This window comes from Pristis pectinata, chromosome 1 (genome assembly GCF_009764475.1).
Source record: "Pristis pectinata isolate sPriPec2 chromosome 1, sPriPec2.1.pri, whole genome shotgun sequence".
Classification (NCBI taxonomy): domain Eukaryota; kingdom Metazoa; phylum Chordata; class Chondrichthyes; order Rhinopristiformes; family Pristidae; genus Pristis; species Pristis pectinata.
In genome coordinates this window covers 69171498-69315676 of record NC_067405.1, presented here as the reverse complement: position 1 = coordinate 69315676, position 144179 = coordinate 69171498, and the positions used below count along the sequence as shown (strand labels likewise).

General features: G+C 43.6%; 1 protein-coding gene across 1 annotated transcript; it reads left to right on the top strand.

The window, feature by feature from the left end:
- The first annotated feature begins 70928 nt into the window (after nt 1–70928).
- LOC127574707 (thrombospondin-type laminin G domain and EAR repeat-containing protein-like) lies at nt 70929–133138 on the top strand. Its single transcript, XM_052023997.1, has 12 exons — nt 70929–71010; nt 79990–80210; nt 85246–85484; nt 87015–87105; nt 94883–95039; nt 106437–106568; nt 111588–111820; nt 113565–113751; nt 124750–124979; nt 127868–128055; nt 132387–132488; nt 132985–133138. Exons 1-12 carry the CDS (start codon nt 70929–70931, stop codon nt 133136–133138), a joined length of 2016 nt encoding a protein of 671 aa, XP_051879957.1.
- Nucleotides 133139–144179: the final 11041 nt, after the last annotated feature.

The window sequence follows — 144179 nt, the reverse complement described above, 5'->3', positions numbered from 1 at the left end:
AAACCACATCCAGAGCACAGACTGCAGTACACCGGAGTCAAAGAAGTGCAAGAATCGGCTGATTAGGGGGAGTGAGGAGGAGATAGACAGAAGCTATAAAGAATTTGTAGAGACTACCTTTGTGGCGGTCCCCCTCAAAAAATCGGTATCTCATTTTAGATTCTGTTGGAGAGGATGACCTGACAGAGGTCATGGCAAACAGGAGTTTGGCACCATACCTGGTGCCGTGGTCCAGCGGGCAAGGAGAAATGCAGTGGTCATTGGAGATTCTATAGTGAGGGGAACAGATAAGAGATTCTGTGAACCTGACAACAATACCCGGATGGTGTGTTGCCTCCCTGGTGCTAGGGCATGGGATGTCTCGGACCGGGTCCAGAATATTCTGAGGGGAGAGGGTGATCAGCCAGAAGTCTTCGTACATGTAGGTACCAATGACATGGGTAGAAAAAGAGAGGAGGTCCTGAAGGAAGATTACAAGGAGCTAGGAAGAAGGTTAAGAAGCAGGACCTCCAGGGTAGTAATCTCAGGATTACTACCTGTGCCATGTGCTAATGGAAGTAAGGATAGAAAGATCTGGCAGATGAATGCGTGGCTGAGTGACTGGTGCAGGGGACAGGCCTTCAAATTCTTGGATCATTGAGACCTTATTTGGGAAAGGCATGACCTATTCACAAAGGATGGGTTACACCTGAACTCCAAGGGGTCCAATATCCTGGCAGGAATGTTTAATATAGCTGTTGGGGAGGGTTTAAACTAATTTGGCAGGGGGAAAGAAACCAGGATGTTAGGATAGAGGAATATAGGAGCAAGTCCAAGACAGTGTGCAGTGAAGATGGAAAGAAGGACAGGCAGGTGAAAAGACAGGATAATTTGCTGAACAATAGAAATACAGCAAAATCGGCAGCAGATACTGGTCTAAATTTACTATATTTAAACACATGTAGCATTAGAAATAAGGTGGATAACCTAGTGGCACAGCTACAGATTAAAAAATATGACATTGTGGCAATCACCGAGTCATGGCTTAAGGAAGGCTGTGAGTGGGAACTGAATGTCCAGGGGTACACATTGTATAGGAAAGATAGGCAGGTAGGCAGAGGGGGTGGTGTGGCCCTGATGGTTAGTAATGATATAAAATCAATAGAGAGAAGGGACATTGGGTCAGAAGAAGTGGAATCCTTATGGGGGGAGCTAAGAAATGGCAAGGGTAAAAGGACAATAATAGCAGTGATATATAGGCCCCCTAACAGCAGCCAGGATGTGGACTAGAAGTTGCAGCTAGAGATAGAAAAAGCATGTCAGAGAGACATCAAGATAATTATGGGGGATCTTAACATGAAGGTGGATTGGGAAAGCCAGGAAGGCAGTGGATCTCAGGAGAGCGAGCTTGTGGAGTGTCTACGGGATGGCTTTTTGGAGCAACTTGTTGATGAGCCCACTGGGGATTGGCTGTTTTGGATTGGGTGCTGTGTAACGAACCAGAGGTGATTAGGGAACTAAAGGTAAAGGAACCATTAGGAACTAGTGATCACAATATGATTGAGTTCAGTTTCAAATCTGAAAAGGAGAAGCTGATATCAGATGTGTCAATATTTCGGTGGAACAAAGGAAATTACAGTGGCATGAGAGAGGAACTGGCCTAAGTTGATTGGAAAAGTAAGCTAGTTGGAGGGACGGCAGAGCAGAAATGGATGGAATTTCTACAAGAAATAAGGAAAATGCAGGATAGATATATTCCAAGAAAAAAGGTTATGAATGGAAAAAATGGCACAAATGCAGATAACGAGAGGTGAAGGCCAAAATAAAAGCAAAAGGGAGGGCATACAAGGAAGCAAAAATTAGTGGGAAAACAGAAGACTGGGAAACTTTTAAAAACTTACAGAAAGAAACTAAGAAGGTCATTAGGAAAGAAAAGATGAATTATGAAAGGAAGTAGGCAGATAACATTCAAAAAGATACCAAGAGTTTTTTTTAAATATATGAAGAGTAAAAGAGAGACATGGGTTGATATAGGACCAATTGAAAACGGTGCGGGAGAGATTATAATGGATAACAAAGAGATGGCAGAGGAACTAAATGAGTATTTTGCATCAGTCTTCACTGTGGAGGACATCAGCAATATACCAGATAGTCAGGGGTCTCAGGGGATAGAACTGAATTCAGTTAAGATTACTAGAGAGAAGGTGTTCGGTAAGCTAAATAGACTAAAGACAGATAAGTCTCCTGGACCGGATGAGGTGCACCCCCAGGTTCTGAAGGAGGTGGCTTCAGAGACTGCGGAGGCATTGGTGATAATTTTCCAGGAATCAATAGACTCTGGCATAGTTCTGGAGGACTGGAAGGTCGCAAATGTTGTTCCGCTGTATAGGAAGGGTGGGAGGCAGCATAAAAGAAATTACATACCTATTAGTCTGACATCGGTGGTGGGAAGGTTATTGGAATCGATCCTCAAGGATGAGGTTATGGAATACTTAGAGGTGCAAGGCAAGATAGGCCCAAGCCAGCATGGTTTCGTGAAGGGAAGATCCTGCCTGACCAACCTATTGGAGCTTTTTGAGGAAATCTCAGGTAGGGTGGATAAGGGAGAGGCTGAGGATGTTGTGTATTTAGACTTTCAAAAGGCCTTCGACAAGGTGCCGCACAAGAGACTGATTAATAAGATGAGAGCTCATGGAATTACAGGTAGGATATTGGAATGGGTGGAGCATTGGCTGGTAGGCAGAAAGCAAAGGGTGGAAATAAAGGGATCCTGTTCTGGTTGGCTACCGGTTACTAGTGGTGTTCCACAGGGGTCGGTGTTGGGACCACTCCTTTTTACTTTGTACATTAATGATTTGGATTATGGAGTAAATGGTTTTGTGGCTAAGTTTGCAGATGACACCAAAATAGGTGGAGCAGTAGAGAGTATTGAGGAGACAGGTAGGTTGCAGAGAGACTTAGATAGTTTAGGAGAATAGGCAAGGAAATGGCAGATGAGATTCAATGTTGAGAAATGTGCTGTTGTACACTTTGGAAAAAGAAATAAACGGGCAGATTTATTATCTAGATGGGGAGAAAATGCAAAGTACAGAAGTACAAAGGGACTTGGGGGTACTCGTGCAGGATACCCTAAAGGTTAACCACCAGGTCGGATCGGCAGTAAAGAAAGCGAATGCTATGTTAGCATTCATTTTGAGAAGTATGAAGTATAAAAGTAAGGAAGTGTTGATGAGGCTCTATGGGGCACTGGTGAGGCCTCATTTGGAAAACTGTATGCAGTTTTGGGCCCCTTAGGAAAGATGTACTGATGCTGGAGAGGGTTCAGAGAAGATTTACGAGGAGGATTCCTGGAATGAAAGGGCTTACTTATGATGAGTGTTTGTCGGCTCTTGAACTCTACTCACTGGAGTACAGAAGAATGAGAGGGGACCTCATAGAAACATTTAGAATGTTGAAAGGACTGGACAGAGTAGATGTGGTTAAGCTGTTTCCCCTGGTGGGTGAGTCCAGGACTAGAGGGCACAATCTTAGAATTAGAGGGTACCAGTTTAAAACAGAAATGAGAAATTTCTTTAGCCAGAGGGTAGTGAAATTATGGAATTCTCTGCCACGTACAGCTGTGGAGGCCCAATCATTGGGGGCGTTTAAGGAGATTGATAAGTATCTAATTAGTCAAGGTATCAAGGGATATGGGGATAAGGCCGGAAATTGGGGCTAGATAGAAATTGTATTACTTTCGCTCATGGAGCAGACTCAATGGGCCGAATAGCCTACTTCTGCTCCTTTGTCTTGTGATCTTGTAGAATTGCTGCTTCATAGGAAAGAACCCTTGGATCTTAGGATGAGCCCCCGCATGTTACCTATAAACCCGTTCCCCCTGCACACCACTACCTTCCAACAATAAAGGTGCACAATAAAACCTTGGAAAACATGGACCACTTTCCATATCTCAGGATTCACCTCAATGCAAGTAGACATGAATTAGAGGAAGAGAATTGCAGGGCTACATGTATTCCTGTCAGCTTTATGTAGGATCATTCAATCCCCTTCCCTGTTTCTTTACAATGGGTTGAATGGCTTCTTCTGTTCTGTAATCATTTTATGCTTTGAGAATTATAACAGTAATTACATTTCAAAGGTACTTAATAGGGTGCAAGGAGTGACTCATCAGCACACCCGTTGGCCTTATGAGGAAAAGAGTGTTTGAAGATCAATACCTCAAACCTAGTATGATGTTCCTGGTCTACAGGGCAGCAGTGATCCCTTCCCTCCTGAAGGCTTCTGAGACATGGAATACCTAAGGTAGTCTCCTCAAAATACTGAGATATGCCACCAAAGCTGTCTCGACAAAATGCCCTCCCCCAAGCCAACATCCCCACCATCAAGGCTCTAATCACATTTAATTGGCTCAAATGCCTCTTGCCCTACCTGTGGCAGAGCCTCCAGGTTCCACAGTGGCCCCACCAGCCATCTTAGAACCCGCTGAATTGAAATCCTCGATTCCAAGGGGCCAACTAAGCAGGAGAAGTAGGCAGTCTTGGCAAAAAATTTGGAATTGGATTGAAAACTCCTCTCAAATTCAAATAGGATATAATGAGTGAGAGAAACAGTACCGTTATTACTACATGTTGCTTGAGAGTTTCCAGGGAAGCTGGTGTGGAAAGAGAAGAGAAATGCTTGAATTTATTACACAGTCCCTCACAACATCAAGTCACTCCTTACAGCCACCTTTGAAATGTAGTTACAGTTAGAACCCTCAAAATATACAATGATTACAGAACAGAAGGACCCATTTTATACCGTCAGCTTTATGTAAGATCATTCAGTCCCCTTCCCTTTTTCTTTACATGTAGCCCTGTAATTCTCTTCCTTTAAGAACATATCTAATTCCCTTCTGAAAGTCTCATTTACATCTGCTTTTACTCTTTCAGGCAATGCATTCCGAGTTATAACTACTCACTACATTAAAAAGTAACTTTTCTTGATACAGAGACACGAGATTCTGCAGATGCTGGAATCTGGAGCAATATGCACAAAATGCTGAAGGAACTCAACAGGTCAGGCAATATCTATGGAGGGAAATAAACAGTCGACATTTCGGGTCAAGACCCTTCATCAGGACTTGAAAGTCTTGAATTGGTCTCGACCCGAAACATTGACTGTTTATTTCCCTCCATAGATGCTGCTTGACCTGCTGAGTTCCTCGAGCATTCTGTGTGTGTAGCTTTTCTTGATGTCTCCACTGGTACTTTTTTGATGTATCTTCAATCTCTGGTTCTCAAACTTTCCACCAATGGAAACAACTTCTTAGTTAATCGGTTCAGATTCTCCATGATCTCGAACACTTGAATCAAATTTCCCCTGAACTTTCCTTGCAAAGTGAACAGCTTTTGTGGTTAATCTAAGTAACTGAAGTCCCTCTTCCCTGCAAGCATTGTAGTAAATCTTTTCAGCACCCCCTTTAAGGCTTTCATATCCTTCCCAAAGAGTCACATCTGATATAGTGAACAATGCTCCAGTCGTTGACAAACTACTATTTTAGCAGAGGCTCCTTGCTCTTGTGCTTTCTGCTTTTATTTTTCATGCCTAGGATTCCATATGGTTTTTCAAATGCTTTGTCAATTTGTCCTGCACATGTGAATTGTTTCTGAAGCTCTCTAGAATTATGCACTTTAGGTTATATAGCCTCTCCTCATTCTTCCTACAAAATCACTTTGCACTGTATGCATTAAAGTTCATCTGATGCAAGTCTGTCCATCAGCCTGTATGTGTCTTCCTGGAAATCTAACACTGTTGTAATGTTGTGGTTATTGTCATGGTGTAACTAGTGTTCGACTGTTGCAGTTAGTGATGTAATATAATTTCAGTGAACCCTGCACAGATTTTAAGTTGTGTTTTCTGTTTCTCAGCAAATGTTACTAATTAAAACCATGTTTTTGTTTCCAGTTTCATTTAAAAACTTGTAATTTACTGTGGTGTATGTTTTCTTTTATGAAAACATGAGTGGTTAAAATAAAACTCAGCCCTTTTCAATTTGCCCTGAATTAAATCATACTAAACCTATGTACAAGTGATTTTGGAGATTTTGCTCAAATTTCCTTTACAAACTCCGCATGAATCTTATTCTTTGGATGGTTGTTGATTTTGATCGTCTTATACCCACAGCTTGTGCCATTTAGTCGACTGATATTCTGTGCAAAGCAGTGGAATGTTGGTGTGGCCTTCTGACCATATCAAAGCGAATATAGTAAAATCAAAGCTGCTGAGTTCCAGCAACAAATGAATGAAACTCCTTTCCCTTTCCTGGTGCAGCACACCATTACTGAGGTCGAGTTTTTGTTCACTTCTGACAAGAATTTTTTTTATCACAATTTGTTCCTTGATGGTATTGGAATAATATAAGATATCTTTATTAGTCACGTACATTGAAACACACAGTGAAATTCATCTTTTGCGTAGAGTGTTCTGGGGGCAGCCCACAAGTGTCGCCACGCTTCCAGCGCCAACATAGCATGCCCATAACTTCCTAACCCGTACGTTTTTGGAATGTGGGAGGAAACCGGAGCACCCGAAGGAAACCCACGCAGACACGGAGGGAATGTACAAACTCCTTATAGACGATGGCCAGAATTGAACCCGTGTCGCTGGCACTGTAATAGTGTTATACTAACTGCTACACTACTGTGCCTGTAGTTCAGTGAGGGGTGGGGGGGGGGGGGGTGTAGAAATGATGCCACATCCTGTGGAGCATGAAGCAGAAATAATGTTGTTGAGAAGAACATGTCTGTGGCAGGCATTCACGTGAGGCTAGGCACCTTTTAATTATGCTCCTCTTGAACCTCTGTGAAAGATCATTGTTGTTGAGCAAGAATTCAAAACAGCTGCAGGCACCTAATCTCTGAATAACATATTGATGGAAAAGTAGTTGGGCCATGGAAAAAGAAAGAACTTGAATTCATTTACTGAGTTTCATGATATGTCAGAGTTCCCTAACAATAATAAAGTACTTTTGAAGTATAGTCACTGTTGTAAAGTAGAAGGAGTGGCAGTCAATTTGTACACAGCAGGTTTCCACAAATAAAAATGTCATAGTCAAATGTCTCTTTTAGTGACGTGGGTTGGAAGATATATTTGGCAAGGGCATCAGGAGAGCTCACCTGCTTTTTTTAATAGGGAAATGAGATTATTTACATCTACCTGAGGGTGCAGACTGATCCTCAGATTAGTATCTTGACCAAAGGATGGAACTGCTGAAAGTGCTGCCCTTCCTCACTGCTGTTGTTCCTCTATTTAAGAAAGGAACAAGGGAAAATTCGGGGAACTATAGACCGATGAGTCTCACGTCAGTTGTAGGGAAATTGCTGGAGAAAATTCTTAGAGATGGAATATACGAGCATCTAGAATCCAATAGCTTGATTAGGGAAAGCCAGCATAGCTTTGTGCAGCGTAAGTTGTGTCTTACTAACCTAGTTGAGTCTTTTTGACAAGGTGGCGAGAGAGATTCATGGAGGTAGAGCTGTGGATGTCATCTATATGGGCTTCAGTAAGGCATTTGACAAGGTCCCACATAATAGGTTAATCAAGAAAGTTCGGATGCATGGGGTCAGTAGAGAATTGGCTATGTGGATCCAGAATTGGCTTGCCTGTAGAAGACAAAGGGTGGTGGCTGAAGGGACTTATTTGGGCTGGAGGCCTGTGAGTAGTGGTGTTCCACAGGGATCTGTACTGGGAGCTCTGCTGTTTGTGATGTACATAAATGACCTAGATGAGTATGTTGATGGGTGGGTTAGTAAGTTTGCAGACGATACCAAGATTGGTGGAGTTGTGAATAGTGTAGAAGACTGGCGATGGATACAGCATGATATAGATCAGTTGCAAATGTGGGCAGAGAAATGGCAGATGGAGTTTAACTCAGATAAATGTGAGGTGTTGTGCCTTGGTAGGACTAATGTCAAGAGGCAGTACACTCTTAAGGGCAAGACCCTCAACAGTGTTGAAGAGCAGAGAGACCTTGGGGTGCAAGTCCATGGCTCATTGAAAGTGGCTACACGGGTAGATAGGGTGGTTAAGAAGGCTTATAGAATGCTTGCTTTCATTAAGCAGGGTATTGAGTATAGGAGTCAAGAAGTTATGATGCATCACTATAGAACTCTGGTTAGGCTGCATTTAGAATATTGTGTGCAGTTCTGGTCACCTCACTGTAGGAAGGATGTCGAGGCTTTAGAGACGGTGCAGAGGAGGTTTACTAGGATGCTGCCTGGATTAGAGGGCATGTGCTATCAGGAGAGGCTGGACAAACTTGGGGTCCTTCCTCTGGAGCGGTGGAGGCTGAGGGGTGATCTGTTGGAAGTGTATAAAATTATGAGGGGAATAGATAGGGTGGACAAGCAATATCCTTTTCCCATTATTGAGCGATCCAATACCAGAGGGCATGCAGTTAAGGTGAGAAGGGATAGGTTCAGAACAGACTTGAGGGGTAAGCTTTTTACTGAGAGAGTGGTGGATGCCTGGAATGTTGCCTGATAGGGTGGTGGAGGCAAATTCATTGGGGGCTTTTAAGAGGGGCTTGGATGGACACATGAATGAGAGGAAAATGGAGGGATATGGGCATTCTGTAGGTAGGAGGGAATAGCTATGTCGGCACAACATTGTGGGCCGAAGGGCCTGTTCTGTGCTGTACTGTTCTATGCACACTGGAGATTCATCTTAAATTATGTGCTCATGTCTCTGGAAAGGGAATTAAACTCATAAATTTCTGACTTTAGAGACACAAGTCCTACCCACATGGCTGATTGCAATTACTAATACAGCAACTGCATGACTGGAATAAACCACATTCCTTACAAAATAAAACACCAGTTACGAACTTGCCCTAGTTTAGTTTATAGGAAAAACTGCATTTCAGGGCAGATCTGGACTTGTGTACAAATGTTTTACTTGAAATAAAAAGTCATTTTGAAAACAATTTTGGACTTCTAACTAATTAAGTACAAGTACCAGTAATAATAGGTGTTCATTGCCTTTGGTAGATGAATTAAAAGATGTAAATGATGTATCAACAACTGAAAGTCATTCCTATTTTTTTACTCTGTTTGAACTGTTTCATTCAGATTTTGTTTTAACAGCTTGGCCCTCAAACAGAGCACATGTTCTTAGCAACAGTGGTCTGCCTATAGCTGTTAACAGCTAATACTTCTCCTATACTGATGATATAACAAATTAGTTGGATTTTGAAGGCCTTGTTGAATGCATGCTTGATCACATGAATCATCATATATGCCAAGTGCGAATAGAATTAATTGCATTTACTTAGTGTATTTCCTGACCTTAAGAGTTTAACAACCATTGAGGTATGACTGCACTGCAGTCTCCAAGGAAATCCAGTCGTCAGTTTGCATGGCGATAGCTCCTACAAGTAGCAATGTAATGATGACCTGCTAATCTGGTTCTAACAATGCTGGTCAAGGGGTAAACGTTAGCCAGAGCAACTGGACGAGATCTCATGGGTCATTTCCTTCTATCTGTGAGGGCAGAGTGAGTATCAGTTTAACGCTGAATCTGAAATGTGCACATTCAACAGTACAGTGCTTCCTCGGGACTTCCAACAGAATGTGCTCAAACCTCTGGACTTGGGTTTAAACCAGAATTTTGTGAGTCAGAGGGAGGAACACCACAACTAAACCTAGGTTAGCAGCTTGTAAGTTTCCTGAATGAAACTAAATAAGCAGCTATGGCATCTATTTAACTTCTGAAGGTCCATTTTGACCGTATGGTCACCTTAGTTGTTGACACAATTCTGCACTCAACTGGGATCAGAAACACTGACTGATATTTCCCTGTGTAACCATGGCTAACCACATTACCTCAACTTGTGCACCAGTGGAGATTGCCTGGACTGAGTAGGTTTTTCCCCATTTTGTGCCTCATCACGTGTGTCAGTCTTGGCTGAGCAATTGTATTTTTACCTCGGAGTCAGAATCTGGAGGGTTCCAGCCCTAAAAATCCTTGCCTTCCTCCCGAAATTTTTAGATTACACTGGACGGCTTCAAGTGTTGGAATGTGACCTTGCCAGTGATTTTTAGATCTCACAACCATCACAACCATATCCTGCTGACTGAGCCACATATAGGAACAACTCTGTGTATATTATGTGTGCATATTTAATATCACCTCATATATTGTCATGTTGTACTATGGAGAGAGAAGCTTGTAAATTATCTTTAATTTTCAGATAATAAATAGCAAGATTCTGATGGCAATATGATGGCCACAGAAGGTTAATTTATGAGCAAATGATCAGAATAATTCTCATATTCACGGAACAACTTGCCTTACTGTGACAGGGGGAATTGTAAATATGACTCCCTTCAGTGGACACTGACACCCATTTTTCCTTTTGGTGCACTTCAGTGACATTGCTCGAGAAAAGCTTTGAAAAGATTCACCTACCTTTTTTTAAAATGTTTATTATTCTAGCTACTAATTAGAACCAGGATAAAGCTGATTTATTTTGATGGTGGTCCAACTGTGATCCAATGCATCAGAATGCCAGGGTTTGTTCAAACCTGACAGTCACACCCTTCTCAATGAAAACCAAAATGCAAAACAGCAATGGTTGATAATCTTGTTCAAAATTTAATATGAGCAACTCATTGGGCAGAAATAAACAGGCCAAACTTCACCTCCATTATACTTTTGCGCTAAAATAGACTTTTTTTTGTTCTAATTGCGTTTTTTTTCTTGTAAAAATTGTGCATAATTTATGTTTAATTTATGTTTTTCTTGTGAATGCTGCTTAAACGATGCAATGTGCCTCTGATGCTGCTGCAAGTAAGTTTTTCATTGCACCTGTGCATATGTGTACTTGTGCATATGACAATAAATTTGACTTTGACTTTGACTTTTTCAATCTGTATTAAAGTATTGCAAAGTTTTGGTGCAATATTTTTGATAGGGATGTTCAGCCTAATTTTGATGTGGGTCATCTCTACATGCACATTCAGAAGAATTAGAAGTAACTTGATTTTCACACATCTTCTTACCTCTGACACCCTCCTTTCGAACCCCACAGCAGCGGTTGGAATGGTAGTCCCACTTCATTGCTGCTTGAAATGATTTCATTTGGCAATCTTGATCCAGTTCCCAGTGGATGTGGTCCAGAAGAATGTGGACTTAGGGTTAAGTTGTAAAGACAGATTGTGTCAACTAGGATTGTAATCTTTTGAGTATTGAACATTAATTAAGGTATTTAATGTATTGTTGATGTAGGCAGAGAGAAATTATTGTTTTCACATGAGGGAAGTGAGACCATTGAGTGCATACCTTTAAAATTAGAACTAGGTAGAGGTGAAAGGATGTTACAGGCTGGTAGGTTGTACCAGCAAGAAAGTGGCTGATGCAATCACTGGAAGTGGGTTAAATCAGCAAAGTTAATGATACAACTGTACTGTTAACAAATTTACTTTCACCCCTGGAGCTCAGTGGTAAAACTTATCCTCTAACGCAGTGGAGCTTTGCAGTGAAACAGGCTTCCAAGTTTCTTTCAGTAGGACCCTCAAAACATCTCCTGTGTCAGCCATTTTTATTGGTCACTCCTCTGTAAAAGGCTTGGGATGTATTTCTGCATTAGAAGTATGATTATTTGACAACATAATATTGTTCTGTTTCTACTGAGAAATTTTAGCCCATTTTTTTTTTCTTTTTTTTATTGTTGTTTGTTTTTTTTGAAATTTTTTTTTGAAATTTTTTTTTGTTTAGTTTATATTGTTTACAATTTTTCTTATTGATTTGGGTTTTTTAAAAATTTATATAATAAATCTTTTTCTTTCCTTTCTTTTATATTATATTCATTTACTAAGAGATCGTTGGATCTACAGATTTTTTTTATATTTTATTGTTCTTTATGATTATCTATGCTATGATTGTTATCCTGATCTCTTTGTATTACATGTACAAACATTGATGCTATATATCAATCTGTATTAATTTGAAAACTAATAAAAAGATTGAAAGAGAAAAATAAAGTATGATTATTGCGCTCTCACCCTTAGACTGTTTCATACTAAGGAAGGTAACTGCTAAAACAGATGAATCTCGTGATCTAAGGATAGGCCCATCCACCAGTCAACACATGATGATCACCAGCACATTACAGACAACAGTGAACAATCAGTCCCCTACTTGCCCTTTTCAAATTGAGGTCAAAAATACATCTATTACCTGGGAAATAGCAGTTGTTTTACCCTCAGGGTCAATAAACAGAAATGTGCTGACAGTTACAAAGCTAATTACACTACTAATTGTCACTTTACCAGTTTCCTTGCCTTCCATCAAAGGCCCTTCCACACAACCCCCCCCCCCCCCCCCCCACCCACCAAAGCTGTGTTGGAAGTGGTCAGAACAGTGAGGGTGCCATTACTGTATACACAGTGATGTGTGTGGAATCATGCTGGGCACAGCATGGTTACCTATATTACAACAATGTTAGCACTGGAGTGAATGCAAGGTGACAGGAGGTTCTGAGATTGTAAATACCATAGTTTAAGCACGTCTTCTCTTCTTATCTAACGTGAGGGTGGCACAGTCCTGAAGCTTAGTGGAGCCTCTGCCTCACAGTGCCAGAGACCTGGGTTCAATCCTGACTTCGAGTGCTGTCTGTGTGGAACTTGCATATTCTCCCGACGACTGCGTGAGTTTCCTCCAGGTGCTCCGGTTTCCTTCCACATCCCAAAGATGTGTGGGTTGCTAGATTAATTGGCCACTGTAAATTGTCCTTCGTGTGTAGGGGAGTGGTAGAATCTGGGGGGAGTTGGTGGGAATGTGGGAAGAAAAGAAAAGTGGGATAAATGTAGGATCAGTGTACGTGGCTGGTTGATGGTTGGCACAGACCCAGTGGGCCAGTTGCCTGTTTCTGTACTATCTGACACAGTAAATCTATGACTTGTGCAGCCGGTAGTGTAGCGGTTAGCCTAACGCTATTACAGTGCCAGCGACCCGGGATCAATTCTGGCTGCTGTCTGTACGGAGTTTGTACGTTTTCCCCATGTCTGCGTGGGTTTCCTCCGGGTGCTCCGGTTTCCTCCCACATTCTAAAGACATACGGGTTAGGAAGTCGTGGGCATGCTATCTTGGCGCCGGAAGCGTGGTGGCACTTACAGGCTACCCCCAGAACACTCTACGCAAAAGGTGTATTTCACTGTGTGTTTTGATGTACATGTGACTAATAAAGATATCTATATGATCCACAACATGACTGCTGCAGAACACTAAATCAAAACTAAAAGATAAATTATCTTGTAAGCTAGGCCACAGAGACAGTATACAGTTTTGTGAGTCCTTTGTATAGAAAAAACAATATGTACTAAGCCCATAGAAAAAAAGCAGCCTACGTTCATGAAGTTTATAACAGGTAAAAGAAAAGAAGAATGTAAAAGTGACCTTCATGATCTCGGGAAATGTCAAAGCACTTCTCAGCCCATGAAGTACTTTCTGAATGTAGTTACTGATATAATGTGGGAAATATGACAATCAATGCACAGCATGATTGCAAGACAGCAATTTGATAATAGATAAACAATTTGGTTTTACACCTTAGTTGAGGGAGAAAAATTCACCCTTGATCTTCTTCAAAATACTATCCTTGGGAACCTAGTAGTCCATTGGAGGTGGTAAAAGGGACATTGGTTTAACACCCCAATCAACCATTCGGTCATCCTGAATACTACACTGGAGTGTTTGAAGGAGTCTTGTATCCACATCCTTCTAACACAGAGGTGAGAGTGCTTCTGGGTGGGAAACCTTGAGATCCTGGGATGTTTCTGTTGGAACAGTAAAAACTAGAAGGAGCTATTGCAACTTGCAAAGTTCCAAGGCTTTGCTAGAATGATTAAGACTGTTTCTTCTGTTTGTGAGTTCAAAGCATTCATTATAAGTGTAAAGAGAGTGGTTAGGAGCAATTTCCTTGCAGAGAACTAATGAAGTATCCGCTGCATTACTAAGAAAATGACTGAGGCAGGTACTGCTCCAAAGGTCAAAGTAGAAAAAAATTACTTTAAGGAGGAAAAATGCAGTGGTTAGAGAGAGGTGTGGAAGATAAGGCACTGAGGTTAGTTTTGGATTGCCCCTGCCAAGGCTTACCACATAGCTGAGTGGTCTCCTTAGGAATCTAAACTTGTTTTGTTTGTCATTGAAGGTCCTTGAACTGGGAAGTGAGAGAAGCACCGTGGAATGTAGAGCATGGAAGAAGCCGTGAGACATTCATTGAAGGAAGGGTTGCAAAATAGGGAGTGACACTGATGCTCCAGCACTTATTGTCAATCCCTGGTCTCGCTTGAGGAGCCCAAGGTGAGCTACTTTTGAACTATTTTTTGTGTGCTGAAGGTGCCCTATTGGGCAGACATTTCCTGGGTTTTGACTCAGCTCAGAGGCAAGGTATTCTGCCACAAGTGGCTTGCCTCTTGACTCTTCATAACCTTTCCACCATATGAAAATTGCATGTCAAAAAACGGGACAGAACACTTTACACAGACATGAATGACACCCAGAAACCTGAAAACCATCCAGGACAAAGCAGCCCACTGTTGCACTGCTGTGCTGTCCTCTTGTTCCCATTTGTAACCTTATGATGGAGGGAAGGCCGGTGATGTTGCACCTAAAATAAAAAGGGAAAATGCAGGAAAGAGTTTCTTGTACTCAAGTACAGCTACAGGTCGATCTGAAATGTTAACTCTGTTTCTCTTTCCACAGATCCCGCCTGTCCTGATGTGTGTTTTTAGCATTTTCTGTTTTTATTACAGGTTTTCAGCATCGGCAGTTCTTAAAAAAGTTTGGCAGTTTGACCTAAGACAGTGCCGTGAGGAATTCCTGCAATGGCATTGTTGGAACTGAGATGATTGGCCTTTGACAGCTACAGCCATCTTTCTTTTGTATGAGGTATAAACAGAACTTGCACTTGGGTAGTGGGTGTCATGACCACGGTATAACTTTATAACAAATAGTCATTACTCTAGGGTAGGAAATCCAGCAGCCAATTTGCAACCCAAGATCCCACAAATAGCAATAAACAATGTCTGGAAAATCTGATTGTAGTCATTTTGGCTAATGTTAGTATTAGCTGAGAGACTGGGAATAGCCTTCCTGTTCTTAGAACATAGGACAGTACAACACAGGAACAGGCCCTTCGGTCCACAATGTCTGTGCTGACCATGATGCCAATTTAAATTGATCCCATCTGCCTGCACATGGTCTATATCCCTCCATTCCCTGCCTGTTCATGTGCCTGTCTAAATGCCTCTTAAATTTCTTTAAAATACTATCATAGGAGCTTTTATGTTCACCTGAAAGGCCACTTGGGTCTCAATTTAAAGTCCAATCCAAAAGTTTACACCTTTGACAGTGCAGTACTGCTTTGGAAGAGTCCAAATGGTTGCAGGAGAGATGCTGTGATAATAGAGAGTGCATTGACATTTAAAAATAGCTTGTGAATATGCATTGGCATCTTGAGCAGCCAGAAGACTATAACTTTTTTCCATGCACTTTCCCTAGACATCGTTTTAATTTAAGGGAAAATCAGCCACCTGGAAAACAATGACTATGGATGAATGGCCTCACCCAAATTCATTAACAACCAAAATAATGTTTGCATACATTGTCATAACTTTTAAATAAATACAACAATTTACTTTGAACATCAAAATTTATGGTTAAAGTCAATGAGTGGAGATAAAGTTTTAATTTAATATGCTTTGGATATACAGAGTATATTATATTAATGTGATGACTGTTTCTTGGCACAAGACTTAATTATTATATTACCATTGATGTCTACGAATAGTGCATTCACTGTATATTTTAATCTGACAAGTGGATGTATTAAATAGTAACTGAGCAGGTGAATAACAGCAGGAACAAAATATATTTTTTGCTGTTAACTTCTTGAGTGCCTTACTGTAATGGAAAATAATGTGTAGACTGCATCATCTTATTACTTATTTCTTATACTTGGGATGTTGGCATCATTAGCAAAGATAGGGAGATCCATAATTTTGAAGCAGTGACAATGAAGGAATGGAAAAATTTTAGAGAGTGTTTATCAGTAAATAACTTTCATAATGGGAGAAAGAAGAATAATAAAAATGAACTGACTAGCATATCCTGCCTCTCGTGGCTTACTTCTTGGGTCCATTTGTTTGGACTTCAAGGAGCTAGATATGCTCCAGAACAAAGCAACCCAACTGATTGGAAAGCATTCATCAACTTTAGCATTGATCCTTCCATCAGTAGCTCAACATGGCTGAAGTTGGTCCTATACACAGAATGTACACTGGAAATTTATCCAGGCTTCTTGCCTTCAGTACTTCCCATACCTACAGTCTTCACTCCTTACAAAGGAAAAGAACTATAGAATGAAGCAACATGGAAACTGGCCCTTTGGACCAATGAGATCATCCCAACCATCAAACACTCACTTACACTAATCCATGTTATTTTCCCCTCATTCCCATTGACTACCCCAGATTCTACCACTCACCTACACACTAGGGCCAAATTGCAGTAGCCAGTTAACCTACTAACTTTGGGATATGGAAGAATACCAGAACACCTGGAGGAAACCCGAGTGGTCAGAGGAAGAATGAGCAAACTCCACACAGGCAGCAACGGAGGTCAAGATTGAACCCAGGTTCCAATCCATTGTGAGGCAGTGGCTTTGACTACAGCTCCATCTTCAATACTATAATTCCAAGCAAACTCATCACCAAACTCCGAGATCTGGGACTCAACACCTCCCTTTGCAAATGGATCCTTGACTTTCTGACCAACGTCTGTTGGTCACCAAAATCAGTGAGGATAGGCAGCAACACCTCCAGCACAATTATTCTCAACACTGGTGCCCCACAAGACTGCGTCCTCAGCCCCCTACTCTACTCCCTATACACTCATGACTGTGTGGCCAGATTCTGCTCTAACTCCATCTACACGTTTGCAGATGATACCACTGTAGTGGGCCGTATCTCAAATAATGATGAGTTGGAGTACAGGAAGGAGATAGAGAGCTTAGTGACATGTTGTCATGACAACAACCTTTCCCTCAATGTTTGCAAAACAAAAGAGCTCGTCATTGGCTTCAGGAAAGGGGGTGGTGTACATGCACCTGTCTGCATCAACGGTACTGAGGTTGAGAGGGTTGAGAGCTTCATGTTCCTCAGAGTGAACATCACCAATAGCCTGCCCTGGTCCAACTATATAAACATCACGGCCAAGAAAGCTCACCAGTGCCTCTACTTCCTCAGGAGGCTAAAGAAATTTGGCATGTCCCCTTTGACACTCACCAACTTTTTTCAATGCACCATAGAAAGCATCCTATCTGGATGCATCATGGCTTGGTATGGCAACTGCTCTGCCCAGGACCACAAGAAATGCAGAGAGTTGTGGACACAGCCCAGTGCGTCATGGAAACCAGCCTCCATTCCATGGACTCTGTCTATACCTCTTGCCGCCTTGGTGAAGCAGTCAACATAATCAAAGACCCCACCCACCCAGGCCATTCTCCTCCCCTCTTCCATCAGGCAGAAGATACAGGATCCTGAAAGCACATACCACCAGGCTCAAGGACAGCTTCTATCCCGCTGTTATTTGACTATTGAAGAGTTCCCTTATATGATGAGATGGACGCTTGACCTCACAAACTACCTTGTTATGACCTTTCACCTTTTTGTCTACCTGCACTGCTCTTTCTCTGTAGCTGTGACACTTTACACTGTATTCTGTTATTGTTTTTACCCTGTACTACCTCAATGCACTGTGTAATGAATTGATCTGTACGAGCGGTATGCAAGACAAGTTTTTCACTGTACCTCAGTACAAGTGACAATAATAAACCAATACCAATAGCAATATTAGTTGTGCCATCCAAAGATAATAAATCAACAGGGAGACTATCAGCACTGTAAGCTCTCCAAATCGCAAATCATCCCAACTTGGAATATTGAAATGTAGGATGCACTCTGAGATGGTGGTGGAAGGAGATTTAATAGTAACCTTCAGATGTGAATATGCATACATATTTGTACAGGAAGAGTTTGTAGGACTATAGAAAATTGGCGATGGATTGGGATTAAATCTAAGAGATAGCTCAAGTATAATGATCTGATCTGATACATTCTTCTGTGTGTAACGGTTTTTAACTGTTTAAGTATTATAACAGAATAAAAAGGGCCAACCTGAATATCATTGGAAGATATTAGTCACCATCCATTGTGAGTAAAACCGTCATGTACAACAAGAAATAGAGCAAAGATACAGAATTGGAAACAGAAGATAACTGCTGTCTGCAATTTTTTCCCTAATTTTCTCTGGCTCCTGTTAGATTTTGCTTAACCAGCTGGCAAGTAAAATAAACACAGCTGTCACGAGGACCTTGTAGTGGTGGTTAAAGTACGTTATGAATTACAGAGACTAAATGTGGAACGGTATATTCCAGTAAGCTAGCATGGCAAACTGAGGAGCTCTGTGGGAATAGTTAAGACTGGGATCTATTTCTTCAGAGAAACAGTCAGGAAGCATTGGGGTACTAAGAGAGCACAATTTGTACTTCACAATTTCAAAGTCCAACAGCACCCAATAGCAAATAAATTACTTTTTTTGTGGTAAATGGAAAATGCATCTGCACACAGCAAGTGTCTATGAACAGAGATGGTGAGCAGATCATCTGTTTTTAGGTAAAACACTGGAAATACTAAGTGGAAGAGAGGAATAGAGTTAATGTTTCAGCTCATTCACCTACCATCAGAACTACTGATGGTAGGTCAACAACGTGATACTTTAACTCTTTCTCTCTGCACATAGGCTGCCTGACCTGCTGAGTATCTCTCCAGTGTTGTCAGTTGTATTTCAGATTTCCAGCAACTGCAGCATTTTAGTTTTGGATCTATTTTTAGTCATTGGTTGAGGGGTGGGTATTAGCTGGGCATAGCGCTCCTGCTCTTTTGCAAAATGGTAGCATGGGTGTTTTTATTTCTACTTGTCTCCAGTTCCAGTGTGTGTTTCCAGCAGTCACGATGATGCAAGGCTGCCCATTCCCATTGGGAATGCACTTTTAAAACTAGCCCTGGTCAATACCTCACATACAGTTACAATAGTTACTTTTAAATGCACTCAGTGAATTCATGTGGCACTAACGGTCAACCAGAACTTCTGTGATTTTGCTAAATGTTCATCGGTTTTTCAGGATCTGGACATTGCAGACAAGAAGGATATTTATTGCCTATCGCTAATTGACATTGAGGAAGTGGTAGTAACTGCTGCGTTCCTTCTACTGAAGGTGCTCACATTGAGCCCTTGCGGAAGTGTTTCCAGGAATTAGACCCAGCGGTGTGAAGGAACAGCAATATATTTTCAGGTCAGGGTTGCATGGTGGTTTCCCATGCTCCTGAAGCCTTTGCCTGTCTTGGTGGTAGAGGCTGCGGGTTTTGGGAGGTGTTTCCAAAGTAGGCAGGGCAAGTAACTGCAGTGCATTTCACAGATGGTACACACTGCAGCCGTGGTGTGCTGGTGGTGGTGGAGGGCAATGTTGGATGGGGTGCCAGTCAAGTAAGCTGTTTTGTCCTGGATGGTGTCGAGCTTCTCAAGAGTCGTTGGAGCTTCACTCATCCATACGAGTGGAGAGTATTCCATTATGCTTTTGATTTATACCTTGTAAATAGTGGAATTGCTTTGGGATGGCAAGAGGTAAGTTACTTGCTTCAGGGTACCCAGCCTCTGAAGAACTCTTGTAGCCACATAATTTATGTGGAAGGGAGTTTCATTTCAGTGACAGTTTGGCAATTGCCAGAATGTTGGTGACGGGTGAGTGCGGACTCAATGATGAGAATGCCATTGAATGGAAAGGGTGGGTAGTTAGAGTCAATCTTGTTGGAGATGACCATTGCCTGGCAATTTTGTAGTGTGAATGTTACTTGCCACATAACAGCCCATGCCTAAATGTTGTCTGGGTCTCAGTGAACACAGGCATGGCCTGTTTCATTAATTGAGTGCTTGCAAATGAAACTGAACGTTATGCAGCATCCCCACTTCTAATGATGGAAGGAAAGTCACTGATGAAGCAACTGAAGATGTTTTGACCAAGGATGCTGCCATAAGGAACTCCTGCAATGTTGTCTTGGGGCTGGGATGATTGACATTGAGCAATTATAGCCATCTTCCTACATGCGAGATACTTTTCCAGCCACTGTAGTGTTTCCCCTAAGGAAAACATCATCGCATCAGTAGGATATTTTCAGATGTATTCAATTGACAACGTTGAGAATTCTTTCCAAGAAGAACTGCTTCATGTTAAGGCCTTAGGCTCAACATGTAACTAAGCAACCATCAGAAATTTGAGGAATGCCTTGACTGAAAACACATGAACTCAGTATCCATATTGTCATGATAAGAGCTCATTTCTTCTATTATCCTTTATAAATAGCTCTGCAGAGTAGGAATAGACATACATGTTTTTGGTATGGCTTCAGTAACTGCATGGTTTTACTGTGCAGATTGCTGTGAATGTGAATCTCTCAAATTTACCTAGTCCTTCATGGGCAACTAGATTGCCAGGAATATCAGGTTGCTATATGGTGGTAAATGTAGTATTCTCTCCACTCGACTAGCAGGAACTTGTTAGTTGCCATTACAATACAGGGAGAAGACAGTCCATCAGAATGGACAAGCTACTGCTAGGCTGTTTGCAATTTGACATTTCCTTTCACTGCAGAAACCGGGCACTCTCCAGGTGACAGACAGGAATTATTATTATCCACTAGACTGATAAGATTTTAATATCCCCGAGCAGGTGAACAGGAATTTAATATCCTCCCCAACCAGAATGACACAAATTGAATATTTCTACATGTTTCAGCCGAGTCTTTGTGTTAATTGGTCATGCGTTGAAGTCCCATTTGAGGGACATGAGCAGGTAATGTGGGCTGACACCTCAGGCAGTTCCGAGGGAATACTGCATGATTAGAAGTGCTGTTTTGTTGGATGAGGTGCTAAGCAGAGGCCCCATCTAGCTCCAGGGATGTAAAAGATCCCTTGGCACAGCTTTGAAGAAGCATGATCAAGTCGTCTTGTGGCCTTGTACAAGATCTATTTCGCTCACACTCTTTGTAAGTATCTTTGATTATTCTTGTGTTGTGTAATTGTAAGTTGCTATTGTTGTGGTGGGTAAATATTAAATGCTTTGGAAGGCCCTGAGTTTAATTTGTGGTCTGTGTTAAATGGATCTTATTTGTATTAGCAGCTAGTATTCTAAAATTGGTCTCTGTCAATTGTTTACTGAGGAGAAGATCATGATTGCTCGAGAGGTAAGGAAAGCTAATGGAGATGTTTTGGAGGAAATTCACATTACCAGGGAGGAGGTATTTGCAGCCTTACAGCGCATTAAGGTGGATAAATTCCCAGGACTGACCAACTGCATCCTCAGACTTCGTGGGAGGCTAGAGAAGAAATCGCGGAGGCCCTTGCGGAGATACTTGCTTCACTGTTAGATACTAGTGAAGTTCCCGAAGACTGGAAGGTGGCTAATGTTGTCCTGTTGTTTAAGAAGGGTAGAAAGGACAAGCCAGGGAACTACAAGCTGGCCAGCCTGACATCAGTAGCAGTTACTGGAGGGAATTCTGAGGGACAGGACCTACCAGCATTTGGATAGATAGAGTCTGATTAGGAGGAGTCAGCGTGGGTTTGTGTGTGGAAATTCATGCATGACAAACCTTTTAGAGTTTTTTGAAGAGCTAATCAAACAGGTAGATGAAGATAGGGCAGTAGATGTTGTCCATTTGGACTTTAGCAAGGTCTTTGATAAGGTCTCACATGGTAGGCTGGTCTGGAAGGTTAGGTCTCATGGAATCCAGGGAGAACTAGTTAGGTGGATTCAAAATTGGCTCAGAGATAGGAAGCAGAAGGGTGGTGGTTGAAGGTTGAAGTTTGTTTCTCGGAATGGAGGCTGTGACTAGTGGTGTGTCGCAGGGGTCGGTTTTGGGACCGTTGTTATTCATTATTTATATAAATGGCAGGATATGAATGCACAAGTCTTGATCGGTAAGTTTGCGGATGACACGAAATTAGGAGGTGTTTGTTGATAGTGAAGAAGGTTATCGTAGATTACAGGGGGATCTTGATCAGTTAGGGAAGTGGGCCGAGGAGTGGCAAATGGATTTCAATACAGATTAGTGTGAGGTGATGCATTTTGGAAAGTCAAACCAGTGTAGGACTTATACTATGAATGGTAGGGCACTAGATGGTGTAATGGAACAGAGGGACCTAGGAGTACAAGTGCTTAGCTCATTGAAAGTGGTGTCACAGGTAGACAGGGTGGTGAAAAAGGTGCTTAGCATGCTGGCCTTCATCAGTCAAGGCACTGAAATAGGGGTTGAGATATTATGTTGCAGTTGTATAAGTTATTGATGAGGCTGCACTTGGAGTACTGTGCACAGTTTTGGTCACCTTGTTCTTGGAAAGACGTAGTTAAACTGGAAAAGGTGCAGAAAAGATTTATGAGAATGTTGCCAGGACTAGAGGGCTTGAGTTATAGGGAGAGGTTGGCCAGGCTAGATCTTTATTCCTTGGAATGTAGGAGAATGAGGGCGACCTTATAGAAGTGTTAAAGATTATGAGAGGCACAAATAAGGTGGACGGTAAAGGTCTTTTCCCCAGGGTAGGGGTGTCCAAAACTAGGGGGCATAGATTTAGGGAGAGACAAGAAAGGTTTAAAAGGGACCTGAAGGGCAACTTTTTCGCGCATAGGGTGGTGAGTATATGGAATGAGCTGCCAGAGGAAGTGATTGAGGCAGGTATAATAGTATCAGTTAAGAAGCACTTGGATAGGTACATGGAAGGGCTGGGGTTAGATCGATATGGGCAGAGCACAGGCAATTGGGACTAGCCTGGTGGGCACCATGGTCAGCATGGACTTGTTGGGTCGAACAGCCTGTATCCGTGCTGTATTGCTCTATGACTCTATTGATTATATTTGAAAGCCAGCACTTCCACTGGTGTGTCACTCTCTCAATGCAATGAGCCCAACTCAAGTCTCCAGAATGTGACAAATCCAAGAATTTTGGGCCAGAGGCAAGAGTGCTATCGACACACTTGGATGGTGCTGTATTGTAGAACATGATCCAGGATGTCAGCTGTGACTCATTTGGTAGCATTCTTGCCTCTGATTTGCAAGATTGTAAGTTCAGCTCAGCTTTGAGAGCAAAGTCCTGGCTGAGGCTCCAGTATGGTACTGTCCAAGGAGAAGGCAGCACCAGCAGAGGTGCTCTAAGAAGGTAAACTAACCATCTGACTTATTTAGGGGAGTAATAAAGATTCCATGGAATTATTTGAAGGAGAGCAGGATTATTCTATTGATATCATGCCCAATATTCATCCATCATACACCATCACTGGAAACAGATTAACTAATTGTTCAAACAATAAACTGAACTCAACGATTCGGGCAACATCCGTGGGAGGAGAGGAATTATCAACATTTTGAGTCGAGACCCTGCATCCTGAACTGCCGTTTTTCCAGCAGTTTTTTTTTGCAAGTCCCAGCAGGTTGGAAAACTGTAAAATTGATTACAATTAATGTTAATTAAAAACATTAGAGAACTTAATAATTAAAAATGTTAAACAAATTAATTAAAAAATAATATTTGCTTCCCTTTTGCCTCCTGATCAAGAATCCCACTGAAATCAATGAGGGTCTCTGATCCTGTACCAAGCCTTGCCATTAGGATCTTGGAGGTAATTTTTTTCCCTCCAGTGTAATCCGCAACATGACTGGGCACTGCCATTGGCTCCTCTGAGGGGACCAGTTATGAAACGTTGTGATGATTCGTGCTTCCAAATCTATCAAGTCCTGGACTTGCAGAGCACAATCCATAACTGAAAGGTCAGCAGGCTAAAATGTTAGCTGTTTCTCTCTCCATGGATACTTCCTGACTTGCTGAATTTTTCCAGCGTTATCTGTAATATTTCAATGCAGATCAGTAACTATCAAATTACTGTTAGCAATGGTTTGCTACGAGCAAAATAGTTCATGTCTTTCCTATTGTAAATCAGTGACTATATTTCAAAAAAGACTTCAGCTAGAAACAAAATACTGTCAGTCCAGGTGAAGGGCCTCGACTCGAAACGTCAACTGCCCATTTCCCTTTACCGGTGCTACCTGACCTTCTGGTTCTTCCAGCAGCTCATTTTTTGCTCCAGATTCCAACATCTGCAGTCTCTTGTGTCTCCATCTGACTGTTCACATTGATATTTGTCAGATCTTGCTTTGTTAAAAATAACAACTGCAATTCCTGCGTTAAAGTAACTGCATTTCTAAAAAAGTCTTCATTGGCTGAAAAAGTACTGTTGTGAACAGCACTATATAAATTAAGTTTTAATTTCAGAGAAAGAAGCAATTACAAATTAGAAAATTGTACTTTATGTTGTGATTCATGTCTTTGAATATTAAATTTACAGCAAGTTTTTCTTTCATTAACTTTTGTGACTGTCACAGGTGAGGGAGTCAGTATTCATTGAGAAGTTAATGTCTATCATCTGACAAAGTCACTTCCACCTATGCCTGGGGCTTCAGATACAAGTAGTTTATGACGACAAGTGTTTGATCTTTGAGAAGATACCATCTGTAGTAGATAATTAATTAGGAAATGGGGAACATTAGTTTGTGACAGGCTAACAGGATCTATGTCTGAATCTCTGCTTTGTGTCTGCTTATTAGAGTAGCATCTGAGACTGACATAGAATTATTTGATTATTCTCTTCAAATTGACAAGCAGGTTCCAAGACTATTTTATATATGCCTCTGGATCTTTTTCAGTGTTCGATGGAAGCACCATGTAAATGTTCAACCTCAGATTTTAATCAGCAAGGTACAGTGGAGGGCAGGCACAGTAGTGTAGCGGTTAGCTTAATGCTATTACAGCGCCAGTGACCTGGGTTCAATTCCGGCCACTGTCTGTAAGGAGTTTGTACGTTCTCCCTGTGTCTGCGTGGGTCTCCTCCAGGTGCTCTGGTTTCCTCCCACATTCCAAAGACATACGGGTTAGGAAGTTGTGGGCATGCTACGTTGGCGCCAGAAGCGTGGCGACACTTGTGGGCTGCCCCCAGAACACTCCACACAAAAGTTGCATTTCACTGTGTGTTTTGATGTACATGTGACTAATAAAGATATCTTAAAGTACCAATCAACGTAAGGTGTTAGTAAATGCAACGCTGGAAGCTAACTTGCCTTTAATCACACTCCTGACTGTTTCACTAATTAACCACAAGTTATAACTGACGTACAGCATATTGAGGCTTATACATCATCAAGACCGCTTGTTTCCATTTCCATCACTGGCTTTCTCTGTCCTTGCCTCAGCTAATGAAACCATACTTCATTCTTGTGTTATCTCCACCACTGCTGCTGGTCCATGTTGTGGCTTTTGCAAGTTTTCAGATTTACAGTTCTTACATCCTTGTGATCCAAACTCCTCCAGGCCTTATTCCTCCTGACCTCTGTGATTTGCTCCAGGCCTGTGCCTCTCCAATATTGAGGCCTCTTGCACATCTCCATTTCCATATCATTGGTGGCCAAGCTGCCAGCCGCTGAGCTCTGGGCTCTTCTTGTCTGAACTCTGGAATTTCCTTTCTAAACTTTTCCAGCTTTTTGCCTCTCACTCATCCACTAAAGTGCTCCCTAAAATATACTTATGGACTCATTGGGCTGAGTTAAAAAGGAATATGAAACATGTTGTAAGGAAATATGAAACAATATGAAACTCAGAATCAAGGTGAAAGAATGAAATTCAGGAGCCTTTGTAAACTCAATAATCAGACCAAGTCAGTGGTCACCCCTCTTAGTGTTTCCTCCTCGGATGTTAAGACTCTTGTAGTAATGCATACTTAGGCAGTGTGTTAGGAAAATTAGTAATAAAGAATACTTCTTCACCTTTCCCGCAGAACACTGGGATTACATTTAGTGAGGCCTTTATCTGAGTAATAGGACCCTGCTGGTTGGTAAATGCACCTAATTATAAATGTTTAATGCTTAATGGGAGTGCTACATTGTTGCAGGTGCTATCTTTCAGGTGAGCTCTTTACCCAAAATCCCATCTGACTTTACCAAAGTGGGAAAGTTATCCTCAGTGTCCAACCTAAAATTCATTTCTCAGTCAATCTGGTCATATGACCTGATGTGCTCTTACAAATTGTTGTCAGGTTTCCTACATTATAATGGCAAATACACCTCAAAAATTGGTTGTAAATCATTTTCAGAGGTCTTAATAAGTACAATATAAATGAAAGTTCCTTCTTTAGAGTAATAAAGATATGTGAATGATTTTATTGGCCAAACTATAATTAAGGATCTCTAATAGTTCACTTATAAATTATAATAACTGGAGAAAAGATTTAGTTCTTTACCCCTGTGCTTGCCAGTACCTGTCACCGGTGCATTAATATGGAACCATTACTACTCTTTTTATTGAGAAACATTGATTGATTGCAAATTCCACAGCCATTGTGGAGTACAACACAAATTCCACAAATACTAAGTTGTAGAAATTCCTTACTGTTTCCTGTTTTATTTCTTTCTGTTAATTGTTATCTGACTGATAACTTCTAGACTTCTTTACCAGGGTTTTGATCAGTGGCAGTTCCCTCATAGACTTGTGCTCAGTGCTTTGTTTAATGTAAGTGAAACCCAAAAGTACAGAGGCTGATTTTATTGAGATTACGGCTACCCCCTGTGTGGTTGAGTGGAGACAATTGAAACTTGGCTTCAGTTGAAAGGAGCTTGTTGATAGGGGACAGCCCTGGAGAGTTTGATGGTTCAGATAGACTTTCAATGAGAAGCACTTGTTACTTCATGGGTGCAGCTTGGACTGATCCGGTATCCTGATCCAGGAGGAGATCAGAGGCTCCTGAGAGGGTTCTGACTCTCCAGAATAGTCTTGGAACTGCCAAGAATTGATGATTAATTTTCAGCACCTGGAGCAAGCAGCAGAAAAATCACAGGGGCATTTATGAAATGCAGGCATTCATTCATTTTCTTTGGATGCTTTTGTTGGTTATAATGTTTAGTGATGGAGTAAATAAACTATTTGAGCAGTTAAGAATCATCCAGTTGGTGCAGGGAAATGGGGCACCGTGAAGCCCGGCAATACATGTGTGTGGGGGGGAGGGTGGTTGGCAGCAGGACCTCATTTGTTGAAACCTCTGCGTTTAGTTATTGTTTATTAAGGGATAAATGTAGGTGAGGGCAAGAATAACTATGCAACTCATCTTTGAAAGAGCATGTGGGAACTTGCACGTTCAGCCAAGAAATCAAAGAGGGCCTTGGTTTAAAACTTCATCCAAAAGTCGGCATGTCCAACCGCACAGGGCTCCGTCAGTATTGGAATGTCAGCTGTGGTTGGTGTGCTCAGGTCACCACCATGGGACTTGAACATGCAACCTTCTGACCTAGAGCCAAAAATGCAACCAGATGGAACAAGGTGAATTATTGGAAATCTGTGAAGGAACTTAGAAGTTTCAATTCAATGTGCAGACGGAAACTGAATCTAATCCACTTGATTTCGTTCGAACTCAGAGGTTGAAGTGAACCTATATGAACTGGGAAGAATGAAAGATTTATTGTTTTACAGGTCTTTTCATAACCTCAGACATCTTAAAAGTGATTTACAGATAACAAAGCTATTTCAGTACAGCTAAATTTAAAATGTGGGATTGCATTAAAAAGAACTGTAGATTAAAGACTAGATAACCTGTTTTAGTAGTGCTTGCTGAGGGATGTAAGTTAATCAGATCACAGGGGAATAACACCTCTGCTCCTTATCAAAATATTACATGCACCTGAAAACATAGGTCAGAAGTCTGGTTAACATCTTACCTGAAAGATGGCACCTCCAGCAGTCCAGAACTCCCTCCCTCCCTAGCAGTGTCTCAGGAATAGAACTAAGCGCAGCAGCCAGAGTAAAGAGAATTAAAACAAATCCAACAATAACAATTATATGAAAAAAAACAGGTATTAAAGGACTTGCAAGAATCCTGAAATAAAAATAAAAAGTACTGTTGATTTATAGTTCAGTGAACATCAGTGCGGAAAAGTAATTTAATGTTTTGGGTGTTGACTCCTTCCAGGGGTACATGTACAAAACACTAACACGGCTCTTTTCAGATGTATTGGAGCTGTTTTTAGTTTTTATAGCATTTTTTCTTAATTACAAAAAAATACCGTGAACATAGGTTCCCAAGTATGAACATAGTTCTGGGCCAATTTAAACTAGAGGTGTGTGTTTCATCAGAACTCAAGATAAAATGGGATAAGTGCAGATGGGAGCTGGATGGTCAACGTGGACTAGTTGGGTCTGTTTTCCTGCCCTGACTCTTTCAATCTATGTGATAATAAATATAGTTTGTTAATCAAAATTTTAAAGATATAATAGCATTTGGCTCATGTTCACGTCTCTAAATATTTTGTCACAGCCAAGCCTTTTGCTACCCTCTCTTCATTAAACAAATTGCTAGTTTTCGGCCAAGCTCAGCAGCTCTGCCCACGTATTATTTTCATTAATTTCTCCTGAAAGCCCATTGCTACAGCCACTCCTTGCCTGTTAAGAGTTTGTGAATGGGAAATTCCTCCCTTTGCTCACCTCAAACCTTCACTCCAAGCAGAGTGTACAGAAAACTAACATGGAATTTAGACCTTTTATTTTCTGAGGAAGATGATTACCCTTACCCTTTGCAAAGACACTGGGAAGACTTCATTCAGAATCAAGACCCTCAAATGGAAACAGAATCCCAAACCCTAATTGGAAGTTCTTAATTCCCTGTGATCTAACAGTGGAGGGAAATGATACTGACTCCTTACGGACCAAGGATAGCAGATCATCTTAGTTTGAGGAAACATTACATTGTTTGCAGAAAGAGTCTCGACATCATAAACAACAAAGATTTAGTGATGAATGTTGCGTTGCACCATATCAGTTATTTCAGTTAAGGTGTGCTTGCTGCTGGACATAAAGGAAAGGTTGTGCTCAGAAATATCCCATAACACACCATAAACAATGGAACTCTTTGATATCTAGGTCTGTTTATTCTAAATATGGTTTCTAAGGAAATTAGTTAAATACAATAGTGAGAAGGAAATAGAAAGACAGGTTGAAAGCCCACAATAAGATGAATGAATGGATGATACCAATATGTGAGGTTATCTTTCTTAATAAAAGATGAATAGGCTTTGGTGCCTTTCCTCTTGAGAAGCTAAGAAATAGGATCAAGAGCAGGCTATACTGCTCTTCGAACCTGCTGCACCATCCAATAAGATCATGGCTGATCTGATCTTGGCCTCAGCTCCACTTTCTGGCTTTGTTCTCTATAGCTCTTGACTCTCCTATAGTCCAAAAGTCATATTAAAGAATCTGAGGGGTGACCCAACAGCGGTCTTTAAAATTATAGAACATCTTGAAAGAGTAGACACAAAGAATATATTTTCACTTGTGGGAAAGAGTAAAGCCAGCGGCCATCAATAAAAGATAGTCACCACAAAACTCAGTTGGGAATTGTGAAGAACTTCTTTATAGGAAGTGGTGAGAATGTGGAACTTGCGAACACAGAGAGTGGTTGAGGTGAATAGCATGGATACATTTACCGAACGGACAATAGTGTTACATTGATTGAGTTGGATTAGTCAAAAAAAGTGGCTCAGACCTTGGAAGAGATATAATATCAGTAAATGCTGGCAAAACAGATAGGTAAGGAGCTGCAAAATTAGAGCAAAAAATTTGAAATGGAAGGCAGCGTCAATAAAATAAAACAGCTATCATATTTGGAAAAACAGTGATAATGAAAATGTTGAAATCAGATAATGGTGATACAGTAAATGGAAATGAGGAAATGACAAGAGTAATGCATTGTGGGTTCCTCTGGACTGGCCTGGAATGGAGTCCCAATTTCACTCACCTATGTTGGTAAAACAGCTATTTATTGTACAGTCAGTCTTCAACTGAAGCTGCAAGCATCTTACAACCATGTGACTATGTTATTAAGATCATAGCAACTCACTAATGTTATAGCAGTATCCTTATGGCTAACAGACATACGCCACACTATTGTATGTGATTCTATGGTAGTGAACAACCATGTAATAACAGGTAAACATCTTTACAGTGGAAGTTTGTATAAACTAATAAATCAGTGCAGGACAATTGTAAATGTGTATGATTAGTTATATTCATAAATATAAAACTACTTACATTTGAAGAACTTATATCCACAGTATATGCACTATTATATTGTAGGTCTCTTGTTCTCTGGATCTTTCAGTGGATTGTGTCCCTGATCCTTGATAGTTACGTACTGATGGACATGCTGGCAGATTCTCTTGTCTCCAGTGCCATCTCTGGAGGACCCTGTACACCCAGTGCGTTTGTTGGAATCTTCCTTCCTCACAGACTTCAACCCCTCCAGGCTCTCTGCACTCCAGTGTACACTTGTATTCATACTCTCAGACCTTCTTATTCTTCTGCTGCTCTTTTCCACTATTCCCTTCGGAAGCTTTGACTTCCAGATCTTGTCTCAGCTTCCTTCATAGCCTGTTCCTGCTGTGCTTATTGCAATTATGACAGCAGTTGGCATTAATTGGCAAACAGACACCACATGGCTTCTCTGACATTGGTAAGAGGGCCTTCCACTTTTTGCAATCTCGTCACCTGCTGTTTACTTGTCTCCTAGGTTCCTGTAGCTACCTGGCTGCGTGCCAGAACTGCCTTTGACACCCACATGACCAGGTCTGACACCATCATTACTGTCCCAGTGGCTTAGCCCCATAAACTCTCATTTGCATTTGGAAAGGCAAGGACTGATTAGTGTTGGTCAGCATGGCTTTGTGCGTGGGAAATGGTGTCCTGTGAATTTGATTAAGTTTTTTGAAGATGTAACCAGGAAGGTATATCAAGGCAGTGTAGTAGATGTTGTCTGCATGGATTTTAGCAAGACCTCTGACAAGGTCCCGCATGGTAGGCTGGCCCAGAAGGTGAGATCACATGGGATCCAGGGTAAGCTAGTAACTTGGACACAAGATTGGCTTGGTGGTGGGGGACAGAGAGTGGTGGTAGAGGGTTGACTTAGAGACTGGAGGCCTGTGACCAGCAGTGTGCCGCAGGGATCGGTGCTGGGTTCACTGTTTTCTGTCATTTACATTAATTATTTGGACGAGAATGTAGGTGGCATGGTTAGTAAGTTTGCGGATGACACTAAAATTGGTGGTATAATGGACAGTGAAAAAGGTTACCACGTGATCTAGATCAACTGGACCAGTGAGCCAAGGAATGGCAGACAGAGTTTAATTCAGGTAAATGCACGGTGCTGCATTTTGGTAAGACCAACCAGGGCAGGACTTACACAGTAAATGATAGGGGCCTGGAGAATGTTGTAGAACAGAGAATGCAGGTACACAGTTGCTTAAAAGTGGTAAGAAAGGTAGACAGGGTGGTGAGGAAGGCATTTGGCATGTCTGCCTTCATCGATCAGGATATTGAGTACAGAAGTTGGGGCATCATGTTACAGCTGTATCCGACATTGGTAAGGTCACATTTGGAATAATGCATACAGTTCTGTTCGCTCTGCTATAGGAAGGATGTCTTTAAAATGGAAAGGGTGCAAAAAAGATTCAGAAGAATGTTACAGGGACTGGAGGGTGTGAATTAGAAGGAGAGAATGGATAGGCATGGACTTTTCCCTGGAGCTTAGGAAGTTGAGGGATGACCTTAGAGAAGTTTATAAAATCATCTGGGGCATAGATAAGGTGAATAACCACAGTCTTTCCCCCAGGGTAGGGGAGTCCAAAACTAGACGGCATAGGTTTAAAGTGAGAGGGGAAAGATTTAGAAGGGATCTGAGGGGTAACTTTTCACACAGAGGATGGTGTGTATATGGAGCGATATGGGCTAAATGCAGGTAAATGGGACTAGCTCAGTTAGGTAACTTGGTCGGCATGGGCGAATTGAGCCGAAGGGCCTGTTTTCCGTGCTATATAACTCTCTGACTCTGTGAACCTTGAGCTGACCAAAACTCCCCCTTCAAGTTTCTTGGTTTCATTTCAACTGAAGCAGCAATTCCCGTTGCTTTCTTAACAGTAAGGTCTTGTGAGTTAGAGTTTGGCCTGAATCTGCTCATCATTTAACCCTAACACTGACCTGTCACTCAGTACTTTGTCCCAAGACGTGCCAAAATTACACTGGCTGGCTAAGGCCCTCAGACTGACAGTGTGATCCCCAGTTGTCTCCTCTGGCATCTGGTTACGAGCACTGAAGTTGTAAATCTGAATTATTTGGTGCTGGGTTGCAATGACATTAACTGGAATGTCCACCACACTCCATGGTGCCAATAAGTCTGCTTGTTGGCATATGAGTGTTGGAGCTCTCCTCTATTATGAATATGGCACTTTCTGCTCTTAGATCCCTGCATTTTGTTCATCAACTGTGTCACCCACAGCTTTGAAGAACGTGCCTGAATTCTCCAAGTAGTTCTCTTGTGGTTCACTGCATTTCCTGAACTATCCAATTTATGCCAGTTGTGCTGTTTCTGTCTTCTTCCTGAGCTCTCTTGTTGCTTGTGCTTGTCTTGTAGTTTCAAGGGATGCCTTCCATTTTACTGTGCTTTTTCAAATTTAGCAAACTCACCCAAGCCGTACTTTCTACAGCCTGAGACTTCCATATATCCTGTCTTCATTGCCATTGTGGGTTCTTCGGAACCTGTCTGGAGCTGGGTATCATTTTCATTCATTCACTCATTTAGTCATGGAGCAGCAGTCAGTCTTCAACCAAAGCTGCAAGAATTCTGCAGCAGTTTTAAAAGAGGTAACCATATGATGCAGTTTCTTAAGGCTGTAGCAACCCACCAACCTTAAAGTAGCAGATAATAGTCATACACCATTACAGACACATAGAATGTTAACTCTGCATCTGTATTTCCACGAGAGAGCAGCATCCCAGACATCCTGAGGAAACCAAGATTGATTCAAGGACAAGGACTTGACAAACATTAAAGTAAGAAACAGGAGATTATGGAAAAAAATAGTGGTACAGATATTTGACAATCTCAGGACCAGATTAGATTAGGTTTGTTTATTGTCATACACTATGGTATAATGAAATTTCTTGTTTGCATGAAGTTGGAAAGGGATGGAGAATTAAAGTTACAGGTAACAGGAAGCTCAGGGTTAGCTCTGTGGTCTGCATGCAGGTGCTCCACAAAGAAGTCACCCAGTCTGTGTCTGGTTTCTTTTATGTAGAGGAGGCCACAATGTGAGCACTGCAGTTATATAAGACGTTGGTGAGGCCACACTTGGAGTATTGTGTACAGTTTTGGTCATCCTATTATAGGAAAGATGTTATTAAACTAAAAAGAGCACAGAAAATATTTACCAGGATGTTGCCTGGACTTGGGGCTTGAGTTACTAGGAGAGGTTGCATAGACCAGGACTTCATTTCCTGGAACATGGGAGATTGAGGGGTGACATGACTGAGGTGAAGGGCACAGACAGGGTGAAAGCAGGTAGTGGACAAACAAAGGACTGCAGATGCTGGAATCTAGATGAAAACCATTATGATGCTGGAGGAACTCAGCAGGCCAGGCAGCATCCGTGGAGAAAAGCAGGTGGTCAACTTTTCGGGTCAGGACCTGAAGAAGGGTCCTGACCCGAAAAGTTGACCGCTTGTTTTTCTCCACGGATGCTGCCTGGCCTGCTGAGATCCTCCAGCATCATCGTGTTGAAAGCAGGTAGTCTTTTTCCCAGGGAGGAGTGTGCTAAAAACAAGAGAGCATAGGTTTCAGATCAGAGACGAGAGATTTAAAAGGGATACCAGGAGCAGTTTCCACATGCAAAGGGTGGTGCATATTTGGAATGAGCTGCCAGACACAGTGGTTGAGGTGGGCGCATTAGCAATACTTAAAAGCCATCTAGATAAGTACACGGATAAAAGAAGTTTAGTCGGTTATGTGCCAAACATGGGCTGATGAGATTAGCTCGCTGGGCACCACAGTTGGCATAGATGAGGTGGGCCTAAGGGCCTGTTTGCATGCTCTGTGACTCTATGACACTGAATGTAGTAGACTAGATTGAAGGAAGTGAAAGTGAATTGCTACTTGACCTGGAAAGACTGCTTTGATCCCAGGATGGTGGAAAGGAAAGAAGTAAAAGGGCAGATGTTGCACCTCCTGCAGTTGCATGGGAAAGCGGCGTGAGAGGAGGAATGATTAGTGGGAATAGAAGAGCAGGTCAAAAAATTGCAAAGGAAACAGTCCCTTCAGAATGCTGAAAGGAAAGAAAGGGAAAGGTGTTTCTGGTAATGGAACCTCGTTGAACCTGGCAGAAAATGAGAAGGATTACCCATTGAATGTGGAGGCTGGTGGGATGGAAAGTAAGGACCAGGAGAACTCTGTCCTTGCTCTGTCTAAGAGGAGAGTGGTTGAGAGCAACAGGGGTGCAGGAAGTAGATGCAATGGTGTCAAGGGCTCTCACAGTTATGGAAGACGGGAAGCCATGCTTCAGGAAGAAGGAAGACTTTAAAGGCATCTGTTCGAAAGTCTTCTCAGCCAAACAGTAATGATGGTGACAGGAAATGAGAGAATGGAATAGAGTCCTCCCAGGAGGTAGAGCAGAAAGAAGTATAAAAGAAAGTCCAGTTTATTGTCATATGCACAAGTATACAGTATATTGAAATACTTACTTGCAGCAGCAGCACAGGCACATAGCATCAGATACACAACATTCACATGAAAAATATAAATTAAACATAAATTATACACAATTTTTACAAGAACGAACACAATTATAACAAAAGAAAACAAAAATCCATTGCAGTGCAAAGTGGTCATAGTTATGCCACACTGAGGTAGTGATAAGGGTTGTGCAGGTTGGCTCAAGAACTGAATGGTTGAAGGGAAGTAGCTGTTTTTGAACCTGGTGGCGTGGGACTTCAGGCTTCTGTACCTCCTGCCCGATGGTAGCTGCGAGAATACACATGGCTCGGATAGATGTTGCCTTCTTGATGATAGATGTTGCCTTCTTGAGGCAGTGCCTCATGTAGATACCACCGATGGTGGGGAAGGATGTGAAGTCGAAATAGTTATGACAGTTTGTGGGCTCGTAATGGATGTTTGTTGCTAACCTATCCTCTGAGACAGAGACAGAGAGATCCAGAAAGGGAAGTGAAGAGTTATGGATGAAGGTGAGAGCTGGTTGGAAATTGGCAGCAAAAGTGATGAATTATCGAGTTCTACGCAAGTGCAGGAAGTAGCACTAATGCAGTTGTCAGTGTGTCAAAAAATGCATGGAGGGAGTGTGCCTGAGTAGGACTAAAACAAAGATTATTCCATATAGCTCATAAAGAGACAGGTGTCGCTTGGGCCAATGTGAGTTCCATAGTTCCACCTTTAATCTGGAGAAAGTTCTTGGAGATGACGGAGAAGTTATTCAATATGAGAACATAATGAAAACCAATCCCCTTGGGAAGTGGTATTTAGCAGCTCCCAGGACATATAGTGCAAAATTGTGTGTTTGGCTAGAAAATGGCAATGCCTGACAATGATTCACAGTTTGATTCAGGCACTTTGACACACCAAATCATTGGCCCATCACATCAAGACAGAAAACCTGTATTTTCAGATCTGTTGAGAGCACACTCCATGCTGAATGAGTTAAGAAGCTAATAAGCTGAGCTCTTAACAACCAGTACCAGTGATCGAGTCACTGTCATCCTGAAGAGCCTGTCTCTAAATGGAACATCAATCTTCTCTGTAGCTGTTCCTAGCCCATGGGGTCATTTTTTTGTTAAATGGGTTTTGTATTTAGCCACAAATGCTGTGACAGCTAAATTCATGCTAATGGCTTAGAATGGGACTAATCTGCTCCTAATAGCATCACGTTGGTTTACAAGTCTGGCTTCAAATGTAGAGTTAAGTAGCACACATAGCCCAAAGCAAACTCAAAGGTCCCGAACAACCACAAAGTATTTTAATGGTCACCATATTGCCATCTCCCACCGCACCACCCCGCCCCCCCCCCCCCCCCCCCCCCCACCTCCAGTGCAGTCAACTGCCGTTGGTGTTTTCTTCTCACCATGATATGACCTGGAGTCCTTTTGTTTTTATCTTGTATTGTGATTGTTATCAACGTGATTATTGCAGTTTAATTTCTGCTTTACTTCTGTTGGCTGCTTATCAAAGTCACAGTTACAAATAGCCGTGGCACCTGATATCCCCTGCAGATATGAATCTTTTTATATTTGAATTTTCTGTTCATTTCCCCACCCACTGAAACCATGGCGGAATTTCCTGCACTGGATTCCCAATCCAATGGCAAGGCACCTCAGGTCCTCCCAGAGCACCTTGTACCCATGAAGCACTTTTTGCACAGTGGTCAAAATTGCAATGCAGGCAACACAGCAAGATCCCATGAATGGAAGAGCCATGCAACAAGATAATCAAGGAATGATAACGCAGGATATGAAGTCTCTACTATTGTTGGCTCTTTTGGAAGAAGTATTGAATTACTTCAACCACCCTGCTGTTTCAACGTAAATGAGGCATGCCTTAAAAGAAACTTGAAACCACCATTCCTGGTTTTGGAGATTAGTGCCCTTTCCAGTCTAACACTGTGGCTGTAATGACCAGGTACCCTGTTTTAAGTGCTGGTTGAGAGACAACTATTAACCAGGATACTAGGATTCTCTGCTTTCCTTTGAAGTAATGTCACGGGATCTTTTATGGCCACTTAGATGAGGGCCCAGCTTAACCTCATCTGAAAGACAGCACTTCCATCAATGCAGCTTTCCCTCAATATTGCACTGGACTATACACCTGAACTCATCTGACTGTCGGACGAGGTAGCTGTCAACTGACACTGAACCCCAATGTATCTCTCAATTAATAATTGCACCATCATAGATCCATAGAATTACACAGCACAGAAAACAGGACCCAGCACCAATCCCTGTGGCACACCACTGGTCCAGGCCTCCCATCTGATTAACAACCCTCCACTACCACCCTGTTATTCCTTCCACCAAGCCAATTATATATCCAATTTGCTAGTTCGCCCTGAATTCCATGTGCTCTAACCTTCTAGACTAGGCTACCATGCGGGACCTTGCCAATGGCCTTGCTAAAGTCCATGTTGACAATGCGTACTGCCATGCACTCATCAATCTTCTTCTTCACCTCCATGAAAAAAACTCAAATCAAATTAGTGAGGCACGATTTCCAATGCACAAAGCCATGCTGACTATCCATTATCAGTCCATGCCTTTCCAAAAGCTGATAGATCCTGTCCCTCAGAATCCCCTCCAGTAACTTTCCCACCATGGATGTTAGGCTTGGCAACCTGTAGTTCCCTAGCTTTTCCTTGCAGCTCTTCTTAAACAAAGGCACAACATTAGTCATCCTCCAGTCTTACGGGACCTCAACCGTGGCTAAAGAAGATGCAAATATCTCTGCCAGGGCCCCAGCACTTCCTTCCACAGCTTCCCACAATGTCCTTTGATACACTTGATCAGGCCCCAGGGATTTATTCACCTTAATAGGCCTTAAGATTGCCAGCAACTCCTCTATTGTAATGTGGATATGTTCCAATACATCACTATTCATTTCCTTTCTAATTCCTTAGCTGCCATTCATTCAACACCTCAGCCACCTCCTGTGGCTCCACAGATAGATGACCACATTGAACCTTAAGAAGCCATATTCTTTCCCTAGTTACCCTTTTGCTCTTAACAAACTTGTAGAATCTCTTAGGAATTTCCTTTACCTTATCTGCCAAAGCTATCTTATGTTCTCTTTTTGCCCTCCTGGTTTCCCTTTTAAGTATTCCCCTACATCTCTCATACTCCTCAAGGAATTTACTTGATCCCAGCTGCTATACCTGAGCATACGCCTCATTTTGCTGACCAGTATCCTCATATCCCTCGCCATCCAGGGTTTCCTAATCCTGATAGGCTGGCCCTCCACTCTAACAGGAAACATGCTGACCCTGAACTCTCCCTATCTCATTTTTAAAAGCCTGCCACTTGCCAGATGTTCCTTTCCCTGCAAAATGCCTCTCCCAATCAACCTTTGCAAGTTCCTGTCTAATGCATTCAAAATTTGCCATGCCCCAATTTGGGATTTTAATTTGTTGACCAGTCCTATCTTTTTCCATAACTATTTTAAAACTAACAGAATTATGGTCACTGGTCCCAAAGTGGTCCCCCACTGATACTTTAGTCACTTGCCCAACCTTATTCCCAACAGGAGGTCAAGTGTTGCCCCGTCTCTAGTAGGGCCATCTGTATACTACTTGAGAAAACCTTTCTGGACACATTTAGCAAATTCCACCTTGTCCAAGCCCTTTGCACTATGGCTGCCCCAGTCAATACTGGGGAAGTTAAAATCACCTACTATTCAACCCTATTATTCTTACAGCTATCTGCGATCTCCCTACATGTTTGTTCCTCTAATTCCCACTGACTATTGCGGGAGGCCTATAATACAATTCCATCAAAGTCCCTGCTAAACAGTAGGGGAAATACATCTGCTTAGGCAAGTTCAATGTTTAATGCAATTATGGGTATAAATTCAAGATTGGTCATGTGGAAACATTATGCACTCACAGCCAGGTTTACACCTGTGAGATTTGTCTGTGTTACAGAGCTGATTGATCAAATGGCAAGCTGGGTTGTGGAAATCATATCAGTTAACAGATTAATCTTTCAAACAGTACATTGTGTTTGTAAATGTTGTGCAGAATGAAGATTTGGTGCTGGTAGTGTTATTTAGCAGGCTGTAATTAAGCACGTTTTATAAAATAATGAAATTAGGAAATTTGTTGAGCTTTATGGATCTCCCTTTCTATTAGTCTCTCTCCTGAGCCTTGTGAACTTCTGTCCCAAATCTGGTGAATATCTTAATCTGAATCACGTAAACCTTCAGAATCTTGTCCATTAGAGCCACATTGGGACTTCACAACTCTCAGTACATTCTAAAACACAGAAACTGTGAGTGGCGAAGGAATTTCAATTTTTGGTGGCCTTTTGTCACGCAAAGAATTGAAGACCAGCAATTGAAGATTAATGAAGAGATGCACATTAGCAGCTTCAATGACCTCTAAGGCCCACCTGATGTAATTTTCCTGTCAAAAGGTTAGCAGTACATGAAGGCCATGCACAATTCAAATCTGCAGGTCTCCTTCCTGCATTGGTTGTAGGATTTCTGTACCTGACAGCAGGTTGTGTAATCGGGTATCCGATCCATATAGAGAGCAGGAAGGATTAGGATCATCATAACATCAAAAAAAAACTCTTCCAGCAGGGAAACACTCTCTTAGTGCTGTGCTGAGAGCATCAGAGTAGATTTTGAGCTCGATTCCTTGAAGTGAAACACACACACTCTGCTGAGTCAGGCAAAAGATTTATGCCTAATAAAAATTATAATTCTCTGTGCACTGATTCCATGCTTGTTACACAATATCATCTGGACCAAGTTTTGGTGATGGTATCACCATTCACTCCCTACAGTGCATTCCTCAGTCCACAATTCCTTCATGGACTCCCCACTCTTTGTTAATACCATAATTGGATGAAAAACATTATGATGCTGGAGGATCTCAGCAGGCCAGGCAGCATCCATGGAGAAAAGCAGGCGGTCAACGTTTCGGGTCAGGACCCTTCTTCAGGACTGAAGATAAGAAAAGGGGAAGGCCAATATATAGGAGGGAAAAGCAGAGCAGTGATAGGTGGACAAAAGAGGGGAGGCGGGGTGGGCACAAGGTGGTGAGAGGTAGATACAGGTTCTCCAACTCTCCCCCCCACTGAGGACCACCAGGACATTATCTCCTGCACCATCATTGACCTCATCACCTCAGGGGAGCTACACCCCACAGCTACCAACATGATAGTCCTGCAACCTAGGACTGCCCGCTTCTATCTCCTCCCCAAAATCCACAAGAAGGACTGTCCCGGCAGACCTATTGTCTCCGCATGAACTTGCCCCACGGAGCTTGTATCCTCATACCTGGACACTATCCTGTCCCCCCGGACCAATCCCTTCCCCCTTACGTCCGTGACGCTCTCCAACTCTTCCCATCTACCTATCACCACCTTGTGCCCACCCCGCCGCCCATCTTTTGTCCACTTATCACTGCTCTGCTTTTCCCTCCTATATATTGGGCTTCCCCTTTTCCTATCTTCAGTCCTGAAGAAGGGTCCTGACCCGAAACGTTGACTGCCTGCTTTTCTCCACGGATGCTGCCTGGCCTGTTGAGTTCCTCCAGCATCGTCGTATTTTTCATCTAGATTCCAGCATCTGCAGGCCTTTGTCTCTCTTGCATCTCTCTAAGAAGGTTGTAGACAGAGGTTTCGCTATTGGCGTCCCACCTCCAACCACCCAGCCTCTGAACTCCAACCTTGTCTCTCCTGATGCTATGCTGCCTTCTCACTCTGACTGAAAAGGGAACAGACTCTTCATTTCCCAGTTAAATTAATCCTGACTTTTAACAGGGATTGTGGCACCAGGTTGGGTTTTCTACCAAAGAGTTTTCAGATGCAGAGTGGGCTGAACCATCTCCTTCTGCACTGTACTATGAACCAGACCCAAGCAGTCACTCCCAACCCAAATCCCATCTCCAATAACTGATAGAAAAAGTGTTTGATGAAAATTTTAAAGAGCATACTTTATACTTTTCTTCAAGTCACTGCAGCATAGTCCACAGGACTAATGCTGGATTCTTTGTGACCACAGGCCAATGTTGGACACTTGCCAACCCTACTGTTCATTTTTTCCTGTGATTTCTGTGACTGAAAGCTGAAACTGCTGGAAGTACTCATCAGCCCAGTTATCAAGCTGGCTTGACCTCCAGTCAGAACTGGAATAAGTCTGACTGATTTGAATGAGTTCTTTGAAGAGGTAACAAAGTGTATCAATGAGGGCAGGGCAGTGAATGTGACTCGCATGGACTTTAGCAAGAACTTTGACAAGGTCCCGCATGGGAGAATGGCACAAAAATTGGGGCCCATGGAAAAGTGGATCAAAAATTGGCTTGGCAATAGAAGAAAGAGGGTGATGGTGGAGGGTTATTTTTGCAGTTGTGACCATGATGGCCCACAAGGATTGGTGCTGGGGCCCTTGCTATTTGTAATGTACGTGAATGACTTAGATGTGAATGTGGAGAGGCCAAATCAGTAAGATTGCAGGTGACACGAAGATTGACAAGAGTTGTTGATTGTGTGGAAGGTAGTCATAGGCTGCAGAGAGAGAGCAATGTATTGATGAAATGGGCTGAAAAAATGGCAGATGGAGTTAATCCAGATGAATGTAAGGTGATGCATATTGGGAGCACTGTTGAGGCTAGGATAATACACTGTGGATGACAGTGTCTTAGGGAGTATTGAGGAACAGAAGGACCTCGGAATACAAGTACATAGATCATTTAAGGTGGAAACGAAGGCAGACAATGTGGTTGGGAAGGCTTATGGGATACTGGCCTTCATTGGTCAGGGCACTGAATACAAAGGTAGGGAGGTTATGCCTCCAACCTTTATAATGCCTTGGTCCAGACCGTATCTGGAGTACTGTGTGCAGTTCTGGTCACCACACTATAGGAGAGATGTGATAGCACTTGAGAGGGTGCAGAGGAGATTACTAAAGGATATTGCCTGGGATGGAGCTGTTCAGTTATGAGGAGGAACTGGACAAGTTAGATGTTTTCTCCCTGCAGCAGAGAAGGTTAAGAGTGAGCGATTGAGGTATATAAAATTATGAGGGGTACAGATAGGGTAGACTGTAGGAAACCTTTCCCCATATCAGAGGTAGATAAAACTAGAGGACATATGTTTAGGATAAAGCAGAAGAGACTCAGAGGGGATATGAGGGGGGGCCTTCTTCACTCAGAGGGTGATAAGTACGTGGCAGGCACTGTCTAAGACAGTGGTTTTCAATCTTTTTCATGCTGCGGCCCCCCAGAACATGTCCTTGTTAGATGGCGGACCCCCAAAGCCCACAAAATCAAACAATCGATAATTCAAGCATACAACACTTAAATTACTGCACATAGGCCCTATTGAAATAGTGACTATTTCAATCACTGATAATTACCAGCGGTGTCTTTCAGTGTACAGTTCAATGTGAAGGTTGTGCCTGTTTTGCACTGCAGAGTTTGTCCAAACGTGATAGTATGTGTGACAAACATACACTTATGTCGTCCTCAATATTCAGTCTTGATCTGTATTTGGTTTTCATGGCAGTGACTGCAGAAAATGCTATTTTGCACAAGTAAGTGGTTGCAAATGGTAACAGAGCATTGACAGCTTTGCTGGACAGCAGTGGATACTCCTGGGAACATGCTATCCAGAACGACAACAGTGACATTCGGTTGAACTGCAAGCGCAAAGTCCTGTCAGATGACAGTTCAGCCAATTCTTCTTGTTCACGTCCAGTTAAATCAGTAAGCATGCATTCAAACGGATTTCAAATCCAATCAAACATGCTCGTGTCATCGTCACCGAAATACTCAATGGAAATAATGTGACAGCTGTTGCACATAGTTCAAAACGGTGCTCTCAATGGCCTCTGTTTTAGTCTTGTTCACTGTCAGAAAGTCAGCCAGCAACAGAAACATATCGTAGACGCCTTGCTCGCATCTTCCCTTCCAGGTACAGAGTTTTTTCTGGAAGGCATTGATTTTGTCATGCCTTTTCAGAACATTTGAGCCAGGTCCTTGCAATGATAGATTTAAGCTGTTCAAAATGTTGAAAGTATCTGCAAGGTAAGCTAATCTGGCAACCCACGTCTCATCTGTCAAGAATTGTGCCAATGATCCGTTATACTCATTTAGAAAAATGAGCAGTTCATCTTGCAATTCATATACACGCTGCACAACGCAGCCTCGTGACAGCCATCTGACTTCTGTATGTAGCAACAAATGCTTATGCTGGGCTTCCATTTCACGGCATATGTTTTCAAACAAACGATTGAGCAGCCTGTCTTTGATAAAGTTAACGATTTTAATGCATGTGGAAAACACATCCGCAAGATTTTCATCCATGTCCTTTGCAGCCAAAGCCTCACGGTGAATCATGCAGTGGGTTGCTGCTACATGTGGAGCTACTTCTTTCACTCTTGCGACTAGACCCGACTTCCATCCCGTCATTGCGGCAGCACCGTCCATGCATACTCCAATACACAGTGTCCACGCCAATGCCGATTGTGCAAAAAAAGTGTCAAGCACACGGAAAAGTTCTTCACTGGTTGTACGCCCTGGGAGTGCCTTGAAAAACAAAAAGTCTTCCAAAGCCTCTCCTTCCCAGCAATATCGAACATAAACCAACATCTGCGCAGCACTGGCAACATCAGTACTTTCATCGAGCTGAATCGCAAATCTGACTTGCTGAAGACGTGCTATCAGCTGGCTCTGTATATCTTTCTGTATATCTTCCACCATATCGCCAATTCTTCTGCTTACTGTGTAATCAGACAGTGGAATGGCTTTCAGTTTTGGACTGGATTCTTTTCCCATTACAACTTTGCACATATCTACTGCTGCAGGCAGTATAAGCTCTTCTCCAATTGTGTGAGGCTTTCTGGAACGTGCTATTCGTAATGCTACCAAATATGATATGCGAAGAGCCTTCTCATTTACAGTGGCGCAGGCTGTCATTTTGCCTTTCTGCTTGAGGTACAGCTCCTTTTGCCACTTAAAATATTCCTTTGGCTTACTGGCAATATCTGGATGCACTGTTGTTAAATGGCGCTTCAATTTCGCTGGTTTCATTGCATCATTGGACAGTGTTTGCAAACACACAACACAGAGAGGTTGGTTCGCATTTGTTCCCATTGCGATGAAGCCATATGAAATGTATTCTGGATTGTACTTGTGTTGTTTTCTCTTTCGGTCACCCTTATCCCCTTCTGGTCAGCTTTTCTCTTCAGAAATTTCTCCATACTCAGCAATACATGCTGGACAGTTTAATTACTATTACTGATAAACAAAATTATCAAAACTAATCTAAAATTTACACGCTTGTGCACTTTTCGTTTAACAGTGACGTCACTGTGGCATAAATGCACGGTAAGTAAGCAATAATATTAAGGCACACCAACAACGTCACTCAGTCTCGCTAACACTACAGTGCACAACGGAATAGTAGTGAGTAGTGAACACTACTGACTACTCTGACTACACAAATCGAACATTAAGCAGCAGCTTACCAGAAGGGAACACCTTCTAGGTCTCTAAGATTGTCGCCTATAACAGATAGAATAGGTATGGCCGATTTTCTGAATAGTGGAAAACTGGAGCAAGCAAGTAAGCTACGTCTTTGTAACAGGTCGCTTTTCCATTTTTTTCTTGGCTTGCTCACGGACCCCCAGGGGTCCACGGACCACAGGTTGAAAACCTCTGGACTAAGATATGGTTGAAGCTGGGTCACTGACAGAATTTAACAAGTGGCTAGATGAATACTTGAATCACATTGGCATAGAAGGCTATGGACTGAATGCTGGACAATGGGATTAATACAGAAGGTACCCACTGGTCAGCATGGAAGAGTTGGGCTGAATGGCCTGTCTCCATGCTGTATGATTCTATGACTCTAAGTAGAAATGAAACAGTTTTAGCCAGGTGCAGAGCCAGGGAGATGTGGAGAGTGGAGAAAAGAACTAAAGAAATCCCGTCGCTGTCTGTAAGGAGTCTGTACGTTCTCCCGTGTCTGCATGGGTTTCCTCCAGGTGCTCCGGTTTCCTCCCACATTCCAAAGACGTACGGGTAGGTTAATATGGGTTTAAAATGGGCAGCAAGGACTCATTGGGCCAGAAGGGCCTGTTACCACGCTGTAAATAAATTTTTTTTTTAAAATTTTAAAAAAAGATCTTTGATTGTTAGGAGAGATGAAATGGCAAAAGACATGATGATGCACAGGTTGGCAGGGTAGCCACAGGATGTAAAGACCAAGAGATGGATGTACAAAGGCTGTAAGTGGCAACGACAAAGCCATAACCAGCCTCGAACCCAAGCCCCAGACCCCCAATAACCTAAACCCTAAGGCTCCAAGAGGGGCAGTTGCACTGCTGTCCACAATTTGACATTATAAAACAATATAGCAGAGGTTATGGTCTGTGAAATTATTGTTGAGCCCAGAAGAATTGTAAATTGCCTGATTGAAAGGTGAGGTGCTGTTCGTCGAAATTCCGTTGTGCCTCATTGCAACAATGGAGGAGGAGATGGTCATGTGTGAGTGGGGTGGAGAAGTGCATCCTTTGCCTTGTCACACTAGACTTATGCCACCTTTATTATCGCACCAAACTTTGTTGTTGCTTTGGTGAAGTTAGGAGCTTTGAAACTACTTTCAGTAGAGCAAAAGTAATTCAGATGTTGGCCATCCATTGTTGCACAGTTTAAGACAAGATTAGTAAATTGGAAAGCGGGATCTATTTTGCAAAGTTGGCTTCACAAACTTTGTAGAACCTTGAGCAAGCAAATGTATCCCAGTTGGCACTGTGCATTGTGAACTTCACTATCTACTTGCAGGTAACAAGTCTTTGCACTTTTAATTCTGCTGGTCAGTAACTGAAATGGTTCTTGCACTTCATTTTATTTTGAAAGTTTCTGAAATGTGATATTGAGCTGAATTCCACCCTCCACTTCCCCTAGGCACTGTAATTGGAAGTTTCTGCTGCTCTGCATACCTCACACCTTTAATCAGTGTTAGTTCCACATCCATTAATAACCTTGGATCGTGTCTCCCCAACAGGATTTGTCTCCAATGGAATGATCTGATGATGGAATGGAATGGAAGCTGCAGAATGTTTTTTGAGATTGGTATTCTGTTCATATTTATTCTGCACCTTGGAGTAGAACCTGTGATTAGCAATTGTCATCAGAATTTTGAATCCACAGATTAGTTTAGCTATACCATCAGTTTCTGATTTGTTGCATTGTCAATAGCTTCTTCTAATACATGGAGAGACAGTGATGCCCTCTGCTCCTTATCCACTTGACCACAAGTTACCCTTCACTTTGCTGATTCTCCTCAGGCAAGACCTCATACAATTTGCTTTCGTTTAGGAATCCCGTGTTCAATCTGCTGTGAGTTATCACACTATTTGTCGAACTGGAAAAACAAAAAATTCCTTTGCCTAAATATTGGCAAGATGAAAGCCATTGTCTTCTGTGCCCACTAGAAGCCACCACCTCCATCTATCTCCTTAGCAACTGTACGAAACTGAACAAGAATTTTCACAACATTGGTATCATATTGTATCATTGGGGATCATTTCTGTGATCACAAGCAGACTTGACTTTCTTTCTTTTTACAATATTTTTATTAATTCCACAAAGAAAATACAGAGTACATGAATCAAAAAGGTAAAAGTACAACTAAATACATTACTAAATGAATCATACTACTAGACTAGAAAAGCCAAATAAATTTAATGATAGCTGACTTGATTGTAACCTCAGTTCTGGTTTTTTTATCTGTCCATAGCAACCTCTCACCTTTTGCTTATCAAGTATCAATTTACCTCTGTTTTAAAAATGTTCAAAGACTCTGCTTCCACCACCCCTTGCGGAAGAGGGTTCCAAAACCTCACAACCCTTTGACAGAAAAAAAATTCATCTCATCTCTATCTTAAGTGAGCCATATCTTACTTTTAAACAGTTACGAATTATTCTACATTCTCTCATAAGAGAAAGCATTCTGTGCACATGCATCCTGCCAAGACTTCTCAGGATTTTAACTGCTTCAATCAATTTGTGGCTTTTCTAGTCTTTACCTCTATTTATGAAACCCAGATCCTTGTATGTTTTATTAATTGCTTTATTAACCAGAACTGTCATCTCTGAAGATTTTGCACAGGCACCTTCGGGTCTCTATGTTTTTCCACCCTTTTAATATCGCATCCTTTAGGATATATTATCTCTCCTAATTTTTCCTACTAAAGTATATCCCCTCACACTTTTCTGAGTTAAATTTATCCTTCACACATGCACTCATTCCACCAGCCTGTCTCTAAGCTTTTGAAGTATGTAAATATCTTTCTGGTTGTTTCATTTCCTTAGTTTCATGGCATCTAGAAATTTTGAAATTTTACTGAGACTGTGCAGTTTTTTTTACTTACAAAGCCTGAGGGTGGGACTTCAGCTTGCAAAGGAGCCCATAGAATGGAGAAATAAAGTAAAATCCAGCTGTCTTTAATCTCTTGTATTACATAAACCAGACAGTTTATTAACCTGTGACAACATGAGAAGGATAAGGAGCATAATGACAGTGTGAGGCAACAATGAAATAGATGACCTGTCAAATGTGTTTAAAATGAACTGTAAATAAGACTGTAGCATATTGTGTAAAGATGAAATAGAATGAAGAAACCATTTTGATCCATAGCAATAACACAAAGATTTTATCAGAAATGTTTTATGTTTGTTCCTTTGCTGAGTTTCTCTTCCTTCCACAATTCACACCAGGATGGGGTTTCACAGACCATGTCCCTCCCCCACTCCAGTACCTTATCTTACATCCATATTTGTAAACATCGAATCACATAGAACAGGAGGAGGCCATTCAGCCCATCATCCTTTGAGCTGCCCATTGATTCCACTCCCTGGCTCTTTCCCTGCAGCCATTCTGATGTTCTCCTCTCCAGCTCAGTTTGGGTAATAGGTTTATTATTGTCACATGTACCGAGATACAGTGAAAAGCTTTGTTTTGCATGTCATCCAGACTGATCATTCCATACATGAGTACATCGAAGTAGTACAAAGGGAAAAGCAATAACAGAATGTAGAATGTAGTGTTAATACAGAATATAGCATTTGAAGGATACTATTCAGTCTTGTTTTTGACCAGTTCCTAAGCAAGTTCAAGTTCAAGTTATACTTTATTGTCATTCATCCATATGCTATAAAAACACATGGAGGAACAAAATGTCATTTCCCCCAGACTCACACAACAGAGGACATACATAGAACAGAGGACATACAATAAACGCAGACAAGAAAATTGTGCAAGTACAAATAGTGCAAAAACTGTATATACAGAATACAAAATTAGTGCAGGGTTAGTGCAAAACCGAGTTGGATGAAGAAAATACAGAACTCAGTGTGTTGCACTAAATGTATAAACATGTTCAGCAGCAGCCAAAGTTCTTATACGCCATTGTGCAAACCAGGACTTTTGACACGGCATTTGTCTGAAACTGCCTCCAGGGTATTCAGGAGCCTGACAGCCTGGGGGAGAAAACTATTATACAGTCTAGTAGTTCTGGCCCGGAAGCTCTGGTACCGCTTGCCAGTCGGCAGTGGGACAAATAGGTCGTGGGAGGGATGAGAGGGGTCATCTGTGATTCTGCAGACCTTGTGTGTGCATCGTGTGTTGTAGATATCCAGGAAGGAGGAAAGAGGTACCCCAATGATCCTTCCAGCTGTGCTCGCAATTCTCTGCAAAGTCTTACGGTCAGAGATGTTACAGTTACCATACCAGGCAGAGATGCAGCTGGTCAGGACAGCCTCACTGGTACCCCTGTAGAATGTAGTGAGGATGGGGGAGGGCAGGTTTGCTCTCTTCGGCCACCGTAAAACGTGGAGATGCTGCTGTGCCTTCTTAGCGAGGGAGGAGGTGTTGGTTGACCAGGACAGGTTGTCTCCTATATGTATTCCCAAGAACTTATAATAGTTGACATACTACATACTATATAAACATACTAGCTGCATTTTCTCATCTCTTCCTCTAGTTCACATGCATCAGAATCAGGTTTTTTATCATTGTCTTATATGACATGAAATTTGTGGTTTTGCGGCAGCAGTACAGTGCAAAGATATAGAAAACTATAAATTACAAAATAAATAAATAGTGCAAAAAAGGGAACAATGAGGTAGTGTTCATGGGTTCATGGACCGTTCAGAAATCTGATGGCGGAGGGGAAGAAGCTGTTCCTGAAGTGTTGAGTGTGGGTTTTCAGGCTTCTGTACCTCATCCCTGATGGTAGTAACGTGAAGAAGGCACGTCCCGGGTGGTGAGGGTCCCTAATGATGGATGCCGCCTTCTTGAGGCACCACCTCTTGAAGATGTCCTCGATGGTGGGGAGGGTTGTGCACATGATGGAGCTGGCTGAGTCTATAACTCTCTTTTGCGATCCTGTGCATTGGAGCCTCCATACCAGGCAGTGATGCAACCAGTCAGAATACTCTCCACTGCACATCTATAGAAATTTGCAGAGCCTTTGGTGACACACTGAATCTCCTCAAACTCCTAACAAAGTAGAGCCACTGGCATGCCTACTTCGTAACAATTAGCTTAAGTTTGTGTTCTCAGATTTACCAAACCCCATGCCAGTGGAAACAGTTTCTCCCCATGTGCTTTATCAAAACCCTTCAAGGGTTTGAGCTATCAAATCCCTTGCCAACTGTGCTCAGCTACCCCAGCTTCTCTGGTCTTTCCAAAGGTTTGGAGTTACATTTTAGGTCCCATTGCTGTAAATTTCCTCTGCACTCTCTCTTTGTCATCCTTCCTGAAGTAAGACACTCAGAGTTGGGGACAATACTCAAATGAGGCTGAGGCATAAATGTTTGGTGTAACTTCCTGTAGGTTATAGAGGTGTATAAAATCATGACGGGCATAGTTAGGGTGGATGCACACAGTCTTTTCCCCAGGGAAATGGAATCAAAAGCTAGAGGGCACACGTTTAAGGTGAGAGGGGAAAGATTTAAAAAGGACCTGAGGGGCAACTTCTCCACATAGAGGGTGGTGTGTTTATGGAATGAGCTGCCAGAGGAAGTGGTAGAGGCAGGTACAATTACAACATTTAACAGACATTTGGACAGGTTCACGCAGAGGAAAAATTTAGAGGGATATGGGAAAAACACAGGCAAATGGGACTAGCTTACATGGTCGGCATGGACGAATTGGTGATTGTGACTCTGTGTGATGGGACAGTGGTTACTGGACTTTCAGGGGTTTTGGACCAATGATCTGGCAAAAGGAATAACAAATCCCAAGACTCGGTACAGAATTTAAATGCGGTTGATTAAACAATCTGTCATAAAAAACTAGTCTCAGTAATGCTTATCAGTAAATTACCATAATCCTATCTGGCTCTCTAATGATATTATAGAAGAAAATTTGGCACCTCCTCCACTATCAAAATACCAAGGGATTTCCCATCAAAAAAGGCACTCTATTCAAGAAAGTCAAGCTTAGCCCATTTGATCCTATGAAATCCTCCTTGTGAACATCTTGGGACTTGGGACCGAATGGGGAGAGCTGTCAGACAGATGAGTCATGTAACTGCCTGGTGTAATCATACTTGCAGCTAATATCCTCCGTTGCAATATAAACAGAAAATGCTGGAGACACTCAGCAGGTCAGGCAGCATCTGTGGAAAGAGAAACAGGGTTAATGTCTCAGGTCCGGGACCCTTCATCAGAACTGGGAAAGAGAGAAAACAAATTAGTTTTAGGTACCAGAGAAGGTGAGGTAGGGCGATGAATAGAACAAAGGGAATAGCTCTGATAGGGTGAGACCAGGTGACCTAATGAGGCAGTTAATAGAACATAGAATACTACAGCACAGTACAGGCCCTTCGACCTACAATGTTGTGCTGACATTTTATCCTGCTCTAAGATCTATATAGCCCTTCCCTCCCACATAACCCCCCCATTTCTCTATCATTCATGTGTCTATCTAAGAGTCTCTTAAATGTCCCTCATGTACCTGCCCCCACAACCTCTGCCGGCAGTGCATTTCCACGCACCCACCACTCTCTGCGTAAAAAACTTACCCCTGACATCCCTGACAGTGGACATCCCTGACACCCTGGACAGTTAAAATCAGATTAAATTTCTTTGCCTGTAACATGTTGCTTTGAAAAGCTGTGAATAGGCCAGATTATATATAAAAAAAGAACAATTTAGTCAAAATGATGACATTAGCCAGCTGTTCCTAAACAAGTATAAGCCATAATCTAATGTAGAATCTAATGTCATAACTTGCACACGTATGACCCTGTCCACAAAAACGGCAAATTCAATCCCATTGAGTAGTACTGTATTAGTTCACACTCAATTATCAATAGTGGTTGACAGGATTAACAGTACTAAGATGTGGCACTTACTCATCAAACCTCAGTTTCAATTTTGTCAGATGTATTCTGTTCCGTACTTCATTATTATAAGACCATAAGACATAGGAGCAGAATTAGGCCATTCAACCCTTTGAGTCTGCTCTGCCATTCGATCATGGCTGATTTATTTTTCCCCCTCAATCCCATTCTCCTGCCTTCTCCCCATAACCTTTGATGCCCTTACTAGTCAAGAACCTATTAACCTCCTCTTTAAGTATACCCAATGACTTGGCCTCCACAGCTGTCTGTGGCAATGAATTTCATAGATTCACTACCCTCAGGCTAAAGAAATTCCTCCTCATCTCTGTTCTAAAAGTATGTCCTTCTATTCTGAGGCGGTGCCCTCTGGTCCCAGACTTACCCACTACTGGAAACTTCCTCTCCACCTCCACTCGATCCAGGCCTTTCAATACTTGGTAGGTAAATATTACAATCCAGGTCCAAATGAGGTACGGTGAGAATTACAACCTCTAACATTAAGGCAGTATTTAGCCAGTCTTGGCATCAGTGAGCCCCATAAAACTAAAGCCATGGGGCTTCAGGGAAAACGTGACACTGGGTGAGCCATGCTTAGTACAAAGGAAGAAGGAACTCCAGTCATCTCAGGCTCTAGGATATTGCTGCAGGAGTTTGCCAGGACAATGTTGTGGGCTCTATCATTTTCGGCTGCTTCCTCAGTGACTTTCTCTCCATCCTCATTTGTGAAAAGAGGATGTTTGTAGATGATTGCACAACGCCAGTTCTATTCCAAGCTCCTCAGATAACGAAACAGTATATGCCTATAGGCAACAGAGCCTGGACAGTATTCAGGTTGGGCTGATAAGCCCCAAATAACATTCACACTACACATGAGCATATCCAACACAAGAATGTCGAGCTATTTCCTCTTGATATTTAATGGTGTTATTATCACTAATTGCAGTGGCATTTAACTTCCCATTCTAGGGGTCACCATTAGCCAGAAACTCAACTGGGTCAGTCACAGAAGTGGCTTCAAGAGCAGATCAGACATTAGGTATCTTGCTGTGAGTTATCTATCTCCTTTCTATCATCCTCAAGGCTCAAATCAGGAGCCTAGATTGCTCTCAAGAAGCTCTCAAGAATGGATAGAAAAAGGTTTGGAGGGATATGGGTCAAATGTGGGCAAATGAGACCAGCTTAGATGGGCACCTTGGTCGGCATGGATGAGTTGAGCTAAAGGGCCTGTTTCCGTGCTCCACCAGGACAATCCAGCTCACTTGATTGGCACTCATCCATCATTCTGACTTTTCATTCCCACCATCACTTTACCCTTTGGTCATCTCCTCTTGTGAATCAGTTTCAAATTTTGTTGATGGCACACTCGTGAAGCACTTCCTACATTAAAAGCTATATGTAAGTTTGTTGTTGAAGTACTTCAAGAGGTTTCACATCAGGTCATTTCTAACTGGAAGCTTTCTCTTTTAGGACCTATCTTTTAGGGCAGCACAGTAGCGTAGCGGTTAGCGCAACGCTATTACAGCGCCAGCGATCAGGTTTCGATTCCCGTTGCTGTCTGTAAGGAGTTTGTACATTCTCCCGTGTCTGCGTGGGTTTCTTCTGGGTGCTCCGGTTTCCTCCCACATTCCAAAGACGTACGGGTAGGTTAATTTGTGTTTAAAATAGGCAGCGCGGACTCGTTGGGCCGGAAGGGCCTGTTATTATGCTGTAAATAAAGTGTAAAAAATTTAAAAAAAATTTGATCTGCACCTTCTCCACAATCTGCTGTGCTATACCTATGCTGCATCTAAATTGTGCTGCCAACCAAGTTGAAACTCATAGTAACTATGGCTATAAATTACACTAGATTGGTCTCAGTGAAATGACATTAATATCAACTTACAAGACCAAGTTAGAATTAAAAGCATATGGATTCCTTAAGTTGAAAAATAGCATTTCAGAGTGAAAATCCAAGGAGGTTCTGCCAAACCTTTATAAACTACTGACCAGGATTCAGTTGGTATTCAGTCCATTTGTGGGGAAAAGTTAGAGAGAACGCAGAGATTTACTAGAATGACAGCTGTGGAGAGACTAGGGAAACTGTGGTTGTTTTTACAGCCAGAGAAGGCTAAGAGGAGATTCAATAGAGGGGCTGTAAATCATCAAAAGTCTTGATAGAGTGCTGAAGAGAAACTGTATCCACAGACAGAGGGATTGGTAGCCAGAGGATGCTGATACCATATTTGCAAAGGGACCAGAAGGAAGATGAGGAGAATTTATTTTACGCTGCAAGTTATGATAATCTGGAATACAGAGGAGATAGTGGAAACAGATTCGGTAACAGCTCTCAAATGGGAATTGGATGAACTTGCAGGGCTGTGGGGGAAAGAAATCAGCCAAGAGGGGGTTAATTAGGTTGAAGAACATTTAAGAGACATTTGGACAGGTACATGGAGAGGAAAGGTTCAGAGGGATACAGGCCAAATGCAGGCAAATAGGACTAGTTCAGGTATACACCTAGGTTGGCATCGATGAGTCAGGCCGAAGGGCCTGTTTCCACGCTGTATAACTCTAGGACACCAACGGGTGTGATGGACTGAATGGCTCCCTTCTGTGCTGACAACTCAATTAAATCATTTGCTTTATTTTACTCCTTTTTTACTTTCACATGGTCTTTTAACCTTCTGGACGCAGAGTGTGCAGTAGAATTATCTCTTTCTAATTGTTGAAGTGCAACGGCAAGCATGACTTGTTTGTATTTCTGAAGCTCTTGAACAGATTGCACACCTGCATTAAAAAAAAGGCAGGAACATTGGTCAACAAAGCAGCCCAGCTGATGGAAGTGAGTTGCCTAGATGTGGGTATGTCTGAACCGGAGTTCTGTGCACTTTAAGTTTTCTCTGTACTCCTTATAGGTATCACATCAAAGGGTATATTAATATAATTGAAACTAGCGGCTGTAAATAGCTGCTTTCTTCCTAAAGACTGCTAGATAAATAGAGAGGTTGGTTTAATGAGGCTCCTTGATCACACCCAGTGCAGAGGTTGCTGGCTCAGGGTTTAATTATAGGTCTTTGTGTTTCTGTTGTACTCGGCACTTTGAAAATGCACACTTCAAACATCACAATCAGTTTACCTTCTTCGACACTGTTCAGGCCTGCGCTTTTAATTGTAGCCTGCTTTTTCCTCTGGGTTTTTGCATCCCAGGATATTGCTTCTGCTCCTTGAGCTTGACAGTAATTGGAGCGCTCCCTCGTCCCAAGGTACAGTACTGCTTTATCATTGTGCGCTGTTCCAGAGATGCCCCCTGTGTGAGTCGTGGGGCAGGCAAGCAGCCCCATGGAACAGGGCAGAAATATTGGAAAGGACAGCATTCAATAACGGAGATCCAGTTCAATCGTCAAATATTATCAGTTCTTCTAATCTAATTGATTGTCCTCTTTATTCTCAGTGGAATTTAATCAAGTAGAACAACACAAACTGCACTGGAATGCCTACAGAGAAGGGGTGGATCATCAATCTCGTTTTATTTGATTGTGCTAAGATTTTTTAATTAGTCATGACGAACGACTTGATACACAGTTCTTTACATTGTGTTACACCTCATCCACCCATGTTGTAAGAGTTATGTCTCCCACCATCTTCTGTCTATTTTCTATGTTCATCCTGTGTTAAATAATCTTTCCAGACTCTGCAGCTAAAATAGCATTGAGTTTGAAATACATCCTGTTATCAATTTATTTATTGGCCAGCAGCACGTGCTGAGGAAAAGATACACTGTGAGGTTGTGAATAACTACAAGTAGGTGAACATTTGGTATTGCTTTGCCGTTAGCTTTACCAGAACAACAGTTTGAGCTTCAGAGAAATGCTGCTTTTCCAGATTAAGTGTCAATTAACCTCAAGCAGTAAATTGAGGTTTAACTGTGTAAGGATCCTTTCAACAATGAAGTTTATGTCACGACAGCCCCACTCCTCATACCTCGGAAAGGGAATGACCAAAACTTGCCCTCTGATTCCTACAGTAGTAATTAATAGAATCATAGAAAGGTATAACATGGAAACAGGCCCTTCGGCCCACCAAATTTGTGCCGACCATTGAGCACCCACTTTTACACTAAATCCTACCTTGACCCATTTTGTTCTCCCCACATTCTCATCAACTATCCACAGCTTCTACCACTCACCTACACACTAGGGGCAATTTGCAGCAGCCAATTAACCTAGCACAGTTTTGGGATGTGGGAGGGAAATCAGAGCACCCGGAGGAAACCCACGCAGTCGCAGGGAGAGTGTGCAAACTCCACACAGACGACATCAGGAAGTCAGGGTTGTACCAGGGTTACTGGAGCTGCGGGGCAGTGAGTCTACCACCTCCGCCACCGTGTTGCCCAATTCCCAGCTTCTTAAAATTTCATCAAAGCTTAATTGACTACAATCGGAAAAAGGCGAAGAGATTGTGAAATGTGATTAACTTATGGCAGTTTGAACTTGTGTGGGCCGCATCAAAATTCTTGCTTGCATGCTTATTAGTGACACCAGCAGGAATCAGCCAGGGGTATCTGTGCCCTTGCTGGTTTACTGCTAAGCTGTGGGGCTCGACTCAAGGATAACTAAAGTCAGCCTGCCCCTCATAATGAGGTCACGAATGGTGGTGGGAGTCAATCGACCGCTGGCAGAATCCTGTTGCAGGACTGGGGCAGGGTACAAGTCCCTCGGTTTCAGGTACACTGGTAGGTGAGGAGGTGAGAGACCCACCATCAACAGAGGATTAGAAAGCCATCAAAGCAAACAGTCAAACAGCAGGGGGAGATGCAGCCATCAAGGGGAACATTCTTGAAGAGCCAAATCCCATGGATGGTGGTTGGAACTGGAATGCACTGCATGAGGGAGTAGTGGAGGCAGAGACTATCACAGAATTTAACAAGTATCTAGGTGAGCAATTGAATCACCAAGGCAGAGAAGGCTATGTATCAAGTGCTGGTAAATCGGATTAGTTTAGATGCACATAAGATTGTTGGCATGGATATGGTGAGCCGAAGGGCCTGCTTCTGTGCTGTATACCTCTGCGACATGAACTCTGTGCTGAAAGAAGTTATTGACTTGCAACGTAGTCAAGTCTGTAAAATATCTTCAAATCCCTTATGACCAGCCTACAAAAAATTTAATACACCGTCGTCATCTACCAACCAACTCTCTCAGTCAGTGACCAAAACTGGCATACAATGGCCCATCCAAGGCCCACAGCGAGAGATCGCTGCCTGTGAACTGCCTGTTCTCACCCAGTCACATTCTGTGACACTCACTAACTCTCTTACCAATGGCAGCAAACCGGTGAAGGATGTGATCTTCTTCGCCTAAGCACTAGCAAGAATGGAAGTCTATACCACAGCTCCAGGGATCTAGGTTCGATCCTGACCTCTGGTGCTGTCTATATGGAGTTTGCACACTCTCCCTGTGACTGCGTGGGTTTCCTCTGGGTGTTCCTGTTTCCTCACACATCCCATTGATGTGCAGATCAGTAGGTTAATTGGCTGCCTTAAATTACCCCTAGCATGTAGGTGAGTGGTAGAACTTGGGGGGTGGGGGTGGTTTGGGGGGGGGATGTGGAGAGAATAAAATGGGTTAGGGTAGGAATAGTGTACATTAGTGTTTGATGGTCGGCACAGGCTCAATGGGCTGAAGGGCCTGTTTCTGTGCTTAATGACTCTTATATGTCTATAATGTTACAAAGGCAGTGGGCATCAGTAACCAGAGGTTAAAGTGTGTTCAGGTCTGGTTCTCTTTCTCATATCCCACTTCTCCTCTTCCCACAATCTTTCCTAACTTGCAAGATGCTAACCTTGCATCTCCTGCTCTCCACCCCCACCCTCAACCCAAGCCTCCCACCGGGACCCTCCCTGTTGTACTCCCTACAGGGGTCCCACTCACCACGAGCACCAGGAACCTGGGCACAGTGTAACTCGAGTCCCTACTCCCAGCACGCCGGTTTCACAGCTCAGTTCTAAAATAGTTTGAGAAAACTTATTGGTGGAAATAAATCAGTTCTTAATAAATCATTTGGCCCTGTGCCACCTCAATCTGTCACAGCGAGTCCATAAGTGTCAATTTCCCCTCAATAACCATATCTTTCGTTTGGTCAAAACAAGCCCTGTCCAAGTAATGTATTAGGCCAGACAACCCATCTTTCAAAAATTGCACACTTCCTGCCTTATCATTTTGATGAAGTATCACCCTAAGAGGCAGTGGCTCACTGGGGCACAGACTCTCAAGGTGAGACCATTCATCCTTGTACCCCAGCACTCTGCCAGTGCCCTCGCTCTGGCCTGTTCACCAGCCAGCCTATACTGCCGCTGCTCATGGTGAGAGGGTGTGTCTCCAAAAGCAGAGCTCTCCGGTCTGTCCTCCAAGATCACCTGCATTATTTTTGTGCCAGGCAGCAGACTTCATTGCCAGATCTTGGTCAGCATCTCCCTACTGAAGCCAGGATCTCCACAAACCTACCTTCATGGAGATCTTCCACACAGGAGAAATGCTCTCTGTGCATCTTTTATGGATCTTCCATTCTCACAATCCTTCTCCTCCCTTTTCGGACGAGTTTCCCTGCCTGCCAGCCCTTTCCCACTTGTAACTGTTAAGTTGAAGCTCCAGAGGAAGGTACCATGTCTGCCAGACCAAATGATATGACTAATTAAGGATACTCACCTACAGCACTCCTTGAAGACTTTAGAAACCTTCAGGGCAGCACAGTGGCCCAACTTGTAAAGTTACTGCCTCACTGCACCAGAGACCAAGGTGCAATCCTGACCTTGGGTACTGTCTGTGTGGAGTTTGCACGTTCTCCCTGTGAAGGTGTGGGTTTTCCCCCGGGTGCTCAGGTTTCCCCCCACACCTCAAAGATGTGCAGGTTGGTAGTTAATTGGCCACTGCAAATTGCCCCTAATGTGTGAGTGAGTGGTAGAATCTGGGAGAGTTGAAGGGAATGTGGGGAGAATAAAAAGATGAGATTAGTGTAGCATTAGTGTAAATGGGTGTTTAATGGTCAGCACGGTGGGCTGAAAGGCCTGTTTTTGTGCTGTACGCCTCAATGAATATGACTCTAAGAATGCAAAAGTTCAGTGCCATTCATCTAAGCATCCATCAGTTCTCCTAGTCATTCTCCAACAGGTCTGCAAAACATTGGTGATTTCTTTAAATACTCAAAAGGGCCATTTAGCCTTTCGATCTACATCTTCGCTCCTTCCATCTGCCTTGGTTCCATAATAAAAATAACAACAGAAAACGCTGGAAGTCCTCAGCAGGTCTGGTCACATCTGTGGGAAGAGAAACAGAGTTAATGTTTCAGGCCGAAGACCCTTTTTTCAGAACTGGGATGGAGACAATAGAAGTTCATTAAGATGCAGTGAGGGTGGGAGAGGGGGGCATCTCTGATAGAGTAAGACCGGGGTGACCATGGGGATCTGTGAACAATGGAGCAGTTAGAGAGTGAGAACATGGGCAAAAGAACATAGGAATTACAAAATATGGAGCAGGAAGACATGCCCGGCAAGTCAGGCTGTACATGTCCTCCAGTCCCAGAGGGAAAAAGGAATAGAAGGGGGAGACATAGCTCAATTAATTGGGGGTGTGGACTGCTCTTCCATCCGTTAAACACTACCTTCCCCATATAGCCATTCCTTGATTTACATTTCTGGAAAATGTTTCCTTAAGCAAAAGGAAATGAAAAAGGCTGGACGAAATGCACTGTGGATATTTTGCCAAATGTGTGGAAAATTCATTAAAGTGAAAATGACTTCAGAAATCAAAGGCACAGACGACAGAGAAAACTTGCAAATGGAAGTTTGTAAATCAAGCTAATAGTTTGCAGTTGTGACCCTAATTATTGTGGTCCAGTTTGGAAGTGCTGGCAGTAGATCAGCATTGAAGGTCCAGTGTGATATGTGTTACCAGCCAAAATAATTAGTCCTGAGTATGCACCACCTCATAACACCGACAAGAAATTGGAAGCAGTTTACAACCTGCCCCTCCAATCCACGGACGCCATAGAACCCAATTTCACAATCCAGCTTCTCTTTTATCCGCTTTTTATTCTCAATCCAATTTTCCCCTCCATGTTTTCCTCTACATTATGATATGGCTCTTTCACAGAGTCAATGAATCGTGGAGGTACAGAGAGAGATACAGCATAGATACAGGCCTCTCAGCCCACCCAGTCCGCACTGACCATCAAGCACTCGTTTATACACTAATCCAACCCTAACCCAATTTATCCCCCCCCCCCCCCCCCACATTCTCATCAACTTGCCCCATAGACTCATCCATCTACACACTAAAGGCAATCTACAGCAGCCAAGTAACCTACCAATCTACAGGGAAGTGGAAGGAAACCAGAGCACCTGGAGGAAACCCAGCTGGTCCCAGCGGAACGTCCATACTCACCACAGACAGTGCCCAAGGTCAGGATTGAACCCAGTCTCTGACTCTGTGATGTAGTATCTCTTCTACATGTGTCACTGTACTGCCCAATTCATACCACTTCCTCTTTGTCATTTGACTCCTCCTTTCATAAATCTTAAATCTCACTGGTTCACGGTTTTGCCATCACCTTTAAATACTCAAAAGGGCCATTTAGCTTTTCGATCTACATCTTCGCTCCTTCCATCTGCCTCTGTTCCATAATAAAAATAACAACAGAAAACGCTGGAAATACTCAGCAGGTCCTACCACTCACTCACACATTAGGGGCAATTTGCAGTGGCCAATTAACTACCAGCCAGACCCACTTTTGCCATCACCACACTGTGCACACTTCCATGTGTGAGCTGAAGGTAGGGGGAAGAAATTCAAATTAATGGAATAAACTATAGGATGCCCCTGCTCCAACAGCATCTGGCCCTGTCAAAAGCACTGGTAGATTCTTTTGATTATCATACGGAGAGCAGTGGAAACTTCAGATAAACACAGCACACACAGTCCCTGACAGGTACTTGGGGAACCTCCTGTATGAATATTCTCAAGTTTCTTAACGTTGGCAAAATATCTCACTTCCTAATTCCCCTCTACATTTAATTAACATTTCCCTTCCTCTTTGACCACAGGTGCTGTCTCTCCTCCAAGTCGGCGTGAAAAATTGGACAATGCTACTGCAAAGAAGGGCAGGTCAGTTCTCCCCAGTGGCCAATATTTATCCCTTGATCATTATCAGAGAAACAGATTGTCTCAGTGGTGCTGTGACCTTGCAGCCGCAAACTTGGTGGTGTGTTGCTCATATTTCAGCTGCAATATTTCAAAAAGGTATTTTGGCAGTCAAATGCTTCAAGATTTTGACAGGTGCTATATAAATCAGTTTTTCTTTTATAAGGCCATTGGTCACACTGATCACATTGCCTATTTGTGCACATTGTGGATGTATATCATAATATATTCCCATTTATGTTAATATATATCTTAACTCCAGAGGTTTTGTGGCCTGATGCACCAGATTTTGATCAGCTTTATCTTTGCCTTTGGGCACTTTCGCAACTGGAGTTCACGACTCCCTTGGTGAGAAATCAAGGACCTCACCCACTGAGTAAGGCACTACCTGTGCCTCAGTTTGTTCATCCTCTGATGTCAGTCAGGTGTTTACTAAAGTTATGAAAGGGTCCACATCTGATTCATGCAGAAATTCCATGGACACATCACGTCTCCAGAAAAGCTCTTTATGTTGAATGGGGCTGGCTTCTGGCTGCTGTGAAGTTCTGTTTGATGTTGATTTCCATTCGCAGACTTGTTTTCCCCAACCCCCCACCCAATTTCATGAGAATTTTTACTGAAGTGTTTCATTCCCACTGAATGCAGTACAGATGTGCTATTGTGCTGACCACACACACAGGGATCAACACTACAGATCTCCTAGATTATGTAGATTAACCATTCGGCCACTGCCTTTAATCTAAAGATGACTTTAGATTGCATTCTCCATGGAACATTCTGCATTTATAAATGGGAAGAGTATCAAGGACAGAAAGGGAACATTTCTCCACTTTGTCAATGTCAATCTGCTGATGAAGAATGAATGACTTTGCATTATAGCATCTGTCAGGATCTCAGGATGTCCTAAAGCCCTGTACAGCCAACAAAGTACATTTTTACTGCTGGAATGTAAGGGAAGTGTGGGAGCCAATTTGTGGGCAGCAAGGTCCAGCAGACAGCAATAGGATAATGAGCAGATGATCCTGTGGTACTCACAACCATGTGACCCTCGGGCCACATTCACAACCACCGTTTACCAGAAGAGCCACATTGGCATTAGTATTTGTTTATTATTGTCACTTGTACCAAGGTACAGTGAAAAACTTGTCTTGCATACCGATCGTACAGGTCAATTCATTACACAGTGCAGATACTGAATGCCCTCTATACCACTCCACCAAAGACATAAAATCATGTTCAAAACATAACTATTGATACAGCCAAATCCTTTAAAATGTTCACCAAATAAATTTTCAGTGCAATAAAAATTAAATTTAGCTAACTTATTTATTGCAAGTCACTTTGAAGTATGGCTCTCCCCCTGAGATGCAAGCCCCATGACACTGGATTCTATGCTTGAGAAGGGACACTGTGTTTTGGAGAGTGAGTTGATCTTGCATTTTGCTTTACATCTTAGAACTTTTGAATTGGGTGGTCAAATTGCTGCAAACTAAGCAGAACTTTCCTCCACTACCGGGCACAAAGAAGAAATTGGTTCCCACCCGTCTCTAAAAGATCTGAACTCATCTTAATACTCTTGCCGTTGCTTCTGACCTGTTTAGTTTTGCACCCACAGCAGGGCACTACTGGTATGCATGTGGTTGTAGAAAGAATTCTAATGGTGTCCTAATGCTAACCAATGTATAATGGAAAACATAGAAGATTTACTTTACTATAATAAAATTTCATATTCAATACAGAAATTAGCGGTTTTGAGGAGCCACAGGCTGTACGCCAGAGAGCCAAGAGAATGCATGCTGATATCACTGAGGTAATCAGTTTCTTCATTTATGATGAGGAATAAATAGGGCACAGGAAGAATTCACTGTTGTGTAAGAACATAAGAAATAGGAGCAGGAGTAGGCTATCTGGCCCGTCGAGCCTGCACCGCCATTCAATGAGATCATGGCTGATCTGGCCATGGACTCAAATCCACCTACCTGCTTTTTCTTCATAACCCTTAATTCCCCTACTACTTTGAGAAGTACCATGGGATCATTGATGGCCTTCTGAGAGACCATAGTGATATCATTAAATGCTCGAAATGGTGCCCTATTTTAAATTAATGCATCCTTTCAGGTTGGGCATGTGGGCATATTGTCCATTCCTATTTAGCCCCTGCAGTGGTAGTAGTGGGCATTCATTTTGAAACACTGCACTGTAGTAGATTAAGATCAATTGAAGCAGCTTTCTAGACCACAATAGTTAGAAGCTGACGGCTTTGGTGTGGTGACGTGGTGTGGTGTTCATAGAGTTATTGAGCCGTACACATGGAAGCAGGCTCTAGGGCTCACTGTGTCCATGCCAGCCATCAAGTGCCCATTTTCCAGTACTCAGCCCATTGCCTTCTATAACATTTCATTTCAAGTGCCAAATGTTCTGAGGGTACCTCCTCTACCAGCCCTTCTTAGTGGATTTCAACCTGAATGAAAACATTCCCTCTGAAGCACCAAAGCCTTATCTCAACCAATGCCCTCTGGTTATAAGCACCTCTGCTAAGGGGAAATGTTTCTCACCATCTACCTTATCCACGCCCCTCATAATTTTGTACACATCATTCGGGTCTCCCTCAGCCTGCTCCACGCCAACAAAAACAAACCCAGACTAGCTAGTCTCTCATAGCTGAAAGGGTCCATCCCAGGGACATCCTGGGGAATCTCCTCTGCACTCTCTCCAGTGCAATCACCTCCTCCCTGTAGTGTGACGACCAGAATTGTACACAGTATTCCAGCTGTAGCTGAACCAATGTTTTTTTTAAAGTTATACCATAACCTCCCTGTTCTTATATTCTATGCCCTAGTTAATGTAGGCAAACATCCCATATGACTTCTTTACCACCCTATCTACTTGTGCTGCCACTTTCAGGGATCTTTGGACTTGTACACCAAGCTTCCACTGTTCCTCAGTTCTCCTTCGGGCCCTACCATTCATTGTATATCTTCTAACTTTATTAGTCCTTTTAAAATGTAACACCTCACATTTTTCAGGATTAAATTCCATCTGCCATTGCTTTACCCATCTTACCAACTCATCAATATCACCCTGTAGCCTAAGACAATCCTCCTTGCTATCAACAATATCACTTACTACTTACTTACTAATGATAACTCCTACAGTCACATCCAAATCAGTTAGGTACAGAACAAACAGGAAAGATCCTGTGGTCACCACTGGTCACAGGCTTCCAATTACAAAAGGAACCTTCAACCATCACCCTTTATCTCCTATTACGAAGCCAAATTTGGATCCAATTTTCCAACTTGCCTTGGATCCCATCAGCCCCACCCCCTCGTGGGACCTTGCCAAAGGCCTTTTAGAAGTTTGTGTTGACTATATTAGCCACACTGCCCTCATCAATATATTTTTATTCCTTCAAAAAATTCAGTCAACTGGGTCAGGTGGTCTCTGTAAGTTACCCCAGGTATAAGTGGATGGTAGGAGAATTGGGGGGGGGGGGTGGATGTCATTTGAGAAGGACTAGCTCAAGAGGTTACAGGGAAAGAAGTGCAGGAGTAGAACTGATGGGATTACTCTGAGAGCTGGTATAGACTTGATGGGCCAAATGGCCTCCTTCTACACAATGACAAAATATGATATGAATAGAGTCAGGAATTAGATCTACTCGCTTCCTTTTCTAAAGGACATTAGTGAATCATTTGGGTTGCTATTATAATCTAGCAGCTTTATAGTGACTTTTTCCTACACTAGGTTTTTGACATCCTTGGTTAGACCGCATGGAGCACAGTGGGCAGTGTCTATACTGCAAACAGGGAAAGGAGGCACAGTAGAAGGTGTAATAAGAGATTTAAAGGATAATACCTCAACCAGGGGGTTATACCTGTCAGGAAAGGTTATGTATGCTGGTTTCCTTATTTCTAGGATGGAGAAGATTGACCTGAAAGGGGTTTTCATAATGAAGAGGTTTAATAGGATAGACATGGAAAAATTCTCTTCATTTGTGAAGAAGACCAAAACAAAGGGTCACAAGTAATGAATAAATCCACTACAATGATAAATTTGCCACTCCCTAGAGTAATGGATGCACAGTGGCACAACGAGTGGAGCCACTGCCTTGGAGTTCCAGTGATCTGGGTTCGATCCTGACCTTCGGTGCTGTCATGCGTGGAGTTTGCACGTGCTCACTGTTTCCCGCAGGGTATTCCGGCTTCTTCCCACATTCCAAGACATGCGGGTTGGTTGGTTAATTGGCTGCTGTAAATTGCCCCTGGTGTGTGACTGAGTGGTAGAATCTGGGGGGAGTTAATGGGAATGTGGGGAGAATAAAATAGGATTAGTGTAGGATTGGTGTAAGTAGGTAGTTGATGGTCGGCATGGACTCAATGGGCCGAAGGGCCTATTTCCATGCTGTATGACTCCATGATTAAAAGCGTAGATCACTTAAGGGGCATCTCAATAAACACATGAGGACCAGCCGATAGAGTGGGATGGAGGGGTGAGAGGAGATGTGTGGAGAATAGGCCAATGGGGATGAAAGGCTTGTTTCCGTAGTTACTATTATTAAATGACTGCCCACTTCATTATGAGGAACAGCAGAACAGCAAACTCAAAGGACCAGACCACTTTTGGTGGTTGCTTTTCTTTCAGTTGCTGTCTGTGTAAGAATTAGACATGTTCTAAATAGGAATCATAGGAAATCCAAGCCAGAGCGGGCCATTCAGACCACTATGCCTACTCCATCATTCTGCAGGATTGAGGTTGGTATTTGACCTCAGTTCCACCTTCCTATGCCATCTCTCCTGGTACCCTTAATATCTAAATATTCTAGCGCTCTTTCTTAAACACAGTCTGTGACTGAGCCACCACTTCCCTCTTGGGTGGAGAATTCCAAAGTATCACCACCCTCTGGATGAAGACATCTCATCTCTGTCCTGAATGCAGACCCCTTATTTTGAGCCTGGGACCCCTGACTCTGGACACCTGAGTGAGGGGAAACAGCAGCCCCACATCTACCCCAGTCAAACCCTGTAAGAATTTTGTATGTTTCAATAAGATCACCTCTCAGCCTTCTAAATTCGAATGAATGTAATCTCATACAACAACCTCACCACCCCAGAAGTCCATCCGGTGAACCTTTGCTGCACTCCTTCTATCACAAGAATATTCCTCCTTAGGTAGGGAGTCCTGACCTACACACTGTTTTCCAGATGTGGGCTCGCCATATATAATTGAAGCAAGGCATCTCTACTCTTGACTCAAATCCTCTTGCTTAATGTATGTGACTATTTTCTCAGTGTTTCACATACAAGGACACTCCAGACCCCTCTGAACACCAACAGCTTTCAATCCTCTGCCCTTCTAAAACAACATTCTACCTTTCTATTTCTTCTACAGAAGTGAATAACCTCACCTTTTTCCACAAGGACATCCATGCCCATCCACTTAACCTGTTTATATCCCCTTGAAGCTTCACTGCACATTCCTCACAGCTAACACTGCCACCTAGCTTTGTAACATCATCAAACATGGATGTACTCTACTTGAACCCTCATCTGAACCACTGTGAACAGTTGAGCCCCAGCACAGATCCCTGCAATGCCCCATTGGTCACAGCTTCCAACTACAAAATATCCTGATTATTCTTGCTCTTCATTTCCTATCTTCAGTCCAGACCAGCATATCACCTTCGATACTGTGTGCCCTAATTTTGTTTAATGACTTCTAATGTGGCACCTTACTCAAGCCCATTTAGAAAGACCAAATATATCACATCAACTGGTTCACCCTTTTTCTGTTTTAGTTATAACCTCAAAATACTTGAATAGATTTGCCAAACAAGATTTCCTTTTCAAAAACCCCACACTGAGTCTGGCCAATCGTATACTTTTTAAGTGCCCTGTACCATTTTCTTAATAATAGATCCCAGTATTATCCCTATAACTGATGTTAATCTAACTGTAGTTTTCCTTTTCCCTCCTTAAGTAGTGGGGATTACTCTTGATGACTTCCAGCCTGTGGGAATCATACTAGAATCTGCAGAGTTTTGGAAGATGATAATCAGTGCGTCCATTATCTCCGTGGTCCCCTCTTTCAAAACCCTAGGATGTGTTTCAGACTTTCAATCTCATTAATTTCTCCAATGCTACTTTCTTTATAGTAATAATCTCTTTAAGCTTCTTATTCACCCCAGACCTGTAATTCAACACTCGTTCTTATTCCACAAGGACTGACACAAAATATATGTATAATTTTTCCACCACATTTTATTCTCTGAAATAATTTCTCCTGTCTCAGTCCATAAAGGACCCACATTAACTGTTGCTAATCTTTGCCTTTTTGCATATCTGTAGAAGATTTACGGTCTATGTTTATGTGTTTTACCACACTATTCTCATATTCTACTTCCCTTTCCTTATCAATGCTTTAGTCTGCCTTTGCTGAGTTCTGGAATTTTCCCAATCAGGCTGAGGAAGATGACTTTTCACAATTGTGAGTGGTCACTAAGTTTGTTTTGGATTTATCATCACATTGACAAAGAACCAGCCATTTTCAGGCTTTGGGCCCTTTCGTTCTGCATAACAGAAGTTCCCTTCTGTTATATATTTGTCACAAAATTGGAAACACATGCACAAAGAAATTGTTTAGAGTTTCCCTTCAATTAAGTAACAGAGATCTTAAAGCAAAATTTCACATTGTCAATACAACCTTACAGCCTACTTGGGACATTTATTGGGATTCCTGTTTTCAATCATGTGATTTTGGGAAGTTAGGGTAAGTTGTTCCATGATGACATTGGAAGGTCAGTACAAGAATCCCTTTGTTCTATGCTGAAGATCGTAACCAATACAAGTATCTTCCTGCATGCATTCCATCCTTGCCATCCAATTCGATGGGAACCATCTGGCCGAAATGGGTTGACTTTGTTCTTTCCCGTGCAGGGGGCTGCATAAAGTAATTCCATTGTTTTTGTCCTTAGCCCTCCTGATCTACATAAATTTAGTAGGTCATGCCTGTCTCAATGTAATTTGTCAAAGCCCATCCGTGAGTTGGTACGGACATTTGAGAGTTAATATTCTACATCCCAGATGGTAAATCTATGGTTTTACTCTGATGTGTGTTTGCTAAGGGCAATCTTTAAAGGGGCAGCTGATTCATCAAGGCAAAAAGATTAGGGCTTCAATTTCTACTTTTGAGCATTGTTGCATATGCTTAGGCTGGTGGGGGCTGGTGTGAGGAATTGATGCTCCATGATGTCGGACATTTGTCATGTTACTTCAATAAGGGACCTATATTTTCCATATTTCATAGCTCCTGATGACACAGAAGGAGGTGATTCAGCCCATCAAGACTGTGCTAGAGCAATCCCATTCCCTCAATAATTTTCCCTGTAACCTATTATTCCTAATTCCAGTTTCTATCATCACAAGGAGCAATTTATAATCTACTAACCCACAGGTAATAAAATGGGATTAGTATAAATGGGAGCTATATGGTCAGCATGGACTCAGGGGGCTGAAGGGCCTCTTTCCATGCTGTATGATTCTATCTTCCATTAACAAAACTGCAAGTTAGAAGCTGGACTGAAAAATTCTGTAAATAAGTGTCACATCTTTCCGTATTTTGTAGAAGGACGGACAAATTAATCTTTGAAGCACAGTCCTGTAACCAGAATTGTCGTCACAAATACACATTCCAGCAAAGGTCCAGAAAACCTTTAGAGGGTGCCTATAATGTACACAGGACACCCCAAAGGGTTTTACAGCCACAGGAGTAGTTTTTGAAGTATAGTCACTTGTAATGTAGGGAAAAAAAATAATTTGTGCAAAGCAAGGTCCCACACACAGCAGATAGTATTCTAAGGATCTAGTTTTAGGGGATAAATGTTGGCTGAGACTCTTTTGTTCTTTGAGTGAATGTCGTGGGATCTCTTACATCCAACTCAGCCCCAACCTGCCTGCTTTGTTTCCCACATCATTACAGTGACCACCCTTCAAAAACAATACCATGCACTGTGCAGAACTGTGGAACATTCTTCAAGTGGTGACAGGACTTCTGATTCAGAGCTGAGTTCACCTTTTATGTTAAATACAGGCACTGAGCTGAGTATAGGTAGACAGGGTGGTGGGGGAGGCGTTGGCACGCTGGCCTTCTGCAGTCAGGGCATTGAATATATGTTGTGTTGTACAAGACGCTGGTGAGGCCGCACTTGGAGCATATTGTATTCACTTTTGGTCACCCTGCCATAGGAAAAATACCATTAAGCTGGAAAGAGTGCAGAAAAGATTTACAAGGATGTTGCCAGCACTCGAGAGACTGGGTAATAGGGAACAGTTGGTCAGGCTAGGACTTTATACCTTGGAGCTTAGGAGAGTAAGAGTTGATCTTATAGAAGTGTATAAAATTATGAGGGGCATAGATAGGGTGAATGCAGACAATCTTTTCCCAGGGTTGGGAAATCAGGAACCAGAAGACATAGTTTTAAGGTGACAGGGGAAAGATTTAATAGGAATCTGGGGGGTAACTTTTTCACACAGACGGTGGTGCATATGTGGAATGAGAGGAAGGTACATTAACAACATTTAAAAACCATTTGGACAGGTCCATAGATAGGAAAGATTTCAAGGGATATGGGCCAAACGCTGGCAAACGGAACTAGCTTAGATGGTCATCTTGGTCTGCATGGACCATTCGGGCCAAAGGGCCTGTTTCCGTGCTGTGTGACTCTATGACTACAGGTTACAGTTTGTTCCTGAATCACAGTCCTTACGAGTGTAGCTGCCAGTCTAGAATGAGCTGGAGACAGAGCCAAGCACAGAACGGGTAGGATGTGGAATGAAAGGGTAGAGAGCAGACAGTGTGAAGAAGGGTTGTGGGTATAGAATGGGAGCGATGTGGAGTAGATGTGTTGGACAGTGGGATGGGTTGTGGGATGAGTGTCATGCCGAATGAATATGCTGTACATTAGTCAGGATGTGGAATGGGTGCGGTAAGGGTGGACGGTGGGTGAAATAGGTGTGGTGTAGGATGAAGAGGGCGTGAAGTGGGTGTGGCGTGGAATGGCTGACGTCTGCAAATGGGCGGACATCCCTGCTAGTGACACCCGCGAATAAACCACTGTGTACCCGCTGGTTACAAATCTCCTAATTAAGGTGCCACACTGTAGTGACTGGTAACTACCAATTGCCCACATTAAACTTACTGGTGACTGTATCCTCCTGTTGATATATTTATACTCCACAGAAAGCCTCCCCCACCACCACCCCCACTCCTGAAGAATCCCATTTAATACGTTGGAACACGTTCCCACGATCCACCATGAGTCTCGGTATCTTGAACACCGAAATAATTTTATCGTGTAACCGCGATCAAAACATTTGCAGCAGCGGTTGTATCGATACCCAAGGGACAGAGATAGCAGATAATTTTCACAATAAAAAGTAAGGATGTTATTAAGGCAGCTTGTTGGGGTCTGGTACGCACTGCCTGAAGAGATGGGGAAGGATGCGATGGAAACTTGCAATCTCCTCCTACACCACAGGACATGCAGTCCGTTCAAAATTATGAGGGGTTTTACAAAGGGAATAATTGATCCCGACTGAAGATAATTCATAGGAAAGAGATGAAAAGTTCCTTTTTTTAGCGCAATTAGTAATTGTGATCTAAAAATGTAGTGTGAGTGGGCTTCCCAGGTGGAACTGGGGAAATACTTGCTGTTGGTCAATGAGAATGGGTGGGTAAGTCTAACCGGGTCGTTCATTCAATATCTTCGCAAAGACTGTTGGATTGCTAAGCACTTCCACTCTGCGATCTGCCACCGAGGAACACGCTCTGACAACTAAAAAATTGTTACACGTGGAGAATTCTCGGGTGGAGGGAAATTCACAGACTTGTTTCGTGATCTAATCTCTCCCAGCCTTCGCCCACAACCCTCGACCTCCGTTATATGTTGAGCCTGCCTACGTCCTGACAGAGTCGCTCCCCGCCGTCCACGGTGGGAACTGAGCGAGCTGATGCGAAGCAGGAGGAGTCTGTGAGCTTAGAAACAAGGCACCGAGAGGGGAGGGGAATTCCTGCACCGCTTGGAGACCCGGCCGCTGGCAGCGGACGAGAGCTGGAGACCTCTGCCGCTGTGACTGTAGGCAGCTCCGGTGTCCTCCGGCAGGAGCCTTGGCAAGGAGCTGACTTGGCCGGAGGGTCATTGTGCATTGCTGATGTCATGAAGGAAAGGCAGACCGTCCCGAATCTCACTCCGCCCGCCGGGACTCCCGTCTAAAAGAGGAGTTGACAGCGAACCGATCACAAGTCTCATCACCGCTCACGGGGCGCCCCAGTGCCTTCAATCTTCGGAAGCAGAGGGCGGGGGAGGGGGGAGACTTCCAGTCCGAACAGGTGAACCAGAGAGATATTCTCCCCCTCTTCGCCCCTCCCCTGCTCCAACGCCAGGGTCAGAGATGGTCGCTGGGCTGGTCAGAGAGGGGAGATCCGATCAGGGATCCCGAGAGCGGGCTGAGCGCTCCGACAGTCCTCCCCTGTGATGAAGGAGGCGAGGGAGAGCTGCCTGAACTTCCCGGGGCTTTCGGAAGGGGATGGTCGGGACGGCCACAGCGTCGGACAGGAGGGTTCCGGTGTATGGATGTCCCGATGTCTGCTTACCTGATGATCTGCGCGGTCCTGCACTTGGGAGTCGACATCAGTTTGGCCAGGAGGCACGGTCCGTGCACAGGTGAGCGCTCACGGCGGGACGGACCGACAGGCGAGGGTTGTGGAGGGGGACTTGAGACCACAGGGGAATGCGACAGTGCGCAGGGAGCCCCGTGAGCCCGAGGCAATGTGTGACAGGTGGGAAGGAGAACCTGTTGTGGGTAACAGTGTGACCACATCCAGTGAGAACGGGCTAACCCGCAGTCAGAATGCACGATTCACGTGTCCCGTGGCAATGAGGCAGCTGCTCAGGATTGAGGGTGACTTACTTCCACCCTGGTTTTGTGGGTCCTGAGGTGACTGATTGCTGTTGGCATTGGTTTATTATTGTCACATGTACCGAAATACAGCGCCATCCGGGGCAGATCAATCTGTACACAATTACATCGAGGTAGTGAAAGGGAAAACAGAAGGAGGAATAAGGTGTAGCAGTTACAGAGAAAATACAGGTAGACAATTCAATTCAAGTTTATTATTGTCATAGGCGTACATACACAGGGTATAAATGCCATGAGAATTAGCTTTTTTACAGCAGTAGCACCGTACATTGCAACACGAGGACAGACATAAGTTATGTATAAACTTAAATTAACAGAAATTGTACATAACTCATAGGACGAAAAAAAACGCATTGACAGTACTGCGAGTAAATAAAGTGCAAGTGGTATGACGAGATAGATTGGGAGATCAAAAGTTTGCCTTTTAGTGTATGAGAGGTCCGTTCAAGAGTCTGATAGCAGCAGGATAGAGGCTGTCCTTGAGTCTGGTGGAGGGTGCACTCAAGTTTTTGTATCTTCTGCCCGACAGAAGAGGAGAGAAGAGAGAATGTCGGGGGTGGGAGGGGTCCTTGATTATGTTGGCTGCTTTCCCAAGGAGTGGGAAGTGTAGACGGAGTCAATGGAGGGGAGGCTGCTTTGTCTGATGGACTGGGCTGTGTTCACAACTCTCTGCAATTTCTTGCAGTCTTGGGCAGAGCAGTTGCCCTGTCAGTAAGGAGCCAGTGAGGGGATTCTTCCACAGATGGAATGGGAGGTACCTAACCAGCAGAGCGTTAGGTCATTTTTCAGGCGGTGCACTCCTTCCACCACCTACCCAGTGTTTCCGTGTGCTTCCAATCCATGATCCCAAATGCTCCTTCTCCACTTTGAGTGGTTTTGGTCCAGTGATTCCCAGGAGACTTGAACACATCCTTGAATCCTTTTCTCTTGGTGACCTCCTCATGTGGCAGAGCTCAGAACAGAGTGTGGGTTTTGAGGGGTCTGGTGGCAAGCGTGCGAATGATTTAGCCAGCCTAACGTAGCCAGCTGAATGTGACTAGGACCAGGATGCTGGGGATCCAGGTCTGGGAGAGGATTCTGATGTTGGCTCACTTGTCTTTGCATTGAATTTAGAGTTTCATGAGGTCATTTTGGTGATATTTTTCCAGTGCCTTGAAATACCTGCTGTAGGTAATTCAGGTCTCAGAAGCATATAGGAGAGCAGGGATCAGTGCTGTATGGTAGTATTACAGTCCCCAGGTAATGAATGGGTTCGACTTCTATTATTTATTATTGTCACATGTATTGAGGTACAGTGAAAAACTTGTCTTGCATACCGTTCACACAGATCAATTCATTACACAGTGCATTGAGGTAATACGAGGTAAAACAATAACAGAATGCAGAATAAAGTGCTACAGTTACAGAGAAAGTGCAGTGCAGGCAGACAATAAGGTGCAAGGTCATAACGAGCTAGACTGTGAGGTCGAGAGTCCATCTTATCGTACTAGGGGACCATTCAATAGTCTTATAACAACGAGATAGAAGCTGTCCTTGAGCCTGATGGTACCTGCTTTCAGGCTTCTGTATCTTCTGCCCAATGGGAGCGGGGAGAAGAGAGAATGTCCGGGGTGGGTGGGGTCTTTGATTATGCTGGCTGCTTTACTGAGGCAGCAAGAAGTGTAGGCAGAGTCTGTGGAGGGGAGGCTGGTTTCCGTGATGTGCTGAGCTGTGTCCACAACTCTCTGCAGTTTCTTGCGGTCCTGGGCAGAACAGTTGCCATACCAAGCTGTGATGCATCCAGATGGGATGCTTTCTATGGTGTATCAATAAAAGTTTTGCAAACCTAAGTCGAATTTGTTCATACGTTCTAAGATACACAAAATCACTCGATACGGTAACCATACCTCCACAGTATTGTAATGAATGGCATCAAAAGCACATAAGACTGATAAGAAAGAACAATTACTAAAACTGGAGAGAGAAGGGAATCTAGTTCTGCCATTCATAGTTTCGGATTTTATGATATTATGGGAGCTCATTCATATGTAGGGGTGATCGTATGACAGGTGTTTGTAACCCAGGGATGGTCTGTAATGAACTAACTACAGGTAAACACACAATACATGCTATAACAGACCAGAATGAAATGCTACAAAGTCTGTAGTGCATGTGACAAAATAACAACAGCTGAGAGTATATGGTATTCATTGTGACAGGGGAGAACGGGTCAGTGTTCACTTGAACAGGTGAGAACGCAACAAAACACTTTGAGACAAGGAAAAACGAGGCTAATCACAGTGTAACACATGAGAATGAGACTACAATATTTTGACAGTTGAGAATGAGGCAATTAAGCGTTTACCAAGTGACCTCAGCGTGAATCATTTTGGAAGAGCATGCAGTCACCCCACACCTGTTTATACTAAGACGAGGTGTGGAGGCCTCTCCCAGACTCCTGCAGACACTGAGGAAACCCCAGCCCCAGCTTCTGCCAAGTGTCAGAGCCCTGAGATTTGTAATATCTTTTGAACATATCTGCCATTCAGAATCAAATTAAAAAATTTAAAAATGGCACATAATTAAAGCATTTTAAACATGTTAGGTTTGATCAAATAAATATACAATTATATCAAAACAACAATGTTACTATTAGTTAATTATCAGTTGAAGTGAGGATCAAGCAATTACTGCATTACAGGTGAGAATGAGATAAAACACAATGATACTGGTGAAAAACACAATTATTGTGTGGCAGGTGAGAATGAAACAATGAACAGTTTAACAGGTGAGAGGAGACAACACTCAATGTGTGTGAGGAGCAGGTGAGGAGGAGGAAATAATGGTGTGGCGTGAGAATGTGAATGAGCAGTGTGTGGAGGGTGGCGATGCGATATTACACAGTGTGACAGGTGAAGGGAAATAGCATTTGTACAGCAGTTGAGAATATGACTGACCATATATCACATAAGAGGTGAGAATAAAAATAACACAGGGTGTTGGGTAAGGGAGAAACAGTTACAGATTGGGTGACAAAGAAAGGAAGACTTGCATTTATATAGCTGTCCTCATATCTCTGGGCCCTTCTGCTTTACAGCCAATGAGGTGCTTTTGGAAATGTGGTCATTGTTGTATCACTGACATAACATGAGAAACAGAGCAGCCAGTTTATGCACACTTAGCCCCCACAGTTATCCCCCACAGTTATCCCCCACAGATAGCTCCCACAGATGCCATTGTGATAATGAGCTACTAAACTGTTTTCTTAATCCAAATCTTGATTGATGAATGAATATTGGCTAACACCCCTGCTGTTCTTTGGAATTAAGCTATGAGACCATTACATCTACTTGAGAATCTAGTTTAAAGTCTCATCCAAAAGACAAAAGCCCTGAATTTGCTGGCAGATCTCAGCTGGCCAATCTGTCCATATGTTCTGCTGATGGATTTTGCATGGAGTCCAGCAGTGAAACATGAACTTCACCCAGCATTTATACAAGGAAATCTGCTCCTGGATTCTCTTTCAGGTTAAACCTGGCAGAGGATTCACAAGTCCATTCATTTTGATGCAGATTTTACATGTGCCATAAAAATAGATGTATACTTTTCTAACCTTGTGCGTTTGCAGTACTGTTTATAATTTTTAAAAATGTTTTTATCATTTTATTATTTTTAAAAATAAATACTATTTATTTCACTCTTAATATGTTTTGAATGCTTTGGAACATTGGAAGTATTCAGAAACATTACAAAAACTTGATGGCTTTGACAGATGATAAATGGTGGTCTGGCTTTGCCTTGTGCTGAAGATCTTTCCAGGAGTTCCATGATCGGGTCTTCCCCAGGAGACCTGATTACCTCTCTGGGCAGGACCAGGGCATGTTCATTCCTGCTTTCCAGTTACAAAGCAGATAAATGTCAGGCAACTGAAATCCACATGGTGAGTACGGGTGACAGGCCCATTAAGCAGAATTTGGCTCAAAAGGTAGTGTGACAGGTGAATTAAGTAAATATATAATGTCATAAGTAAGGAGGGACAATATGTGTTTTGATGTGAGGACAAAACAATACTCAGTGCAACAGATGAGAATGGGAATGTAACTTTACTATAGGTAGGGATGAGACAAAATACAGGGTGCCACGTAAGAAAGGGCAGTATGTACAGTAATGGGTCAGAATGCATCAAGACATAGACTGGCGGGGTTCAATTCCCGTCGCTGTCTGTAAGGAGTTTGTACCTTCTCCCATGTCTGCGTGGGTTTCCTCTGGGTGCTCCAGTTTCCTCCCACATTCGAAAAACGTACGGGTAGGTTAATTTGGGGGTTTAAAATGGGCGGCGCGGACTTGTTGGGCCGAAAGGGCCTGTTACCACACCGTAAATAAAATTTTAAAAAAAATTTAAGAGAAGATAAGACCATATGAAGATGTTACGGGAAATGTGATGATCTAGAGAATGACGTATGAGAATGAGACATTAGGTTGGCATAACACTTCACTACGGATGACAAAGACTCACTGCATGTTACACAAAGTGAAAATGACACAATATACAATGTGATAAATGAGGAGTTAAAATACAGCCACAGTGAGCATGAGGAGCTATAGTAAGGTAGGTGAGAATTGAATGATATAATTTTGTTTAATTGTCTTGACATGAACAGCAATTAATGCCCGTCATAGTTGCCCTGGAGAATGTGGTAGTGAGTCACCATCTTGAACTGCTGCACCCCTTCTGGTGAAGGTACCCGTCACAGTGCTGTTAGATATGGAATTCCAGGATTTAGACCCAGCAACAGTGGGGGACTGGTGACATATTTCCAAGTCAGGATGGTGTACAACTTGGAGGGAAACCTACAAGTAGTAGGTTTGTTCTGGTCATTGTCTACCACCTTTGTGGTAGGAATGTTCTGCTTCATTTGGTGAGGGGTTGTAAATAGAACTGACCGTTAGTTAATACAGGGGATAAAGAGTTAATAAAAGTAATAATAATAATTAGTTAATAAAGAGTCAGCATAGTGGCATATATCCAAATTAAACAATATCAAGTTAGGCAGACAACAATTGACAATATACTGTATATTGTGGCAGGTAAGAGAGAATGAGACAATCCAGAACGTGAAAGGTTAGTATGAGACAATTTAAAGGGTATACATTGTGACGGATGAGAATAGGATGATATGGTGTGGCATAAGTGAAACAATACAGAAAGTGATAGTGAGAGCTGGATGTATTTAAATAAAATGGATGAGAGTAAAACAGCACACTGAGGTATAGATAATGAACATGCCAGATCCAATCTTAGGAGTAAAAATGCCCTGTAGTGTATAACTGACCATATTTTTTATTTTTATTGGTACATTTAATTTTTAATAGTTCTAGAAGCTTTGGAAAGTTGGAATGGAGCAATATCGAGCGACAAGTAAGAATAGGACAATATAAAGCAACAGGTAAGAAAGTGACAAAATAGAAGTTGATAGGTGAAATTGAGAAAATTCTAACCACAGTGCCACAAGTGACAATGAAACAATAAACATTGTGAAAGGTGAGAGTGAGACTTCACGCAGTGACACATGAGTTTACAGTATGACAGGTGAGAAAATATCCATATACATTGTGGCACATAAGAATGAGTCAATATACCAAGTTTATAGTTGAAAAATGAATGATGTGGTGAGATAATTGAAACGGGTCATGTAAAAAATGTTAAGGTCAATGCACAAATGTACCGCATGAGAATGAGGGAACAAATCGACCAACAGGCGAGAAAGGGTCAGTGCATATTGTTACAATCTTGGATTAAAAATGATGCGAACTTTGAAGCAGCCTCACAATCAATGAATCAGAGCAAAGCTCCAAAGACCAGCCACGCTGTCGTAAGCAAAAATGGGCATTTAAGCAGCCAACAGAAGGAAAGAACTTTATTGATACCCCCTCCTCAATGTTGGTGAAGTTACATATATGCAAAAGGCAAGGGTGAAGCATCCATGACCACCTTTAGAAAGAAAAGCTGAATGGATATTCGGTATTACCCTTCTCCTGAGCCTGACTTCACCCAATTTGACTCACTCCACATGATATGAAGCACTGGATGCACCATTGGGCACTGGATCCTGACATCATCCCTGCAATAGCTCTTAAGATTTGATCTCCAGAGCTATCCACCCCTCTAGTCATGTTGTTCCAGTCCAGCTGCAAAACTTCCATCTCCTCAACCAAATCAAATAACTTCAATCAATCCAGAGAAAGGTACCTTTGTTCAGCAATACTGACAATCTGCAACATATGGGAATATGGCTGCAGTGTGACAATGGTATCTCAGTCACACCATCCACACACTCTTGCCGGTTGGCTTATAGCTCCTGTAGCTGGAGCACCACAGAGACCTCAGATGAGAGCAGAGTTGGAGGAAGGTACATAGCTAAGGGAATCCAAATCATGGAGGTATTTGGATAAAGAAGAATTTTAAACTCAGCGCATTGATAGATTAGAATCCAGCATAGCCCGCTGAGCTCAGGGGTCATTTGAACAGCAATTGGTGTGAGCCAGGGACAGCTGAAGTTTACAGAGGAGAGAATGAAGGAGCATAAGGGCCAGAGAGCAGAAAATGTTGCATCTAACAGGATGTTAAAGGGTGCAAACAATTTGGCTCAGCCTGAGACAGCAGCCAGGGTATGTCAGCGTGTTAAGGTTCTGATTAATTCAGAACATGTTCCCGCACACATAAAATCCTGTAACATTTCTGTAAACATTTCTACTCTCTATGTACATGACAAGTTCAAGTCAAAATGACTACATATTCTAAAGTGATGACCCTACTGTGGGCAGTTAGAACCTGTTACTGAAAACAGCTAATACATTACTGAGAAATTAGTGAACAGTACAAACATTGATGAGTCAGATAATTGGTTTACTTGTGAATAAAGGACACCTGTTACATGTTAATCCATAGATTCAGATATTAATTTAGAGGATAAAATCAGAAGTGTACCTGGTATCAACATCGATATAACCCAACAGCTAATTGTTTGTAACTAAAGTAATGTTGTAGCAAGCTTCTAAATGTCTGCATAAGTTTCACCAGACAAGTGGTATTATCAGAAGTGACGATAGGTTAACAGATGGGTGGTAATGCCTCTGTCCCTGCTCGATGATGAAAGGAAATAAAATTATTATCTGGTTCAAAGCACTGATTCAACCTTTTCCACGCATCTCCTTTCTAGGGTGAAGTGTGAATCTTTCAAACAAACAAGGCTCAGGCAGCTGGTTTTATTACTTTCTCATTGTACTCTTCCAAAGAGTCGTCTTTCCCTCCCCTCTTACAAAGCAGCAAATCTTGTTGAGAGATTCTGCATGGAGAAGGGACATGAAATAATCAACGGGTCAAGCAGTGTCTGTGGGTGTAAGGAACTGTTGATGTTTTGGGTCAAAACCCTGCATCAGGACAGATGTCTGGGTAGGTATAACCCTGCATGAGCTCTGATGCAGGGTTTTGATCCAAAACATCGACGATTTCTTACCCCCCCCCACCCCCCCACAGATGCTGCTCGACCTGCTGAGTTCCTCCAGCAGTTTGTTTGTTGCTCCAGATTCCAGCATCTACAGTCTCTTGTGTCTACACTAAATAATCACCCTCTGTTTACCTACGTAACATACCAGTCGCACACAGAGGAGGCAGCAGCACACAATACAAAAGTGCCTTCCGCGTGGTTTCAGTTTGTAACTAAACAGTCAAATAGCCAAAATGAGCACCACACATGGGCTTGCTTTTTGCTTATATCTTAAACTGTAGTTCCTCCTGTTGCCATATATGAGTTTCTCAAACATTTGTTGAGATTTTTTTATTACAGTTGTGACTTCTGATGATTCTTGTGGGAAGACTTCAGTTCTCTGAGTGTGGATGTTATACAGTTTGAGTTGTGTAAAATTTGACCCAGGATGTGGACAAGTCTAATGTTAGGGTAGTGTATATTTTGTTGTGCATATGTACTTCTTATTTTGCTATATATGGGTAGTGTGTTTTTGTGTACTGTTTGCAATGTGTAATCGGTGAACTGTTTAAACCTGTGTTTCGGCCGTGTACGACTGCATATATGAGAAATGTACATTTTGCTATGTATACAAAGTTCAGAGTTTGTTGCATGTGTGTAGTGCTCATTTACTCTCAGTTATTTACAGTTCGCTGTGAGAATACTGTTTGATCCTGTGGCTGTGCAGTGTACCGGTTATTTGTGGGGGAAATGCATTGGTCAAAGTGGATAGAGTTTGAATGCCCAATTACTAAATAAGCCATTGTTAATTTAGAAGGTTATGAAGAGAGAGCTAACCGTCCAGTGGCACAGCTAGTACACCCACTGACTTGCGGTTCAATCCTGTCCTTGGGTGCTGTCCGTGTGGATTTTGCTCATTCTCCCTGTGACTATGTGGGTTTCCTGAGGGTGCTCCGGGTTCCTCCCATATCCCAAAGATGTGTGGGTTGGTGGGGAAGTTGGCTGTTGTATATTCCACCCTCGCCCCCCCCCCCACCCTCCACTCTGTAGGTGAGTGGTAGAGTCTGGGGGAGTCGTTGGGAATGTGGGGAGAATACAAAAGGGATTAGTCTAGGGTTTGTGTAAATGGTGCCAGATGGTCAGATGGGTTTCTGTGCTTTATGACTCTATGACTATAACTCTTAGCACTGCAATATATTACAGTCCTCATGCTGATGCACTCTGATTTCTGTCATTAACATTAGTGACTCTTTTTAGATTTACAACCATTGGATCTCCTATCAGAAGTTGCTGAAGCCCCTCGAATGGAGATATATGGAGTCAGGATGGTCCAGGAGCACGGCGTCCGTGGGCTGCGGTTCAATAAGGATATGAAGGCAGTCAGCTTCTCAGCCTCTCTCATCTTCAAAGTCTGCAATTACTTCCCAGCTGAATTCTCCATTGTCATCACACTGAAAGTCAACAGCATAACGTTAAAGGTACTTCCAGAACTGACCACAACCAGTGGGATATTAACGAGCTACTTGACACAGCATCTTTGCAGTTTGCTTAGTCATTGTCAAGAGACCTGGCATTGAACATTGAGGAATGAATCGCTAATGAAAATATTACAGATACATTCAGGTGCAACAGCGCAATATGATAGTAATCAGCAGATGCCTCTGGTTCAGAAAGTTGTGGGTTCAAGTTCCATTCCAGGTTCAGAGGGAGTCCTGTGCTGTTGAAGGTCTTGCCTTTGGGTTGAGATATCATCCCTCTCAGACAGAAGATTCAGCGGCACTATTTGAAGAAGGACAGGCTAGTTATTCATGTCCCAGCCAACATTTATTCCATAGCTAAAATCACAATTAACAAATCACCTGGTCATTTAGCACATTGCTGTTTGTTGGAATTTGGTGCGTGTAAATTGTGGATGGTGCAGCTTGGTGCACATGGCAAAGATAGGCCAGGAAGTAAATTGGAGGTTACAAAGGGTTATCGATAGATCAAGTAAGTGGGCAAAGATCGAGCAAATGGAGTACAATGTGGGAAAATGTGAAAAATAACAAAGAAGCATGTTATCTAAATAGTGAAAGATTGTAGAATTCTGAGATGTAGAGGGATCTGGGTATCATAATGCATGATTTACAACAGGCTAGTGAGCAGGTTTAGCAAACAAATAGGAAAACTAACAGAATGCTTTTGCTTACTGTGAGGGAATTGACTACAAAAGTAGAAAGGTCATGGTTCAGTTATAGAGGGCATTGCTGAGAACATATCTGGAGTACTATGTACAATACAGTCAACCCCCATGTTACTGAGGTAGGGGGTTGTTGCATTCCTAGAAAGCAGCCCATATCACAATTTTCCGTTATGTGAAGCTGCATTGAGAAATGCGGGTTGAAAATAAAATTGTGTTTATTTATTTACTATTTCTCACATAAGTTCTATGAGACTGAATTTTATTCCGTATCTCATATTTTTGGGAAGTGATCTGTTAAGTCTGTAGGGCGAATTTTCAGTCCATGACACAGGTGCCGCCTGTATTAGGCTCCTTATTTAGGGAAAGATAAAGTCATAGAGTCGTATAGCATGGAAACAGGCCCTTCAGCCCAACTCGTCCATCCCATCTGCCTGCTTTTGGCCGATAGCCCTCTAAACCTCTCCTATCAATGTACTTACCGAGTACAAAGATGGTAATATGTTGTAAGCAGTTCAGAGAAGGTTTCCTAAAATAATAACTGGAGTGAGTGGATTTTCTTAATGAGTAGAGATTGGACAGACCTGTATCCACTGGATATTGGAAGAGTCAGTGTTGACTCAATTGAAATATAAGGTCCTGAGGGGCCCTGGGAGGGTGGATGTGGAGAAGATGTTTCATTTTCTTGGAGAGTCTGGAACAAGGGGATTACATTTTAAAAAAAGCTGTTGCCCATTTAAGGCAGAGATGAGGTTTTTTTTCTTTCAGAAGGCCATTTGTCTTTCGAACACTTTTAAAGGGTAGTGGAAGCAGAGTTTTTGACTATTTTTAAGACAGGTGGATAGGCTCTTGATAAGCATTACTGCAGGTAGACAAGAATATGGAGTTGAGACTACAACCAGATAAGCCATGATTGTATTGAATAGTGGATCAAGCTTGAGGGGTCGAGTAGCCTACTCCTCCTTCACTTTGCAGCTTCAAGGACGTTTAAACCCAAACAGCAAAGGCCAGAAGATACTTTAATATTAACTTTGTTTGTCTATCCTTAGATGCTGCCTGACTTGCAAATACTTCTATTTTGTTTCAGATTTACAAAATCCACAGTATTTTGTCTTCCCCCTGAAAGTCATAGAGTCATAGAGAGAGATACAACATGGAAACAGGCCCTTCGGCCCACCGAGTCCGTGCCCACCATCAACCACCCATTTGCACTGATCTACATGAATCCCATTTTTAAATTCTCCGCACATTCTCATCAACTCCCCCACCCCCCCCCCACCACCCCCAGATTCTACCACTCAGCTACACACGTGGAAATTTACAGTGGCCAATTATTGCCTGCACATCCTTGGAGGACAGCGATACATTAGCAGCACATCAAAGACCCTGAAGGCCTCCATTGTTCCTCCCACCAGACCCCAGAGCTGGTTGGTGGTAAACCATCACCAGTTGTTACACATTGAAAAGCTGTGGCCCCACTCCCCTCAGGTCACAGTGGAGGTAACTGCTGGGAAAGGAGGAAGCCTTTCACTTCTCTAATACCATTATGACCTCAGCATGTCCCAAGGCACAGTGGTGCTGCTGGTAGAGCTGTTGCCTCACAGCACCAGAGACCTGGGTTCAATCCTGATGTCCGGTCCCATCTGTGTGGAGTTTGCACGTTTTGCTTGTGACCATGTGGGTCTCCTCCGGGTGCTCCAGTTTCCTCCCACATCCCAATGATATGCAGGTTGGTGGGTTAATTGGCCACTCTATATTGTCCCTAGTGTATGGTAGAATCTGGGAGGAATTGATGGGAACATGGGGAGAATAAAATGGGATTAGTGTAGGTGGTTGATAGTCAGTATGGACTCAGTGGGCCGAAGGGCCTGTTTCCATGCTATGTCTCGCTGTGACTCTAAGATTCTGAAATCACTTGCTACAGACACAATCGGGGTTTCACTGTGAATAAGCCCTTTTGACAAAAAGATGTAAGAAAATGAAGCTTGGAGGAGATAGAAATAAAGACACTTTTATTTGTGAATGTAATGAGTGAATCCCTTGATGACTATAAAAAGATTAAGAATACTCTTAAGAGGGAAATCAAGAGGGCAAAGAGAGGGTATGAGATGGATCTGGCAGGAAAGGTTAAAGAAAATCCCAAGAGGTTCTATAGCTATAATAAGAGTAAAAGGGTGGCTCGGGAGAGAGTAGGTCCCCTTAGAGATCAGCAGGGCCGCCTATGTCTTGAGCCACAGGAGATGGGTGGGATTTTTAACTAATATTTCTCCTCGGTATTTACTGAGGAGAAAATCATGGTTGCTCAAGAGGTAAGGGAATGTTGTGGAGATGTTTTGGAGGAAATTCATATTACCGGGGAGGAGGTATTTGCAGCATTATAGTGCATTAAGGTGGATAAATCCCCAGGACCTGACCGAGTGCATTGTTGGACCTTTTGGGAGGCTGGAGAAGAAATTGCGGAGGCCCTTGCGGAGATGTTTGCTTCATCGTTAGCCACTGGTGAAGTTCCCGAAGATTGGACGGTGTCTAAGGTTGTTCTGTTGTTTAAGAAGGGTAGCAAGGACAAGCCAGGGAATTACAGGTCAGTCAGCCTGACGTCAGATGTGGGGGAGTTACTGGAGGGAATTCTGAGGGACAGGATCAACCAGCATTTGGATAGACAGAGTCTGATGAGGAGGAGTCAGCGTGGGTTTGTGTGTGGAAAGTCATGCTTGACAAACCTTTTAGAGTTTTTTTGAAGAGGTAACCAAAAAGGTAGATGAGGGCAGGGCAGTGGATATTGACTATTTGAACTTTAGTGAGGCCTTCGACAAGGTCCCGCGTGGTAGGCTGGTCTGGAAGGTTAGGTCCCCTGGAATCCAGGGAGAGCTAGTGAGGTGGATTCAAAATTAGCTCAGAGGTAGGAAGCAGAGGCTGGTGGTTGAAGGTTGTTTCTTGGAATGGAGACCGGTGACTAGTGGTGTGCAACAGGGGTCAGTGTTGGGACCCTGGTTATTCATTATTTATATAAATGACTGGATGTGAATGCACAAGGCTTGATCAGTAAGTTTGCAGATGACATGAAATTAGGAGGTGTTGTTGATAGTGAAGAAGGTTATCGTAGATTACAGGGGGATCTTGATCAGTTAGGGGAGTGGGCTGAGGAGTGGCAGATGGATTTCAATACAGATAAGTGTGAGGTGATGCATTTTGGAAGGTCAAACCAGTGTAGGACTTGTACCATGAATGGTAGGGCACTAGGGAGTGTAATGGAACAGAGGGACCTAGGAGTACAAGTGCATAGTTTGTTTAAAGTGGCGTCACAGGCAGACAGGGTGGTGAAAAAGGCGTTTAGCATGTGGGCCTTCATCAGTCAGGGCATTGAGTATAGGAGTTGGGACATCGTATTGCAGTTGTATAAATTGTTGGTGAGGCCACACTTGGAGTACTGTGCACAGTTTTGGTTACCCTGTTATAGGAAAGACGTGATTAAACTGGAAAGAGTGCAGAAAAGATTTACGAGGATGTTGCCAGGATTAGAGGGCCTGAGTTATAGGGAGAGGTTGGCCAGGCTAGGTCTTTGTTCCTTGGAACATAGGAGAATGAGGGGCGACCTTATAGAAAAGTGTAAAGTGATGAGAGGCAGAGATGAGGTGGGTGGTAACAGTCTTTTCCCCAGGGTAGGGGAGTCCAAAACTGGGGGGCATAGATTTAGTGTGAGAGGGGAGAGATTTAAAAGGGACCTGAGGGGCAACTTTTTCACGCAGGGGATGGTTAGTGTATGGAATGAGCTGCCAGAGGAAGTGGTTGAGGCAGGTACAATAGTACCATTTAAGAGGTGCTTGGATTGGTACATGGAGGGACAGGGCTTAGAGGGATATGGGCCGAACGCAGGAAATTGGGACGAGCTGGGGGGGTACTGTGGTCGGTATGGACTGGTTGGGCCGAAGGGCCTGTATCCGTGCTGTATTGCCCTATGACTCTATGCAACCCGTCGTGTGAAACCAAAGTGCTTGACAAAGCACAACTTGTACACACAGGCAGGTCTTACAAAGAGCAGTGAGCAATGATGTTAGTCGAAGGGCAAGTTTTGCCACTGCTCATCATCAGATATTCCGTGGAGAACTTCTGCATCCATTTGTGGGGCTGACTCTAACACTGAACCTGAAGGGTAGCAGCTGCAACAGAGCTGCGCTGTGCAAGTCTCAGACTAGAGCTGGAATGAATGCACAGAAGCAAGACACTGGCACAATGGTGATAAGATGTGCAGGTCACTGGTGTTGATTTATCAAAGAAGGAGGCCTATAGAAACATTAGAAATCCTGCTCGTCATGTGAATTTCATTTGCTTTCTAGAAGAACGAATACATCTTGACGTTGCTCCAGGAGGACTTAAACCGCATGCTGCTGGGGCTGAGGATCTCACCTGACAAGCTTCACCTGGAGTTCGCCCAGGGTGACCTGCCCGGTAGCCCCAAGAAGCGGGTAACGTTCCAAGACATCTACCTGGCCGACCGCCAGTGGCACACCTTGGTGCTGGCTGTTTCAGCCAACTTTGTGTCTCTCACCGTGGACTGCTGCCCTCCTCTTGACACGTGAGTAACTCTCCACCACTCTTCGGCCGAGGTTGCAGCAGCCCTTTCAGCTGACCAGTCCCAGCCCTCCCCAGTTTGCAACTGTTGCCCAACCCCCACCCCCCCACCTGTCCCTTGATACCCAGTACTCCCATCTACTTACCCCGCCCAACCTGAGTACCAACTACCCCCTTCTCAGCAGCTGAGCCCTGTCTTGATCCTTCCCTCACCAACCCAGCTCAGTCTAGTCCAACAACCAGCCTTCCAGTCTCTGATCCTCCTTACCCACCACCCCCATGCCAACCATATCCTTCCAGTGATTCATTTTAAGTTTTAATTCATTTGTTCATAGCATGTGGACGGCTCTGGAAATGCCAGCATTTATTGCCCACCTCTCATTGCCTCTGAACTGAGGAGGCAGTTAAGAGTCAACTGTATTGATGAGTCTGGAGTCACGCATATGCCAGACTGGGTAAAGATGGCAGCAATACACAAGAAGTACTGGAGGAGCTCAGCAGGTCTGGCAGCATCCATGGAGGGAAATAAACAGTTGACGTTTCGGGTCGAGACCCTTCATCAGCACTGGAAAAGAAGCTAGAATAAGAAGGTGGGGGGAGGGGCAGAACCACATGCAGGCAGGGGAGAGGTGAGTTCAGGTGACAGGCGAGTCCAGGTTAGAGGGGGAAGATGGGTGGGGGAGAGGGGGAAGATGTAATAAGCTGAGAGGTGATAGGTAGAAGAGACAAAGGGCTGAAGAAGAAGGAATCTGGTTAGAGAGGACAGTGGACCATGGAATAAAGGATGGAGGAGGGAGGCGAAGAGATGGGCAGGTCGTCAAGGCAGGAGAAGGGAGCCACTGGAATAAAGGAAGACAAAGGAGTTGGGGGGGGAGGAAGGAAGAAAAAGAAGGGTTGGGGTTACTGGAAGTTAGAGAAATTGATGTTGAGGCCCTCAGGTTGGAGACTACCAAGGTGGAATATGAGGTGTTGTTCGTCCAACCTGCATCTGGCCTCAATGTGGCAGGTTTTCTTCAGTGAGCTCCAGTCAGTTCATGGTTTCTATTACTGAGATTAGCTTTAATTCCATTTAATTAATTACTTTAAGCTAAATTTCCCAGCTTGCTGTGGTGGGATCTGAACCTGTGTCTATGTGGTCCAGAACTCTGGCTGCTGGTCCAGTAACTTAACCACAATGCTACTGACCATGTTTCTCACAGGCAACCTGAGCTGGCCCCAGATTCACCTCATTTCTTTTGCGAGCTCCATCTCTCTCTCACACACACACAAACACGTACTCTCACTCTCTCTCTCACTCTCTCTCTCATTCTCTCTCTCATTCTCTCTCACTCTCTCTCTCTCTCACTCTCTCTCTCTCTCACTCTCACTCTCTCTCTCTCTCACACTTTCTATCTGACTCACTCACCTTTTCTGGGAACTTGCTACATTTCACACATTTGTCCCCTCAGTAGGATGTGGCTAAATTTTACCCATTTGCTCCCTCTGCAATGTTGTTGTGCTGCACCTGTCTAAATGAGAACTGTACTTTCCACAGGTACCTGGATGTACCTTTCCCGGAATACTTAGGCACGGCAAGATCTCGATTTTACATTGGGAACCGGAGGAGACGGAAGGGACTGTTTTCAGTAAGTGTTTGAGGGAACTGTGCAAATCAAGGTTACAGTGCACTGGCTTTTTTCTGACTCTGTAATACAGAACATATACCACCAGGCTCAAGATAGCTTCTATCTCACTGTTATTTGACTATTGAACATACCTCTTTTAAGCTAAAGATGAACTCTTGATCTCTCATTCTACCTCGTCATGGCCCTTGCACTTTATTTTTCTACCTGCACTGTGCTTTCTCTGTACCGTAACACTATATTCTGCATTCTGCTATTTTTCCTTTTTACTACCTTGATGTACTTATGTATGGAATGATCTGTCTGGATGGCATGCAAACAAAAGCTTTTCACTGTATCTTGGTACATGTGACAATAATAAATTACCAATTACCAGTAAAATTCCAATAATACACTATCTGACCATTTGGAAATCTTGACGGTTCAGTATCTGGCTCACCAGGTGATGTTTCCCACGTTCCTGCCAGTCTTACCGGGCCCCGCACATCCCCCAGGCTCACCAGGGCCCCATTTCCCTCCCTCCCAAGACTCAATGTGGCCCCCGTTCCCATGTTTGCAGGACTCACCAGGGCCCCAGTTCCTGTGCTCCTGAGAGTGGGGCCACAGTTCCCACACTTCCAGGACTCACCAGGGCCCATGTTTCTGCACTCCCAAGACTCAGTGGTTCCAACAATATAGAAGGATTCATCCTTCCAACCAGAGCTGTCATGGGAAATCTCCTACAACGCAGAGTCCCTCAGGATGAAGGAGTTCCCATGCTTCCTGGAATCTTAGAGTCATACAGCACAGAAGCAGGCCCTTTGGCCCACCATGTCCATGCTGACCATCAAGAACCTACCTATGCTAATCCCCATTTACCAGCACTTGACCCATAGCCTATCACCAGGACAAAATTCTTCTTGTGACCCACAATGGACTCACACATTGAGGAAGTGGCTGCCCACTGTCATGGGAGGGCAGCAAGCTGGTGAATCTCAGTGCCCGAGATGTCCTCAGGCAAGGTGAAAGGCGGAGGGGTCTGCTTCTTAATCAATAACTTGTGGTGCTCGGATGTGATGGTCCTGGTGAGCTCCTGCTCACCCAGCCTGGAATATCTAACGGTGAAGTGTCGACCATTCTATCTGCCAAGGGAGTTCACTTCAGCTATCCTGATGGCAGTCTCCATCCCACCACAGACGAACATGAAGCCTGCACTCAATGAGCTATACTCCGTGGTCAACAACCTTGAGACAGGATACCCTGAGGCCCTCTTCATCATCACAGGGGACTTCAATCAAGCCAACCTCAAGAGTGTGTTACCAAAATACTATCAGCACATCTCCTGCTCCACCAGGGGCGCCAACACCCTTGACCACTGCTATACAACCATCAAAGATGCCTTCCGAGCCACCCCTCGTCCTCACTTTGGGAAATCAGACCACCAGGCTGTACTCCTCCTCCCTGCATACAAACAGAAACTGAAATGGGAGGATCCGGTAGGGAGAGTCATGCAGTGCTGGTCTGAGGAAGCAGATGAGCTCCTATGTGACTGCTTTGAGACAGTGGACTGGTCTATGTTCAAAGACTCAGCTGCCAGCCTGGATGAGTATGTCACCACCATCATGGACTTTATCAGCAAGTGTGTGGAGGACTGTGTACCAAAGAAGACAATATGGGTGTTCCCAAACAGGAAGCCATGGATGAACCAGGAGATCCACTGAAGGAGAGGACTGCTACACACAAATATGGTGATCCTGATCTGTACAAGAAATCGAGGTATGACCTTCGAAAAGCTATCAAGGATGCCAAGAGGCAATACCAACTCAAAATAGAGTCCCTGACCAGCCGCCAGTTATGGCAGGGCTTACATGCCATAACAGGCTACAAGACAAAGTCGGGCTGTATAGCTAACAATAGCGCATCCCTTCCTGATGAACTTAATACATTCTATGCGTGATTTGAACAAAAGGGAAGTGGATTGTCACCATCCACCCTGACAGCCACCAACACAGACGAACCTGTGATCACAGTGGAGGATGTAAGATCAGTCTTCCGGAGAGTGAACACAAGGAAAGCACCTGGCCCAGATGGTGTCCCGGGCCGCGTGCTCAGATCTTGTGCTGATCAGCTGGCAGAAGTACTTGCGGACATATTCAACCTCTCCCTGCTTCAATCTCAGGTTCCCTCCTGTTTTAAGAAGATCACCATCATCCCGGTACCAAAGAAAAGCAAGGTAACATGCCTCAATGACTACCGACCAGTGGCTCTGACATCCACCATCATGAAGTGCTTTGAGAGGTTGGTCATGGCACGCATCAACTCCAGCCTACCAGACAACCTGGACCCATTGCAATTCGCCTATCGCTGAAACAGGTCTACAGCGGATGCCATCTCCCTGGCCCTACACTCAGCTCTGGAGCATCTGGACAGTAAAGACACATATGTTAGACTATTATTTATTGACTACAGATCTGCCTTCAATACAACAATTCCAAGCAAGCTTGTCACCAAACTCTGAGATCTAGAACTCAACACCTCCCTCTGTAACTGGATCCTTGACTTTCTAACAAACAAACCGCAATCAGTGAGGATAGGCAGCAATACCTCCGGCCCGATTATTCTCAACACTGGTGCCCCACAAGGCTGCGTCCTCAGCCCTCTACTCTACTCCCTATACACTCATGACTGTGTGGCCAGATTCTGCTCTAACTCCATCTCCAAGTTTGCAGGTGATATCACCGTTGTAGGCCATATCTCAAACAGCGATGAGTCGGAGTACAGGAAGGAGATAGAGAGCTTAGTGGAATGGTGTCATGACAACAACCTTTCCCTCAATGTCAACAAAACAAAAGAGCTGGCCATTGACTTCAGGAAAGGGGGTGGTGTACATGCACCTGTCTACATCAATGGTGCTGAGGTCGAGAGATTGAGAGCTTCAAGTTCCTGGGAGTGAACATCACCAACAGCCTGTCCTGGTCAAATCACGTAGATGCCACGGCCAAGAAAGCTCACCACCACCTCTACTTCCTCAGGAGGCTAAAGAAATTTGGTTTGTCCCCTTTGACTCTCACCAACTTTTACCGATGCACCATAGAAAGCATCCCATCTGGATGTATCATGGCTTGGTACGGCAACTGCTCTGCCCAGGACTGCAAGAAGCTGCAGAGAGTTGTGGACACAGCCCAGCGCATCACGGACACCAGCCTCCCCTCCTTGGACTCTGTCTTTACCTCTCGTTGTCTTGGTGTAGCAGCCAGCATAATCAAAGACCCCACCCACCCGGGGCATCCTCTCTTCTCTCCTCTTCCATTGGGTAGAAGATACAGGAGTCTGAGGGCACATACCACCAGACTTAAGGACAGCTTCTACCCCACTGTGATAAGACTATTGAACGGTTCCCTTATACAATGAGATGGACTATGACCTCATGATCTACCTTGTTGTGACCTTGCACCTTATTGCATTGCACTTTCTCTGTAGCTGTGACACTTTACTCCGTACTGTTATTGTTTTTACCTGTACTACGTCAATGCACTCTGTACTAAATCAATGTAACTGCACTGTGTAATGAACTGACCTGTATGATCGGTTCGTAGGACAAGCTTTTCATTGTACCTCGGTACAAGTGACAATAATAAACCAATAAACCAAGCCACCTTCTTCTCACTGAAATCAAAGCAGATGAAATAATTTCTTCACAAGAAGTGAGCCCGTATGATTCCTCTGATGCAGCAGTGAGAAGCAAATTGGGAAAATCCTGTGCTGAAGAACTTGAGAATCAAGGTGATGTTGACCTCCATGGAGAGAGCAGACAAAGCACGTGTAATGGTCTTCCCACAGTGTGCTGCACGTTTCAGTGATGGCAGCCTTGGAGTACCTGAGCCTGCAAATAAGTCATTCATCAGAGAGGACCGGGTGGGATGTGGTGTCTATGAAGGCTCTTCATTGATGGGCCTGTCTTTGCCTCCTGCCCTGAACTCCCCAAACACAGACAGTGCTATGCCTTCTGTCATCTGTCGTCCTGTGGTGGTACCACTGATTCATCCACTGAATGAGTATCTTATTGGCTAAAAGCCATAAAAAAGGATTTCCCCATTAGTTTTGGCATGCACTGTAGATCTTAGAAGGTACTTGACCACTTATGGTCACTTTTGAAGGTGAAACAAGTGACAATCTAGCACAGCGTGCTCCAGATGTACTGAAACTGTTCCAAGACAGTCATTTGTGGAGCTCCATTTTATGTTGATAGAGGCAAAAAAAGGGCATTACGTGAATAATGGCATCATTTTGGTGTGGGCGTCATTGAGGAAACATTGGACATGTTACCATGAATAGCACACGGCCGTACACTTCCATGTCTGATATGATTTCATTTGAAAATGATACCCAGTGCAATCTGCTCCAGGAGCAAATGAAATCGTATTGCATTGCTCCTAAAAACTGCCCACAGCTTAGTTCAAATTGCAGACTGGAATCTCCAGCCAGACACACATTAGAGGTGAGACACAGGCACAGGACCTACCCACGGGCAAATATTACAGGAAAGAAGCAGTGATGGTATTACAGAATCCTCACGAACACCTGCTACAGGAGAGAGACTGGGACAGTGCAGCAAAGTCCATACACAGACAAATATTACTGGCAAGAAACAGACTATGGCAGAGGCCTTATTAGTGAGAGAGAGAGAGGGGGGGGGAAAGAATGGGGCAATGTAAGAGATCTCACCCAGTTAGCTATTGCAGGAGAAACACAAACAACATAGCAGATCTGTTACAGAATGCAGAGACAATATAACCAGCTCTTCACACAGACACACATTTTATTGAAGAATCCCGTTTTTAGAAGCTATAGCTCAAAGCAATTAGTGCATTGCCTGAAATTGTCAATTTTCAGTACTTGATGCATCTGCAGTACATAAATTGTGGTTTTGAAGTGTTGAGGTAGATATGATGTTGAACATGTGGAGGGAACCAGGAGGTCTTTAAATGGTCATGATGATGATTATGTGGCATCTGGCTCATTTTACTCTGGACCAGTAACCTGCCTAAACTTTAAGCTCACATGCCCACTGTGCTAATGAACTCCATCCTTCTCCCACATCAGGCCAGTCTGTGGGTTGCTTGCGAGTTTCTGCTAAGCCCAGGCCAAGTGGCACTGGGTTTCATGTCGACATTGAACTGGATGGAAGGGCATTCCAGTGACCTGTGTTAATAGAAATGTCAGCTATACCTGCCTTAGAACCCATGCCCTAGAAAGGGATGGAACCCACTTTAAAATCAAATGTTGTCCTCCCACCTTACATCGCGAACACATCTTTGAAACAACTGTCATAAGGGGCTTCACTCCCATATCCCATCTTCCGAATAGAAAAAAAATGAAGAAGCTCAACCACTGAAATATGTTTAGCCTTCAGATTGTATATGCTCATGTTTTCTACGTGGTGCACTCAAGAAACCTTAATTATGTGATGTTTCACCCATACCAAACAGACTTTCTGATACCAATCTATTATGAATATCTAACAACTTTTTTTATTCACTCTTGGGATACGAACTCCACTGCTATGACCAGCAGTTATTGATGCCCTTATTTGTCCTTGTGAACGTTTTTCTTAAACTGTTGCCATCTGTATCGTGAGACTAATCCTTTGTGTTGTTGGGTAGGGAGTTCCGTGATTTTGACCCAGTGATAATGATGAGATGTATTTCCATGTCAGTATGGTGTGTGACTTGAAGGGGGTGGTGGTGTTCTCATGTGTCTGATGCTCTTGTCCCTCTGGGTGATTTTGGTTAGAGTTTGGAACTTGTGGTGAGGAAGCCTTGTCGTTGCAGTGTGCCCTTGATGTAGTAGTATATAGAATTAATGGTAAACTCTTCTACTTATGGCATCAATACTCCAAATGCAAGGTCACTCAGACCTTGAGCTGCCGTGCGTCAACAATACTTGCATTTGAGACCAAGCTCCTAGACATCGTCGACTCATTCACCGAAACATATGAAAGGATGGGCCTTATGCTCAACATCTGCAAAGACCCCTTTACAGCCTGTCCCTCTGCACCACATTGGCCCCTGGCCATGAAGATCCAAAATGAGGCCCTGGAAAAAGTGGATCGCTTCCCATACCTCAGGAGCCACCTCCTGGCAAAGACAGATTCTCATTGCATTCCATCCATCAGGACAGCCTGTGATCAATTGAGAAAAAGTTTATTTCAAGACCTCAGACCTGGCACAAAGGTCATGGTCTACTGGGCAGCAGTGATCCCTGCACTCCTATATGCTGATGACACTTGGATTACCTACAGGAGGCACTGGAAATATACCACCAACGCTGTGTCTCCGAAACTTTCCAAATTCACTAGAAGGATAAGCAAACTCATGTCAGCCAACTTCGGTGATATTGAGGCCCTAGTTACCTTCATTTGGCTACATTGGGAAGGTCACTTCATTCACATGCTCAACACCAGACTTCCAAAACAGAACCTCCATTCCAAGTTCTGTCATGAAGAAGTTTACCAGATGCTCATAGAAGATGATTCAAGGATGTGCTCAAAGCTTCCTTGAAGAGGTGCAACCTCCCCACAACTGCTGGGAATCTCTGGCCCATAACCTCTCAAAGTGGAGGAGGAGCATTTGGGATGACATCAAGAATCTTGAGTCCTTGCGCCATCAGCACAAAGAGGCCTTGGGTAAAGGGTGCCTCACAAACCCCCCACCCACTGCCCCACCAGCCACCTGTGGAAAAGTCTGCCATTCCCATATTGGCTCCATTAGACACATTGGAACCTACAAAACCAGAGTAGAAGCAACTCATCCTTGACCCTGTGGGACTGCCTAAGAAAAAGAATATATAATGCACCTCCTATATTAGAGGCAGTAGATGATTAAGATGGTGGATGGACTGCCGCTAATGTTCAATTCTAAGTTAAGTGCTGGTTCATTTACTGGCTACACCATACTACAAATGCGTCACCTATAAGAAGAGAGAGCAATCCTTTCTGGGAACTGTATTTACATGTTAATTTTTATCCTTCTCATGATCAGGCAGTACCCTGTAATAGAACTCCCCTAACTGAGGAGAATCAAGTTATGTTAATGGGTGATCTGCTTCTCCAGATCACCACATATTTGATCAAGGTGAAAATGACGCTGATTTTTGACAGCCCAGAAAGTGTATCCTCCACACCAGCCTCTTCCTAGCCCACTATTCACCCTGTTGCTGAACCATCTATTCTTTTCACCCACTTATACCTCACCAGTTTTCCCTTATTTGATTTTCTCATCAATTATTCCATATAATGGTCAGTTCCATATTCCCACCATTCTCTTGGGAAAGGTGGAATTCCTGAATTCCTGATTGGATCTACTGCTGGCATATTAGTGGGCTTTAATTTTGGATGCCCGCCAATAACAGCACCTTCTCTGTCAAACCCTGTCAAACCCCATGCATAATTTTAAAGACTTCCATTCGGTCACTCTACAGCCTCCTCTTTTCTACACGGCTGTTTCTTGGAAAATACACCAAACAATAAAGTGCTCAAAGCATACGTCCCTCAGTTAGTATTGAACAGGCATGAACACTATGGGGGTGGTCACCAAGCAGGGTGAGTTGTCCTGGTGATCCGCTCGGTTAGAGGCTCGAGTTGGAGGGAAGGGGCAATGAGGAAAGTGTAGACAAACCTGGGCTAGAGTGACACACTCCTGGATCTGCGGGGAGGGCAGGTGAGTGATAAAGAGTGATGAAGGGTTGGTGGTGGAATAGGAAGAATAAGGATCCTAAAACCGCTCCATGTGTTGTGCCGCAGGGGTTACTGAGACAACTGGTGCTGCTACCGGGATCTGATGCTACCCAAAGGATCTGCCCCAGTCCCACTCCCAGATTGGCAATGCTCTCCATCCCGAAGATACTGACGGAGCTCCCGCTGAGGCCCTCAGACAACGATATCTTGAAGTACCCCTATGGTAAGGAGGAGTTTGAGTACAGTTTCCTCGTGCACACGAGGTGAGTTTTGCCCTGACTGTGGGTTAGGTATCTGTGGACACCAGTCACCTTCCAGGATTTCAACTGTGAGGACAAGTGCTTACACCATCATGTGTTGAAACGTCAACAATTACTTTCCCCACACAGATGCTGCTCAACCTGCTGAGTTCCTCCAGCAGATTGTTTGTTGGTTGTTAAGAATTGGTTGATAGGCAGGAAACCAGAGACTAGGAATAAATGGGTCTTGTTTTAGGTGGAATATGGTAACTAGTGGAGTAGCAAGAGATCGGTGCTTAGGCCTCAGCTATTCGTCATATAGAAAAGTGATTTGGAAAAGGAATCAAATGTAATATTTCTAAGTTTATCGACTACTCTAAACCATGTGGGATTATGAATTATTAGGAGGATGTAAAGAGGCTGCAAAGCAACTTAGATAAGTTAGTGAGCAGTCAAAAACATGGCAGATGCAGTATAAACATGGCAAATGAGAAAACAAGACAGAAGACAGCATATTACTTAAAAATGTTTGATTTGGAAGTGTTGGTGTACAAAGAGACTTGGGTGTGCTTGTAGCTCAGACATTGAAAACAAACTTGCAGGTGCACCAAACAGTTAAGGATATGTTGACCTTCATAGCAAGAGGATTTTAGTACTGGGGCAAGATAATCTTACTACAATTATACAGGGCCTTGGTGAGACCACCCTGGAGTATTGTGTGCAGCTTTGGATAAGTGTTGCATTTTGGGAAGTCAGACTTGGGCTAGGACTTTCACATTGAAGGGTATGGCCCTGGGGAGCATTGTAGAACAGAGGGACCTAGGAGTACGAGTACATGGTTCCCTGAAAGTGGCATCATAGGTAGACAGGGTGGGGAAGAAGGCACTTGGCATGCTGGTCTTCATCAGTCAGAACACTGAGTATAGGAGTTGGGACATTATATTCAATACATTAGTGAGGCCACACCTTGAGTATTGTGTACAGTTTTGGTTACTCTCTGATAAGAAAGATGTCATTAAGTTGGAAAAAGTGCACAGAAGATTGACATGAATGTCACTAGGACTCAAGGGCCTGAGTTATTGGGAGAGGTTGGGCAGGGTAGGACTTTATTCCTTGGAAGGTAGGAAATAGAGGGGTGACCTTATAGAGGTGTATAAAATCATGAGGGGCATAGACAGGGTGAATGCACAATCTTTTCCCCAGGGAAATTAAATCAAAAACTAGAGGGCATAGGTTTAAGGTGAGAGAGGAAAGAATTATAAGAGACCTGAGGGGCAACTTCTTTACGCAGAGGATGGTACGTACATGGAACGAGCTGCCAGAGGAAGTAGTTGAGGCAGGTACAATAACAGTATTTAAGAGACATTTGGACAGGTACATAGGAAGAAGGATATGGGCCAAACACAGGTAAATGGGACTTGATTAGATGGGCATGTTGGTTGACATGGACCAGTTGAGCCAAAGGGCCTGCCTCTGTGCTTTATGAGTCTCCGACTGTATGATTCTGAGGCTCAACAGACTGGTTGCAGGAAGGATGTTTCCCTTGGCTGGAGTGTACAAAACAAGGGGCCACAATCTCCGGTTACAGGGAAAAAGATACAGGACCGAAATGAAGAGAAGTGTCTCACTCAGAGAATTGGTATTGGTATTGGCTTTTTATTGTCACTTGTACCGAGGAACAGTGAAAAATTTGTCTTGCATACTGTTCGTACAGTTCAATTTATTACACAGTGCATTGAGGTAGTACAGGGTAAAAACAATAACAGAATACAGAGTAAAGTGTCAAAGCTACAGGGAAGTGCATTGCGGGTAGGCAATAGGGTCCAAGGTCATAACAAGGTAGATTATGAAGTCAAGAGTCCATTTCATCGTGTAAGGGAACCGTTCAATAGTCTTATCACCGTGGGATAGAAGCTGTCCTTGAACCTGGTGGTATGTGCCCTCAGGCTCCTATATCTTCTGCCTGACGGGAGAGGGGAGAAGAGAGAATGACCCGGGTGGGCGGGATCTTTGATTATGCTGGCTGCTTCACCATGGCAGTGAGAGGTATAGACAGAGTCCAAGGAGTGGAGGCTGGTTTCTGTGATATGCCAGGCTGCGCCCACAACTCTCTGCAGTTTCTTGCAGTCCTGGGCAGAGCAGTCGCCATACCAAGCCGTGATGCATCCAGATAGGATGCGTTCTATGGTGCATTGATAAAAGTTGGTGAGTGTCAAAGGAGACATGCCAAATTTCTTTAGTCTCCTGAGGAAGTAGAGGTGCTGGCGAGCATTCTTGGCCGTGGCATCTACGTGGTTGGACCAGGACAGGCTATTGGTGATGTTCACTCCAAGGAGCTTGAAGATCTCAACCCTCTCGACCTCAGCACCTTTGATGTAGACAGGTGCATGTACACCGCCCCCTTTCCTAAAGTCAATGACCAGCTCTTTTGTTTTGCTGACATTGAGGGAAAGGTTGTTGTCATGACACCATGTCACTAAGTTCCCTATCTCCTTCCTGTACTCCAACTCATCATTATTTGAGATACAGCCTACTACGGTAGTATCATCTGCAAACTCCAGAGAATGGTGAACCAGTGGAATTTGCTGGGAAGAGGACTGTCGAGGCCAAGTTATGGGATATATCTAAGAAGGAGATAGATAAATCTCCAGATGCATCGGGCATCAAAAGGAATGGAGAGGGAGCGGGGATATGGCAACAAGCTAGATGATTAGCCATGATAGTATTGAAAGCTGGAGAAGGTTCGAAGGGCCGAACAGCCTGCTCCAATTTTCCTCTAAATCAATCCTCCCAAACTAGGTCCTCTGACCCCCCCACCCCACTAAAAGCCCAAGCCTCCCGTTGGCTGATGCACCCCCACAATGCTGGTATCCCACCTCCTCCATCTCACCTCAATGCCCCACCCGACCATACACCCATCACTTCACCTACCTTGGCCACAGCACCAGCCCAAAGGACCCTGTGTCCTCCGGCTACCCTGAACCTGGCCTCTGAGGAGGTACCGAGCAGCACGTACTTCAATGCTGAAGTTTGCAGTACTGAGACTAACAGCTTGACTAATTGTCAGCGTGACTGGAAATTCAAAGCGCTTCACAGAAAATTGACACACAAAAGGAGCTGTTAAGTTGGCAACACTGGGTCACAGAGATGGTTTTCTAAGGAGAAAGTGGTTGAGAGGCAAAGGGAATTCCGGAGGTGTGAAACCATAGTTGCAAATGGTGGAGTGAAGGAAATGGAGAAATGGTAGAAGAGGAAAGGTAATGGAGGGGTTTTGGAATTGGAGGCAGTTATAGAGGTAGGGAGGGGTGAAGGCAGCAAGGAATTTAAAAATGAAAGAAATGCAGATGCAAATATTTTGCCTTTATATAACTCGTCACATTCTGAACACTTGCGTAAAGCGTAGTTACAACCTGTTTGTGCACCTTTGCTGTGGGAAAGGAGTAGCCCATTCAGCAGCTCCAGCCTGTTTCATCAGATTGTGACTGATCAGCACCTTAGCTCCAATTATCCACCCTCATTCTGTCACTGCTCATGCACTGCCCCGACAAATATCCAGAAATCTCGGTCTCAACAGCCTCAACAACTTCTTGGGAAAGGGAGTTCAAGCTTTCTATTACCCTTTGACATAATCCCTGGACTTGTCTTCCTGGATTGATTCCCACTCTTTACCTTGTCAAATCATTTAACCTTATCATCCCCCTTTCTCCCATACAACAGTCCTCAGGTTACAGCCTATAACTTCACCCTCTGAATCCTGGGGTCATTCTGGTGATTCTGTACCGTAATCCTTCAAGACCAATAGATCCTTTACTTCAGGATATATTTCAATGCGCAGAACCAAATGCACCCCCTGCATTGACTCTTCAATGCCTATGAATTGGCCTTGTAAGCCACTCAGTTGTAGCATTACCACAGTATTCAGAGACAGAATAAGACTGGTCGGACCCCCTGTCATCAGAGTTGGGCATGGCAGAGTCCTTCCCAGCCTAGATAGCCTTGCAAAGTCCTTCTCATAACCATCTGGGGTCTGGTGTCTACACTGGGGAGAAGCCTGATGTTGTCCTACTCACAGGGTCACACCTCACAGACAACGTGACACACCCCTCCAGCACCCTCCGTGGCAGGACAAACCCACTAGAGGTGGCGGCACAGTCGTATTCAGGTGGGCGCGGGTAGTCCTTTGAGTCCTCAGCATAGTCTCTGGATCCTATGAAGTCTCAACACGGGCAAGAAAACCTCCTCCTGATCACCGCTTGCCCTCCTCCCTCAGCTGATGAATCAGTGCTCCTCCATGTTGGGCAACTCTTGGAAGGAGTACTGAAAGTAGCAAGGGCACCAAATGTCCTCTGGGTAGGGACGTCAATGTCCATCACCAAGAATAGCTTGGTAACACCACCACTGATTATGGTGGCTGTCTGGGTCCTGAAAGACATAGTGACCAGGCTTAGCCCATGGCAGGTAATGAATAAACCAACATGAATAAGAAATCTACTTGACCCTCCTCTCACCAATCTGCCTGTGGCAGATCCATCTGACCATAATTACATTGATAGAAGTCACCACCGCACAATTGTCATGGAGACAAAGTGCCATCTTCAAGGATACCTTCCATCGTGTTGTGTGACATTACAATTGAGCTGAACAGCAAAGGTTCAGAACAGACCTGGCAGCTCGAAATTGGGCACCCATGACGTGCCGTGGGTCATCAGCAGCAGCAGAATCTGTCCCCACCACAGGCTGTAACCTCACGGCCTGGCATCTCCCTCTCTCTACCATAACTGGGAAGTGAGCCTGGCCAGGTGACTGGCCTTTCAGTGGGAGAGCACTTTGGGAACAGCTCCTTAATTTTTAAGATAATCATGAATAAGGATAAGTGTGGACCTTGCGGGAAAGTACTAAATTGGGGGAGAGCAAATTACGACAGGAGCTAGGGGAGTTAATTGGGAGCAGCTGTTATTGGGCAAGTCCACATCTGACATGTGGGAGTTTAAAGACCAGCTGATCGGAGTTCAGTACAGGCATGTTCCAGTAAGGAGGAAGGACAAGGATGGCAAGGTAAGGCAACTTTGGATGACGAAAGAGGTTGTAAATTTAGTTAAAAAGAAAAAGGAAGCATATGTAAGATTTAGGAAACTAAAATCTGACAGGGCATAAAGCTAGCAGGAAAGAGCTCAAGCAGGAGATTTGGAAGGCCAAAAGGGGCCATGAAATGTCCTTGGCAAGTAGGATTAATGAGAATCCTCAGGTATTCTATACACATTAAAACAAGGGGCTAAATGGGGAGAGGGTAGGACCACTCAAGGATAAAGGAAGGAATTTATGCTTGGAGTCAGAGGATGTGGAAGAGGTATGAAGTGAGTACTTTGCAACGGTATTCACCAAGAAGAAGGACATGGAGGAGAGTGAGGGCAGTGTGGGGCATGCTAATGTGCTCAGGCATTTTGAGATCAAGAAGGAGGTGGTGCTGGGTATTCTGGAGACCATCAAAGTGGATAAATCCCAAGGGCCCGATGGGATATATCCCAGGTTATTTAAAGAGGCAAGAGAGGAGATTGCTGGGGCCTTGATGAAGATAAGGATTTGCGTGCATTTGGAAAAACATGGCCTGACTGGGGACAGTCAGCATGGCTTTGTGTGGGGCAGGTCAGGTCTTACAAACTTGATTGAGGAGACAACAAAGGTAATTGATGAGGGTAGGGCAGTGGATGTTGTCTATGTGGATTTTAGTAAGGCATTTGACAAGGTCCCACATGGTAGGCTGATCCAACAGATTAAGATGCATGGCATCCACGGTGACTTGGTAGTTTGGATTCAGAATTGGCTTGCCCATAGAAGACGGAGGGTAATGATGGAAGGGTGTTATTCTGGCTGGAGGTCTGTGTTCTGCAGCAATCAATGTTGAGACCTCTGCTGTTTGTGATATATATAAATGACTTGGATGAAAATGTATATGGGTGGGTTAGTAAGTTCGCAGATGACACAAAGATTGGGGGAGTTGTGGACAGTGTAAAGGCCTGTCAAAGTACACAGCAGAATATAGATCAGTTACAGATATGGGCGGAGAAATGGCAGATGCAGTTTAATCTGAGCAAGTGTGAGGTGTTGCACTTTGAGAGATCAAATGTAAGGGGAAAGTATACAGTTAATAACAGGAACCTTTATAGCATTGATGTACAGGGGGATCTTGGGGTCCAAGTTCATAGCTCTCTGAAAGTGGCCATGCAAGTAGTTAGGGTGGTAAAGAAGGTGTACGGCATGCTTGCCTTCATTTGCCATGTTGCAGCTATATAAACTTTTGGTTAGGCTGCGCTTGGAGTATTGTGTACAATTCTGGTTGACTCCTTACAAGAAGGATGTGGAGGCTTTGGAAAGGATGCAGAAGAGGTTTATCAGGATGCTGCCTGGATTAAAGATTATGAGCTATAAGGAGAGGTTGGACAAACTTGGGTTGTTTTCACTGTAGTGTCGAGGGCTGAAGAGAGATCAGATAGAAGTTTATAAAATTATGAGAGGCATAGATTGGGTGGACGGTCAGAATCTTTTTCCCAGGGTAGAAATGTCAAGTACTAGAGGACATGCACTTAAGGTGAGAGGGGGAAAGTTTAAAGGAGATGTACAGGGCAAGTTTTTTACACGGAGAGTGGCGGATGCCTGGAATGGGCTGCCCAGGGGTAATGGTGGAAGCAGATACAATATCATTTAAGAGGCTGTTAGATAGACACATGAACATGCAGGGAATGGAGGGATACGAATCATGTACAGACAAAAGGGATTTAGTTTAATCCACTGTTGTGTTCAGTGCAGACATTGTGGTCCGAAGGGCCTGTTCCTGTGCTGTACTGTTCTATGTGCTGTGTTCTATGTTCTATGAACTGTCATGCCAGGGGGTCAACCCTGGTTCAATGAGGAGCGCAGAAGGGCATGCTGGGAACAGCACCAGGCGTACCCAAAAAAGATAAGGTGCCCACCTAGGGAAGCTGCAACACAGGATGACATGCAGACTAAACAGCAAAAACAGCAGGCTACTCAACAGAGTTAAATGATCTCACAACCAAAGGACCAGATCAAAGCTCTGGAGTTCGATCACATCTGGTCATGAATGGTGCTGGACAATTTCAGGAGGAGGCTGCAAGCACATCCACAACCATGGTGGGGCCCAGTGTGTGAGTGCTAAAGACAGAGGAGCATTTGTAACCACGTTCAGCCAGAAGTGCTGAATAGATGATCCATCCTGAGATCCTCACCATCACACAAGACTGTCTTTAGCCAAGTTGAGTTCATTCCACATGATATCAAAAACAGCTGGCAGCACTGGATACAGTAAAGGGTCTGGAACGAGACATCATCCCATCTGAGGTACTGAAGACCTCTGCTGCAGAACCAGCTACACCTCTAGCCCAGTTACAACAATGGCATCCAGCCGACAATGTAGGAAGTTGTCCAGGTATGTCCTATTCACAAAAGGCAGGATGTCCAATCGGGTTAATTAAGCTCAATCAGTCTGCTTTCAATCCCCAGTAGAGTGATGGCACGTACCATCAAGAGTATGATTAAGCAGCAAATACTCACCAATAGCTGACTGGCCTGCTGAGTTCCTCCAGCATCACCGTGTTTTTCAGCTAGACTCCAGCACCTGCAGTCCTTTGTCCCAAGCAAAAATATCACTCATACTTCATTGTCACTGGGTCTAAATCCGGGAACTCCCTCTCCAACAGCACTTTGGGAATGCCTGCACCAGAAGGACTTCAGCTGCTCGAGAAGGCAGAAGGCTACCATCTTCTCAAAGATAATTACCGAAGGGCAATAAATGCTGCATTGTCAGGGCTGCCAGATCCTGAAAATAAAAAAAAATCTGTGGATGGGATCTAACCAGAGCTTTGTACAACTATTAATATGGCTTCCTTCCACCCTTTATATTGTTCCAGCCTAGTTTTTTTAATTTATTCATTCAAGGGATGTGGACTTTGTAGGCTGAGCCAGCACTTAATTGCCCATCCCTAGTTGCCCTTGAGAAGGTGGTGGTGTCTTCTTGAACTGCCGCGGTCCTTGAGGTGTGGGTGTACCCATAATGCCACCGGGGAGGGAGTTCCAGGATTTTGACCCAGTGACAGTGAAGGAACGGCGATATATTTCCGAATCAGGATGGTGTGTGGCTTGGAGGGCAACTTCCAGGCGATGGTGTTCTCATGTTTTTGCTACCCTTGTTCTTCTAGCTGGTAGAGGTCGTGCATTTGGAAAGTGCTGTCTAAGGCACCTTGGTGAGTTACTGCAGTGCATCGTGTAGATGGTACAAATTAGTGCTACTGTGTGTTGGTGGTGGAGTAATGGCCAAGGTTTGAGCCTGCCCATTCACTGTTACTTTCCCTGTGTTTAGGCCCCTTTATAACTTTGCTCTTTGACACTTGGCAATTAGAAAACACAGTGATCCATTTAACTTGGGCCAATATAGGTGACCTCACATTTCCTCACATTGAGTTCCAGCTGCCACAGTTCTGCCCATTCACTTCACCTATTCTTTGCAAATCTCTGCTCCTGATTATGTTGTAACACAGAAACCATAACTGCATATTGGGGATGCATCTTGTAATGATATTGGGTGGACCTACCACGACTTTTTGGGCGAGGAAAGTTTTCTTTGCAATTGCAATCTTAATTCTGATCAGCTTCCTTTCTCAGGCTTTACTGCTCATATCTCCCTTGGCAGCATGTAAACAGAATATTTGAACAGAAGGTAATGACCCGGCTGCCCCAGGTCATTATCTTGGGCAATCCCGCTCCTCTAATATCTCAGGAAGAATGTGGGTCTGAGTCAGATCTTTCTAATGATGGTGCTTTCCACCCAGATAGCAATGCTGCTTTCCATGAGGCACTCCCTCACTGTAGGCTATATTGAAGGCCAAATATCATTGGCTCTGCCCCTCCCTCTGTGTCATCTCCAGCCCTACAATTCTTGGAGCTGTTTACCTTCCTCAGTTCTGGCTGATTGATCATCACTGGTTTCAATTGAGACACAAAAGACTGCAGATGCTGGAACAAAATGCTGGAGGAACTTGGCGGGTCAGGCAGTATCTATGGAGGGACATTTTGGGCCGAGATCCTTCATCTGGACTGCTTAATTACCCCACCATCGGCAATGTGTCTTCAGCTGCCAAAACAGTAGGCTCTGGGACACCTCCAACACTTATTTTCCTTCCTAAAATCTTCTTAAATGCTTTCACTTTCTTCCCCAATATCTCAAGTGGCTGGTTAATAACCTTTCCAAGAATTATCTTGGGTTATTCAACTAATCTGAAGGCAATATACAAATGTAGGTTCACTTTATCTTTTGTGTGACGCAACAGCGTTTCTTTATTACATTAGGATTTTCCTGTAAGACTGATACCAGATGCTACTGGTGCAAAATTCAGATTGATTGCTCCTGGTTCAGAACACAGTAAAAGTTATTGGTTCCCAAGATGGCACCTGAAGTATGGGCTCATTCATTGGGAAAATTGCAACAGGCATTTTATTGGCGAGAATGCAATGACTGCCCAGTGGAAGTGTACTGTATAGGCCAATCATGACACCAACCAGCGTACAGTGCCACCACTGCCATTTTGGAGGGCAATACTCCAACGGGGCATACTCGCTTAGCTTTTTACATGAGAACATAAGCCAAGCAGCAAGAAGAACGTGGTGTTCAGAGAGTGATTTTCCTATTTGAATCCCAGCAAGGAACAGTGATAGATTCAACCATATTTCAGTAAGGACTCCCCTTCTGAAGTCTGCCGCTGTTCCAGTCGCAACTGCAGCCTTAGAGCATGGTAAGGTCTGGTCTTCAATCCACACATCTGGGTGAAGCAGGCACACTGTGAAAGCAATGCTGCTACATGAAGTATGTCTCAATGGGCGCTCTGCCTGAATTTCATTGCATAAGCCAAGAGTCGCCTGGGGCGTGTAAGTGGAGGGATGGAGCCACCTGTGCAGTTGTACGTCAAGATGAGTCACTTCCCCTCAGGATAGCCGAGCACAACATTACCGGAACAGTAATCCAGAAACACAAACTAATCACATTGATTTGGGAGTTTGTATTCCACCGCAAATGTTCTATAATTTGAATTCAGTTCATTAAATCTGAAATTAATAAGATAGTGATAGTAATAGTGACCACAAAGCTGTCAGTTAGATGTTAGAAAGGAAGGTTCACAAGTACCCTTTGGCATAGAGATTCAGTAGCCTTACCCACTCTGACCTACATGACCCACAGCAATGTGGTTGATTTTTCGCTGGCCACCCAATTAGCTGTAGTAACTGCAATGAGGAACTGTGGTAACCAGATGGAATCTTAAGGGGTGGTCTTGGACTTGACAAACACACACCCAGGCAGTGATCATGCAAACTCCTCCTGTACTGGGGTTGTGCCAACATTTGGAGTCTCACAGATTAGTCTAGCAACAGCACAACAGAATCACACCTATCCCAGATTCCTCCATTGCTATCGATAGGGTTGTCTTGCTGTCTGTAGGGGAGACACAGAAGAGAGGGTGACACCATGATGTATACACAGGGGTGCTTGAAATTGACTCTGGACCTCATGAAATCTCATCATGGGTAATGGGGAGCCACCTGTCAACAATCTCCCTCCGCTCTCTTTCACCCCATGATCCATCAGGATCAAACCCAGGCTACTGGAGCTGTGAGGCAGCTGCTCTACTAGCTGCCTGGTTCTCGAACAAGCCCAACATTTACTTTTCAAGGACAATTAGTGAAAATGAATACATCTGACCTTACCAATCACCTACAACTGTTGAAAACGAATAAAAAAGAAATTCATAGAATCGTACAGTCATACTGCATAGAAACAGGCCCTTCAACCCAACTCATCCTTGCTGACCAAGACGCCTATCTATGTTAATCCTGTTTATCTATGTTTGGCCCATATCATCTAAACCTTTCCTATCCGTGTACCTATCCAAATGTCTCCTAAATGTTGTGATTGTACCATAAGAAATAAGGATACAAACTTTTATTTCTCTCTCTTTTTACCTGTCCCAGAATATCCTAATGTGGTTCCATGTCATGTTTTGTTAGATAACATTCCTGTGAAGTGCTTTGAGACATTTTATTATATTAAAGGTGCACCATAAGTGCAACTATCATTGTTGATGACAATGTGTACATCGGGAACTGGATGGGAAACACGGGCATTTAGACCTTCTGTAGTGTACAATCTCTATTTTGATGTAGTAAGAGAAAATCTGGAAATACCCAGCAGGTCAGGCAGCAGCCATAGAGAACAAAACAGAGTCAATGTTTCAGCTGGATGACCTCTCATCAGAACAGTTTTGATGACTTGTTTCTGGTAGCTCTAATGTTGCCGACCTTCTCTATGTTGAATTCAGAAGCCGAAGTGAAGGTGATGGTGGGGAACCATCCTCCCTGCACTGAGAATGAAGTCAGCCGCCTCTGGTTTGATGTCTTCAACAAAGGCTTCTTTATCTGTGATGGCAAGAACTGGGTGTCGATCTTAAAAGGTAAGGCAAATTATATCAAAGGTACTGCTGCATTGTTTGAAGCGCTCCCTCTTGGCGAAGCTGTTAGCAAACGAATAGAGCGCACAAAGAACAAACTTGCATCTGAATGTCCCAAGATACTTTACAGCTGATGAAGCCAGTATAACAGCCAATCTGTGCACAGTGAGCTCCCACAAACAGCAATGAGATATTGACTAGACCTTCTGTTTTCTTTTCTGAATCCTGATGTATCCTGATCAGGTCACCTCCTTTACTCTAGTGTCACGAGATCTTCTACATCCTCCTGACAGCACTGACAGAGTTTTTGCACCTGAAGCATTCACCTGGATCTTATTGGCTACTTTCTGGATCGGATCTTGCACCACAACTCTCTGACCCAGAAGCAAGGATGCTACCAACTGAGCCAAATATGATACCAGTTACAACTGAATTAGCGCCAGAGTGACCATCATCCTCACATGCTGTTGATAAACACTGAGGTCTTTTGCTACCTTCGAGTATCCGATGAATCACCAAAAAACTTTCCCACTTTCTGTTGAATCTTGTACTCACTTCGATTCCAGAAGCAAGCCCCCATTTCATTTGGTTACCTCAGCAAGGGTTCAATAAAGCAAATTAACATTTTTTAAAACACATATAAATTGAGGTATCTTGTCAAATGATACTTCAAAAGTTTCACTCATCTTTTATTAAAAGGGCATTCATTAAACTAAAATTAAGATAAATACAAAGGTAAAGGTGTTGGAACTAGGAAATCACTATTCAAATTACAAAGCTCACACCCTGCATCATGCACTCAAAACTCATCTCCTCAGGAGATGGACAAAACCCCAAATCTAACAGAGATTCAGGCCCTCCACCAGATTTCTAAGGTGGTCTACAGCCAATGAAGGGTCATAATTGAAGCAGCCAATTCACACATACTAAAATACCAGAGAGCAGTGAAATAATGACCAGATCACTTTTCTTCAGTGATACCATCTGAGGGATAAATAATGTCCCAAGCCTGAAACAAAACTCTTCATTGAAGTAATGACATGGGGTTATTTGCATCCTCCTGAGGTATTCAGCTTTGACCGGATGCTTTCCCTGCTTGACCCTCCCTTGACTACAAGACAAGAAACATGATATTCCATAAACTATTTAATTCTCCCAGTTTATCCTTTTAACCTTCAGGTGCATTCCTAGACAGATATTTAATCTTGTTTCCGTTTAAAGGAGTTTTAATTGATCCCACATTGACATCCTAAGATCCTGGGTCCAAATATTTCTTTCCTTTTTCTGACCCTGATTGACACTCAATAATGGTCATATTCATGGGGCTCTGCTTTGGTGCTGATGGTTTTAAGATAAATAGACTGCATTTTATTAAAAAGATCATACAATAGCTTGTAATCAAATGTTAATCAACTGTCTGTTCAAAGAGTGAGATCTGAAAGACAGTCCTAAAAGAGGAGGGAGAGGCAAATGTGGCTGTGAAGTTCAGGGAAGTGAACCCTGGAGCATAGGACCTAGACAGCTGAAGGCACTGCCATTGATGAAGTGAAGGAACTAGATAAGTGGCCAGCATTGGAGAAGTGCAGAAGTGCTGGAGGATAGTAGATAACTAATAGAACAGTAGCGTCTGGAGGGCAGAAGATTGTGGCTGAAATTATTGCTATCAATAGTGAGTTTGTGATGCACCAGCATACAGAGGTAGCTGGGTATTGCACAGTCACACCTAACTCCATGCAAGACTCTTGTGACAATAGCTGCACAAAACCCTACCAGGTAGACAAGGCTCACGAAAGCACTGAGGCAAACCTCACTCAGATTCTGGAGGACTGCCTTGGTGTCAGCTAAAGGGCTTCACCACACTGCTGCTGGAGGGTTTGAGGCATCATCTTCCTCTCAGTGCTTTAACTCTCCATTATTACAAATCCTAATCCTCCTCACATGATGATGGGGAGATGATCATCACTGTCATCAGCCTGACACTCTTAGCTCTACCATTTGTCCAACACCACCTCCCCATCATTGGCTGAATGCCCTGTCAATCACTGGTCTCAAACATCATCATTATTCGAATGTTCCCAAACACCTGCCTGAGCTGTTGCACCCCAACACCATCATCATCTGCTCCAACCCCCATGGTCATGTGCTCCAATGACCCGTGATACCTGCCCCAATCACCCCATCCATTGCAATCATTTGCCTGAACCCTGTGGCAATGATTATCCCCAGACTCTCCGATCACCGTAATTATTTGTCTGAATACCCCCCTGTGGTCATTTGCCTGAAACTCTGCAACCATTGACCCCAATTTCTTGTCAGATAATCAAGCGTCTACCCCGATCCTCTCCATAACCAACCCCGTACACGTTCTTCCCCCAACTCACTTGCTTTGTGATCTCCACGCTCTACGATGATGGTGAATCGAGGAGGAAATCCTATTCTACTTTATTCAAACTGGTCTTTGTGCAGGTTATCATACTGGAGCTTCCCTTCAGTAGGCTAAGCCAGACTGTATTTTGGACATCCCTGTTGTACAGGTTGGTGTTGGGAAAGAAGCTATTCAACCCATCAAGTCTATGCCAGTTGTCAGAGCAATCCCATCCATGCTATTCCCCCACACTTCCCTGTAACTTATTCTCTCTCACATATCCACTCTGACTCTCCCGCCACCCACCTATTCCAAGGGTAATTTACAGAGGCGAATTAACCTACCAACGAGCACGCCTTTGAGATGTGGGAGGAAACCAGGGGAAACCCCACACAGTCACAGGGAGAACATACAAACTCCACACAGACGGCACTGGAAGTCTTGAAGACAAGGATGTGAATGTTTATGAATTTATCAGAAGGCAAAGGTGGTCAATAAGTACAGAGGTGATGGTCAAGATCGAAGACGGTTCAAGATGCAGTTAATTACTCTTAACAGTGCCTCTTCTAGTGAGTTGGGAGTACATCTAAAAAGGTCAATTCAAGCAGGGAATAATTAATTCAAAGAACAGAGGAAACTATGGCAACTGCTCCCAGTAAAAATAGCATTATTTCTCCTGAAAAATGCAGTGAATTGAGGACAGTTCTATGTAATTTTGTGTGTAAAATCAATCTCAGTCATTTAGAGGTGTGTAATCATCAAGGCTGATTGACAGGGGAATTACCCAATCAGCTCCACAATGCTTGGCTCTCAGCGTTGTCACTATGACGCAACGTTTTCGATTTAAGAGACAGACCTTAACTCATTCACACAGGTGCCATGCAAATTACACTTACAAATTGCAGATCAAGCTAAACCGTGCCTGCCATATATAAAATTCAGCATGAATCACATGCATGTCTTTCTGCAGTACCATTAAAAAGAGCAGACTGCGCAGCTAAGAGTATGTCAAGACAAATGTGCCATTGTTTACCTATAATTTTCTATATATATTGCTAACAATGTAAGACGTGTGTGACACAAATTGGGCTGCCTGCCAAAGTCTGCAAATAAGTACTTTATGGATTGTTAAAACTATCTCTTAACACAGCCTGAGGACTTTAAGATGTTACAATTGGGATTAACTTTGAGATGAACATAAAGATGGAATCATCTGAACGCAACCTGCATGCAGAAACAACCAAAAATTTTAATTGTGGCTTTTCTTAAAAGCACCAGCCCTGTTGTGTGGATTAAGTGGGGAGCTTTTGATGATGGAGCTGGTTGGATCTGTTGGATCACACGGAGAAACCAGTGTGGTGCTTGTACAAGTCCAAGGGCGCACAGAACTGGGACAGGGTACAGAGTCCTTATAAAGAGGCCCATTTGTTATTTCTTTAAACAGCCATCAAGGTGTCAGCCATGGCTTCGTGGTTTTGATCTTGCTCCTGGATCAGAAAGCTCTGTGTTCATTCCTTTCTGCTTCAGAGGCAAGAGCACAGCGGCACAGCGAGTAGAGCTGCAGCCTCACAGCTCCTATGACCGGGGTTTAATCCAGATTTGCAAGGAGTTTGCATGCTCTCCCTGTGACCACATGGGTTTCTCCCTGGGTGTTCCGGTTTCCTCCGACATTTCTAAATTTGTGGGGGTTGGTGGGTTAATTGGCCATTGTGAGTGGCCCCCAGTGTACAGGTGAGTGGTAGAACCAAGGGACTGTGGAGAGAATAGGATTAATGTAGGACTAGTGTAAATGGGTGGTTGTTGGTCAGCACAGGCTTAGTGGACCAAAGAGCCTGCTTCCCTGCTGTGTGACTCAATGACTTGAGGCCACAATCCAGAATGACAGAGTACCCCACTATCAGATATGCTACCTTTCAGATGAAGCGTTAAATGGAGGCTTTAAGGAACACAAAATACTCCATAAAACTGTTTGAAAGAATATTGTTATTCTCTCTGTAGTTTTCTGGCCATTATTTGACACCTGACCTACAGCTCTAAAACAGACTGGGATACAACCAGATGCAAAACACTCAAAGTGTGGGAAATGAAAATAGAAAACAGTGGAAATATTCAGCAGTTCGGATAGTACATGGGAGAAGAGAGGGAGAGCTAATGTTTCACACCAGTGGTCTTATAACAGGACTGCAGTGGTATTAATTATTGTCACTATGAGCAAAGGGTCAACAAGTGCGATACGCCCACTTTGTGTCACAATGAGAAGTGATTTTTGACTCCATAATCTGGTCATTACTCTATGCCTGTTTTGTGGGATCTGCACTGCAGGAGGGATTATATTTTGTGACCTCTTGTGGTCGAGAAAGGCATCATACAAAGACCACTTGCTATTTCTTCCTTTGAATTCACCCAGAGCTTAGTCAGTGCCACCATAATAATTCCTATGCAACACACACAAAATGCTGGAGGAACTCAATGAGTTCACACACAGCTTCTGTCCCACAGCTCCAGGCATTGCTCTCCGTGACCTGCCACTGACCTCTCTGACTCTTGTGTCTCCATAATAATTCCCATCATGCCTTACTTTGAAACGTGGAATGCCCAGTAGATGTTAGGTTATCAATATCGGCATCTCACTCGGTCTTATTTTGTAACTTCCCCAGCTAAAAAGAGACTGGATTATGTTGAAGATTATCAAAATCTGGTCACCAACTCGGAAACACTTGATGTTGAGATCTTTGAGATCCCCAATGTTGGACTCTTTGCTGCCACAGCCAATAAGAAGCCTCGCCCTGGATCGACTATTTTTAAGTGGTTGGAGGGGAAATTTGAACCGTATCAGAACATCACAACGTACGAAGCCCAGGCATGGAAACACTTCTCCATTGGCCCACAGGTACATTAGAATAAGCGGCAGGAATAAGCTGAACAATTTCAGACAATGAAACCTGGTTCTTCAGTGATAAACTTCAAAGACTGGCTCTTATCTTATTAATGCGACATTCCCAGCCTGCACTATTTATAGATAGACTGGGTTATTTTCATTATTTTGATCTAATTACAGTGCAAGACATGAGATGCAATACACAGATATATTTGGTGAGATTGGAAATCAATGGAAGAGTGATGACTGGTCTCCCCATGTCAGGAAGGATATACCTGTGATAGAGGGAGTGCAGTAAAGTTTCACCCGATTGACTCCCACGGTGCTGGCTTTGTCCAATGAGGAGAGATTAAGCAGAGTGAAACACTACCCTCTAAGGTTTAGGAAAATGAGAGATGATTTCACTAAAAATGTACAACATTCTAAAGGGGTTTAACATTCTGATGCCTTTTAAACCAGATGCATCTTCCCCTGTGCTCCCTTTTCGACATTTCAAAGGGACCATTGTTTGTGTTTCCATTCTGTATCTGCCCTCATCTCACAGTTGTTGTTTTCCTTGGCTTGTGTTATATCTCTCTAACTTCCCTCATTAACCCATCATTCAGATGACTACATCTATGGTTTATCTCCATGGCAATCATGGCTTCACCCTGTCAGAGTTATTGCCTTTTGTCCTACGCATTCTCTCCGCAACTTAAAACTAACTTACTTTATCTCTTTCCCGGTATTGATGAAGGACCTTCAACCTGACACATTAACTTTGTTTTTTCTTTCCACAGACACTGTCTGACCCACTGAGTGACTTTGTTATTATTTCCCCAGGGGTCACATTCTGAAAATAAGGAATTGGCAATTCAGGGGACAGAGATGAGAAGAAATTTATTCACATAGATGGTGGCAAATCTCTGGAATTCACTACCTATGAGGGCTATAATGACTGTGAGCGCGGTCATTAACAATATTCAAAACAGAGATCCATTGATTTTTACATACTAAGGGAATCAGGTGAAACAGGGTTAGTGCAGGAAGTGCGGTAAAAGATCAGTAGTGATCTTGTTGAATAATGGAGGGGTTAAAATGGTCTACTTCTTATGACTTGGATGAATTCTGTTCTGTGTCAGATCCTTGGATTAGATTTGGGTGCCTTTGTTAAAATGAGTTTGTAGAGTGCTGCTTAGTAACTCTGCATGAATCTGGGTAATAGGCATGATGTCCTGGGACAGTTGAGTCTGACCCACAATCACCTTGCACAGTTAATGGAGCTCCATTTACTGAGTTATAGAGTCATACAGCACAGAAACAGTCGCCTTCAGCTCCACTGACTCTACCCCAACCCCTTTACACTAACTCTATCTTTTTTATTCTCCCCACATTCCCCCCAGATTCAAACACTCACCTACACACTGGGGGCAACTTACAGCAGCCAATTAACCTACCAACCCACACGTCTTTGGGATATGGGAGGAAACCAGAGCACCCGGAGGAAACCTGGGCAGTCACAGGGAGAACATGCAAACTCCACACAGACAGCACCGGAGGTCAGGGTTGAACTCGGATTGCTGGTGCTGTGAGGCAGCGGCTCTACCAGCTGCGCCACTGTGCCTTAACATTCCAATACAAAGACTTCCTACAGCAACAGCTCGCAAGATTCCCATTGTCTGCATTTTGAATGTGTGAATGGAAGCTAGAGCACATTCACTGTTAACCTGGAGACGTACCGACCCTTTTGCACACTAATAATACTCCGCCTTTTCAGGTTTTTTTGGTGGTGGCCAACTTTGAAAAGAATGAACAGGACCAGGAATACTCGGTCATCTACAAGTGGAGCCGGAGGCAGCTGCTGTTTGTGTTGTACCAAAGGCTAGCCACCCACAGTGCACGGGACTGGGAGGCCTTTCAGATCAATGGGGAGACCTTCCTTGCTGTAGCCAACCATCGTGAAGGTATGCTGTAACTGTCCTCTGTTGATGGTTGCCATCTTCTTTCTTACCTGTTAGAATGACAGTCTTTCTCTTCAAGGACTGGAATACAGAGAGGTGGAAGCTGTGCTGCAGATATATCAAGGTCTGTTACACCATCTTTAGCGTTCCTGGTCATGCAGCATGGAAACAAGCCCTTTTGGCCCACCCCTTTTGTGCTGGCCAACTCACCCACACCAATCCCATTTCCCAGCACTCAGTCCATGGCCTTCTGCACCATGGTGTTTCAAGTGCTCATCAAAATACTTTAAATGTTATGAGAGTACCTGCCTTCACCACCCATTTAGGCATTGCCTTCCCAATTTCAACCACCCTCTGGGTGGAAGAAAATTTCCTCAAATCCCCTCTAGATCACCTGCCCTTGTCTTAAACCTGTATAGACGCCATTTATAAGAGAGAGAAGTTTGCACTCTCTATGCCCTATTAGTTTAGTGTACATCAGTTAGGTCCCCCCTCTACCTTCCCCATTCCAAGGAAAACAAACCTAGCTTATCCAGCTTCTCCTCCTAGCTGAAATGTTTCTTCCCAGGCAGCATCCTGATGAATCTCCTCTGCACCCTCTCCAGTGCAATCATGTCCTTCCCATAATGTGTTAACCGGAATTGCACACAATACGCCAGCTGTAACCTAACTGAAGTTTCACGTAGTTGTACCATAAACACCCTGCTCTTATAATCTGTGGCCTGGCAGATGAAGGCAAGAATCCTGTATGCCTTCTTCACCACTCTATCTACCTGTGCTGCTGCCCTCAGGGAGCCTTGGCCGTGGATACAAGCGTCTCTTGTTCCTCAGTGCTTCTGAGGATTCATTGCCATTCATTGTCTATATTCTAGCCTAATTAGTCCTCCTAAAATGTAACACCTCATATTTTTCAGGATTAAATTCCATCTGCCATTGGTCTGTCCATTTAAATAACTTGTTACTGTCATTATGTAGCCAAAGACTACCTTCCTCACTATCAACGACACCACCAGTTTACGAGTTGCCTGTAAACTTACTAATCATACCTTCTACATTCCATCCAGATCATTACAGTATATAACAAATAGCAAAGGTCCCAGCACACACAGAAAGGTCACACCTTTCCAATCACAAAACATCTCTCCACCATCGCCCTCTGCCTCCTATCACCAAGACAATTTGGATCCAATTTGCCAAATTAACCTGGATCCCATGGGCTTTTACCTTTTGAACCAGTCTCCCATGTGGACCTTGTCAAAGGCTTTACTGAAGTCCATTAGACTACATCAATGGCACCACCCTCATTGACACATTTAGTAACCTCTTCAAAAAAATTCAGATTAGTCAAACATGATCTCTCTTTAAAAACATTTATTAATCCCTGCCTCACCAAGTGCAAGGTTAATCCTGTCCTTCAGAACTTTTTCTAATAATTTTCCTACCACTGATTCTAGACTCACCAGCATATAATTACCCGGCTTATTCCTGGTGCTTTTCTTGAATAAAGGTACAATATTTGCTTTCCTCCAAGCCTCAGTGTTTCTTCTGTGGCCATAGAAGATTTGAAAAATTATAGCAGAGGCCAAGTAATTTCTGCCCACGCTTCCCACAGCAGCTTGGGATGCATCTCATCAGGCTTTGGGAACTCAGCCACCTTTACATCTGCTAGGTTATCCAATGCCTCCTTTTCAGTGATAATTTGTTTTTGAATTCCATCAATTCCCCCCCCCACCCCACCCCACCCCACCGAATTCTCCAATTACAATGTCCTTCTCCTTCATGAATACAGATGAGAAGTCTGCATTTGAGATCTCATCTAGCTCCTCCAGCTCCACACACAAGTTGTCACTTTGGTCCCAAATGGGACCCATTCTTTCTCTGATTTCAGCAGCACGGTAGCATAGCGGTTAGCATAATGCTATTACAGTGCCAGCAATCGGGGTTCGATTCCTGTCGCTGTCTGTAAGGAGTTTGATGTGTTCTCCCCGTGACTGCATGGGTTTCCTCCAGGTGCTCTGGTTTCCTCCCACATTCCAAAGACATACGGGTAGGTAGGTTTACAAGGCTGTAATTAGGCGGCACAGGCTCATTGGGTGCCTGTTACCGTGCTGTCTAAATAAAGTTTTAATTATCCTCTTACCCTCAATATACTTCAATTTTTGGTTTGGGATTTAGCAGCCTTTATGGGGGTGCAGATAAGAATTACAAGAGTAAGAAAAGATCAAAAACCTGCAGATGCTAGAAAGCTGAAATAAAATTGGAAAATACTGGAAATACTCAGCAGGTCAGTCAGCATCTGTGGAAGGAGAAATAGGATCAACGTTTCGGATCAGAGATCCTTCATCTGACCTGGGAAAGACAGAAAACAAGTTGCAGAGAGGGTTGGGGAGGAATGGATAGGACAAAGGTCATATCTCTGATGGGGTGAGACCTGGATTGCTGTAGGGGTATGCTGTTGATAAAGCCACTAGTTGAGAGGTTACTGAGGAGAGTTAGAGAGAACAGGAATCAAGGAAATATGAAAGTTGTACAAAATGCCCAGCAGATCAGTCAGTGTCCGTGGAGTGAGAAAATCTGAGTTAATTTTACACTTGGAAGAACTATAGCGGACTGACCATTTCTGACACTTTCACCAGAACAATACTTTGGCCTCACTGGTTAAGCAAGAGAATGGGTTGCATCGACCAGACATGCAATCCTTTGTTCACATGCGGTTGCATAGAACATGTGCGTATTCCCTTGGAGATGCACACGAGGTGTTCAAGATGATCAAAGCTTTTGAAAGGATGGATAGGGGGAAATGATGTGGTGGCCCACAATAAGGCAACTTAACCTTAATTAGGGTAATGGAAATCTGGAATACTCAGCTCCGAAATCTGTTAAGGCCAGGGATCCACTGGAAATTCTAAAACTAAGATTAATAGAAGTTTGTAAGGTAAAATTATTAAGGGATACAGAAACAAGGCAGGAAAATGGAGCTGCAATGCTGATTAAATTGAATGCTGACTCCTGGCCGCATTTTGTTTAGCTACAAATAATACACATCAGAAAGATCAGACCCCAGTCAACAGCGCGAAACTGAAGTTAAGTTTCTCTGAACTCACCTTCAGTAAGAAGAAAGACTATCTTGTCAACTATCCTTGTCTGTAATCAGAAACTCAGTTGTGTGGTGTGGGATGCAGGGTTAAACCTGTCTGATCTGTTGTGGCTGATACAATGATATATAATACATATATATACCTGCGAGGTCTGACAGCACCCCTCAAGTGTCAGGCTCTGTTCAAACTGCACACACAGACTCGGAGACCTGACCATAGTTTTGAACAGTAAGGCAGTCTTCTTCTCTGTCACATAACTACTGGAATTAATAGTTCCTAAAGCCCACAACTGGTTCAAATTTTCTGCTGCTGCTTGTAACTTCAAAATATTTTCCTGGAGTATTTTCCTACCAGACATGTCGACATATTGTGTTTGCTTGAGTGTTTGCATTAATGAGAGTGCAGATGTTGGAGTCAGGTAAACCTTACCTGCCAAGACCACCCACATGAACCAGATATCACCATATGCCGACAGAGTTGGGTCTGAACGTGCTGGCTTCCCACTTCCCCTAGAAGTAGCCCTCAGAAGCTGCAGAGATTCCTGGTGTGCACATGCTGCCACATCTGGTCTGTGCTGGTTGATGATCAAATTACCTGACAGAGGGGAAGCAAACTGAGGTTGCTTTGACGGCTATGAACCGAGCTTTGTTTTGTGTGTTAAAAGTGGCAGATAGAGTGTACGGGTCCTCCTTGGGTTGTGTTATCATTGAAGAAATCTCCTCAGTTCTCCATCAAAGTGAGTCCGGTATGGTGAAAACATATTTCTGTGTCAGCCATGGCTTAGGCCCAGCATGCTTGCATCTCAGTTTGGAAGATATGGGTCCAAGCCCCACTCTTGTAGACTGGGTCAGTTTGTCCCTTGCCTATAAGACCTGTGTAATGATATGAAAGGGACAAGATGCTTTGTGTTCACAGAAGAGAAAAACAAGGCCTTTTATATGGTGCCTTTTACAGCCCTAGAATGTCCCGAAGTCTGTTACGGTCAACCAAGCTCTTTTGATGTATGGTCACTTTTGTAAAAAAGAAATTGCAGCAAATAAGTTGCTCACAGCAATATTCTACAAACTGCAATTATCATGTAGTCCAATTTTAGTAATGTGGCTTGAGAAATAAACATTGAAGTAGATTCGAAGTGACTAATTCTATCGTCAGAAATGTGTCACCTATTCTCTGTATAACAATATGATAACAGCCGGATCATCTGTTTGTTCATGTTACTTGAGTGCTAATTATTGGCCAGGACAGCTGGAAGAACAGAGTGAGTGGGAATGTTTTATGTCTGACAAACATAATATTCTTCTGAGGAATTAAGGGTTATGGGGAACTGGCACTGAAGGGGAGTTAAGACCAGCATAGATCAGCCATGATCATACTGAATGGTGGGGCAGGCCTGCAGGGCCTGGTGGCCTACCCCTGTCAGCCTGAAAGGCTAGCCAGGACCTGGGCTTATTAAAGACATAGCACTGTCAACAGTGCAGGAGTGTTGACTGGAGTGATAACTAAACCTTGAGTCTCTGGAATGGGATTTAAATTCATAAACAGGTGAAAGTGGTATCCATTGGTAGAATAAGAAGGGGAGAATGCAGCTGTTTACAACATTGTGGAGTTTGGAGGAAACTCTTGTGGCTGCATCCAACAATTTTTGCACCTCTACTGATCTACACTTGAAGCATTTGCAGGTAGCAGAAGGGTTTGTCCAATTCTTAAATTAAACTGCAACTAGATCAGTGTCAAGTGTGGGTGGCTCTTGAAAGAAGAGAGAGGATCTTATTTTCCTGGTGGGCTCACGTACAATTATAGGGAGCACTACTCACAATCTTAAACAGCCTTGTATATGACAACAACTTGGATTTATGTAGTGCCTTTAATGTTGTAAGATGTCCTAAAGCAGTGATACTTCTGTCCAAAAGGAGATCACAAAGATGTTGGCTGAAGATGCAAGAACTGATTTTGTTGATTCATAACAGAATTAGAGGGACATATTGGATGATAAGTGCCCAGAGTTGTTCAGGGCCGCACAAAGCAGGAGCAGGAAGCAATTTGCCTTTTCCTTTTTACAGTAAAACTCCGATAATCAGCGATCCAACCATTCGGAAGTTCCGATGGTTCGGCATCTGGCTGATCAGATGACGTTTGCTGCCCTCCCTCCCGACTCACCGGGGCCCCCATTCCTGCCCTCCCTTAAAACTTCCTGGCTGCACAGGAGCATTTAATATTCTACTGTGAAACACCTGGTAAAAAAAAGTGTGTTGGAGGATTAATAACATCCAGTAGTCTGGAAAACCTGCCAGTCCATCACCACCAAAGTCCCAAGTATGCCGGATTATTGGTTTTTTACTGTATTCTCAATGGCAGCATGCATAAAAAGCCTTGTGGTGCATCGGGCATAGAAATCTGTGATCCATCCGTTCAAACTCCTTGCACATCCCTGACTTCTTCCACCTCACAACCGCTTGCCCTCCCTCCGGCTATTTGGGCTGGAAGTTTCGGAGTTCCCTTCCTCGATCTCCCCCTTTCTCAAACTATCATTACCTGCCTTAACATTTCTTTATGCAGCTCAGCATCAAACATATAATAATGCCCCTCTGAAGTGCCTTTGGATGTTTTACCACATTAAAGCTATTATATAATTTCAGAAAACCAAACAATCTGCAGATGCCAGAGATCTGAACAGAAACAGAAAATACTGTTTTCTGCTACACTCTAAACACATGGCGGCTGCAGTGTACACCATCTACAAAATGCAGTTACTTGCTCTGTCTACTCTGACAGCACCTCCTAAACCTGAACCTCTGCCAACAAGAAGGGCAAGGGCAGCAGGTGCACGGGAGCACCGCTAGCCACAGGTTCCCCTCCGAGTCAACCACCATCCTGAGCTGGAAACATGCTGCCAGTCCTTCATTGTCACTGGGTCTGAATCCTGGAACTCCCTCCCAACAGCACCGTGGGAGCACCTTCACCAGAATGACTGCAGCGGTTCAAAAAGGCAGCTCACCACCACCTTTTCCAGGGGAGTCAGGTGGGCAGTAGGTACCGGCCTTGCCACTGATGCCCAGATCCCCAAAATTAATTAAAGAAGACCCAATTATCTGTTCATCATTACATTGCTCTTAATAGGATCTGTAGGCAAATTTGGCTGAAGCTTTTATCCTTCATTGCTTGCTCTTACTCTTGATAAGGACAATTATAATGGTATGAAGGTGGAGTGTACTGGGACAATGAGCTGAAAGCCAGTCAGTAGATAAATGGTGGCAGATGTTCAAACAGCTGGTTCATAACACTCAGCAGGAATTCATCCCAAATAGAAAGAGGGATTCCATGAAAAAGAGGCACAGACTGTGGTTAACAAAGGAGATGAGGGATAATGTTGAATTGAATAGCAGGGCCTACAAAGTGGCAAGGACTGGTGGTAGACTAGAGGACTGGGAAGTTTTTAGGATCCAGTGGTAAAAGGTGAAAAAGCTCAAAAGAAGGGGAAAAAATGATTTTGAGAGAAAACTTGTGGAACATAAAAACAAAGAATAAGACTTTCTATGCATATATACAGTAAATAGGAAGAAAGCATCTAAAGTAAGTGTGGGACCTCTAGAGAACGCACTGACGAATTAATAACAGGATGCAAAGAAGTGGCAGATTAATTCAATTTTTTGCATCATTTTCACTGTGGGAGGCACTACAAATATCCCGAAGATAACAGATGAGTTAAAATTAAATAACGTGGAACTTTTCAAAATCCCAATCATAGGGGGTAAAGTATTAGAGAAACTCACAGTGCTAAAGGCAGACAAGTCACCAAAATCCATTGGCTTGGACCCAAGAGTTTTAAAGGAGATTGCATGGATAATTGACCCATGGGTTGAACTTCTTCAAATCTTGCTAAATTCCAGGAGGGTACCAGAAAATTGGAAAACAGCCAATGCGACTCCTTTGTTTAGAAAGGGAGGAAAACAGAAGGCTGGAAACTATAGACTCTAGCATCTGTAGACTTTCACATCTTGCCAACATTAGATGTTAAATTAATTTGGTTAGAGCCAGTAATCAAAAAGAGCATGACTAATCGCTTAGTAAGTCTAAATATAATCCAACCCAGTCAACATGGTTTTATAAAAGGTAGATCATGTTTGACAAATTTGCTTGAATTCTTTAGGGATGTGACAGGGAGAGGAGGGGAACCTGTGGATGTCGTGTATTTAGAATTCCAAAAGGCATTGTACAAGGTTCCATGTAAGAGATTGATGTGCAAATTAAGAGCCCAGTGTATTAATTGGAAATTGACTGTCACATAGAGCTAAAACAGTTGGAATAATTGGGCCTTATAGGCTGGAGGGATGTAACTAGTGGAGCACCCCAGGAATCGGTCCTCGGCTCTCAATTGTTTATTATTTGCATTAAAGACCTGGAGAAGGGAAAGAAGTTTAATGTTTCCAAGTTTGCCAATGATATGAAAATAGGCGGAAGGGCATGTTGTGATGAGGACATTGTGATTCTGCAAAGGAATATAGATAAGATAAGATATCTTTATTAGTCACATGTATATTGAAACACACAGTGAAATACATCTTTTGCGTAGAGTGTTCTGGGGGCAGCCCACAAGTGTCGCCACGCTTCCGGCGCCAACATAGCATGTCCACAACTTCCTAACCCGTACGTCTTTGGAATGTGGGAGGAAACCAGAGCACCCGGAAGAAACTCACGCAGACACAGGGAGAACGTACAAACTCCTTACAGACAGCGGCCAGAATTGAACCCGGGTCTCTGGCGCTGTAATTGCGTCATGCTGAACGCTACAGTACTGTGCCTGATAGAGTGATTGGGTGGGAGCCAGGCAAATGGAGTTTAATGTGGGGAAGTGTGAGGTAAGAGGGATCAATAGGTAGATTTATCTGAATGGAGAGAGACTGAAAATGAGTGAGGCTCAGAGGGATATAGATATCCATGTGCATGAATCACAAGAAGTTGGTAGGCAAGTCCAACAAGTATTAAGGCAGCAAGTGGCATGTTGGCCTCTATTGCGAAGGGGCTGTAGTTTAAGGATAGGGAGGGCTTGTTACAATTGTACAGGGAGTTGGTGAGTGCACACCTGGAGTGCCATGCACAGTTTTGGTCCCCTTATCTAAAAAAAGATACAGCAGCATTGGAGGCAGTCCAAAGGTGATTCACCAGGCTAATTCCTGGGATGAGAGGTTATCCTATCAAGAGAGGCTGGACAGTTTGGGTTTGTATTCCTTGGAGATTAGAAGAATGAGGGGTGACCTTATTCAAACATATGAGTTCCTCCAGAGGCTTAACAGGGTAGATGCTGAGATGTTCTCACTAGTGGGAGAATCACAGACAAGGGGACAGAGCTACAAAATAAGGAGCCGGTCATTTAAAACTGAGGTGTGTAGAAATTTCTTGTCTCAGAGGGTACTGATCTCCAGAATCCTCTGCCCCAGAGGGTGGTGAAGGCCAGATCATTAAATATATTTAGGCAAAGAAAGATAAATATTAAAAAGATCGAGGAATTGGGGGTTATGGGGAATGGCACAGAAGAGGAGTTGAGACCAGCATAGATCAGCCATACCATATTGAATGGTGGAGCAGGTTTGAGAGATTGAGTGGCCTACTCCTGCTCCTTTTTTCTTGCACCTTGTACCGCTGATATTAGTCAATCTCACTCTTAGACTTTGGGAAAAAAAAGTCCGGAGACAATAGGATTCAAAGCATTGAACTTCACCTATGAACCCAAGCAGCCTGGGACAACCATCAAATAAATTCCTGGCTACGGATGATGTGACAATTATGTGGAATTTCAAAAAGATATTTTAACATTTCAGGAGGAAAAAATATCCATTCCCTTGTGCTCCGGGCAAATCAAAACATGGTTACAAGTCAGAACAAAAATCAGAGATGTTTTTCAATGCTTTGCCTGTTTCAACTTCATTTTTTTCATTGCTGATGTTTTTCAGATTTGTCTGTGTCGGTAATCTATAGAAATAAAAATTGGTACAGGTAGGTAAACCACTGAGAATATCTGCCACAGTAGCTAGTATTAAGATACAGATCAGGAATGATGGAATTGATCCTGCTCTGATAAGCTGATAAGCTGGTAGAGTACTTTAGAAATGGCAGGAAAGAGACAGGGAGTACATGAATGGTTGAACTTGATGTAAGTCATTAACCACAATCAACTCCTGTTTCAGACAGGATGAAGGATTAAATAATCAAATCAATCAGCAAATCTCAGGGAAGGAATCAAGTTAAACTCTGCTTAACCTTTTGATAGGTAGGTAAATGTACTAACACATTGCAACGATTTGAAAACAGGACGTTACTTACTTTTGTAATATTAACTTTTAACAGCTGATGCCATATTGAGACATTGCTAACTTTGGAAGATCAGTTTAGGGCAGCACAGTGGCACAGCTGGTAGAGCCGCTACCTCACAGCTCCAGAGACCCAGGTTCGATCCTGACCTCAGGTGCTGTCTGCGTGGAGTTTGCACGTTCTCCCTGTGACTGTGTAGGTCTCCTCCGGGTGCTCCGGTTTCCTCCCACATCCCAAAGACATGGGGGTTAGGCGGCCCACTGAGTCCGTGCTGACCATCAACCACCCATTTACACCAATCCTACATTAATTCCATTTTATTCTCCCCACACTCCCACCAACTCCCCCCAGACTCTACCACTCATAACACACTAATGAGTCAATTTAAAGCAGACAATTAACCTACCAACCCACAGGTCTTTGGGAAGTGGGAGGAAACGAGAGCACACAGAAGCAACCCACATGGTCACAGAGAGAACGTGCAAACTCCACACAGACAGCACCCAGGGTCAGGATTGAACACAAGCCACTGGCACTGCCAGGCAGCGACTCTACCAGCTGTGTCGCGTGGGTTTAAGTACAAGTTCGCTCTGGAAACCTGAATGCAACATCTGGGCTGATGCTGCAGTTTTAAGCCTGTGCTATTTAAGATTTCATTTTATGAAAAAAGATATCAAATTTGGTTTGTCTGTCCTTTGGGGGGGCATAAATTATCCTGTCATTGTCCAAAGAAGTGCAGGAGAATTCTCCCTGGTCTCCGGGTCAATATTTATGTCTGACCCAGCATGTGAAAGCAAATGAAATTGCAATAAAACTCTGGGAATCTGTTATCTGATTCTTCAGAAATCGTGATGATTCAGCGTTTGGCTCACAAGGTGATGTTTGCTGTGATCCCTTCCCACTTACCAGGGCCCCAGTTCCCACACTCCCTTTCACTCACCAGTGCTCCAATTATCACACTTACTTCCCACTCACCTGGTTCTGTCTCCCACAATCTCTTGAAACCTACCGAAGCCTTGTTTCCCACGCTCTTTAAATGTACTTGGTTTATCGGAACATTTATCATTCTACAGTGTAATCTCCAAATAAATGTGAATTAAAAGAGTGTTGGTGTATTAATATGAATAACATCCAATGGTCTAGAACATCTGTCAGACCAGCAGTATCAAAGTCCCAAGGTTGCCAGATTAATGGATCTACTCATTTACCTCACTGATGTCTGTGGAAACCCGATAAAACTAATTGGTTGCTTTAGTTCCTACTGAGCAATGGTGACCACATTTCTGTGGCTGTGAGCTGTTTTGGGGCATCGCAAGGTTGAGAAAGATGCGATCAAAATTCAAGCCTTTTTTGCATTAGCTGGATCTCGTCTATGTGCAGGAGCTGTCTAAGGTTTGCCTTTGCTGAGAGTGTGCATAGCCAGAAGTGTGCCAACACTTGCGGGCTGCCACCAGAACACTCTACGCAAGAAGATGCATTTCACTGTGTGTTTCAATGTACGTGTGACTAATAAAGGTATCTTATCTTATCCTTCATTGGGGCGTTAAGGGTTGGTTCCTTGTCCTGGAACTTGATGGCATTTGCTTCTTCCTTTAAGGAGACAATCACAACATCGACAGTATTATCTACAAGTGGAACCCCAAGTCACGACTGTTTGAAAGGAACCAGACTATTCCCACATCAGGAGCCTATGACTGGGAATTCTTTACCATCGGACCATATTCCTTCCTAGTCGTGGCGAACACCTTCAATGGAACCTCAACCCGGATCTACTCGCGAATTTACATCCAATTGGGTGGAATGTTCCGACTTTTCCAATCAATCCCGGTAAGTGCTCAGTTCCTCTCTTCCTTTGAAAAGACATGCATTCAGAATGAAAAAAAGATAGTCACATTTCGCATTTCTCCGGCACTGCAGATGTGTGCAGTTCTGGTCCCTACGCTATAGAAAGGACGTGATGAAGCTAGAGAGGGCACAGAAAAGATTCACAAGGATGTTGCCAGGACTGGAGGGCTTGAGTTGTGAGGAGAGATTGGATAGGCTGGGACTGTTTTCTCTTGAGTGAAGGAGGCTGAGGGGGTGACTTTATAGAGGTTTATAAAATCATGAGGGGCAGAGGGAAGGTAAGTAGTTACAGTTGTTCTTCCAGGGAAAGGGAGTCTCAAACTGGAGGGCATAAGTTTAAGGTGAAATGGGAAAGACTTAAAGGAGACCTGAGGGCAACTTCGTCACAGAGTGCCATGGGTATATGGAACGAGTTGCTAGAGCAAGTGATAGACACAGGTACAAGTACAACATTTAAAAGACATTCGTACAGGTACATGGATTGGAAAGGTTGAGAAGGAAATGGGCCAAATGCAGGCAAATGGGACCAGTTCAGGAAGGCACATTGGTCGGTATGGACGAGTTGGGCTGAAGGGCCTGTTTCCGTGCTGTATAATTCCATGACTCTATGGTCAGAACTGGCGGAGATCATTCAGCTGGCCCACCAATCAATTAGATCTTGGCTGATCTGAACTTTAACTTTATCTGTCACTTGGGAGCATCTCAAAGGTAGTCACAGGAAGTGAATTACATTGCAAAATGGGGGCCACCATTCAGCCACTGGAGGAGACCTCAGAGATAAATGAACCATTAATTTATCTTCAGCGGTGTGGGTGAGGACCAAGTGTCAGTCAGGGCACTGTGAGAATTCCCAGCCCTTTTACGTTGGTGACGTGGGTACAGTCACCCAAACAAATAAAGCAGGTAGACAAGCCTGTTGTCTCAAGTAGGTCGTGACATTTCCAACAAATTAACACTCCTGAACAGATGCAGAGTGCGTAACGTCACCATATTGTGGGCAACTATTAGCCATGAATAAACAGGGACTCTGCTCAGTTATGCTATTCTGAATAAATAAGAAGTCCTCACAATAACACAGTGATTTAACACAGGAGATTTCAAGTCTGGATGGAGTTCAGCTTTACCCAACTTGACAGCAAGGAGAGTGTGGCAGCACAATAGTGTTAGCTGTAGCCCAGTGGGTAATATACTGGCCACTTGGCCAAAGGCTTGTGGGTTCGTCAAAGTCCTGAGCACAAAATCTGAGATTGATGCTTCAACACAATCTTGAGAGTGTGCTGCCTTCTGGAGGTGACGCTAAAATAAGACCCTGTCTGCCCTAGGAATATGACACCACGTGACACTTTTCTGAAGAGGAACAGGGAGTTCTTCATGGTCATTATCACATTGCTGTTTGTGGGAGCTCATTATATGCCAATTGGCTGAAGTGCTTCCGACATTACATCAGTGACTGCTGTTGCTGTAAAGGTACTCAGGATGTCCCGAGGTTGTGAACACGAACACAAGTCTATCTGGATTGGTATTTCTGTACCAAGACTGCAGCAAAAGTAATTGATTAATATTCTCCTCCTGTCTCTTCACCTGCCTGTCATCCATGGCTCATGTGTGTTTAGTTCCATCTTTTGGCTTCAGTGATGGGATTTAGTGCGCTCAGCTGTAGTAGAGAGGTGCTGTAGGATTACCTTCCAGATTGTCACTGACATTTTTTCCAGAAAGAAAGTAGTTGGAATCAGGAAGACACTGCCTGAGGAGATGGTGGAGCAGGTACTCTCACAACATTAAAGTCGCATCTGGACAAGTATTGAACGGCCAATGTAGAGAAGGCTATGTACCAAATGCGGGTAAATGGGGCTAGTACAGTTAAGTACAGATATGGTGGGCTGAAGGGCTTGTTTCTGTGTTGTTTGACTCAATGACTCTATGACTAAACCATTCAGAACAAAGCTGCCACTTGATTGGCATCCCATCCGTCCATTCAACGTTCAAAGTCTCCATGGCTGCAGTGTGTCCAATCTATAAAATGCACTGCAATCCCCCAGGCTCCTGCAACAACTCCTTCAAACTTCCTGGCAATGTTCCCACTAAGGCGTAGGTGAGCACCATCTCGTTCAAATTCCCCTCCCAGTCAACACACCATCCTGACTCGGAATTATATTGCCATTCCTTCATCGCTGAAAGGACAAAATCTTGCAATTCCCTACCCAACAGCACTGTAGGAGTACCTTCCCCATGCAGTCTTCAAGAAGGCAGCTCACCATCGACATCTCAAGAGATGGACAATAAATGCTAGCCTTGCAATGAATGAATTTTTTAAAAAATCAATTTTTTACATAGCAATCTGCAGTGAGGTAATGAGCATCTTCAACTATCAGAATCTGGGTACTAGATATTGGCTGGAATAGAGTCATGTCCACTTGAGAAGCGAGGTGCCCCCCAGCTTTCTCCTCTGATGTGAAGCAACTCTGAGGCTGATGTATTAGGTCAGATCTGCTTTCAAGTGCCAGCCTAGATTTCCTGCTTAACTCCCTCATGGAGAACTTGTAATGATGAAAGAATGGAGATATATTTCCAAGACAACGTGTGACTTGTAGAGGAATCTACAAGTGATGGGATTCCCATTGTCCTCCTCCTGGATGGTAGAGGTTACAGGTGAGGAGAAGCCTTGGTCAGTGGTAAATGCAGCACACTGCCGGGCATGTTGCTGGAGTGATGGAGGGACTGGAAGTTATTTAAAACATAACATGATACAGTTTCATTACCCAGCTGATAGTTGTTTTTTTTTATCTCTCCATATTTCACAATCACACACAATTGTCAAAATTGATTTTAGAACTGTAGGTAAAATCAGCCTTTCTTTCTTTGTTCCTCAGACATATGGTGCTACAGACTGGGAGGTCTTCCGTGTTCAAGAAAGAGTCTTTCTCGCAGTTGCCAACAGTCAGAGCTATCAGACAGGGGCATTGAACGGAATCAACCCCTTCAAGATCAACTCCACCATCTATGAACTTAACATCACCGCCCAGATGTTTGTCAAGTTTCAGGACATCCCGACATACAGGTATGTGTGTTGTCATGGCGAGACTCTCTTTTATCTTCTCTACCTTTAATGATCAGACACTGATTTGTGTGTGGAAAGATATTGTAAACAAGTCTGAGGTTAGGACCAGCTACTTTGTTTCTGTGGCTATGATTAAAGGAGATATCTTGATCAAGGAGGAGACCTCTGAGGGATCTTATACATTTATTCACACCACCAAATGGTGCTTATCTTTAACATCTTGTTGACTTGAGGTAAGTCAGATCAACTGTGATGCTATTAAATGGCAGAGTAGGCTCGAGGGGCTGAATGGCCTGCTACTGTTCCAGCTGATGGTCTTCAGGCAGAGGTCCCAAGCCTGCTTCACCAGTAAAGTAAGAACCACCACCCTGCCTGCTCCCCAGAACACTGCACTTTCCTAAACTATCTCAGCATTGAACTATCTCAGCATTGAACTATCTCAGCAGCACAGTGGCGCAGTGGGTAGAGCTGCTGCCGCACAGCTCCAGAGACCCGGGTTCAGTCCTGACCTCTGATGCTGTCTGTGTGTGGAATCTACATGTTCTTCCTGTGACCAAGACAGTTTCCTCCAGAAGCTCCAGTTTCCTCCCACAGCCCAAATATTTGTGCGTTGATAGGTGAATTGCCCCTAGTGTGTAGGTGGGGGGAGTTGATGGGAATGTGGGAATAAAAATTGGGATTAATGGGTGTAAATGGGTACGTGATAGTCAGTGTAGACTCAGTGTTTGGTGTGCTGTATCCCTCTCTATGACTACGAATGTAGTCTCTGATTTGACCACCACTCTGAAGAAATGTTCTCTCTTTAATGGGGGCTCCTCTACTTGACACCACACTCCCTAAGTCTAGATGCACCTCAGGGCATCTACTCTATCAAACCCCTTCAGTCCTCTGCTCTCTAAGAGTCCCACTCCTGGCTCCTTCCATGCAATATAATTGGTAAATGGTTTATTATTGTCACATGTACCGAGGTACAGTGAAAACCTTTGTTTTGCATGCCATCCATACAGATCATTTCACAACATAAGTACTTTGAGGTAGTACAAAGGAAAAGCAATAATTTTCACTTTTTTTGAAAACCACCTCTCATTCTTCTAAACTCCAGAGAGCGGAGGATTAATGTACTTGGTCATTAGACAATCTCCTCATCGCAGGAATCAAATTTCACTACTCTGTTCCTAATCCAATAGGTGGCACCTCTGTTGATTCGCCTCTCCATCAGGGCTGGGAGCTCAGCCAGGTGAATGTTCTCAAGACTGGGCCTTGAACCCACAACCTTCTAATTCCGGGGCAACTGTAGGTGCACCAAGATGTTACATCACAGGCTCTGCTAACTTACACTGTTGTCAAAACACCACACAAATATCTCCCCATTTCTAAAAGTTGCCCGACAAGTCAGGATAATTACCATTATCACATGATTGCTGTTAATATCGTCTAGTGTCAACGCAGCAAGGCAAATTGCAAGGGTGCACCCTCAAAGCAGCTGAAGCACATAGAGATTTAGGCTCAGTCATTAAAGGTTAAAGGCTTGGCATTTAACAATCCCTTCTTACACATGGATCAAAAGGAAGCAACAGTGCTCTTGTCAACCCGTCAACTAAGGAAGGGTGGGGAGACACCTTGGATTGAGACCTCAGTGTCCTGACAATCTCCCCAGTTATCCAGACTCTGCAGGGTTTTGCCAGTGTTGGAATCTAAATTGGAGAGATTTTCAAATCCACACCACTGAAAATAAAAACAAGTGCTTTGTGAACGAGCAGCTTCCTCCTTGCATTGGTTTGACCAGGGGTGTTATTTCCAACGACTATGATGAGCACTGAAGCAAACAATACCACTGACTATCCAAACTGAACTAAAAGTAGCAATGCTGCAGCATCAGTTTAACTCTCAGGTGATATCAGGCTCACAGCATCAAGCCGAGAATCATACCAAACAACAGGAGGCTACTCGGCCCTTCGTTCCTGTGCTGGACTCTTCGAAAGTGCCTCTCAGTTGGTCCCACTCCTGGCTCCTTCCATGCAACCCTGTTTCTGTTTCTAGTTTAATTCCCTTTTGAAAGTTAAATTTGAATCTTTGTCCACCAATATTTACTGTGTAGTAATTATATCGCACCATCTCCCAGTCAAGGTCCAGTAATGTCCCATTTGAGGAATTGCTTCAGGTGAGTGCTCAGTCCTCGAACTGTGCCAGCCTCCAAACCAGTATTGAGCTTTGTGAGCGACAGCACCATCTGGTGGCTGAGTTTTGAACTCCTCTTCACGTTTCTCAGACAGCATAGCCTGGAAATTCACTTTTTTTTTAATTTTTAAAATCAGGGTAAAACACAGTTACTCTGGTTTACAAACTGAATTAGATCACTTCAAAATTTCAGCTTGGCATTTACAGCCACCAAATGTGACTCCACCGATCATGGGCCAAATGTGGGCAACTGGGACTAACAGGGAGGATGCTGTGGTCAGCATGGACCAATTGGGCTGAAGGGCCTGTTTCCGTGCTGTATTACTCTATATCTCTGTGTTTTCCACATCAGACAGACACGTTTGCTCGTACAACCCTCATTCGGGGTGTTGTGGGGAGAAATTATTCCACATGGTTCTGAGGTGCACCTCAGCCCAACCAGGTGTGAATGGTGCTGCATTTTCTGACATAGAGAGGTTTCCTTCAGCAAGATCCAGACCTGAGCTGGGAGTTTGACTGAGTGGGTTCCCTTATTTACATCCCCTGTTTTCCTTCAGGACCTTCTACCCCTACAAAATGACCAAACCAACCCCTGCCTGATGGCACCACCCCAGAAATGATTTACCACCTCCCCTCACTGACCTTACGACCCTCTGGTCCTCGGTGTGGTGTGGAAGGCACAGTGGCACAGCTGACAGATCTGCTGCCTCACAGCGCCAGAGACCCGGATTCAGTCCTGACCTGGGGTGCTCTCACCTTTTCCCTGTGACCACGGGGGTGTCCTCAGGTGCTCCGGTTTCCTCCCACATCCCGAAGATGTTCATTGGCTGCTGTAAGTTGTCCCTAGTCTGTAGGTGGGTCGCAGGAAAATCGGGGGGGGGGGGGGGGGGGGGGGGGAGTTTGATAGTCATGTGAGTGAGAATAGGTCACGGGGAATTAAGTGGGGGAATGGACTAATGGGTGTGCTCCGAGAGCCGGCATGGACTCATTGGGCTGAAGGGCCCTCCCTATGTTGCAAGAAAATGTGAGAGAGACCACAATTAAACTTCCAAGTGCCAAACCGCCCCGACTCACCAACATCCCCAAACCAACCAGCAATCATGATCCAACCGCCTTTGCTCCACACAGCCCTCTGATCCCCAGCCTGCCCACCCCACCCCCCCCCTCACCACCAGGTGCCTCCCCCTGTGACCCCTGGAGAAGGAATATAGGAAGCTTAGAAGGCCATTCAACCCATCTGGTCTATTCTGAGTTCATTTAGTTAATGACTGCCCGTAACTCTGTCCACCTGACCTGGTCAATCCCTTTGCCCTGCCCCCCTCCCCCCAGTGATCAAGTCAATACATTGGACCTTCGGCAGTGAATTTTTAGTGGCTGGCCCACAGCTAAAAGTGTTGTTAGTGCACTGTGAACAGAGATTACAATGCCTCTGTGTACCTTCAGGACTTGGATTGCATGGCTACATAGGAACAAGAGGACGTCATATAGCCCCATGAATTAAACCATTGCTTGCCATGTATCTTATCACTGCTTACCCGCCATAACCCTTAGTGCACCTTCTTTCCAGTAAAAGTATATAAGATAAGATAAAATATCTTCATTAGTCACATGTACATCGAAACACACAGTGAAATACATCTTTTGTGGAGAGTGTTCTGGGGGCAGCCCGCAATTAATCACAATTAATTTGAAAGTTTTCAGTTGACAAGCACCCACCTTACCCCCACAAAACTTTCTGTGAGATCCTGGTTTCTAGTACACCTATGTAAAGAAATGCTCCCTGGCATCACCTCTGAATGATCCCAGCTCTACTTTAAGGTTACATCTTGTCTTGGGCTATCCTGACAGAGGAAGTACATCCCTTCTGTAAATCCTGCCACCTCTCAAACTATTGCATCTGGGTATGACACCTGTGCATGAATGGAGGCTGAAGTATGAATGGGACCTGGTTTTGCAAGGAGCCTTGGTATAAATGGAGCCTGGGTGTGAATGGGTCTGGGTGTGAATGAAGCTGGGGCATAAGTGGAGGCTAAAATAGGATAGGAACTTGAATATGAAGCATCCTGAAAGAACCAAGAATGAGTGGCACACGATGAATGCCAATGAGCAAGGTCTATACCATCGTCTCATCACCTCCAATCTTTTTGTTACAGTGCAGTTGACTGGGAGTTCTTCACAGTGGGCGATGACAGCTTCCTGGTTGTGGCAAACTCGTTTGATGGCTCCAAGTTTTTTTTAAACAGTGTTATATATAGGTGAGCACCCCCGTCAAGAGAAAACAACCCACACCATCCTGTTCACACCCTCTGTGCTTCACTGAGCTACAACTGACTCTCATCCTGACAGCAGATTGAGCTTAAAATTCTTTTCCTTGTTTTCCTGGATTTCTGAACGGTGTCCTCTCCTCCCCATCCAGCCCCAATCCATTTGTAATCTCCACACTTTTCGATTGTTCGTCCGTGTCTTCAGATCACCCCGACACTGCAGCCAGTTCTGGGATTTCCTCCCCAGATTTGTGTAACACTCGATCTCTCTTCACCACCACCCACCTCCCCCTCTACCCAAGATACCACTTTAAACTGACCTCTTTGGTTACTTCTAATATTTCCTTATGTGGCTCTACATCAAATGTTGACTGCTAACTCTCCTGTGTAGTGCATTGGCACCTCACTGTGTTATACAGCAGCAGAAATCAATGTCACACTCCAAGATAAAATTGGATGTGGTTTCAGAGATTACGTTTTCTTGCAGGTGGCAAGGTTATGAAAGTTTTGTCCCGGTCCATCACCTCCCAACATACGGCTGTACAGACTGGGAACAGTTCAACACGGAGGAAGGATCATACCTCATCTATTCCAGTGCTAAGGAACGCATTTCCAAGGTGCTTAGACTGAAAGTCTATTGATCCAAGATGTAATATGGTCAAAGCTTCACAGGTGAAAGGGATGTAGCAACTCCTGAACTAGAGGACCAGACACTCCAGGGGTCTTTGTATTGGAACTAGTTTACCTCAGTGAACCAGGTTACATGTTGGAAGGGACAATCCTGCTTACTTCTTATGAAGATTTTTTTTTGTTGTATGTCCTGCTTAATCCCAAGCCAACTCAGCTGTGCTCAGGAATTATCAGAAGAGAAGGTATGCAGGAACCTGGGTTAGGAAACTATTCTGTGGGTGCCAGTGTGGGAGTATAATTGTCGAAGGAGTTTTACATGATTTTCTTTATGAATTTGTTACTTAGTTTACTTCCCATGTGACCACACATCAGGATCTGGAAGAATTAGCTAATGCCACCATTTAACGAAGAGTGTGGGTACCAATGAACTACTTTAGGTAACCTTCCAAGATGGACAAGGAATTTGTGCTGACCGTGGTCTCTATTTATTTATGTAGATCTATTTTATGTTTTGCACACCCCGCAGCACCCAGTGTTGACATTCCCACTAGCACTAATAGGTTGGTCAGGGTGGATTTGGAGGGAATAAGGGAGCAGGACTCCCTAGTCCCACTGGCTCAGCTTTCCACAGTTTGCATCAAGTTACTCTCCACCAAGCAGAACTGCTTTGATGAAGTTGCTTTATTTAAGATCTCATACACAATGGATTCAGGGGAGCCCCAAAGCCATCAACAAATGATAAATGTCTCACCAGGCTCCACCTTTCCACTGGGGCAATTCCGAAATATTGGAACACTTTGACAGCAAACAATTAGCTCATTGAGGTGGAGGTGAGGAACCCTGATTGGAATCCCTCACGCCAGGAGTTTCTTGCGGATGAAATACTGGGAGAAGGAACGTTCCCATTGCCTTTGACTCTCAATAGTGTTTTCAATGTACAGAACTGAAGAAACCTCCACCATTCCCAGGTAGAGCCTTGCGGTCAGTTTACAACAAGATACCACTGGAGCAACAGACCGGACCTGGACTGAAATTTAAAACTGTAATTTGAATAGAATTCTAATCAGTTGCTTGGAATTCACTGGGAAACTATACAAAATTGGAGAAAAAAGGACATCTGGCTTGGAATTCCTACCCACACCTGGCCTGATACTTCAAATTCTAGCCCTGGTGTAGCTCCCAGATGAGCTATTCAGTTCAGTGACAATGGTACGGGTGAAAGAGAAACCCTAGTTTTTACATGGAATTGTACAATACACCAAAGACACAGGTCTCCTTTAATGCCTTAACAATGGAAAATATTATGCTGTTTCTCTTTCGACTTCAAGTGGTCACGAATGAAGGATGGTTAGTTAAGGATGATTATTTTTGATATGTGCCTCAATTTCCATTTTTGTAAATATGAAATGTTTGCAGTCTGAAGCCCAGTGATCTCCAGCACTGCGGGCAGCCCTGCTTTACATTGCATTGCCTCTTTACTGCAAGTACTTATTTATCTAAATGGGATCAACTCTCTTTTTGAAGATGATTAGGTGTTCAAAATGATGCCTGACTCAGAAATGTGTGTGAATGCCTCTCTTGTGGAGTGGCATTATAATCAGGACTCTGCTCATGATGTGAAACTTCCTGGAAACTTTTGGTTTATTGGAGAAATAGATTGACTTTGAGCATTTCTATAGACATACAGTTTCTTTAAGCAAAGCACATTCATACTCCTAGAACCCAAGTGAAAGAGAAGTAACAACAGGAGTGAGTACTTTACCGCGGCACGGTAACGTAGCGGTTAGCGCGACGCTATTACAGCGCCAGCGATCGGGGTTCGATTCCCATCGCTGTCTGTAAGGAGTTTGTACGTTCTCCCGTGTCTGCGTGGGTTTCCGCCAGGTGCATCGGTTTCCTCCCACATTCTAAAGACGTACCGGTAGGTTAATTTGGGGTTTAAAATGGGTGGCACGGACTCGTTGGGCCGGAAGAGCCTGTTACCACGCTGTAAATAAAATTTAAAAATTTTTAAAAATTTAACTACCGACAATCGTTACTCACAATTGTTTATCCCTTTAATTGGCAAAATAACTTATATAAGAACCGTTGCTTGTATCTTCACATTCTCACCTCAGAGGAGAGTGTGACATAGTGGAATGACTTGCAGCTTAGTTACTGGTCCGACAAGATGGCAGTGTCACAGTTAGCAGCCCTACTGCTTGGAGAAGTGTTCGGCAGGAAAACTTCAGGTCTGGTTAGCAGTCTGACAGACCACGGTGTGAATACTCCTCCTAATTTTTTTCTGGCCGTCAGAGTTAAGTTCAAGTTTATTGTCATGGGCATACATACCGAGGGTATAAGTGCCATGAAACCTAACTTTTTTGGAGTAGCAGCACAGCACATTACAAAGATGATGAACCTAAATTAACGTAAACTTAAATTAACATCATTTGCACATAACTTACACGACAAAATAAACATAACGACATGAGTGCCGTTGAGGGAGATGAAAAAGGAATGTAGTCCGAGGTAGTGTTAGGGTTTTCCAGGTTGGTTCAAGAATCTGATGGCAGAGGGGGAGAAGCTGGTGTTGAACCTTGAGATGTGGGTCTTCAGGCTCCTGTACTTCCTGCCTTATGGAGGTAGGGCATCGAGAAGAGGGCATGGCCCGGGTGGAGGGGGTCCTTAATGATAGATGTTGCCTTCCTGAGACATCGCCGTTAGTTCTAAATGGTGTGAGGGCTTTTGTGAACAACCCGTGAAGTGGCGTACACAGAAGTGCTTGAAATACCCTCACCTATTGGACATGAGCATTCAGCTGGACATTGTCCGAGAACAGAGCCCTGACCTCCTGATCCTAACTTGGCAACAGGACCCCGGAGATCCTGATACGAGCAGCCAGTATTCCTCCTCATCTGGACTGTCTGACATCAAGTACGATCAAGAGGAACCTGGAGGCAGGGCCCGAAGCATTAAATGTTAAAGTACATAAGTGTGATAATTTCTCAGTCTCCATCCTGACCAGATATCTAATTCAGCAACCAATGTCAAAGACAATTCCACAAAGTCCCATTTATCCCCTGAGATATTTCACTCCTTCTGGACCATTCTGATTGTACTGGGCCCTTTTGAAGAGCTTCAAGGAGAATGGTAACTGTTCAAGGCTGCAGCTTACACCTTGACTTCAGTTCTTATTTTGTGGCATTGCAGGTGGGGTATCCTGTCACTTGAGGCGATTGTCATTACGAGTCACAGTTGGTGATCCTACAGCAATGACATAAAGTTGATCAAACTTCAGTGTTTCTGAATTTTGTTACATTTGATTTTAAATTATAGTTGCTGTTATGTTTTGTGAGCCAGACAAACTCCACAGGTAGAGTGGAGTTTCTTTTTACTTGGATGCTGGTTCAAATGCAGTATCGTCAGTCAGTGCAGGAACAAGCTGGGGTAATGAAGGATAGCGACCCCCTGCTTGGAGTATACTTTCCCGATCCACTCACAAAAACTCTCAAAACACTGGTTAGACTGCACTTGGAGTACTGTGTGCAGTTCTGGTCACCACAGTATATGAAGGATGTGGTTGTGCTGGAGGGAGTGCAGAGGAGATTCACCAAGATGTTTCCTGGATTGGAGAACTTTAGTTATGGGGAGAGATTGGATGGGCTGGGCTTGTTTTCCCTGGAGTGAAGGAGGCTGAGAGGTGAGCTGAGAGAAGTGTACAATATTATGAGGGGCATAGATATGGTAGATAGTCAGAATCTTTTCCCTGCGGCAGGGGTATCAAAAACAACGGGGCATAAGTTTAAGGTGTGAGGAAGGAGTTTCAAAGAAGATTTGAGGGGAAAGTTTTTTTTACGCGGAGAGTGGTTGATCTCTGGAATGCACCGCCAGGAGATGGTGGAATCAAATACAACTATTATGTTTAAGAGGCATTTAGATGGACAATTAAATAGGCAAGGCATAGAAGGATATGGTACTGATGCAGGCAGATGGGATTGGTGTAGATGGGCAAAAAGGGTCGGCATGGACCATGGTGGGCGAAGGGCCCATTTCTTTGCTGTATGTCTCTATAACATTCGGGCACCACCAGCCTTCCTGAACCACTGCTGCTCTTGTGGTGAAGGTACTCCCATCAGTCTCCCGATAGAACTGTCCCAGGACATTGACCCACCGACAAAGCAATACTGGGAGGTAAAGTTGCAAGTCAGATTCTGTGTGATGTGAAGGGGAAAATGCAGGGAGCAGCTATCCCATTCATCTTTTGTTCTTGTCCCTGTAAAGGTGATGGGCTTGGTAGGGAGCATCTTGTAAAGGATACCCACTGCAAGCACAGTGTACTGGTGGCAGAGGGAGTGAGTGTCCTCTGTGGTGGATGGAGGCCCATTCAAGTGTTACTGCAGTTGCTCTCCTCCATCTGGTAGAGGGTATTCCATCACACGTCTGATACGTGCCTTGTAGATGGTGATAATGCTTTGTGGAGTTAAGAGGGTGAGTCACCCACCCAGCCTATGACCTTTTTGCACAGTTGGTTCAGCTCATGTTTGGTCAATGGTAACCCGCTGAAAGCTACCGGTGGGAGATTTGGCATTGATAACATTGGTCATAAAGAGGAGGTGTTTAGGCACCGTCTTGTTAAAGCCTTGCTGCTTGGTGGTAGTGTGACATGGAATGCTATTTCCACCTATCGGCTCAGGCCTGTGCTCTTGTTGCACTCAGGCATTGGTTGCTTTGTTAATTAAGGAGTTGCAAATGGAACTGAGTGCTGTGTGACTATCAGCATATAGCCCCCAGTTCTGGAGGGAAGGTCACTGGCGAAGCACCTTAGGATGGTTGGACCTGGGCCTTTGCCGTGAGAAACTCCTACAGCAACGTCCTGGGACTTAGGTGATTGGCCTCCAATAAGCACAACCATCTCCTTTGTACTGGAAGTTACTTGGTCAGTCAAAGCTTTCCCTTGACTCCCATTCTTCGATTCATCCAGGGCTCCTCTTATGCTCTTCTTGGTAAAGAGCTATCTTCATCATACGGGAAGTCTCTCACACTTATCTCTGGAACCCATGACCTCTGCAATCAAGAGGGACAAGTGCAGAAGGTGGATGCAAATGCCACCCTCTGCAGGCTCCTCTTTGCATCAGACCCTACCCTGACCTGGAAACTCACCACCACTGCATCTTTGTCACTTAATACACCGTGTACTGAGAGTTCTGGAGCTCAATGGTCCTTGCCAAGCTCAACCTGAGCATCACTGAGCAGGCTATTTGTCAGTGCTGCTTGATAGCACCATCACTAACACCTTTCATCCCATAACTGATGATTGACTAATAGCAGTAATTGGCCACATTGGATCCGCTGAGGACAAGGACATAGCTGGGAAATGTTCCTCATTGCAGTGATGTGTCACAGGGGGAAAATGCACAATTAGAATTGTATTGTGTAAAGATGTTATGAACATATTGTTTATTCCCATGAAATACCAAACTGTTGGGAACTCTAGAACATTATGTAAATTGTGAACTTTCTCTTGATGCTATAACATTGCAAGATGCTTCTTCTAAGGAGTGGATTAATCATGTTGCATTTTCCACCATCATATCTTATACTGGGTACTCACTGATGTCACTGCATATAACCAGCATGAGATTTAATATAAATTGCTTAAGAGAAACACCTGTTATTATAAAAGCAACATGGTGTTGCCACGTGAGATTCCTTAATATCTCAGTGGTTGATAAGTGAGGAGATAAAGGTAGTGACATACAGAAGTCATAGTGTTTCACGCACAACCCACTGAAAGCTTTCTTTGGAAATGTTAATTATCAGATTGAAGGTTTCTATGAATTTCACAACAGAATAGGTTTTCCAAATGGCAGAGGCTAAAAAGGAAAAACAGGTGTTGATAAATGTTGTAGGGAAAAATTGTTTCCACTGGCCATAGCACAAGTAAGCAGGGCTCACCCATCTAAAATAATTGGCAGAACAGAGAGGATGAGAATTTAGTTCTTACGCACAGTGGGTGGTGATCTGGAGTACATTGCCTGAAAAGGCAGCAGATAAGGGTGCTCAAAAGGAATTGGATAAATATTTGTTCAGGGAAGATTTGCAGGGCCTTGAAGGAATCAAGTAGGTTGGGGGGGGGGGGGGTTGCGGTTGGGTGGAAACTGAATGAGATTAACAACAGCTTTTTCAAAGAGCTGATAGGCTGAATGGCCTTGTTTGGTGCTGTACCCCTTAGGATCTTGCTATTTAACCCATCAATCCATCCTAGAAAGCAAGGTATTTATTTTATATAATATATATTCTTTAAAATGTTCTAGAATTAAAGTATGAATAAAGCTGAAAGAAATCTTACTGTGTTGGTTATCGATGCTGTGGTCATTCTCGGTATACTTCTTGGGGACATAATCACGTGTTAACTCATTTGAAACTTGGGATTTAGCCAGGTGGGTCTATTTACCTCAGTATATTAAAAAATTTATATCCCTCTTAAATAAAATATCATTCACTTATGGGTACGTATGTATGACTTTAGGATTATATGATTCTTGATCAGAACTGGTTTACTCAAAGAATCCAAATGAACAATAGATTGCTGAGACTGGGTCACTTTAACTAATGTAACACACTGCTGACCCTGTCAATGACAGGTCAGTTGTCCTTCTAAACAATAATGAGATGGGTACAGATACTACACCGACAGCCAAGGTACATCTGCATTTAAGGTGCTTGGTGTTCTTGGGCAGGAGTAGCCTCTCTCTAAGGAGAAAAAAAATCATAAGATGTATTTGTTGCTAACTTAAAACTTTCTTACTTTGAATTCTATGTTCTGTTTTGTGGGGGAAAGTGGAAATTTTTAAAATGTAATGCACTCCCATTTTCATATTATTTCACCTTTCCTAAACAAGAGGGCATTCAGCCCGTCAGGTCAGTACCAGCATTCAGAGTGTTCCCATCAATCCCATTGCCTCACTTCCTACTCATTCTCTCTCACACGCCCTTAAAACAGCACCTTCTGCCGATTCTCCTGCCTCCCACTTGCACTCATGGTAATTTGCGGTGGCCTGTTAAGCTGGCCACATGTCTTTGGGATGTGAGAGGAAACCGGAGCACATGGAGGAAACCCATGTGGTCACAGGAAGAACATGCAAACTCCATAGCAACAGCACCCAGGGTCAGGGTGGAAACCAGGTTGCTGGAGATGAGAGATAGCAGCACTACTTACTGCACCACTGTCTCCCTCCTTAGACACACAACATAAGTCATTGTCATAGAGACATGGAGCACAGAAATAAGCCCTTCGGCCCACCAAGTTCCTGCCGACTATCAACCACCCATTCACACTGTCGGATCCGGTTATTGTCAAATTCGCAGGTTCTTTCAGGAGTCCAAGAATGAGTTGAAAACAACTTGGTGTTTCACAAAGTTTTATTGGAAAAGTTGAAAACAAAGAAGCAGTCACAGAGCACGTGGCACTAGCTTTACTACTAGGAGATGAGCCGAGACAAAAGGAACTAAAGATGAGCTAGGGGGAGGGGGAGAGAGAAAGAGTGATTACCAAAAAAAAACGACTCCTTTTATACCTAAGAGGTACTTCGTCAATAACAATAGTCCAATCAGAAAACCTATTAGATACCTGTGGCAAAATCAACCAATAAGAAAACACGTATTCACCTGATGGACTAACTAATAATCTAAGAAGCAGCCATACCTTGTACAGCCACTTAAGGCATATTAAACACTATACATGTTAAAAAACTACTTAAAACAGTTGAATCCAACATAATCCTACATTAATCCATATTTTATTCTCCCCACTTTCTCATCAACTCCCTCCCAGATTCTACTGCTCACCTACATACTAGGGACAATTTACAGTCGCTCATTAACCTACCAACCCACACAGTCACAGACGACACCCGAGGTCAGGATTGAACGTGGGTTTCTGGCACTGTGAGGCAGCAGGTTTACCAGGTGTACCACTGTGCCACCCATAAGTATGTTTTGTTCCTATGGTTGTTGAAACATTCTGAGTGCTTTGGTTGTAAACTCTGAACTATGGCTGGCTGTGGATATAGACACTCACTGTACTGCACTATCTGATCTAAGCACAGCAGGAAGCTAACATCTCAGGGAAATGCTGTATTGTCACAAGGAATTCAGCAATATCACACCAGTGTGCAAAAGGCACCATATTTGGGATGTTTCCATTAGCCCCCATTGGGCTGAAAGCACTGATGTCCAACTTATGGAATCATAGTCCACTAGCTTCTCCATTCCTTCAGCACACATTGCTTATGCAATCATTAAGGAGTACTTCCAAGTAAAGTATTTGGTATTGGTATTGGTCGCTGTCTGTAAGGAGTTTGTACGTTCTCCCGTGTCTGCGTGGGTTTCCTCCGGGTGCTCCAGTTTCCTCCCACATTGAAAAGACGTACGGGTAGGTTAATTTGGGTCTAAAATGGGCGGCGCCGACTCGTTGGGCCGGAAGGGCCTGTTACCACGCTGTAAATAAAATTTAATTTAATTTAAATTAAAAATTTAATTTATTGGTTTATTATTGTCAAATGTACCAAGGTACAGTGAAAAGCTTTCGTTTCCATGCCATCCAGTCAGATCGTGCCCCACATAAGTACATCGAAGTAGTAAGAAGAAAAACAATGCAGAATATAGTGCTGAGAATCTTCTAAAGATAATTTTATACCCTTTTGATGAAAATCTGGCTCAGTGGAGTAGCTTCTCCATTTGTGATAGAATGTCTCACTCGGACAATAATTATCTTTTGGCCACAAAACCCACCCACACAGTCCATAGACAGTTTTGTGATGTTGATTGAATGGAGAATTCCAGTCTGCCAATCTCCTGTGTTTTTATTACTTATTAAAAACACAGAAATAGGCTATCCAGCCCATTATCTCTGCCGGCATTCCCATAAGTCCCATTTCCCCCAAGTCCCATTTCCCCCACTTATTTCCTGTTAACCTCTCTCCCTTGTGCCCATCAACTCCCCCCTACCCCCGATTCTACCACTCATCTACACTGGGGGCAATTCACAGCAGCCAGTTAACCTACCAGCCCACTTTAGTGGGGATGAACAGAGACCAGATGTTTAACCTTCACTCAAGTTCAAGTTCTCAACTCTGGTTGGACATGTTCCTGGATGCCATATTGCATGACCTTCTGCCTCCAAATGCCGCACTTGGTCAATCTTTATACCCTATCTACAATATCTTTCAATGGAAAAATGCACAATCTCAGTTGGTATAACCAATTTTAAATTGCTTCTTTGAAAATATATAATCAATTGTGCCTGGAATGCACTGCCTGGGATGGTGGTGGAGGCAAATACGATAGGGGCATTCAAGAAGCTCTTAGATAGGCACATGAATGTGAGGGAAGTGGTAGAATATAGGCATTGTGTAGGCAGAAGGGATTCGTTTATTTGGGCATTTTATTACTAATGTATTGGTTCGGTGCAACATTGTGGGCTGAAGGGCCTGTTCCTGTGCTGTTCTATGTCCTCAATATTAACACTCTCATGTATATTTATGTATTGCATTGGTCCCATTTACCACTTCCTTTCCCACCATCCAGGAATCCAAATAGCCCTTCTAGGTGAAGGGGAAATTCACTTGTACTTCTTCCAACCTGGTGTTCTACACTTGGTTCTCATAATGTAGTTTCGCCTCCCTTGGAGAAAGCAAATGCACATTGGGTGACTGGTTTGCAGAACACCTCCATTCAGTCTACATAGTGATCCTGAGGTTCCAGTCATCTGTCACTTTAAGAGACCATTGAATCAATGGAATGGGAGTTTGGGAAATTAACAGAAAACAAGGAGATGGCAGATGAATTAAACAGGTATTTCATGTTAATCTTCAATATGGAGGATACATAACATCCCAGAAATAGCTGTAAATTGGGAATTGGAAGGGAGGGGTAAACTTGGGAGAGTTACAATGAGCAGGGCAGGGGACCTGAGCAAATTGTTGGGACCGGGGGATGACAAGTCTCGAGGTCCTGACTGACTTCATTGTAGCATGTTAATAAAAGTGTCTAGTGAAATAATTGATGCATTGCTTTTAATTTTCAAAAATTTCCTAGGTTTGATGAAGGTTTCATTAGCTTGGAAACAACAAGTACAAATCCTTTAGTCAAGCAGTGGGGAGACAGAAAGCAGAAAACTACGAGCCAGTTAGCTTAACATCAGTCAAAGGGAGAACGGTAAAAGCTATAATTAAAAATGGTATAGCAGGACACCTAGAAACATTAAGGGTAATATGGTAAAGTCAACAAAGTTGTGGAAGAGAAATCAAGTTCAACCAACTTATTAGACCTCTTTGAAGAAGTAACATGTGCTGGGATTCAAGGAGAAATGGTGGATGTATTATGTTTAGCTCTCCAGAAGAAGGTAAGATGCTGCATCAAAAATCATTTTGGAAAATCAAATCACATATTGGAGTGAATCAAAGACTGGCTAGCAAAGAGGAACATTGAGTGGACACAAATAGTCTTCCACCGGTTGTCACTGTGTAATGAGTGGTGTGCCACAGGGGTCAATTCTGGGGCTTCAACTTCTTACAACTTATATGAAAGACTTTGATAAAGACACAGAAGGTATGGTTGCTAAATTTTCTGAAGACGTAAAGATAGGTAGTAAGTTGTGAAGAGGACACATGTAGGACACACAAAGGGATATAGATGAGGTAAGTGAATGGGCAAAGATCTGGCAAATGGAGTATAATGTAACAAAATATGAAATTGTCCATTTTGACAAGAAAAATAAAACAGAAGCAGATTTCCCAAATGCATGAGATTGCAGAGCTCTGAGATCTGGGAGTCCTAGTACATGATTCACTAACGGCCAGAATGCAGGTACTGCAGGAAATTAAGAAAACTAACAGCATGTTATTGTTTATTATGAGTGGAATTGAACACAATAGCAGGGAATTTACACTTAAGTTACATATGGTATTGTGAACAGGATTAGTCTCCTTATTTAAGGATAAACGTAAATGCACTGGGAACTGTTCAGAGAAGGTTTACTGGACTGATACCCGAAGTGGGTGGCCCTGA

What these genes read in the sequence shown, in the direction of transcription:
- LOC127574707 (XM_052023997.1), top strand. Translation starts at nt 70,929, where the DNA reads ATGTCTGCTTACCTGATGATCTGCGCGGTCCTGCACTTGGGAGTCGAC. An exon ending in ACTTCTCCATTGGCCCACAG is followed by an intron (nt 111,821 to 113,564) that starts GTACATTAGAAT and finishes CCGCCTTTTCAG; the next exon opens with GTTTTTTTGGTGGTGGCCAA. An exon ending in TTAAACAGTGTTATATATAG is followed by an intron (nt 132,489 to 132,984) that starts GTGAGCACCCCC and finishes GTTTTCTTGCAG; the next exon opens with GTGGCAAGGTTATGAAAGTT.